Genomic DNA, 144,179 nt, shown 5'->3' with positions numbered 1-144,179 from the left:
TGACTTAGAGGCATTGCTCCAAAGACTCCAAAAGCAGGTGTCACATCCAGGGTCATCAAAACTAATAGACCTGAAGGCCTCTATTCAAGCAAACAAGGGTATATGAGGGTAAAGAGGGCGTGGCGAAAAGTTTGATGGAGGATATTGATACCCTGTAGAGGCGCACATCGGTGTGCTGCGACAGCAAATACCTATCCCTGATGAAGAGATCAGAGAGGTGGAGGCTGAGCTAGGAGCAAGTCTGCGCTTGTTACGACGGCACGGGGTTTCCGAAAATATCAAGAAGCTCCAAGCTGAGGTTGAACAGTAGGAGGTATTGTATTTCTGGCTTATTGCATTGTGTACGACTATTGAAAGTTTTTATTATGCACAAGGGTTGGTGATTTGGCATGTTTCCCTTCTTGATTGGTTTATTTGCTGACATTTTTATGGGTTTTAGTACTATCTTGGACTGGTTTGGTACTCTCTCTAACTGTTTTGGTACTTTTATTTAACACTAAGGGTAGTGCTGAAACTTTCCTTAGTACTTTATGCTGCTGCTTCATTTCATTTGGTACTCATTTGAACTACTTGGTACTATATTGGTACTTCCTTGTTTCTAATTTTTGAGTCTTACACCGTACTATTTGTTTTGTTTTGGATTCTATAATGGCACAATCCATGGTACTTTTGGTGCTTTTCTGATCATTTGGTCTTTTTCAATTCTAGTTTGGGACTGCTATGGTATATGCTGCTTAGTGCTTAGGTATCTTCTTTAAATGTCTAGGTACTTTTCAGTTTTTAAAAAAAAAAGTGGTTTGCTTATTTTTGGATTGTTTTGGTACTTTTTAAACTGATTTGGGTATTTAATCGAACACTAACTGCTATGTTCGTACTTCCCTTGTAACCTTTTGGTGCTTAGTTATTTTAATTGGTTCTCTCTTCGATCATTCTGGTATTGGCTTGAGAATTTTTGGTACTCATATAGTTTACATATATTGTCTTGGGTGCTATGTGGCACAATCTTTGGTACTCATATAGTTTACATATATTGTCTTGGGTGCTATGTGGCACAATCTTTGGTACTCATATAGTTTACATATATTGTCTTGGGTGCTATGTGGCACAATCTTTGGTACTCTGGGTGCTTTTCTGTTCATTGGGTACTCTTATTACTTGTTTTGGAACTTTCTAGTTACAGTCTTATATTGTAATGTTGAGTTTGACTTGGGTACTTTTGGTGCTTGATACTGCTTTGGTACTCTTGAAACATTTGGTACTTCAACCTATTTTGGTACTTTTGGTACTTCCCTTGTAACCTTTTGTGCTTCTATATTTTATTCGGTTCTCTCTTTGACCATTTTGGTACTGCCTTGAGATTTTTTGGTACTCATATAGTCTACAGATTTTCCTTGGGTGCTATGTGGCACAATCTTTGGTACTCTGGGTGCTTATCTGTTCATTGGGTAGTCTGATTACTTATTTTGGTACTTTCTAGTTACAGTCTTATACTGTAATGGTGAGTATGACTTGGGTACTTTTGGTGCTTGATACTGATTTGGTACTGTTGAAACATTTGGTACTTCAACCTATTTTGGTACTTTTGGTACTTTCCTTGTAACCTTTTGTGCTTATTTATTTTATTTGGTTCTCTCTTTGATCATTTTGGCACTGCCTTGAGAATTTTGGTACTCATATAGTTTACAGATTTGCCTTGGGTGCTATGTGGCACAATCCTTGTTGGCACTCTGGGTATTTATCTGCTCTTTGGGTAATCTCATTACTTCTTTGGTACTTTCTAGTTACTATCTTATACTGTAATGTTGGGTATGACTTGGGCACTTTTGGTGCTTGAAACTGCTCTCATACTGTTGAAACTTTTGGTACTTTAGGTAGTTTTGGTACTTCTGGTATTTCTAGTACCTTGATACTACATTGTTAATTTCTTCTAATAATTTTTTCTTTGCTAATTGTTTGATTTGGTACTGTCTTGGTTCTATTTTCTAACTGTTGCAATAATATTTTGGTGTTGCATGTGTTATTCCTTGCTAGCAGTCAATTTTGGTACTGTTTTGGTGCCTATTGGGTACTGTTTTGTTTTATTTTGGTACTCTTTCAATAATTTTTTGCTATTACAGTGTTCTTCCATGCATCTTGGTTGTTTTGGTAAGTAAATTACGAGAGCATTCAGTTTTGCAGAGAGAGTATGCCAGGCTCTACAACGAGTCCCTGGAAACGCAAGACCAGTACGAATTTGTAAGCAAGCTCTCTGTTGATGTGAAGAGAGGGATGACTCACACGTTGACTCCAAGGCCTCATGTTCTGGACCCTGAAAACACAATACATGTGTTTGGTTCTTTTGTTGCCTGTGGGGAGGCTTTGGAGGCTTCTTACGTGGTTGGTACCTTCATGCTTCCCTGCAGGCATCAGTACCATCCACTGTGTTTTGTAGGTGTATTGAGAATGGAAGATACATGCGTGAAGGCACTTTGCAACACTGCAATCCCTTCGGAGACAAAGGCCTGGATTTCAGGGAGGTCATTATTGTAGAGTAAGTGGGGTGTTTGTGTTGGACACTACTTGCTTATAATATCAGTTGAATTTATGATCTAATCTTCTCTTTCATCTTTGTGTATATGTAGGGAGAGGATCTTTCGGTGCGGACACCCATGACAACACCAACACCCCTGTAGATCGGAAGGATCTTCCTGGATACGGCAAATCAGATGCTAGTCACATGTTCCAGGAAGATCCTTATAAGTCAGTGCATGAAGTACTACATGACATTGGTGCCAACACGATGGAAGGCAAAAAGGGTGAGCCTGCTCTAGACTCCAGTTTGGAGGAAGATAACACTAAAGCCGAAGCACAAGAAAGCCAGCAAGGCCCTAATGCCAACACAGTGGAAGGGAAAGGGTCTAAGGCTGGTGTGGGCTCTAGTATGGCAGAAGCTAAACTGAAAACTGAAGTGCAGGAGAAGGATAAACAAGAAAGCAAACCGATTGAGGAAGTTGATGACATAGAGATAGAGCTAGGCAAGAAGAACAATGCTAAAATTCATGTTGATGAGGAGGTGACAGTGGAAGTTCCCTCGACGGCCCAGTGTTTGGATGCAACTCCAAAGTATGTAGAGGAGAAGGCAGGCAGAAAGACGAGGCAGTAGGCAAAGAGTGAGGCGGAACTCGCTGACAGTGCGAAGGAGGCGAAACCTGCCGAGGGTGCGAAGGAGGGTGCGAAGGAGTATGGCACGGAGGAGGCAGCTTATTTTGCGGAGGAGACGAAAGCCATGGAGGAGGCCGAAGGTGCGGGGCAGGCGACAACCTTAGAAACAGGTTATAGCATTGACTGTGCCACACTCTCCGAACTCTTCCTTATGAAATGTAAAAAGCGCCCCAAAGGTCGTGGTCTCAAGCCGCAAACCTGCAAGAATTAGCTATTTAACAACATTTTGTACTTGCTTCTGTCTTATCATGAAATATGATCCCATTTTGTGTTTGTCAATGTTTGGTGTCATGTCAGTCAGATGTTAATGTGTCCGTTCCTTGTTATGTCATGCTGTCAACAATTGGTAACCTTTAATGGTGCTAAATGTCCACACTTTCTATTGCCAAAAGGCTAGGTGTTCCTTTACTCATTTTGCTTCGTGGTACTTCAGTGAGGGACAGGTGGTGGGTGAATGAAAAGCGGTCGGATACATCAATGCCACTGGACGTAAAGGAGAGCACTAAGCGCCTTGTCATTCTGGATGTGAATGGAGTTCTGTTAAAGGATTGTCATGAAGAACCCGAAGATTTGTGGAAAATCCCATTTCCAGAGGGATGTAGGCCCCGATGCGTGCAGGTCTCCCGTCACAAATACTGCGTGGTCAAACCTGATGTGGAGGATTTTATCCTTAGCCTGAGGAGGTGATGCTACGTGATGCTTTGGTCCTGCAGCCAAAGATACAATCTGATGACCATACTGCATGCTTGCTTCCCTAAGTTGATGAAGATGCAAAGTCTCTTTTTAGGTATGAATTTCTGAACTTCCAAACTGGTTTGGTTGATTTTGGTACTGTATCTACCTTTGCTATACTGATTTGTACATATTCTGGTACTATTGGTTCTTTTTGTACTATTTGGTACTATCGTGTATAGGATTTGGTACTGTTTGTACAAATTGATACTGTCCACACAAGTTTGGTAATGTTAGCACAATTTGGTATTGTTTGCACAATTGGGTACTATTTGTTTCTTTTGGTTCTTTTTGGTTATTTTTATTCATTTTGGTCCGTTGGTACTTTTGGTACTGTTTGCACAACTTGATAATGTCCATATAACCTGGTACTATTTGCACAGCTTACTTTGGTACTTTGGTACTGTTATGTACAGAACTTGCTCTTTTTCTTTTCTTGGTGATTTAAGTCCTTTGGTACTTTGGTACTGTTATGTATAGAACTTGCTGTTTTTCAAACTGTGGTGATTTAAGTCCTTTGGTACTTTGGTACTGATATGTACAGAACTTGCTGTTTTTCTTTTTTTGGTGATTTAAGTCCTTTGGTACTTTGGTATTGTTATGTACAGAACTTGCTGTTTTTCAGAATTTGGTGATTAAGTCCTTTGGTACTTTTGGTACTTTGGTACTTTGGTGCTTTGGTACTGTTATGTACAGAACTTATTGCTGTTTTTCAGACTTTGGTACTCTGAACTGTATACCTGCTCTAACAACTTAGTTTACTTGACACATATATTTTTGACCAGTCCCATTGTGAAAAATGGGCTTCCTCTATGAAGGATGTGGCAGGTCTTTTGGGGCAGTTCGGCGACAAGCCCATTTTCATGAAGCTCCTGCGATAACAGTTTTGCGCAAGCATCCTCAATTTAATGAAGCCAACACGCTCCTTGTGGACGACACAAGATACATTGAAGAACGATTATGAGTCGTCCTGCTGCATTCGGACATATGAGCCAAACTATTACGATCCGAACAAGCCGAAGTATCTCATGGATGTCATTCTGCCATGGATCACAGGATGGCTAGATGAGAAGTTCCCCACCACTTATAGCCGGCGCACACCCCTGTTTGATGTAGAGGATGACATCTCCCTGTATGTTGCTGACTACTTTGTATATTTGGAAGGGTACTCGTACCGGTTTGACCCCCCTGATGTGTAAAAGATTCTGTAAAAGACTGGCATTTTCGTGTAATAAGAAATTATTGTTGGGCATGAACCTTCGTCTGCAAAAGTTTTACACATGCACTTAATTTTTCTGCACATGATCTTTTTCTTGCCACTTCTTTGGTAATTTTTCTGTTGCTATTTGCATGTGAAGTTGAATCAGCAGAAATGTCAAATAACCCATGAGCATTGATTACTCCTTCCCACTTTAATTTATGTCCCATCGATAACTAAACCCGGATTCTTGCACCTGCCTAAGATATTTTCAACCATATTAAAGTATCATGCTATCAAACAAGTATTAGGCAGTCTGGCTATCAAATTTGGTACTACAAGAGTCAGTTGAAAACAAATTAGCAAGTACACACTATTGATCACAAGTAAGATTCTATTCAAGAGAATTACAACTGTTGCTACCAGTGGCTAGACTTGTAGTTGGGGTTTACGCTGTATGGCTCCCCTCGTGGTCACTCCCTTCGTCATATGGCATACTGTTGTAGATATTTTCATATATCTCTGAGGATAGTTTAAAATGGTTATGCAGGCCCAGTTTGACCTCCATGGGGAACCGTATGGCTCTAACAAGATGGGAGTAGATCATGACCGGTGGTTTCTTATTCAATAGGGTATAAGTATCAACTTTGCCCTCAACCAGGGCATAGTACAAACCCTCAACCAGAATTCCACACTTTATGATCTTGTTATGCCAAAGGTCCATCAGTACTCTTGGTGCTTGGTACATGGTTTTGGTGCACTTTAGAAGGTAGAAGTCCTCTTTCTCCTCGACTACTTTCACTGCAAAGTTATCCCCAATGGACAGTAAGTGGCTCAGCACCTTAGGGTCTCCTTCATACATAGGCATGGTTAAATCCACACTCACTTGGGAGGAAAGCAAATCATTGTAGTTCTCCTCATCATCCTCGTCCTCATCACTACCTACTTGTACAGACTCTGTCAATGGCTCAATGGAGAGATATTTCCATTCTTCATTGCGCTATTTATTATTGCATCTCCTCCATTGCCCATGCATACAAGGATCACAAAATCAAGACAGCGTTCGAAAACGCACATCACATGGATTGTGTGTTGAGTAGCTGTCAACACAATGGAATGAGCGAGACCCTACAATTGGTTTGCAGTCCCATAGTGGAGAACACAACACATCATTCGATGAAACCAACCAAAAGACCCTTCTTGTTCTGGCACCCCCACCTTCCCTCGCTGTGTTAAACCTCGCGTTTAGAAAATTGACCACATCAGCCGCACACTTCATGGGCCAGCCATCGGGCTTTAGCTCCTCATGCGTCAAGGTTCTCTTGATAACAACACCTGCACCATCATGCTCTCCTTTTCCATGTCGTGAAGGAGAGAAGTTGTGCATCATATGCAATCCTGCCAACTGATAATACCTGGCTAAAAAATAGTATGGTCGTCGTGCCTTGAACTGTGAAGCAGCACCATCTGACCAAACCCAATGATAACAGAAACAATTGCCCTTGTTGTTTCATCCAACTGTCATGCAAGAGAAAACAATGCTGAACAAAGAGTGTGTCATGGAGCTTATGGTATGATATGTAAAAATGCAGAGTCTTCTCAATGGCTCCTACTGAATTTTTGATATAAGAGATGTGCACCAGTATTGTGACCTGTGTTGACCACCAATGCATGGACTGAATCTCATTCTGCACTTTAAAGCTGTAATTCTCAGCAAAATCAACAACAGAAACCACAACGTCGCTTGGAAACTTTAGCAAGCAGTCTTTAAATTGTTGGTCCTGCCACCTAAAAACAAAGTTGTGCTTGACAAAGCTTTTCAGATGATCTGAAAAAAGATGAAAGGAAGTTGCACTTTTCATCCTTTCCACGACTAACTCCTTTCTCTTCTTCTCGTTTCCTTCAGCATTAACCTGTCCAATACCCACATCCTTAAATATCTACAATCACCTCCCTGCTATCTGCCGCAATCTCGTCTGTGCAGAATGACAACTTCCTTACACCACATTTAGGCACTCTCCTAGCAAGCATCTCTGTGCATGATATTCATGATCCTTAGGGCGAGGGCACCATATGAAATCCAGCAAGATACTTATGTGCTGAAAAACTGCCTGGTTTGCAGAGCACTCACCTACTTCACATTGTGTACCACAAATGGAGCATGCACATGGATGTTCCTTTGCGTGATGCCCAAACTTGTTCTGGCGCATTTGATTGAAAGCATCCCTGAAGTATACCATCTGGATATGGTAAATACAGCAGCAAGTATAGCGCTCCTTTAATTTTTGGATGAAGAATGGCTTGAGTGTCTCAAAGGACCTAAGTGACAACTCCACCGCAGGATACATGCTTTTGAATCTTCTGTAGAGCTCCACCTATATACAAAATTTGATCCACATTAGAGCTCAGAATATTACTATAAAACAGCAAAGCACCAAAGTAGTTTACAGTACCAAAATTAACAATGTAAACCACCAACTCATTCTAAAATACCAAATTTGGCACTGTATTGCCAGATTTTAGGCTATAGTACCAAATTAAGTGCAGAAAAGTACCAAACTGGATTGATAGTACCAAACTGGATTGATAGTACCAAACTAGATTCATAGTACCAAAGTGGGTACATTTCTGAACATTGCATAGAACCAGCCTGTATTCATAGGACCAAGCAGGGTCCATAGTACCAAATTATGTACATTGCATAGTACCAACCGAATCCATAGTACAAAACAGGGTCCCTACTACCAAATTCTGTACATTGCATGGTACAGCCTGAATTCAGAGTACCAAACAGGATCCCTAGTACCAAGTTTCGTACATTGCATGGTACTAGCCTGAGTTCATAGTACCAAGCAGGATCTCTAGTACCAAATTCTGTATGTTGCATGGTACCAGCCTGAATTCATAGTACCAAACCTAGTACCAAACAGGATCCCTAATACCAAATTCTGTACATTGCATGGTACCAACCTGAATTCATAGTACCAAACATGATCCCTAGTACCAAATTCTCTACATTGCATGGTACCAGCCTAAATTCATAGTACCCAAAAGGATCATTAGTACCAAATAATGTACATTGCATAGTACTAGCTTGAATTCATAGTACCAAAAAGGATCCCTAGTACCAAATCCTGTACATTACATAGTAGTAGCTTGAATTCATAGTACCAAAAAGGATCCCTAGTACCAAATCCTGTACATTGCATAGTACTAGCTTGAATTCATAGTACCAAAAAGGATCCCTAGTACCAAATCCTGTACATTGCATAGTACCAGCGTGAATTCATAGTATTAAACAGTATCCCTAGTACCAAATTCTGTACATTGCATAGTACCAGCCTAAATTCACAGTATTAAACAGGATCCCTAGTGCCAAAGTGGGTACATGTCTGTACCTTGCATAGTACCAATTTGGAACCCTGGTACCAATTTGGGTACTTTTTTGTATACTACAAAGCTACAAAATGGATCCATAGTTCCAAAATAAAAACTTTCCAGATACAAAAAAGTACCTAATTGGGACTGTTCATCTTTACTTTGGAGCATTTCTACCAAACAATGGTACTATGCATCTGTTTGGTACTATTCAGAATCTAGAGAAGCTTCAAATTGGGTACTACTGAGGTAGGAATTGGTACCAGAATGATACCAGGTTTGGCATGTTGGGAATTGGTCAAATTTTGGCATGTTGGAAATGGTACTATGGAGCTGAGTATTCGTACAATGATTGTTGGCTAACAAGTTGTGGTATTCTGTGTTAATCCAAGAGTAAAAAGGCGAGCAAGGATTACAGTGTGGGCAACACATATTACCTGAGAATCATCTAGAAGATGTATGGGATGTTTGATGACACATTTTGCCTCGATCCTGTGCTTACAGATATCCTTTTTGTTAGGATAAACTCTTGTCTCAGATTTCCAAAAAGCAGCCACCAAATCTCTAGTTTCGATTATGATACTTGTATGCAGAGGCAACTATCTGTGACAAGCACTAAGTGGCCACACTTCATCCTCATCTTTCATTCCCAGTTGACTGCTTGCTGTCGCTATATTACGTCGATGAACACCCAAGGCAGCAACAATTTTGGACTAGTTCACAGGGGTTATGCTCTAATCACCATTGTTCAATATCATCGTCAAAGAGGTTCTCTTCACAAAAAGCTCAGTTGAAGAATGGGGTACTTTTAGCTGAGTCAATGTGTTGCGAACGCCGGAAAGAAGACGCGATTGCACATCCAAACTCCTCAACTTGGAAAATGGCTGATGATGCATGAGCTGCTCTAGAATTTCTTGTTGTTCTAGTGTTGTTAGTCCTTGGGTCTGCCGACGCCAACATCTAGCCATGGCTTTGCATATATTGTTCCTTCATCTGCTTGTAGCAAGCTCAGCTCTCTTAGCAGGGTTGTGCTCCTTGTGTTTGAAGAACATTCAGCTACATCTGCTGACTCGGGTTCAAAAAAAGAACATGTGAGAGCCCAACTACTCCTAAAAGGAGGAGAGGAAAAGTTTTTTGACTTTCCAAAGCAAAAAACAAGGAGACAAAAATGGTATAGAAGAAATAGAGACACAAGAAAGTTGAAATCTAGACCTATGCCATGAGTTTCTAGCATAACACAATTTTTGATGCAGATAGATGCACATGACTGTGTCAAGGACAAAATCACAGGTAGATATCCTTCAGGCAACAAACAAGGGACATCAAAAACATCAAGAAAAATGAGAAAGGAGACTCAATCAAAACCTAAGCACCAGGATGATGATTCATCCATGATACGAGTTGAATGAAAGAAGAAATATCAAGAGTTGAAGAAAGCTCTAAAGGAGATGTATACCACTAAAATAGAAACAATCTGTTGGAATTAGGGTTGCAGAGAAACGCACACAGCTTGGAGAAGACGAAGGAAGCTCAAGGCACACAATAGAGAGTGTATTACTTAGTGTGCAATGGAAAGATAGATAGCCCTAGAGTGATGGGCGTATATACAATGCACGGGGGAAAAAACCTCCTAAAGAGGGAAAAAATGCCCCGGCGGTCCTAGTGTGTTCACACACATCACTACCACATGTATACGGTAACAAATCCCCCCTGGAGTGATGCGGTGAACGAGAGCTGGCACATGAGTAAAGGGAAGTGCCATGCCCTAAGACAGGATCAGTCCACAAAGGGGAGTAAGGCCAAAGCTTTGCGGAAAGCTTCAAGCTTCTCACGAGACAATGCCTTTGTGAAAAGATCTGCAATGTTGTCCTGTGTTGGCACATAAGCCAAGCTGATCTCTCCTGCTGAGAGTCTCTCCCTGACATAGTGGTAATGCACCTCAATGTGCTTTGTGCAAGCATGAAAAATTGGGTTCCTCGCAACTGCCAATGCGCTCTGACTGTCAGTGTAGATAGTGTTGCCAGTGTCCTGTCCAACACCCAAATCAGCCATAAGGCGTCTGAGCCATACACACTCAACTGTAGCTGTGAAGACTGCCCTGTACTCAGCCTCACAACTCGAAGTGGCCACAGTAGGTTGCTTCTTGCTCAACCATGATATACATGAACTGCCAAGCATGAAACAAAAACCACTTGTGGACACTCGCGTGTCAAAACAACCAGCCCAATCTGAGTTCGAAAAGGCATGTAAGTCTGGCGGCAATGATCCCCCCTTGGGATAAAACAAGCAAAGATGTAAAGTGCCACCAAGGTAGCGGAAAATCCTCTTGACAGCCTGCCAATCCTAAGACCCTGGGCTATGCATAAATCTGCTGACCTGTGAGACTACAAACTGAATATCCGGCCTTGTGTTGCATACATAAATGAGGCAGCCAACAGCAGTTTGGTAAAGAGTGACATCAGCAGGATCGCCAGCATCGTGTAGACTCAACTTCAAACGTGTTTCCATGGGAGTGGCAATAGGTTTGCAATCCTCAAGTCCAAACTTACATAGCAATGTCTCTATGTAACTTTTCTGACATAAGGCAATACCACCATCACACTGCTTAAACTGTATACCCAACTAATGATGCAATATCCCCAAATCTTTCATCTTGAAAGTAGCATTCAAATCAGCCTTAAATTCAGCAATATGTCTCTCATTTGGTCCAGTGGTCAGCAAATCATCGACATAAAGAACCACGATGAGAAATACATCACCCTCACGCTTTACATACAATGTGCTTTCTGTTGGACTGTTACGAAAGCCTTGTTTGACCAAATGAGTGTCAGCTTTCTCATACCAAGCACGAGGAGATTGCTTCAACCCATACAAAGCCTTGTTACATTTTCACACTTTGTCCTCTTGTCCTTTTATGACAACACCGCGAGGCTGCGTTACATAAACTTCCTCAAATATGTCACCATTCAAGAAAGCAGTAACAATGTCTAATTGATGTACATCCCAACCAAAATGAGCTGCCAATGCACATAGAAAACGCACAGTAGTCATACGACAAGTGGGAGCAAAAGTCTCTTCATAATCTATGCCTTTTTGTTGTGCATAACCCTTTGCAACAAGTCGAGCCTTATGGCGATCGATCTCACCACCCGGTTTGCGTTTCAACTTGTAAACCCACTTCGTACCAATGGCCTTTTTTCCAGGAGGCACATCACATAAAGTCCATGTGTCATTTTCTATAAGTGCATCATATTCAGATTGCATGGCAGCCATCCAATTTTCTAAATTATGTGCTTCATCAAAAGACAGAGGCTCCTCAACATCATGTAAGCTAGACACAGCCAAAACATAACAATCTGATGCATAAGATGCATGGCTAGAGCCTGAACGAGTACGACTAGACAAAGGTGCATCCAATATACTGTCACGCAAAGTGTGCACCAGCCATTTTGGCATACCTCTAGCCTGCTCATTTTCATCCCTTTCCTCATCAAGTACATCATGTACATCTGCATCAGTAATAGGCTGATCTAAAACATTTTCAGAAACCCCAATAGGCTGTACATTTGCCTCATTGGAACTTACATTTGTATTTCCACCACTAAAAAGAGGCAACAAAGTGTCATAAATGTCCTGTGAGCTTACATTACTGTCTCTAGTACATGACAGCAAGGGCTGAACAGAATCTTCCACTAACACTACATCCCGAGAAACCAGAATACGTTTTGTTTGCGGATGATACAACCTCTAACCTTTGCTTTGCGCACTATAACCAACAAAAATACATTTGACAGCCTTATCATCCATTTTTCTGCGCTGCACTTGTGGCACCAAAGCATATGCCAAACAGCCAAAAACACGCATGTGCTCAATAGAAGGCTTTCTGTCGTGCCATGCTTCATATGGAGTAATAGACTGCAAAGCTTTCGTAGGACACCTGTTAAGTACATAAGTGGCACACATGATGGCCTCAAGCCAAAAAGAATGCGGTAAAGCTTGACTTTTGACCATACATCGTGCCATTTTCGTCAATGACCTGTTTTTCCTCTCAGTAACACCATTTTGCTGAGGCGTATAAGGCACTGTACATTGGTGTTTTATCCCACGACTAGCCAGAAATGCATTAAATTCATGAGACATATACTCCCCCCCTCGATCAGAACGGAGGGTGCCCATAGTACATTTCGAGATATTTTCAGCCATAGCCAGAAATTGTTTGAAGCACATAAAAACTTCGGACTTCGCTTTAAGCGGAAATACCCATGCATGCCTGGAGTAATCATCAATGAAAGTCACGAAGTACAGGTAATTGCCCAAGGACGGAGTTTGCATGGGCCCACAAACATCACTATGCACAAGCTGCAACCTGCATGTGGCCCGAACTGAACCATCCTTTGGAAATTTAGAACACTGCATCTTACCCATAATACAACCTTCACCAACATGTTTGACAGGTGCTTCAAGAGGTGGCAAAGAAGCAACCATATCAGATTTCTGCAAACGCAGCAAACTGGCAAAATTCAGATGACCAAAACGTGCATGCCAAAGTTTTGTATCTGAAGTAGCCCTTGAATCGGCAACAGCATTTGCAAAATTTTATCCACACTTGTCATACAAAGTGAGCTTATACAGCCCACGGCACAAAAGCCTAGATGCAACAATTTCATCACCAAAACTGAGATCATGAACTGTACATCTGTCATCCACAAATTTTACTACAAGTCCAAGTCTAGCAAGTGCGGATACAGACAAGAGATTCTTCTTGATCCCAGGTACATAAAGTGCATCAACAAGTGTGAAGGAACTGCCATTAGCAGCAGTGAGCACAATCTTTCCAACTCCCTGAACTGGATAAGAGGCGTTGTTGGCACAAGTGAGTGAACTTCCATGAGGGACAGACTCGAGAGAGGTAAACAATTCACGATGTGAGGTAATGTGCTTTGTAGCACCATTGTCGAAATACCACACATGTGAATCTGCAGCAACTGACAAGCATGCATCATGGACAGCAGGATTGTAAGTGCACTCTGCGCTAAAAGCCCATTCTGCATCAACATCAGCAGCACAGTCTCCTTTCACATAAGACTCAACAATGGCTGCATTTGTAGTGGAACCAGCATTTGCAGTGGAACCACCCTCTTTCTTCTTAGCCTCTTTGGCCTTCAACTTAGGACACGATTTGATCAAGTGATCATTGGCTTTACAATAATGGCAACGCATCTTCTTTTTGCCCTTATCGCCAGAATTGCCAGACGAAGTACTGCCAGCAGAAGCATAAGAAAATGAATTTTTGCCACTCACAGCAGAACCATAAGAAGTGGCTGCATTATTGTTACCACCCTTTCTTTGAGAAGCAATAAAAGCCTGTTCAACTGCACGCTGCCTAGTCCTGTTTTTTCTGGAAAGTGACTCTTGCAACAGCAATGTGCATAATGCATCAAACTTGACAACTTCAGGATTTCCTTGGGTCATCAGTCTCCAAGTACTAGCAAAAGTCTGGTAGGAATCTGGTAAGGCATCAAGAACAGTCTGCACAAGGGAACTGTCTGAAATGACTTCACCTGCAGAAATAAGCTGCTCATGGATATCCTTGACACTAGCAAGGAAAGTGTCCATATCATCTTCCTCATGCATAATCTTCGACTCCAGCTCTTTACGTAGCAAAGCAATTTTAGCCTCATTGAAGTGCACCATTATGCAAGCCTTCACAGACAACGCAATCAATGCATGAGCCTGAGTATCCTTAACATCCCAACGAGCTTGTTCTGCCGTAGGCAAAACAACTCTAACAGCTGCAATCCTTGCAGCAAGACCTGCAACATCCTCAACATCGCCTACATCCTCAGAACCAGGACGTACATCAATGCCCTGCACAATGTTCCAGACACCCTTTGACACAAGAACATGTTGCATCATATAAGCCCACATAGGGTAGTTGTCCCCATCCAACCCGTCCTCAGCAGCAGACATCTTGAACACATCTGTGTTGTTGTTGTCAGCCATGGTAAATGCTGCACCTGATGTGAAAACTGTCCGAAAATAGGAGAAACGGAGCGGGAACAACGTGTGCTATATATCACAAACCGTAGAAGACTATAAGGCATCTGTTATACTGAAAACGGCACTGACAGAAATTCTACACAAAATGACGAAATAGCATGTGCAGTACTGCCTGTAGCGGAAACGGAGGCCGAAATGAGCCCAAATCAAAATTCTGAGCAGACCAAGCTCTTTAGCTTACCCGAAATATTTGTCGATTTGCGAACGCTCGCCAAAGCTCACTGAAATCGAAGAAGGTGAGCAGGCGTGTGCTGGAGCAGCTGGCGACTAAGCCCAGGAGGACGGCCTGCTCTGATACCAATTGTTGGAATTAGGGTTGCAGAGAAACGCACACAGCTTGGAGAAGACGAAGGAAGCTCAAGGCACACAATAGAGAGTGTGTTACTTAGTGTGCAATGGAAAGATAGATAGCCATTAAGGTCATAATAAGCTAGGGGCTCTTTAAGTAATACAGTGTGTGTGAGTGTGTGTGTGTGTGTGTGTGTGTGTGTGTGTGTGTGTGTGTTTTCCCACTCACAAAATCTCTTTTTCACTTTGCCCGCTCCCCATTATATCCCCCCCCAACACCCATTTCCATCCCCCTCCTCCTTGCCCACTACCCTCTCTCTCTTTGGCCCCCTCCCTACCCCATATCGCGCCGCCCGTGGCTCTCTCTTCAATGGATTTATGGTTGAAGCGAGAACCTCCGGATTTCTCCCAAGCCGTGATACATTGGCGTTGTAAGAAGGCCTCATTAACTTGGGATTTGATCGACGCATCCTTGACCAAGTGACATGCATCCCATCTTCCAAACCATTTCTTGATGTCAAGCATCCACCCCGAACTTAGTATTTTGCTCTTGCATGTCTTTTGAACCTTTTGACTTGCTTCATATGCGATTCTAGGAAGTCGATGCAAAGGGCTACGTTGTGTCTTACGCATGTACTCCACAACCTTTTGCATGCCCAAGACCTCAATGGGAAGCGATCCGGACTCAAGAAGTAAGAGCATGTAGGGTGTTTTTGTCTTGACTTGGAGAAAGTTGGTGAGAAAACGCTTTTGGACATTCTCAAACTCTTTCCAAGTAGACTTCCCGATGCTTCCACCCCACACCTCCACTCCATAAAGAAGCACCGGTGTCACCAATGTGTCAAAGAGGTACTTTTTGAGAGCCCAACACTTGATCTCTCCAGCATTGCACATGTTCTCAAATGCATAATAAGCCCTCTTTCCGGCTTCCAAGCGACGTATTGCACAATCCTTCCATTTATGATTGGATGGAACCTCAAGGCCAAGGTACTTGAAGTGATCTATCACTTTTTGGTAGATGCAAAAGACTGCATGCATAAATTCTCTCGGCACTTGAAGGCTTTGAATAAGTCTCCAAAGATTTCCTCGCGGTACCATGTCAAAAGCTTTCTTGAAATCCACAAAGCAACAATATAACTTTTTTCCTTTCAATCGAGACGCTTCCATAAGAACTTGAAGAGTGACAAGGTGATCAATAGTGCTATGATGCTTTCAAAAACCTGCTTGGCCAAGAGCACGTTTGCCATTCTTTTCATCCCATTCACTTATCTTCATCTCCATGATACATCCAAATAACTTTTCCATCAAAGAACCAACCATTATAGTGCGATAGTTGTTCACATTGTTTACATCTCCTCCTTTGTGCAAAGGTTTGATCCAATTTGCACTCCAATCATGAGGCATGTCATACTGAAGTGCAAGGTTAAACATACGCATATCCAATATCGTGTTTTCTTGCTTGTCCATTTAATCATTTCAGGCTTGACACCTTGAAGGACACCTGCCTTGCGGGTAGCAAGTTTCTCAAGCGCGCGGCATACATCTTGAATGGTAAAGAAGGGAGACATAAACGGAAGGGAGCTACAACACTCCATCTTATCAACATTGGGTTTCTCATAGAGGTTCTTGCAATGTATATACATATCCTCAAGAGTCAAGTCACCAAAGCTCTCAACGCGCTTGCCTTTTAGATTTTGTCAAAACTTGCCACATGCATGTGCTTTCTCTTGCGCTAAAAGAAGTTGTTTTTTGACTTCCCACCTTCTCCTCTTCTTTTGAACAAGTGCTTTGTATGTGTGTGAACATTCCAAGTAAAATTCCTTGTCTTTGATTGCATCCAATCTTAGCAAGTGTTTTCGGGCTTGACTACATTCCATGTCAAACCATTTCTTCTTGGTGCTACCCTTCTTAGACCTTTTGCAAGACATGTGTTTCACCGAAAAGCATTCCTTCGCACAAGAGCAAATTACTTCTTTGAAAACTTTTCACTTACATTCTAATGTTGGACTCTCTTGATGCTCTATCATGCTTAACATTTGGTCCACCATATCAGCATATATAAGTGCTCGTTTGAAGTCTAGACGTAGGTACAAATGATTCACATCATGATTGGAGGCTACATGCTCGGGCCGTTTACCACACTTGAGTTCAATACATAACATCCTATGATCCGATTCCGGATTCCATTCACCAAGTGTAAAGCTTTGTATGCATTCTAGAGTGGCTTCCGAGAATAACATATAGTCAATCATGCTATCACCATTGTGCTTTCTACATGTAAAGTCATTGGTGCCTTGCCATAGAGATACACCATTTGCAATGAGCATTCCGGTACTATTGCACATATGTAGAAGTGACTTTCCATAGTGATCCACTTCTTTTGCATCATTAGAACTTCGATTATACATGTATGAGTCATCCATTCTTCTTGAGACATGCGGCATGTCGACTTGTTGTGTGTCGTGTTGTAACATATTTGTGCGGACATTCATGTCTCCAAAAACAATGACTTCACCTTGATCCTTGTAATGATCAATGTCTTCCTCTAGTTCAATAAAGGGCTGATCTCTATCCATATTCAAGCGAGCATAAAAGTTGGAGTCATAGTGAGGAATGTAGCAACCAACCACAAACATGACTTGACCATTTGGTGGGCTGATTTTCAGCCATAAGTAGCGTTTATACTTATCTTCTTTAACAATGGAAACATCTTTCAAACCCTTTTTGGTCATACATGCTACGCCTCCTTGGCCTCTTCGTTGCTTTGCATTTTTGGCCCACATCAAAGAATGCACATCGTATTTGTCAAATCCAAGAATCGTTGCGCATCATGCTCCCATGTTTCGACAAGAAGTATCACATCGGAGTCATTGGTAAGCTCATCAATGCCAATTCCCGCATTCCATGGATACCCGTTACGATTCCAAAAGCTTATTCGCAAGCGTGAGTTGGTCTCATAGATCATGTGTCCCTATTTGTTGGGTGGACTTGCATCCTCCTCAAGTGGCTTTTCTTCTTGAGATGATACCTTAACCTTCTTGCTTCTTTCCTCATATGCTTTGCGACGTACATTTTGTTGCATAAGAGTGCGATCCTCATATACATTACAACCCGTTCCTTTGAGGTAGATCCAACCATTGTCAAGAATGATCTTTCTCTTTACCTCATCAGCCATGGTACATACAATAAGTCTTTCTCCCGAGCGAGCAACTCCTTGTTTTCCAACTCGATGTGCACCATAAGCCATGATTCCTGACATGCCAAAGTGTGTAGCAAAAAACTCTTCAATAGCAACCGCAAGAGATTGGGGTGTTTCCATGCTTTCCTCCTTGATTCCATGAATGATGATGTTCTTTGAGCGTTTTTGTCGTTCTTGCAATTTTTGAGTGTCCACATTCTCTACATTCTTTGCTTGGACAACGGCTTGTGTGATAGGAGATGTAGAAACCACATTATCCTTACATATATCAGCCCATGATTTGGATGCATTTCTCATCTCACATACATCATGTCGTATTGTATCTATCGTTTTCTCTTTCAATACATGATCACTCTCAACTTTGCTCAAGCGCTCTTTCAATACATTCATGTCAACAAGAGAGTGTTTACATTCTTGAACTTCATTCTCAAGATGCATCAAGCGTGTTGTTTGCATTTCAAGAACCTTCTTGAGGTGCTCATTCTCCACAACGAGAACTCTTTAAGTGCCATTCTCCATTGTAAGTGCGCGCAACTCTTCACCTTGCTTGTTGACGGTTTCTTGTAACGAGGAAAAATCAAGTAAGCCATGATCATTGCTTCCGTTGTTGTAGATGATGTGGTTGGATTAGCATCCAAATTCCTTGGAGATTTTGCATCATTCTCCATGGCGAGTGTGGCTTTTCCACCCTTGCGAGTTTTGTCTGACATTGCCTTCAAATCGGCAACAAAAACGAAAAGTTTTGACAGTTTTTCATAGAGAGAGAGAGAGAGAGAGAGAGAGCAAGAGGGTATAGAGAGAGAATTGAATTGAAATGAAATGTTATGTTAACCTCTTTTAAATGCCATATTGATCTATGAGATGAGACCCATGGTGAATCTTATACAAAGTCTCGACAAAAAGAAAGAAAGAAACTAACTAAATAGAAATGCTACTAGAGTTTTTAAAGGTGTCAGGTATCAAGAGTTGGAGAGGTATGAGAAGAAGAAGAAGAAGAAGAGAATTTTAACATCGTAGGAAACTATCCCAAGGGACCTTAAAGATCCAGTCGGAGAGGTATATATGCACGAGAGAGAGAGAGAGAGAGAAAGAGAGAGAGAGAGAGAGAGAGAGAGCACTTGTAGGTGCAAGACGTGCAACAAAAGAAAGAAAGAAACTAACTAAACAGAAACACTACTAGCACAACAAGAGGTTTTGTGCACTTGTGACGCTTTTAGCGACGGAAATACATTGGGTTTTTATACTCCCCGGCGTCGCTACGGGAACGTCGCTATCTGCATCGCTATAAAGCGACATTGATGGCAACGCAGGTAGCGACGGTTGCAGACTTCCTATAGCAACGCTCATAGGGATGTTGCAGAGCCTTATATAGCGACGCTTACAGCGATGCTCGAGAGTAAAAAAATTTGGGTGGCAGTGCATCCACCCATCAACCATATTGAATGTTTCACTAATAGAGTAAACCTAAATGAATCCAAGATAAGCCCAGATTCACCTTTGAAAGAAAGTGCAAGGTATAGACCCAAAGTAGTCACCCACAAGACTATATAACCATTAACTCCATCATGCATAGTATTGTTTGCAGAATAAAGATACAAAACTGACAAAAGTAATTGGACGAAAGTAAATCAATAACAATTATACACATCATAGGCAAAATCACTTGATTGTTAAGCTTTGCAAATGTAATAGTTAAAACACAATTGTCATTATTGAGAAAATACACGGTTTTCCAATAGTTACAAAAACACGTATACACGTCATCTCAATATACAATCTATGACAAAAGGAAGCTAATGTTATCTGGCTACGGCTAGACTGACGTCGTCTAATCAGACGTCTCATCGCATCCAAGCTGCATATTTATCGGATTCTGCAGAAAAAAACAATAAGACGTACAAAACAATTTATTTTCTTAGCTTATCATTAAAATACAACAAATGTAAAAGAGTAAAGTGAAATACTAACCATGCCGCGAGAACTCAGAATGTTCATCAAGGCGTTTAAGCCCTTTCTGCCTGCGTACTCGCGCTCGTATGGTGTGGTGTCATGTCATGTCATCGACCACTGTTCAAAACATACAAAGAATCCATTATGTTAGAATTTAAAAGTATAAATAGACGTAACTATCAAACCTAAAGAGAAATGCAAAAACACTTATAAAATCGGCTTCAAATGATGCCCACCTGCCGCTCCCCAAGTGGTGTGAGCGCCCTGCCTCTACTCGCGCTTTGGCTGCCTCCTTTTGTTGCTTCCACTTGTCAAGATTCTCGCGCTACTCGCTTCGCATTCTTCCAATCTTCTTTGGCCAGCCAATCTTCTCTGTTCCACCCATGCTTTATTGCTTTTTGTACTTCATAACACTTGTGCTTGCAGTATTCGCTCATTCGAAGCTTCATCGGGTCTTCATTGAAGCGCTCATCCCGACTTGACACGGGAAACTCGTCATGCAGCATGCTGATGACTCTATCTTTTAATTCACTTGGCACTTCACTCAGATGTTTAGTATGTAGTGTCTAAACACCTGAGAGCAAAGACCGTGCATGCGCGAGATCACCTTCTTGCCTACGTCATCCAAGATGACACCACCGTTGATGTCAACCGATTACGACAAGCCCTCTCGCCTGTGACGCATGAACCTGGGTGTCTCGGCAAGGGTCTCTAGCAACATCTCGATGGGGATATGGATGTCAGGTGTCTCCACTGGAGTCTAGCCCCGAAGCAAGGAGTGTCGACTGGGGTGACTCCTAGAGGAGTAGCTAGTGGTGTGTAGCCAGGAACTGCCGATAGCCGTGCAAAGCTTGGCGTAGATGGCGATGTCGTGGCTGGTGTGGGGGCGGGCAAAGAAGGGGAAGGTAAGGAGTCTCGTCGAACACTATACGGTGTCGAGGCATCGGCGGCGGCATCCCCACAGCGACCACCGCCCGCCACCACTAGAGCGTTGGTGCCTAGACGAGTGTGAAGATCGTCTCGTCGACACCGTCGAAGCTTCAGAGCGCTCTGAATGCTCCGAAACAGAGGGAGATATTGAAGGATTGGAACGACGTGATGGTGCTCCAAAGCGATGACGGTCCTCATACCACCTCCTCTGTTGGGGTGACAAAGAAGAAAGAAACTCATCATCATCCATATCTGTATTAAACACGAACATTTAATCATACTATTGAATTGAGAAGAAAACATGGACAAATTATAATCTATACTATAGATAATAGGGAGAGGGATTCCTTTGTAGAGAGAGAGAGAGAGAGAGAGAGAGAGAGACGATTCATAAAGGGAGAGGGATACCTGTGTAGAGAGAATCCTGTGAAGTTCTTGTAAATTTGTCTCCCGTGTGCATTCTACGTATCTTGTAAAAGGATAAAACTCGTGCTGCGATGGAGACTGAGGCTGCAATCGCGAAAGAGGTGATTCGTCCTTGCTCATAGATGTTGCTCGTCCCTTCAATAGATCTAGTGGAGGGACGAGCAACATCTATGAGCAGAGACGAATCACCTCCTTCGCGATTGCAGCCTCACTCTCCATCGCACTCGGAGCATAGTGCTGCGTCGGCGTATCAGACTTTGGCAACACACCGAGGAGTGTCCCTGCTTGTGAGAACATACCTGGAGCATACTTGGAGTGGTAGCAATGACGATTAAACACAAGTTAAATTTCTCAAGTATAGTATATAGACAGGAATGGACAAAAAGCCACGTGAATACAATATATATTATAAAACAGAGCAAAATTATTTGAATACAATGTTTATGGCTTTAAGAGGTCTCTCTCTCATCCTTGCATAGCTCAACATAACTCCCTATGTCTATATAAAGCTCTCCGTTTAGGCAAATGTCCGCCGTTTCATTTTGTAGATCCTCTGCATGCACCCCATAGACAGTAGCAGCTTGATGCTCGTCTGGCACCACCTCAACGGCGTCTGACTGAGCATCTTCTTCGATCTCCTCCGTTGATGCCACTATGATTGGCACATGGTAGCCCTCATACGTCCGTGCACTACGAGGGGCTACCTCTATGACGTACCACCAATTTGATGCAGACTTTGTATGATGAAATATCACCTGCCAGAGCCACATAACTTACATGAGAGCTTCCAAGCACATAACGTCTAAAATTGGATGTTAACTATTTACAGACTTACTTGTTCACAATGCTCAAGTAGTACGAAATTGTCTCTTAGATTTGCCTGCATGTTGAGAAGAACCACGAATGACTTCAATCTAGACACACGTGCTCCATCATACAATGGCGTATCGGCTTCGCTTTTCATATCATCATAGATAAGCCTTTCTGAATCCATGATCGTCTCAATCATTTCATCGATCTCGGGCTCAAACATTGCCTCGTTGGGAATGTGGTCTACATGATCATCCTCCGAGCTGCCAGAGGCTACATCTTGTGGCCTCATGTATGCTACTTGACCAAAGCACCTGCGAACACGTCTATTGGGTTGCAAGATTGCTGCATGTTGACCAGCGTCAGAGTCCGATGAGTTATAATTGGCAACAACTCGATCTATAATAGATGGATCAAACTCGCCAAATTCGCGAACGTGCTGCAAAGAAACGCATCTTGTCAGTCGCACAACATGCTTGCATTGATTACAAGGACATAAGATCCTTGTTGAGAAATAGGTGTTTCGGTTGGACGGCCCCACATCCTCGTCACTGCTCATAATGAATGTAAAAACCTTATAACCTGGACATAAATATAATCTTCTATTGGCATCCTCTGTCTTTTATCTATGTGTGTGTGTGTGTGTGTGTGTGTGTGTGTGTTCACACTGTAAACTACCTCACATTCTCTAGTCATGTCTAATCCCCACACACCTCGGTCTAGAGGTGCATGAAGATCAGAATCACCGAATTATAATCTCGTTTTTATTGGTCAATGCCTATATTTGTGGGTACAAGAAATCTACACACCCACGTCTACATAATAGTGCATGTAGTGGACAAAACCCCTTTGCCTGTTCTCTAGCTGTAGCAATTCACACCATCTTAACATCTCTTCACAACAGATCCTTGTTCGAGGGATTACTTCGCACATTACATGTTGGCCTCCAATCTGAGTATCATGTCATTGAAAGCTTTCCAACTTAAAGTCACATCCGTAGAGAGGAAGATAGGGATCACCGTCCGTCTAACTCTAATTTTTTTTCGTAATCTCGAACGTAGAATTTAATATAAAAACTAAATCCAAAATCTAATCTTAAAATTTAACCTAATTGAGCATATGGTGATTCTGAGCTAATTGAAGATGGTTAGTAGGTGAGTTAAAATAGGTGTCAGATTCTGATGGGAATATACATATTGTTGAGTAACTACTGTTTGCTCTTTGGGCAAAGCTTTGCCCTAAAATCTAACATAAATCTAATCTAATCTTAAAAACATAAATTTAGATCTAATCTAATTGATTTTAAACTCAACATAAAGCTAAATCTAATATAATCTTAAATCTAACATAAACCTAAATTTAATTTAACCTAATCTAAATCTAATCTAATCTTAAACTCAACATAAACCTAAATCTAATCCAATCTTAAATCATAAACTTACATGTAATCTAACTTAAATCTAATCCTAACTTAGATGTAATCTAACTAATCTTAAATCTTGCCCTAATTTTAAATCTAACCTAATTTTAAACTCAACATAAACATAAATCTAACCTAAACTTAAATTTAATTTAACCTAATTTTAAATTTAGGTTAAATTTTAAATATAAATTAAATGTAATCTAACTTAATATTAGATCTTAATCTAACTTAAATTTAATTTTTTGTAATTTTAAATTTAACATAACCTTAAATCTTAATATAACATTTCATTTCATATTTTCTCTACTTTTTTTATCTCTCTCTCTCTCTCTCTCTCTCTCTCTCTCTCTCTCTCTCTCTTTGTTTTCTCCCCTTACCTCTCTCTTTCCGTCTTCTCTCCCTCTCTTTCTTTTTGGTTTTTGTTTTTCTTTCTCTCTCTCTCTCCTGAGGAGAGGGAAGGAGCATACCTGGCTCTCCTTCCTTTCCTCGTGTGTGTGTGTGTGTGTGTGTGTGCGCGCACGTGGGGGGGGGGGGGGGGGGGAGAAAGAGAGAGAGAGAGAGGGAGAGGGCAGGTTTTCCTCTTTCGCTTGAGCATCGAAACTTAGATCTCATATTTGAGTTTTTGGTGCTCTCGGTTTATATTTTACCCCTGTTGGCGTCGCTATGAGTGTTGCTATGTAACAAAGAAAATAGCGACGCCGTGGATTTTCACTTTTGAGCGTCGCCTTATGAGCATCGCTAATGTGAAGTACCTCTTGTAGTGTAAAGTTTTAAAAGGTGGGTATTAAGAGCCAAAGAGGTATATATGCGTGCACACACACACACACACACACACACACACACACAGAACACTATCATGCTTATTGCAGGTGCGAGAGGTGCAACAACAAATAAGCTGAGGATTCTAAAGCTTCTCAATCAAGTAGAGTCTCGATAAAAAGAAAGAAAGAAACTAACTAAATAGAAACACTACTACAACTTTAAAAGGTGGGTATCAAGAGCCAGAGAGGTATATATACACGCGCGCACACACACAACACTATAGTGCTTATTGCAGGTGCGAGACGTGCAACAACAGTAAGCTAAGGATTCTAAAGCTTCCCAGTCAAGTAGAGTCTCAATAAAAAGAAAGGAAGAAACTAACTAAAGAGAAACACTACTAGAGTTTGAAAAGGTGGGTATCAAGAGCCGCAGAGGTACATATGCACGCGTGCACGCGCACACACACACACACAGCACTTTCTTGCTTATTGTAGGTGCGAGACGTGCAACAAAAGAAGGAAAGAAACTAACTAAACATAAACACTACTAGAGTTTTAAAAGGTGGGTATGAAGAGCAGAAGAGATATATATGCGCGCGCACACACAAACACACACACACATAGGGAGAGAGAGACCGCTATTTTGCCTATTGCAGGCGTGAGACGTGCAACAATAGTAAGCCGAGGATTCTAGAGCTTCCCACTCAGGTAATAATTTTTTATAGATTTTTTTTTCATTTTGTCAATTAGATCATTTAATTTAATTCAAAAAAGATAAATATATAAAGAGAGTGAGAGAGAGAGAGAGAGAGAATAAAAAACAAAACAGAAAGGAGATAGAGACCGGGGGGGGGGATCGAAAACAAAACCAAAAGGAGTTAGAGAGAGAGTTTTAGAAAAACCAAAGAGAGATTGCAAAAAAAGGAAGAGAGAGAGAGAGAGAGAGAGAGAGAGAGAGAGAGAGAGTTTTGTTTTTCGAAAAGAAAAACATGAAAATAAATTAAAAAAGGCAAATCACACACACACACACACACACACACAGAAGAGAATGAAGGCCTGGGGTTTTTAATTTAAAAAGATTGGTCTTTTTTAATGTAATTCATCTATGTTTATTCTTATATTATAATGGCAAAGTGATTCCGCTTTACACGTGAGAACAAATGCAAGCTTCAAGCTAAAAACCAAGGAAATTTAAAAGCTAATATCCAAAAGTGTGGTGTGTGCCAATCGGTGGGTGATGGGGGAATATGGGGACACGCTCATCTCTTCCTAGCATAGCTATGTTTTCTCTCTCTAGCTCACTCAGCACATGAATTCTACATCCGACAATGAAAAACTAGAATTGAAGGTGGTTGGCATTGTGAGGAGCGGCCGTTAGGATTGAGGGGCTAGAGGCTTAGAGAGTTGAGGCCTCCACTAAGCTACCCTCGAGCGAGATCTACTGTCCTGTTAGCAGTGCAAGACACTTTATACATAAAAGAAGAATGGGAGATGCTGACCCGGGGTTGGACACCAAGGGAGACACCAGTTATAGGTGTCATAAAATATAATATCTAACTTTACCAAACGATTTTCTCATATTAAACTGATCATTTAATATGGGAAGATAAAAGGGGAACAAGAGTTAGGATATAGATATGTGCTTCTAGACCTATCTCAACAGGGGACCAAAAGGAGAAATGCTTGCATCTCAATAGGGGTCCAAAAGGAGACGGTCTACCAAAGAGCAATTTGCAATAAGTGCTTCTAGATTTACCTCAGCAAGGAACCAAAAGGAGAGATCGTTCATCTCAATAGGGGTCCAAAAGGAGGTAGTCTATCAAAGAGTAACGTGCATCTTATGGAGCTTAAAAGACCTTAGGGTTAGCTTCATTAAAGACCTCCAAAAGTTAGTATTAAAAAGCACTTTGACCTTAAGCATGCTAGGGCTGACCTTGAGGTGGAAATCCTACCCAAGCATGAGGTATTTGTCGACTTGCTAACTAAAGTGCTTAAAGTGTTTGTGGGAACCTTGCCCAAACTTGAGGTGATTCTCATGCTTAAATGACTAAGGTTCGTGAAGTGTTCAATTCAAAGATAAACTCTAAAGAGGCATAAACGGTTTCAGGCTTAATTGACTAAGTACTTGAAGTGTTCAATTAAACCAAATGACTTAAGAATCATAAAAGACATATGTCAAAATCCTCCACATGTGACTCTTATGATGTGCTTGAATCATATTGAATAGGCTTTAAAGGGACAAATGAAAATTTAGATGCATAAAAATAAATAATTAAGTTCTTTCTCTCAAATAGGAAAAAGAGGACACGTGTCCAAATAATATAATTAAATAATACGAGAGAGAGAGAGGGGTGGACCAAGCTTGAGAGGGGGTATACTCTCCCAAACACACACCCATTCTCTCATTGTGTGGAGTGCAAAGTGTAAGAGCTCCATCTCCTTGTCTCTCCTAATGGGAGAATCTGTAATACGAACGTCTTTTGGAGGCGGGATTGGCTCCAAGTAAATCTGGTCCTCAGCTATTATCATGTTCGCTAATACTCTCTCTCTCTCTTGCAAAAGTATTGTTCATGCCAAGTTAATTAAGTACTATGTTCATGTTGCTACCATCAATTAAGTTCACCCTCTATATTCTCAAAGTGATCTCACAAAAATGCTCACTTTAATTCTCTTAATTTCGCTATTCTCAAAGTTCATAGACCATTTCCATTACATAGGTGTGGTTATAGGTGTAAGCTAGGAGGCAATGCAGGATGTTGAGCTTGCGAAGGGTAGCCATGGCACTAAAAACCAGAGCAAGCTCAGTGAGGGATGCTAAAAGCTGGTTGGTGGCAATGCATATACCTCTCTCTCTCTCTCTCTCTCTCTCTCTCTCTCTCTCTCTCAATGCAACGTCTCTTTGTTTACCTGTGTGCCATCATCACCATGCTTGGAGGTCTACCCGCTCCGAGCGCTTTGACCGCTTATGAGGTTGGGCTTCCAGTATGATACAAATGAGAGAGAGAGAGAGAGAGAGAGAGAGAGAGAGAGAGAGAGAGAAAGAGAGAGAGAGTACACTCCCCGTGCCCCTACCCAATCCGTTTGCAAGCTCATCTACTTCAACAAGCCCTTTGTCATTTGTGCTAACTATGAAAACAACTAATTAAGGTCATACGAACACGCCTTAATTAAGAAAGTTTCATTCACACCTTATGAATACCACATGTCATGATAAGAGTGAGCAAGACCCGTTGAAGGCGGGTCGTGTGAGCTAGTTAATTAAATAGACGTCGAGATTCCCCCTACCACTTTCCTAAAAGTAAATCCTAAACCATTGCCCCAGTTCCCACATGCATAAACACCCGGTTTTCCTCCCCACCTTCGATGCCCTTGCCCCCCAGCGACTGCGCACATTTGCACCCCTGCTCTGGGCGAGCACATGCAGAGAATGTGCAGGTTGCCCCGATTCTTGTTCCCCATTTGAGGCCACCCCTCCCTCTGCAAATCTACCCCACCTCTCCGCACCTTGGTTAAATCTGCCCCATGTGCACAACCCCTCTTGCACTACAATCATCCTTTGCTTCACTCTTTCATGCCCTCCCCTACATAGATAGATGCAGGCCTGTATCAGGGTCCTGTCGTGCAAAGAAGAGAGAGAGAGAGAGAGAGAGAGAGAGAGAGAGAGAGAGAGAGAGAGAGAGAGAGAGAGAGAGAGAGAGAGAGATGCATGGCATCCACCCCGTCCGTTGCCCTACCGCAATGTAGGCTTGTGCCTTACTCATCATTTCAAAACTCTGTGACTTCGGAGTGCAGCAAGGGAGGTGCAGAGATAGAGACAGAGACAAAGAGAGAGGCGGAGCACAACAATGGGCAAGGATGAGGAGCGAGCCCCTTCGGCAGCTCCCTGCGTTCACAGTGCCAAGTTGGGCGGCAAGGCAAGGGGATGGGACAATACCGTGATGCTCTCTCTCTCTCTCTCTCTCTCTCTCTCTCTCTCTCTCTCTCTCTCTCTCACACACACACACACACACACACACACACACACACAATGCGTGCCAAAAAAAGTTCTAGGGCTTCCGCTCGCCGTTTGTGTACGACTAAAAAAATACATATTTCTTAACCAGAAAAGCCTTGTGTCTATCATCGTTGGATTCCTCAAGATTTTATAATCTTTATTCCTTTTTTATATCTGAGATTTATTCTTTAGTGATTAGCATGTAATTTGTCACAAATTACCTCACAAAAAAGGGCAATTACATTTAAAAATAACGAAGTAGATCGTCTCCAAAGCCTACATAACAAACTCAAATTCTTGTTTTAGCATCTTGTATTGATAGACAATCAATCTTCTTCTGAAAAGCTACAAATTTTTTTTCTTTGGAGAAAATTAATCTCAAAACAGGGGTGTTTTGGCAATTTTGGAAAATTTGAAGGCTCTTTTCGGGATATATGTCAAAATATCGGGGATAATTTGGAAATTTTTGAAATTTGAGGGGTATTTTGGGAATTTCCACAAATTAGAGGGGTATTTGGGTAATTTTCCCAAAACAATTAGGGCAAACTTCAAGTTCTCTCGCCTTTTAGGTGAAATTTTGAAGCTTTTGTCGGGAATCACACTAAAACTTAATATTCCGGTTTTCTTCACGGCAAGCTCAAAATCTAACAGAGATTTTAGGATTTCATATGGTCAAAATACACTGGACCTGGTTTTTTTCTAACACTACCTTTGTCTCCATTTCTCCGCGCACAAAAAAATCTTGCATTGACACATGTGTCAAGACGTCACGATGGTCTCTATCTCGAAAAAAATTGTCTCTTCTGCTATCCCTTTGCGTTTGAACACAGACATAATCTCTCTCTTTCCCTCGCCCTATCTTCTCCACGTGCCATGCTTAGTGCCCCCATGAAACACCCCCCCCCCCCTTTTTCCACTTAGTTTAGCTTTCATCCAAGGCATCACCCAAGATACCCTTAAAACAAATGAAAACTAGGTGAAGAAACACGAAGGCCTACTAAGTTAAGAGGACATGAGGGAGAGTAAGTTTAAATGCGTGCTCCATAATCACATGGAATTTTTGTTGTGTTTTATTATAAAATTGTATTATATATTACATATATATAATCACAAGTAGTTTATATATTAAAAAAAAACCCCACTTGAATAATGTGAAAGGTACACATTGCATATCAACATTTTGAAATAAAATAAAATGAGAAAGAAGTAAAATAAAAACAAAAAAATTTTAATCTAAAACACAAAAAAATATTTTTGTGCTTTTTTCATTAAAATATATAAATATAATATACATAAAAAGTAATAAAACAAGATAGTGAAGTGAGCTTTTATAAAGTTTTTAAATGAAAGAACCTTTTAACAATAACTTATATCATGGGATGAATACACTTTTTAATCCAAAAAGGTGAATGCAACTTTGAAAAATAGCATTCTAAAGATGGATAGGATAATGGTAGTGCGGCACGCTCTTATTCATGATGAGTTGGGTTCCATCCATGTTGGCGCCTGCGTTTCTAATTACCCATTGCTTACGGCTTGCTACACATCCCTTTTTTTGATACACGAGAAAGTGAAGGATGCTATCGCGTTTTGCCTGTAGAAGGCCAATTCCGCAATCGCCATTTACCGTCAACATCCTAAGTTGAGACGAGGCTCCTGCACCCTTATGCACTCAAAACGTTGAAGCACATAGTATGCTTCGCCCACGCTAAGTTAGTGTCAGTATACTGGCCCCTCTATCCTATGAGGTCTTTCTATTCACAAGACTTTAAGGCCCCTTGGGCACTTGTCAAACAAAGAAATTTGAACGACCTTCACCCATAGAGCATGAAGGCCTTTAGCAAGCCAAAAAGATTGTACCAACATATTAAAACAAATGAGAACAAGTGAAAGGATCACGATGGCTTTCTAAAACAAATGGCTTATATATTATGAAAGGGTCCCAATAATAAGGTAAATGGTGCACATTGCACTTTAGTATTTTGAAACAAAATAAAACAAAAAGGAAGTAAAATAAAAAGACACATTAAAAATCAAAACTTTAATGCTTTCAAATAAGCGTAGAAAATAATTAAACAATTTAGTGAAGTGATTTTTTAAAAAAATCCTAAAATGAGAGAATCGTTTATCAATACCTCAATGTTTGAGAAAGATGTGTCTGAGCTTATGCTTAACCCGATTGAAAATCGAGATTAGCCGGTTACAAAGGATGGCAATGGAGAAAAACCCGATAAAATAGTTCAAATATTTTACAAATTTCTACTAGTATTTCTATTTTGTATTTGTATAAAGAGGAGACTTGCCACTTAGACAAAAAGGACTTTCCCGAAGAGTGCATCATAAGATCAAACTCCTATGAATATTTTGTTTAATGTATTGATCTCTAAAGTCATTTTCAAGCATGCAGAGAAAGTAAATGCTGCCGAGCATTCTAAAACAATAGAATGCAAAGAAAAGTAAAGACAAGATGTGAAATGAAAGGTAAGTCTTTATTATGCAGTGAAAACTATGAAAGCCCCCCTAACGCAGCCCAACACTAAGGGTTTCTTTTAGAAAGCCAAAAAGATTGTACCAACATACTTGGAATCTTTACAAGGTACTTTAGAACCTCCACCCACTCTTCATTTCATTGGCAAATTTTCAGCACTTTCGATTTCAATTTTCATTACTAGCATTTGAACCCATCATGTTGAAGCAATTTGGGTAAGCCACTAGGCTATAGCATATGTTTATGTTGATATATATGCTGGCATGAAACATTCAAAACAACCAAAACTCATGTGGTCTCCACCACCCCTCCCCTCTTTCTTTTTACTTTCACCCTCCCCTTTAACATTTGTTTGCGGAATCTTTAGAAGATGCTTCGAAATCTCCACCCAATCTCCATTTGAGAGGCAACCTTTAATTACAAACTTTATTATTGGAATTTGAATTCATGACGTTGAAGGAATAAGGGTCAAGCTGAACAACTAGGCTACAAGCCTTTGATGATGTGCATGGTGGCCTTTTTTTTTTTTTTTAAAAAGCTCATGTGTCCCCCCCCCCCCGCTTTCCTTTCTTCCCTACTTCTCAAGATATTCACACTTTTATAAGAGGAATCTCACCAGATTCTCTCCCAGTAACATTTCCCAAGGACATGCGACGTAGAGAGAGAGGGATAGATAGTGTGATACAAGCTCACCATGGGGCACTAATAGAGACGACCCACACAACATAGAGAGAGGGACAGAGGGACGGGTAGCACGATGCAAGTTGGCCATCGGCACCCTTAGTAGAGGCACGTACCATAGACAACTAGATGGGGAAAGCGACATACAAAGTGAGAGAGAAGGCCTAGAGGGACGTCCTTGCATTGGATGCGACAAACAGGTTCATAACTCCCTTTCCATGCATCGCTCGCAAGGGGAAGGAAGGAAGGATGTAGAGATTTATTGTAAGCTCATACGGGGAAGGAGGAAGGAAGGAAAGATCGATACAAGAACCCCTTCATCTAAGAGACACAGACACACACACACACACACACACACACACACAGAGAGAGAGAGAGAGAGAGAGAGAGAGAGAGAGAGAGAGAGAGAGAGAGAGAGAGAGAGAGAGTCATATCGATTCCAATTAAAAAAACAAGAATTGCATCACTCGCTCCCCTGTCCAGCTCATGCCCATGTGTCCTCTTTACCTTCCGCCCCTTGGCTCTCAACGATCTCCGCCTTTTTCTTTCATTTTCCATAGCACAACTCCTAAGATACCCATTGATACACCACTTCCAAGATTAAAACTGTAGGGTCCCTGCTCCCTTTCAAGAGGAGCGGAGCACCTTTGATAGGTATCTAATCCTGAGAAATGAAAACCAACGGACATTACCTTAGCTACTACGTAGCCACGGGCATGAATCGTCAGTGAAGGATTGGTCCTATCTCGCTATGGTGGAGCGTAACTATCATAACTCTATCTAAAAACTATCTATAATCAATTATGCCTAAAGGTATAAATTTTAGAGTGACCAACCTGTGCGCCTTTTTCCCCATGTTTCAGAAGCACAGCCGCCAAGGTTTGTCTCTTTTAAGATTTATGACTATAAAAAAACAGTTTCTAGCGTTGAAAAGTTACCCAACTTATCGGGTCTACCCGTCCATAGAATGATACCATGAGGGTATCATTCTCCCACTTTCCACACCGCACTCACCCTTTTTTCGTTATCTAATTACTACCACACTGTTTAAACATACATGTTCCTTTACTTTATTTATGATACTCGTTCGTTAAAATAGCCCTTCAAACAGTATTACAAACAATAGTCAAACAAGAAGTCGTTCAATTTTAAACTAGCAACCCTTGTCATCATGAGCGTCCCATACCGCTCGACAAGTACTCGTTGTGCTAATCTGAACGTACTCCCGTCACAGCAACAACGGTGCCAATCTGGGTGTCATCCTCGCGCTACGACAAAACAAAATTACAGTATCCAGCTAGACTAATCTGGGTGTACTCCCACCACAGCATCAGCGGTGCCATTCTGGGTGTCATCTCACGCCTTGGCAACTGCCACATAATGCCAGTTTCTACTAGTATTTCCAGTTTGTATTTGTATAAGGAGGAGGAAACTCGTTGCTTAGACAAAAAGACTTTCTTGAAGACTGCATCATAAGATCAAATTCCTATGAATCTTTTGTTTAATGTTTTGATTTCTAAAGTCGTTTTCAACCATGCAGAAAAAGTAAATGCTCCTTTGGAGAATAGCTTTCTATTCAAAAGTTTTAGCTTTCTATTTTACAAGACTTTGAGTCCTTTAGGGACACTTGTCTCTCAAAGAAATTTGAACGATCTTCACCCTTTGGGTACTAAAGCCTTTAGCAAGCCAAAAACGTTTAGGCCACCCAACTTTTGATTTTGCTTCGCTTAGCCAAAAGGCATCTCATAAGATACTGGTTGATGAAACACGTGTGCTACCCTATTTGGATTAAGGGATGCCCAAAGTTGTCCATTTTATTTGCTTATTATGAACAAGTTATTAGGATGTAGGAATGTCTCTATCCCCAAGCTTGCATCCTACACTTTTACTTAAAACATATAATTTGCTGATTACCCTATTTGGATTAAGGGGATGCCCAAAGTTGTCCATTTTATTTGCTTATTATGAACAAGTTATTAGGATGTAGGAATGTCCCTATCCCCAAGCTTGCATCCTACACTTTTACTTGAAACATTTAATTGCTTATCGAGTACTTATTTAGAAAGGGTCTCCCTACACCAAAGGTCTCAATTTATTTACTTATTGTGAGCCTATCACACACAAATAATTGGGTCGTTTGTATAATACGTTCCATTATTTGTGTAGTAAATGAATTCCAAATATAACATATAATGCAACTTAACACATACTTCTTCCGTTGTATGCTATGTGAGTGAACAGTGTGTTTGCCTTTGTCTCAAGTGAACTGAGTTAGAGCTTGTGCTTGCTATGCCTCCAATATGATCTTATTGGAAGCAAAATGTAGAGAGGTGCAAATTTGTTGTATGCAAAACAAAGCACAATCGTGCATGTTATGGCCAGGCATGTAGTCCTAGATAGTGTTGGGATGGTTGCAACTTACAATCGTCAACTTTTTATTCCGCCCAATTTTCTCTTTCATTCCTAATTTCATAATTCAAAACTTGAGATGATAGAGAGATGTGTAAAAAATTGGCTTTGTTAGGTTTAGAGAAGGAGAGGGTGCCCCTTACTATATAGGCAATCACTCCCACAACACACAAGAACCTAATACACAACCTTCTTGCGTAATTTTGATAGGCTCTCTTGTAGCTGCATAACGGGAGGGGTGTTGTAATAATGTAGCCATTGCACATATAACTCTAATCTCTCTCTCTATCTCATAAGAGAGAGAGTCTCCCTCTCTTATGTGTGTGTGTGTGTGTGTGTGTGTGAGAGAGAGAGAGAGAGAGAGAGAGAGAGAGAGAGAGAGAGAGAGAGAGAGAGAGAGATTAGAGTTTCAACCATTAGTTTTACAAAACCAATAATGCCTTTTCCCCTTAAAATTATCAAAAGGGACAACAAAGGTAGCATAGTGTGTGTGTGTATGAGCTGTTATAACTTCAAATTTATGCCTTTCCAAGTAAAGAGTCCTCTGGATGCAACTTTTAATTGAAAAGCTTCATTTAGTAATGACATGAGTGGACTCTTTTTTTTAATTTAGTTATTTTAACCAAATAAGTGCTTTTGAATTAAGTAGGAAGCAAAAGATTACATCCATACCCTAGGGAGGGGTAAAAGTGATAAATACAGGATATCCAAGCCCCTAAGCACCTGCAAGTGCACACCATAGATAGAGATTATAAATTATCAAATTTTACCTAAAGCCGAGCTACAAAAGCCTTGGCTTCTTCAAACTTCCTCGCAAACTCAGGGATCTTGTTTGACATGTCCTGCACCCACTCATGTGTCATGTCCATGGTCCCATTGTTAAAGAGGGTCTTTTGACTGCTAGCATCTAGGAAGGTATAGTATTCAATTGTATCGTTGATCACTGCAATCCTGCTTATATATCTTGACCTGGTCAAGTTTTAGAGATGCATCTCACACATGACAGGAAGTAGTGGAATTTTAAATTCTAAGAAATTCGCACAAGTGTATTCAACTCGAACATGAGGTTTTGCTGTGGCTGATTCTACACAAAGCCATTTGGTCAGAGAACATTCCTCACCTGTTTTTGAATTGCCCTTCTAACCTCCCAATTCTTAAACCCTTGTTCAACACTTCAGGTTTTACCCCTAGTTGGAAACAATTACTTATTGGGGACTCGCTGAGGTTACTAACTGAGTTTTGGGCTAGAAGTAGGGCTGAGTTCCTTTGGATTATATGGTCATTTAGAAACTCCTCCTTATTTGTAAGTGCTTACTAGACACCTAGTCTGAGAGTGGATTTTCGTTTGGAAAGATTAGATCAAGAATTAAGTGGAGGTGTTGGAAAACTCTTCATGTTTACAAGGCTCTCTTTTTTGAGAATTATTGACAACTTTGAAATTGCAACACACATACCCAACCCCCGTACGTGGAGGCAGCCCGACTCTTAAGGTGACTCTTGCTGGCGGTCATTTTGGAGATATGATGTGTGAGTTTTGTCTACCCCGATAGGAGGAGGATGTTAATTCTGTTAGCCTATCATTTTTTGCGTGAGAGTTTGGTCGAAAAGCCCGAAAAAAAAAGCCAAGTGAACTCTCATTCTGTTATCGGACACAGGCTTACTCCTGATCTTCATCTTACGCAGACGACGAGAGAGACCTAATAGAGAAGCGAGGAGTTAACCGGTTGGATCTTACAGACAAGAGGAAAAAGCAGGCCAGGAGGAGGAAGCAAACGCGATCTAGCCATGGAGAACTTGATAGGCTTGGTAAATCGCATTCAAAGGGCCTGCACTGCATTGGGCGATCATGGAGGTGATAACGCCTTGCCTACCCTCTGGGAAGCTCTCCCGTCTGTTGCTGTCGTGGGTGGTCAGGTGTTTGCTCCGTCAGAACCTTTTACGCTTTCTTTCTGGCTTCCCTTCTACTCTCTTTGACCTTCGTTATTTTGCAGAGCTCTGGCAAGTCTTCTGTATTGGAGAGCATTGTCGGCAGGGACTTTTTGCCCAGAGGATCAGGTGAATCTGTAGTCCGAATGCTTGTCCTGACGAGTTCTCTGAATGCACTTGCTGATTGGCTTACTAAACTGGCACATCGTATGAGTGCATCTACACATGCGGATGCATACTGTGTGGTGCATTTTGCAAAGATTTTTTGCTTCTTCTCACAAACTTAGAAGTTCCTCATTCCAGGCATCGTGACGAGAAGGCCCCTTGTGTTGCAACTGCACAAACTCGATGAGGGATCAGAGTATGCAGAATTTATGCACCTTCCCAAGCGGCGATTTACAGATTTTGGTAGGTACTTATCCCTTCTTTTGCTTGTGTGTCATCTTTCAGTTCATATGGATATCCCACATCTTAGCCCAGAGGTTCATTGAGGATTTTTCGAGTAGGTAAGACAGAGCAGTTGTGGAGAAGGTCGGATTGATGAGAGATGGATCTTGTAGGGATCAAAGTTTAGAAAAATTAATTACCTAACTATGAGGAAAATCCTTGTGATTTAGGCGAGATGCAGTTGTCTGTTCAAAATAAGACAGAGTTTTAGCTTGTCCTCGTGGGGTTTCTGGTACTTTTGCTAGGAATATATGCATATTCTAGCTTGGATCAAGTGTCCTTTGGACTGCGTTTCAGGTTGCCCTCATGGGACCTTGGCACTTTTGTTAGGGATATGAGCATATTCCTAACAAGAAAAAGGCTTGAATCAAGTGTCTCATATATGTTTCATTCGATAAGAAATGTTGTTGTGGATTAGTTGCGCTATAAATAGCATTATATGTTGATCATATATTATAGGAAAGTTCCTTTGCTGCAAGGCAAGAGGGAGCACGATAGAAAGTTGGTTTTAGAGAAACTATGGATTTGGGTAAATGCTTTTTGGTAAATTGCCAACTTATTAGTATAAAAAATTTTCAGAATACAGATTGATTTGTTCTTTCTTCCCAATTGTTTGATCTTAAAATAACAGGATTCTTTTTTTACAATGAAAGCATTTAATTGCTCATAATATTAAATCAATCGTTCAAAGGACATCCATGAATGTGCTTTTTGGCTATGTCTCTGTAAGTTTCCAACACAACTCTTTACACAAGTCCAGTCATGTGATAGGGGTGTATTATAGAAAGAACAAGAACAAAAGTGCTCCCATGAAACTAAGGGAAGAATCAATTGGCAGGGAAGGTAGGAAGCTACCGTCAAAGTTAATGATGCTGAAGCATAGAGATAGAGAGAGAACGCAGCAGAGAGACAATTGCTTGAACCAACCAACCATGCAATGAATTAGATGATTATACAAGCATTGCTATGGACTTTATCTTTGATCTTCCAAGAACGCCAACAGGGAATGATGGTATATGGACCATTATCTGCAGGTTCAGCAAGCAGGCCCATTTTATCCATGTCAGGAAGAAGATAAAATTTGAACAGATGACACGCTTGTTCATGTACAATGTGTTTAAGTACCATGGTATGCCACAATCGATTGTCAGTGATCGTGATCCTCGCATGACCAGTTTATTCTGGAGAGGATTGTTTGAGAACATGGGCACTACGCTCAAGTTCTCGTCTTCGTACCGATGGACAGTTAGAAGAGGCTAATTCTATTGTCTTAGATCTGCTGAAATGCTACGTATGAGATAATAAGGGCAAGTGGAAATAGTATTTGCCTATGCTTGAATATGCGTATAATAATACTGTGCATTCGTCTACTGGTAAAGCACCTTTTGAGATTGTTGAAGGCGGCAAAAAGGTTCTCCCATTTTGCATACAAAGGACAAGATCTTGAGGTAGATCGATATGTTGTAAACATGGATGAAATGTATAAGAAAGTTGCGCTGCTGATCATCACCGTCGTGAATTGCTGTTATCACCTGGTGATTGGATTCTCTTAAGGTTCGAAAAGGCAAGGTTAAAGAAAATGAAGGGCAAGGAACGACTGTTTCCTAAGCTCAATATGCGTTACTATGGGCCTTTTCAAGTGCTTGTCAAGATCAGCAATGTGGCTTACAAGCTGAAATCGCCGGATGCGTGGAAGATTCGTGATGCGTTTTATGTGTCTTCTAAGACCCTTCGTGGGTGATGTGTGCCAGATGAGGATCAGCTCGAAGTTGACGAACTTGATGAGAATCGAGATCCTGGTATCTGACCAAGTTTTGGCACATAAGGACAGAAAAGTTAAAGGACAAGTTGCAAGACGCTATTTGGTGAAGTTCAAGAACTATCGGCCTATGGATGCAAAGTGGATGGAAGAGCATGAACTGTCAGAGTCACCAAATGTATTGCAGCTTTACCTTGAAGCCTTTGGGTTACAGTCTGCCTATGCCCCAACCCAACGTGTGCAAAGGAGGAGTAATGATAGAGCTAGCACATCAAATGTACATATGAATTCAGTGTAATAGATGGAAATGACAAAAGTATGAAGGTCTCATTAAGTCATTTGTATCTATGTGTTACAACCTTTCTCGCGGATACATGCGATGATAAAAGAGTGCTAACAACACAAGATCATCAGTGGCGTGTATTTATGGTATGCAATCGAGGATGTTTGCGATTTCAAGAGGGGGGTATGTCACGAGGACGTGGCAACTGTTAACTATGTCACGAGGACGTGGCAACTGCTAACCTAGTTGTTGGTTTCTTTCCAATGATTTTTGTTTTATTTTTTGAGACCCTCTTTTTGAAGTAGCAAACGGTCGGACATTGTATGGCCAATGTGAACGGTAGTTTCACCCGCAGACGGGAAGTGGTCGGCATTGGAATTCGTATAGTAAGAGGATGTCTAGGCTCAGTGCAAGATCATGTAGGTCCCCCCGTCGCACTTCGCAAGTTGGTGGATACTAGGAAGTGAACTCAATAAAGGCATAAAGTCAAGGTGGGATCACCAACAGAAAGTACCGACAGTTGGGCCACATTGCACTTTTGGATGTGGTCCCAATGAGGATAGATGGTCAGATGACCAGTGGGAGCCCAACGGAAGCATCTCCTAAAATTTACGGAACTGCTATTTTGGGCCGTGAAATGTGTTCGCGTCATTACCTCCAAAATGACAAGGGGAACATTTTACAACTTTGTCGCGAAGTCAATTGGGCAACCTGTCGGGAGATTTTTAGGTGGCAACCCTGAAACGGGAAAATGCGTGTAATTGTGCCAAGTGGCGCATTTTAGTGTACTTTCCTATCGCAAAGAAGAGGTAGCGCTGAAGTATAAGCTTGGAGGCCTCATTTTGAAGAACTGTCACAGGTTAAGAGGTATGGAGTGCTTCCTTTCCCTCTCCTGTACAGTGTGGTGCTAGGAGTGATGCCCTGCACATTACACCCGTACGTGCAGTTATGTGATGCCCCACAAGAGGGCTTTTCATTTGATTGATGTACAATTGTGTGGGTTCATGCGCAATTGGCGAGGCAAGAGCCTCTTGCACAGGTACTGGATTAGCTAGTGGCTAATCCCCTGCAGGTACAGGTGAGTTCGGAGAGGTTTCAGGTGAGAAATCTCGTCTGATTCAAAGTGCAAGTAGCCCTACAGGTGCGGGAGCTTGAGGACTTGCTACGGATGCGACCGGCACGCGAAACGGAGCCCAAAACAGTGAATTACAGCCTGCTGTGTATTTTTGCAGGTTTAGGGTTTCGGTCCTAAACGGTCCCTAATACCCCCAAGAGGTTCGGGGACGCGAGGGCACCGCTGTAGAGGTGATCTGGCGCACTTTTGGGGCAGAAAACAGAGAATTCAGCGTGCTGCAGATTCTCGCCAGGATTTGCAAAGTGTCTGTATGCGTCGGGAAAGTCATCTATTGCGTGGGGTACTGATTGTGAAGCGTCCTAGTACAGTTATGTTGCCGAAATCAGGCCAGAACAGGTGGATTTCAGCCCGGATTATGCGGGACAGCTCGTAGGAAATCACAGGTTTTATTCCCTCTGTTAAAGAATAAAGAAATACCGAAAGGGGCGCCAATTTTGGGGCCTACAGGTTGTCGGCGTCTGCTCGGGGCATTCTAGCTTCTGAGCCGTGTGTGTACTTAAGTGTTAATTCTCGTCACAGGTTTCCTTTGTACGTTCTCTTTGTGTGTATCTAAAGTAAAGAATTTCGGGTGAAAGTCAAAGCCTACCGCCCCACGGGCCGGTTTCACCATGTTTTTCCCAAAGCCGTTGAATATTGAGCGTTGCTTGCTCCACGTCCGTCTCGTCTTGATCGAACAAAGTTGTTCGGAGAGCTTCCGAATATTGTGGCACATTGTAACAATGTGAGACTTCGAAAATAATTAGTTTATTTACGAGAAAATAATTATCTAATTAGTTGTGTGCACATTAGAATAGAACCCTATTCTAGCAGTTTTATGGCTTCAGGTGAACCCAAATTTGGGCCAGAGCACCTTAGGGAGACCCTAACAAAAAACACCCTGAAGCCCTAGTGATTGGGAAATCGGGTCTTCAATAAAGGGGTAAGTAGTAGCCTCAGATTTCAGGCTCAAAAATTATGCGCGTTAGTGTGAGCACAAGAATGAGTGGGGTTCTTAGAATAGTAACCCTGAGGCCTGTCACAAAAATACGGAAGCGTAAACTAACTTTTAATTGTACTTCAAATACTCAAGAGAATTGGTTGGAGAGAGAGAGAGAGAGAGAGAGAGAGAGAGAGAGAGAGAGAGAGAGAGAGAGAGAGAGAGAGAGAGAGAGCTTAACACTTACATTGGGGACCAGAAGATGGGCTGGTTCCCCCCAATAAAGAGAATATCTTTATTACTAAGGGAGAATCTTTACAAGCACAGGAACAGGGCAAAAGCCCGTCCCCTATTGTTTCTTTTCTGCTTCTGACTGAGAGAGTGAGAGAACTACTCTTTGAATACTGGGAGGATTTTCCCTCTGCTGCGAGATTTTGGGAAGCTCTCGTAAACGAGAGTCTATCTTCTACAAAACTCCACGGAAGCTCTCATAAATGAGTCTGCCTTCCGCTAACTATGTCCCTTTATGCATAACCATTCCTGTAGTAAAAACAAGGGAGACACGCGCACACATGCTTGCTGTAATTTTTTGCACATAACCTGGAAATGTTACATGAGCACGTTCCAATGCCAAAATAGAGACCTTTTTTGCAATGAAATTGCACCAAACTTTGTGTACACGTGTAGGTAGAGAAGAACTAGATTCTATAAGTGCTTTGCTGAAATTCACCCTAATAGAGGTGATTAGGGGATGAAATAGAGAATTTGCAGTAGCTAGGCGTGAAAGAAAGAGAGTTTTCTCGCGATGAATCTTCCCTCACAACAGCCTATGATTAAGAAAAACCTTGTTCTAGGTGATGAGAGCTCCAAGACTCCACGTACACCACAAGGGCCGATTCTCTAGCGCTTATGGAGAGCTCCGACTCATTTTTGGAGAGGGGGGGGTAGGTACACTGCCAACCCATGAAGAGGGGGAGGAGGTGCTCCTAAATAGCCAGCAGGAAGAGGGGGACGCTATAGAATGAGGGAGGGTGAGAGTGAGTGAGAGTGAGAGTCACTTTGCATTGGTAAGTGTGCCAAGCGGCACACTTACTTCAAAACTAAAAAACCATTCAACTTTCACATTTTAAAAGTCCCTAAACTATTAATAAAATGTGCAAACTAACTCACAACTGCACACACAGATACTACTAGTGAAATGTTAGTTGCTCCCCAGCACAATGCCGTATCGACATTGCTCTGGCATTACCTGTTCGCACTTGTCTTGCCATTTGGTTCAGCACAAACCATTTAAAATATTTTAATTGACTTATCCTAAGGCCGTAAAAATAATTCAAGCCTTAGGGTTACTGTTCTAAGGACCCCATCTCATTTCTGTGCTCGCGTTGACGCGCGTAATTTTTTGAGCCTGATATCTGAGGCTACTATTTATCCCTTTATTGAAGACCCGATTTCCCAATTACTAGGGCTTCATGGTATTTTCTGTTAGGGTCTCCCTGAGGTGCTCTTGCCCAAATTTGGGCGCACCTGAGGGCCTAGAATTGCTAGGTCTATTTTGATGTGCACACAACTAATTAGATAATTATTTCTCGTAAATAAATAAATTATTTACAAAGTCTGACATTGTTACATCCCTTGTGGTTCTAAACAGTTGACCTCAAGTGTAGAGCGTCAACATAACTGTGCAAGATGTCTGGGCATTCCTTGAGATCGGACTCAGTCATCCACTTTGCATCTAAAGGGGTGTAATTCTTGAACTTGACTAAATACTTTCGATGTAGGCTCTCGAACTTTAGTTGTCTCTCAGAGTGGTGTATTATTTGTTCAGGTAGAAGGATTTCCTCAGTCTCTTCGTGGAGGATCTTCTTGTACAGGCGGCTCTGGAGCAGGTCCAACATATGGTTGGAGGAGACTTACATGAAAAGCATTATGGATGCGCCAATGAGAAGGCAAATCCAATCTAAAAGTCACTTCATTGACTTTATTTGTAATCTTGAAAGGGCCGTAAAATCTATGGGAAAGTTGAACAATTTTCCCTTTTTCGATCCGCTTTTTCAATCTAGCTTTCTCAATTTTTGTGCTAGTTTTTTCGATTTAATGCTTCTTTTGGTGCTAGGCTTCATTATAGCTGAGTCTGCCCTTGATCTCCGGAGTCATGACAGAAACTCAGTACGCTGAACTTTGTGTTGATGTATGCTCATGTGTGTGTGTGTGTGTGGTGTGTGTTGTGTTTGGGAGCATATATTAGTACCTAGTTCTACACCCACTATTGGGCACTGATGACGTTAGTGGGGATGTCGTGGTATTTAGTCAATACTATGCATGATGGAGCTGATGGTTATATTGTCTTGTGGGTGACTACCATGGGTCTATACCTTGCACTTTCCTTTAAGGGTGAGTCTGGGCTTATCCTGGATTCATCTAGGTATATATAGCTTTCTCAAATTTAAGGACATATTGTCCTTTTTCAAGAGTGAGATTCCTTCTGTGCCTGTCTGCTTTTCTTTTCTGTTGCGCTCTTGAGTACGAAGAATCGCTTGCTTTACTTGTTGGTAGGCAATATCAATATTACGCACAAATTCATCTGCGGCAAAGATGTTTTCTTTGGTGTCTATAATAGGAAGTAAGAGTGGCTTCCCATAAATAATGTCGAAGGGAGCTTTACCAGTTGAGGAATATATGGTATTATTATACGTAAACTCAACTAACGGTAAGTACTGTTCCCATTCGGATTGTCTTTCCGAAACATAGCACTTGAGGAGGTCTAAGACAATGGCATTAGCGATTTCGCTTGACCATCTGTTTGAGGATGATAAGCTAATGAAAAATCAAGCTTAGTTCCCAAGTTCTTGAACAATGTTTGCCAAAATAGACTAGTCATGCTAGGATCTCTATCACTGACAATAGTCCTTGGCAAGCCATGGTGTTTAAAAGTATCAGCTAGGAATATTCTAGCCATGTGATCAGCTTTGATCGTCTTCTTAACCGGAAGGAAACGTACTTGCTTACTGAATCTATCTACTATAGTCCAGATTGCATCATTTCCATTCTTGCATTGGGGAAGATCTGTAATAAAATCCATGGCATTACTTTCCCATGGCGGGTTAGGCACAAGGAGTGGTTGAAGCTTGCCATAAACTTTATGTCGGTCATATTTCACTTTTTGACAGACGAAACACTCGCGTACATATTTTTCAATGTCCACCCGGAGTGTTGGCCAAAAGAAATATCTTTCGAGGGCACTAGTGGTAGTAGCAATTCCCCGATGCTCGGCATAAGGAGAATTATGTGCTTCATCCATCACCTTCTGCCGTAAGGGCTGAGCTATGCATATTGCTTGTTGACGATATAGCGTATTATCCCTAATGGAATAAGGTGGCCTTGAGTGACCAGCTTGAAGATTTGCCCAAATTGTAGTGAAGTCTGGATCGTGAGGATACATCTCACTGAGGGATTCTAGTTCCTCATGATAAATTGTTGTCATTGCATTGATCTTTGGAGGCCTTGAGAGAGCATCTGCAACCGCATTCTTTGTTCCAGAAGTGTGTAAAATCTGAAAATGGAACATTGAAAGAAAGTTGGCCCATCTCATCTGCTTTTGTGATAACTTTCTCTGTGTGAGAAAGTAGCGAAGACTCTAATGATCTGTTCTGATTATAAAATTAGCTCCTAATAGATAATTTACCAAATGAAAAGAGCATGAATTACTGCCATTAGCTCTTTCTCATAAATGGAAGCATGCAACTCTGCGTCTTTCAGGCGTCGACTTTCGTAGGCTATGGCATGACCCTCTTGGTTCAAAATTGCTCCTACACAATCTCCAGATGCATCGCAGTACACCTCGAAAGGTTTGCGAAGATCAGGGACGGTGAGAACAAGTCCGTGACTGAGTAGATACTTAAGCTTTTCAAAAGCTTGTTGTTGTCCCGGTCCCCAATAGAAGGGAGTCCGCTTCTTTGTCAGATCATGGAGAGGACCTGCTATGGTGACAAAGGCTCGAATAAAACGCTGATAATAGGAACAAAGGCCAAGAAAACTTCGTACATCATGTACTGTAGTTTGCATAGGCCATTCGACAACTGCTTGAATCTTATCAGGGTCCATTCTCACCTGATTGTGAGATACTATATGGCCCAAGTAGTGAATTTCTTTTAGAAAGAACTCACTTTTCTTAGCATTCACTAATAATTTGTGCTTGTGTAATTCTTCAAACACTAATATGAGATGCTTATAGTGTTCTTCTTCCGTCTCTGAGAAGATTAAGACGTCATTGAAGAAAACTCCCGTAAATCTTCTATATGAGTGAAAGATTCTATCCGTCATTCTGTTGAATGTGGCTGGTGCATTAGTGAGTCCAAAAGGCGTCACTAAGAATTCATACAACCCGAAGGTTGTTCTAATGAAGTCTTATGCACATCCCGAGGAGCTATGTGGATTTGATGGTATCCGGTCTTCAAGTCTATACGACTAAAGACACTTGCTCCTTGTAACTTATCAAGAATGTCATCAATCCGAGGGATTGGGAATCGATCTTTGATTATGATCTTATTTAAAAATCTGTAGTCTATGCACATGCGGAATGTGCCATCGTTTTTCTGTACTAGCAAGACAGGTGAACAATATGGAGAAGTACTTGGCCTTATTAGACCCTTCTCCAAAAGTTTGTTAACCTGCTTGAGGATTTCCTCTTGCTGCACTAAACTAACGCGATAAGGGGGCTGATTTGAAGGAGAACTTCCTGGGATCAAATCAGCCCCCCCTTATCGCATTAGTTTAATGTAGCAAGAGGAAATCCTCAAGCAGGTTAATGAACTTTTTGAGAACGGTCTAATGAGGATTTCACGTGACACATCAAGCCCTATGTGTCCGTGGACAAGCTACAACATGATCAGGGTTCAGTCAGTCCAGTCAGCCTAGATTAGGCTGGCACTTTTGTGAGTCTATTCGTAGACCGTGCATGTCCAGTCACTTAGCATAGATGCATATCCTCTGGTTGCACACAGCATGATCATCAGTATTCCCTTCAGAATCCATCAGATTTAGTCAGGGGAATTTTCCAGTGCATTTAGCCTATTTTTTTTTATTTTTGGTATTTTTCACTTGTTATTTTTAAGTTACTTTCCAACAAAAGTAGGTAGGGCAATTTTGCTAAGTTAATATATAAGCAAACCCAAGTTAGCACTTTCTGGCAGAAGAGGTAGCAGGAGCACATGCTCAACAGGCACCTTCTCAACAGAACCCCAGCAATACCATTGGCGTTTTTGGTTCCCCCACCTTCGCCACACATCAGCCCAGTGTTTTCAGTTTGCATCATCACCAGCATACCTAGCATTGCAGATTTCTCTCATCGCCAACACCTCCAATTGCTAGCGTTTCCAATTTCAGCCCATCAGCGTTTTGGATTCCATCAACGATTCTAGACAGCCTAGCGTTTTTGCTAAGGATACAGAGTAGCCTCAACGATTTGGTTTCCAGCCATTCCGAAGCGGTTGCAACAACGTTTTTCAGCAGTCTCCATAGCAGACAATTCAGCCCTAGTTGAATGCAGAAGAACCCCCATTTTCAGCCATATAAACGCAGCCAAAACAGTCATTTTCAGCCACCGAAACAGTCCCGAAATTCAGCAAATAGAAGACCACAGATTTCAGCCCTAAAGTCGTCATCATCATCACCGTCGTCATCATCACCGTCGTCGTCACCGACATAGTCCCAGGATGCATCAGTCCATTGCATCGTCATTGTACCACTTTGTGCAATCAATAGTAGACCACTCTCGCCAACGAGAGTGGGGCCTTGGGAGGAGGGTTTTACAACGTCTCTGGTGCCCAATCAATACGGTACAACGTACAGTACGTACCGAACACGTACCTTACAACCTTGGTTGTCCCTCACTTTGAAAAGGAGGGGATGTTACGTGACACATCCAGCCCTATGTGTCCGTGGACAAGCTACAGCATGATCAGAGTTCACTCAATCCAATTAGTATAGATTAGAAGTGATCTGGCACTTTTGTGAGTCTATTCGTAGACCGTGCATGCCCAGTCACTTAGCATAGATGCATATCCTTTGGTTGCACACAGCATGATCATCCGTATTCCCTTCAGAATCCATCAGATTCAGTCATGGAAATTTTCTAGTGCATTTAGCCTATTTTTTCTAATTTTGGTATTTTTCACTTATTATTTTTAAGTAACTTTCCAACAAAAGTAGGTAGGGCAATTTTGCTAAGTTAATATATAAGCAAACCCAAGTTAGCACTTTCTAGCAGAAGAGGCAGTAGGAGCACATGCTCAACAGACACCTTCTCAGCAGAACCCCAGCAGTACCATTGGCGTTTTTGGTTCCCCCCACCTTCGCCACACATCAGCCCATCGTTTTCAGTTTTCATCATCGCAAGCATACCTAGCTTTGCAGATTTCTCTCATCGCCAACACCTCCAATTGCTAGCGTTTCCAATTTCAGCCCATCAGCGTTTTTGGATTCCATCAGCGATTCCAGACAGCCTTGCGTTTTTGCTAAGGATACAGAGCAGCCTCAGCGATTTGGTTTCCAGCCATTCCGAAGCGGTTGCAGCAGCGTTTTTCAGCAGTCTCCATAGCAGACAATTCAGCCCTAGTTGGATGCAGAAGAACCCCCATTTTCAGCCATAAAAACGCAGCCAAAACAGTCATTTTCAGCCACCAAAACAGTCCCGAAATTCAGCAGATAGAAGACCACCGATTTCAGCCCTAAAGTCGTCGTCGTCACCAGTGTTGTCATCATCACCGTCGTCATCACCGACATAGTCCCAAGTTGCATCAGTCCATTGCATTGTCATTGTACCACTTTGTGCAATCAATAGTAGACCACTCTCGCCGACGAGAGTGGGGCCTTCGGAGGAGGGTTTTACAACGTCTCCTGTGTCGTATCTCTCTTCTCTCTCTACCTCTCAGTCTCATACACTTGCACGCACAGTGTCCATTCACTTTGTTGTGATCATAGCACTATCCATTAAGAACGGAAGGCTCTCCCTTCCATAAGAACTAAAATGAACCTTGAGCACAGTTCGGAGCACTCATCTTGAGCAAAGCGCAAACAATCATTCCGCTGCACCTAACATTGGTATCAGAGCTTTGGCAATGTTCTGTATCACTCAAGGAAAGAACCACAAGAACCACAAGAATTTTTTTTGCTTATTGAGGTCGCACAAACCCAAGTTCGCTTGGGCGTGTCGATTCCTAATCGTGTTTTGTTGAAGAGTGACAGGAATCCCAAGAAAGAAGGGCTTGTCCAGCCTCCCGTTGTGTCTCTTTTCACTCACGACGCGAGGTGGGAAAAAGCAACCTTGGTGTGAGCGCAAGGCCGCCAAGGGGTGCGTCCGCGGAAAAGAGTAGAACTCGGGTGAAGAGAAGATCCTTCTCAAACGCGATTTGCAAGCGAAAGAAAACCTCAAGAACCTCAAGATTCTCAAGAACCCAAGAACCCAAGACCCTCAAGAACCCAAGTTCCTCGTGAACTTAAGAACCAAAGATCATAGTGTGGTCGTCACCCGAAGCGGAATGGATACTTCGCATACAGGTGATGAGCATGAGAGAGGCGGCGAAGATTTTTCCTTACCAGGAGACTTTTTCGACCCTCCCCCTTCGCCATCTACGCCACGAGTTGTACTAACTCCTATGGAGATATGGTCAAGTCGATGTTGGACATGATGGCACAACAACAAGAAACGAATCGAGTTGCGTTGGCACAACTCGCAAGCAAAGCAGAACAACAAGAAGCTAAGGACCGTGAGCGCGACGAAAGAATTGCAAGACTTGCCGCAGAACAAGCAGCTAAGGACCGCGAGCGAGACGAAAGAAACGCAAGATTTGCCGCACAACAAGAAGACAATTGCCTTGCTTTAGAACGCGAACGCAACGCACGAAAAGAAAGAAAAGAACTAAGAAAGGAGGAAGCGGCAGCACGAAGCGCGGCCTTGGAGGTCGAGCGAGAGGCTCAAAGAGAACTACGAACTCAAGAATTGGTTCGACAGGTACTTGCCTCGAAGACCGAACCACCCAAAGATCGTGGGAGTTCATCAAGTGGCGCAAGCCACGATGCGGATTCCAACCATCCAGTCACAGAGAAGTTGACCTTCAGTAAGTATGATGGTAAGATGGATGCTACGGTTATTCATTCTTGGTTGCATCAATTTAATGCTTATTTTGCGACAACTAAGAAGACAGGAAATAACAAAGTTTTGACGGCAGCCATGTACCTTGCCGGTGATGTCATCAATTGGTACCACGCATGGCAAGAGGCACAGCTAGCCGTACACCTAGAGGAAGCCGACGGATTCACGCCCCTTTCCTTCAATTGGGCTGATTTCCAAGACAAGCTCAAGGCGCGGTTTATGCCACCTTAGTACCTCGCACGATTGAAGGACGATTGGCGCTCTCTTAAGCAAAATGGTATGCCGGTTATGTCTTTTTTTAATCGTGTTTTTCAGGTAGGCACTCAATTACGAAAATTAGATGATGAGCGCAAAGAGGCTTTTCTCTTTGGATTGGACGAGTATATCAAGTACGATGTCGAGATTCTCGATCCAATCGATCTCAACAAGGCAGTAGTGATTGCTCTCGCATAGGAGATGAAGCACAACAAGGGAAAGCCCAAGGAGAACAAGACTTCCACAAGTACCTCGCAGACTTCTCAGAACCCTCAGAACGGTAAGAATGATAACTCTTCTAACCAATCTTCCAACAGTCTCTCAGCAAAGAATTCTTCCAATGAATCTAAGGGTAAGGCTAACACTATTGCTAAACCTAAGATTCCTTGTGCTATCAAAAGATAGCACAAGGAATTGTAGGAGGATACATCACATCGGAAGAGCAAAGCACTTATTCTAAGGAAGGTCGTTGTTTTCATTGTCACATTAAGGGTCACATAAAAAGAACATGTCCTAAGCCTGAATCGAATGAATCTAAAGAATCCACAACACCCACTTCTTCTGTCAATGCAATGAATGATAACACGAGTGTGTCCCAAGTTTCTCAGGACCCTCCCATTGATGATTCTCTCATTAAATGTTATGGTCGTACGTCGGGGCACCGTTTTGTCATATTGTTTGACCTAGGTAGTATGCATGATGTGATCAGTTCCTCTCTTGTTGAGAGAGGCCGCCTCGAAGTTAGTCCGAGATCTCCTATCGAGGTCTCTGGCTTTCGTCCCGGTATGGACGCTCTCATCACGAAGGAGTGCTTTGATGTGTTGTTTGCAATTCAACAAACTGCCTTCACTAGCAGATTTGTTGTTTCTCCTCTCTCAGGATGTGATATGATTTTGGGCATTCGATGGTTTCGTGATACTAACGCTCTCATTGATTTTGAGGCTAACACTTTAACTCTCAATGCCAAAAGTGATTCTCCTATTGTCATTCATGGAGAGGACATTGCTCATTCTCCATCCCTCATTGCTAATATGCAGGACAAGATTGAAAGGATTCAGAAGGAGGAGACTCTCTCAGTCTCTTTTTCTCCAAAGCATGACACACAGGATTTGAATGATAATGATTTGCATGATGATTTGGATGACAAAGACAAGCATGATGATTTGCATGATCAAGATGTGATTTCTCACAAGCATGATGAGTTGCATGAAGAAGATGTGATTGTTCACCAAGATGAGGTGTTAGTGGATGCTTTTTCTAGCGAAGCTAACCTCGTTGCAGATTCGATCAATCACGAAGGATCGATCTTGGCTCTCGAGCCTAGGTTCAAAGAACCTTCACAGGAAGTATTATGTGTTCCCATGATTGATACGCACGCATTGTTCGAGTGTTTCATTCGTGATCGTTTCTTGTATTTTAGTCAGCATCGTTATGTGATCCCTTTTCCTAGGCATGACATATTGTATGTTGAGCACGTTTCTCTCATGGATGAGCACGAATGTATGCGGCTTTCTCATGAAAAGCTGAAAAGTATGTATGTAAGGAAGTCACATTCCATGTCTCTTCCTTGGCATGACACATTTGTAGAACGAGCACATGAAAGTATGAGCACCAAGCATGGGCATTCCCATTGTGATTTGCCACAGTTGATTGCTCTAGATCATAAGCGAAAGATTCAATCTCATTGTTTGCATGTGTTTGATGGACGGGTTGTCACTCCGTCTATATGTTCATCTACATTGCATGCACAGTCTTTGAGGAAGACAAGATTTTTTGCCTTTACTTTACATGGAATGGGTATGTTCATGGTTTTGTGTTGGAAATGGTTTCAGGAATTTTCAGCCATGGAGATTCTTGAAGACGAAAGAAGCAGGTCTCTAGACAAAGTTGAAGCATTGAAGGAGCCACAGAAGACTTTGAGTCGCTTTCGGCGCGGCCCAAAGAAGCAAGCGTTGCTGACCTTCATGAAGTTCAAGTACCGCACGACCCACACAACAGAGTGGGGCGGCGAAGAGTCCCTTCCAGGATTTCGGATGCTATTGGTGATCTCCCCCAACGCCATACAGTTCGGTACCAGTGAAACCTGCCTGTTCAATCCAAAAAGGGCGGTAGATATAACCGGCCTATACAACGTAGAGGGCGGTACTATTTCAATTACCTGATATCTTTACACAGAGCACTGAGAAGGGAAGAGAACACAGTTGCGTCCAGCGACTAGAATGTCACTGCGCACACGAGACCGACACCTTGTAGGCCCCAAAGACTGGCGCCCCTTTCGGTATTTCTTTATTCAAATTAAGGTAGACGATCCGACCACTTAGCACAAGCTTTCACAAAGCTGTCCAAACCTGGCGAGGGCTGAAAACGCCGGATTTCGACCGGATTTCGACAGCATAACGGCGCAAAAACCCCTGTAGGTCAAAAACACCTGTCTAGGACGGATTCCCTCGATATCTAGAAGCTTTCTGGTGAGCTGTCACCGAAATTCAGCGGGCTGTAATTCTCTGTTTTTTACTGCCGGGAGCCCAAAAGCCTGTACACGCATCCCAAGGCTCTCACGAGGCTCCCCCGATGTTCCCTTGCAGTTTAGGTGTGAAACCCTAAACCTGCAGAAAAACACAGCAGGCTGTAATTCCCTGTTTCGGATCGTTTTTAGCGGAGCGAACACGCCTACGCGTGTCCCAAGGGCTCCCCCGATGTTCCCTTGCAGTTTAGGTGCGAAACCCTAAACCTGCAGAAAAACACAGCAGGCTGTAATTCCCTGTTTCGGATCGTTTTTAGCGGAGCGAACACGCCTACGCGTGTCCCAAGGGCTCCCGCACGCAATGGGACAGTTCCCTTGTGAATTGGACGAGTTTTCACGCGAGAAAACTCTCCAAACTCGCAATCTTTCGTGATGGAACGGTGCGTACCTGTGGGGGATTAGCAATTAGCTAATCCGGTTCCTGTTCAGAAGGCTCTTGCCTTGGCAAACACGCATAAACCCCCAGAACTGTACATAGGTCAAATGAGAAGCCCACTAGTGGGGCATAACATACTGTACGTAGGGGAGAAAGAGAGCAGTATGTAGCGTGCGGGGCATCACTCCCGTCACCATACTGTGCATAGAGGGCAAGGTAAGCATTCCATAGCTTCTGTACCTGCTACAATCCACTTGAGGCTGAAAATGGTGCCCCCTTTGTTGATATGCAGCTCGTTTTTGCCTCCCAGAGTGGCAGAATCGCTCACAGGCTGACACATCGCCCAATTTCCGAGTGTGGGCTTTCCCTGCTAAAAATATCTCAACTGGTGCGTCAGTTGACTTGGCAGCAGAGCAATAAAATGTTCCCCTTGCATTCTAGAGCTAATGACGCGAACACATTTTCCGGTCAAAAATAGCAGTTCCCTAAATTTTAGGAGATGCTTCCATGGCGTCCCTATCGGTCTCCTGACCATCATTGAAGACTACCATTTGACCAACATCTACAATGTGGGTTAATTTGCTGGCCCCTTTCAACTTATAAAGTTGGAGTGACTTGACGAGTGGCCCAAATTCCAGTTTGGCGCACACGAGCTTCCATACTCATCAGAATTCAGTGCTAACTGGCCCGGGCAGTCCCTGTTTGACCGACCTAGATCCCCGATGTGAGAAACCCATTTGGTTGCAGCCGTTTCACACTGGCCATGCAATGTCCACTTGCACCTTTTCAAGGGTTTCGGGAAAAACAAGTAAAAATAAAATAAATAAAAATATCTAGTACTTATTTACGAAAGGCAACAGGAAAAATACACCTCCTGGTGACACACCCCACCCTTGAAATACTGCAAGCGACCTCGCTTGCATGCCAATAAGACATGCAGATATCTCATGATATCACATATATTCTATGATGGGAATCCAAGATATACATGCTTCCGGAAATGTAGTGTTGGACGATTAAACAATCCCACCAACCTGGCTACGACACATATATCAAGCATAGAAGTCTTCTAGTGTACTCTTGAGCACAAACTTCTCTAGCTAAATTCTGTATGGAAAGAGTAGATACAATTGCTTAACTACTCTCTTGAGCATCATGAACCATGCTCTTGCCTTGCTCCAAAAAGGCTGCATCAAGTCACTGTGGGTTCCATTTGAAAGGCTTCAAGATACAATTGCAATAGCTGAGGTGAATCAAGCAATTCAGACTCTTCCATCCATTTGGCATCTAATGATGGATAGTTCTTGAACTTCACCAAATAGCGTCTTGCAACTTTTCCTCTAACCTTTCTTTCTTTATGTGCCAATATCTGTTCAGGAACAAGGATTTCATCCAATTCTTCCACTTCGGGTTGTTCCTCATCAAGCATATTCTCTGGCACATCACCAACAAAGGGCCTTAGAAGGCTGACATGAAAAGCATTATGTATTTTCAAGCCTTCTGGTAGCTTTAACTTGTAAGCTACATTGCTGATCTTTTCTGAAATGTGAAAAGGACCATAATATCGCATACTGAGCTTAGGAAACAAGCGTTCCTTGCCTTTCCTTTTCCTTAACCTGGCCTTTTCAAAGCGCAAAAGTACCCAATCACCAAGTGAAAATACAAGTTCACGACGGTGACGATCAGCAGCTTTCTTTTGCTGAGCCCGAGTCTTCTCAAGAGCAATCTTTATCTTCCTGTATGTTTCATCCATATCTTGCACATACTTGTCTGCCTCAAATATCTTGTCCTTAGTCTGCAAAATGGGTGGGACTTTCTTTCCTCCTTCCACTATCTCAAATGGTGCCTTACCTGTTGATGTATGCACAATGTTATTGTAAGCATATTCAACCAATGGGAGATGGTGTTCCCAAGTTGCCTTGTGCTCTGAGACATAACATTTGAGTAGGTCCAAGACAGTAGAATTTGCCTCTTCTGACTGTCCATCAGTTTGCGGATGAAACGAAGAAGAGAACTTGAGCGTAGTGCCCATGTTCTCAAACAATGCCTTCCAGAAAAGACTCGTCATACGTGGATCCTTGTCACTGACAATTGACTGAGGCATCCCATGATATTTAAAGATATTGCTCATGAATATCTTGACCATGTGTTTTCTTGACCATGTGTTCTGGCTTTATCTTCTTCCTAACAGGAATGAAATGGGCCTGCTTACTGAACCTACAAATGATAGTCCAAATCCCATCATTTCCTGTTTGCGTCCTTGGAAGATCAAAGATAAAGTCCATTGCTATACTTTCCCATGGCCTATCAGGGATCGGCAATGGCTGCAACAATCCCGGTTGCTTTTGTCTGTCAAATTTGACTTTTTGGCATACTAAGCATGATCTTACAAATGTGTCAACATCTTGACCCAAAGCTGGCCAATAGAAGAATGCCTCAACCCTTTTCACTGTCGCATCAATTCCACGATGCCCAGCATAAGGTGGAGCATGACTTTCCATCAAAATCTTTGGCCGTAACTGTTTAGTAACGCATAACTTTCCATGCATCATGAGAAAGTCATTCTTAAGCATATAGTGCTCATGATGTTGCCCATCAACAAGCTGGTCATAGATCCTTGCAAAATCTGAATCTTCAGCATATTGTGTCTTCATTTCGTCTAGTTCACAATGGTACGGAATTGACACTGCTGAAATTTGGGGCTTTCGTGACAACGCATCAGCCACCTCGTTCTTTTTCCCTTTCACATGCACAATCTGAAAATGGAACATTGACAAGATGTTTGCCCATCGCATGTGCTTCTCAGACAACTTCGTCTGTGTAAGAAAATATCGCAAGGTTTGATGATCTGTTTGGACAACAAAATCAGCCCCTAGCAAATAGTGTTTCCAACTAGTGAGAGCATGAATTACTACCAGCAATTCTTTCTCATAGACTTGCAAGTTCCTTTCAGTCTTCAAAAGAATTCTGCTCTCATATGCGACTACTCGGCCATTCTGCATTAAAACTGCACCAAGACTATGGCCACACGCATCACATTGAACCACAAAAGGTTTAGAAAGATCTGGCAAAATAATTACCGGATCTGAAGTCAGCTTCTCTTTCAAGTGTTTGAACGCTAAAATTTCCTTGGCTGTCCACTTGAAAGTAACTCCTTTTCCTTGCAGTGCATGGAGTGGAGAAGCAATCTCAGCAAAATTTCGGATGAACCTCTTGTAATAGGAACATAAGCCTAGAAAGCTTCGAATGTCATGTACGGACTTCAAGTCTGGCCATGACCTAATTGCTTCCACTTTAGTGGGATCCATGCGTACCCCATCCTTTGAAACAATGTGCCCAAGGAAGTGAATCTCTTACAAAAAGAATTCACTCTTCTTCGCATTAATGAGTAGCCTGTTCTTACGTAACTCATTGAAAACTGCAGTCAAGTGATCCCTATGCTCCTCTTCAGACTTTGAGTAGACAATCATGTCATCAAAGAAGGTACCCACGAAGTTTCTATGTGGTCTAAAAATTCTGTCCATCATTCTATTAAATGTGGCAGGAGCATTTGTGAGACCAAATGGCATGACAAGAAACTCATAGAGACCAAATGTTGTCCTGAACGCAGTCTTATGGACATCTTCTGGTCTAATGCGTATCTGATGATACCCGCTCTTTAGGTCTATTCTTGTAAACAATGACGCTCCCTCAAGCCGATCAAGAATGTCATCTATCCTCGGTATGGGGAACCTGTTCTTGATCGTATTCTTATTCAAGGCGCGATAGTCAATGCACATGCGCCATGAACCATCCTTCTTCTGCACTAAGAGTACAAGCGAACAAAAAGGGGATGAACTGGGCTGAATCAGCCCCTTCTCTAAAAGCTCGTTGACCTGACCCATAATCTCTTTCTGCTGGGCTGCACTAACCCTGTATGGTGGTCTATTCGGTGGACTAGAACCTGGCACAAGATCTATAGTATGATCCTCAGGTCTCTCAGGAGGTAACTCCCCTGGCTAAGAGTCCGAAAAACAATCACTGAAACCACTCAAAAAAGTTGACCTGTCTTTATCTAAGGTAGACAAATTAGATACAACTTGAGGTACTTCTTTTGCAAAGATCAAGTACGTAGAAAGATGATTCTTTATTACAGATGAAATAGCAGAAGCAGAAACAACTGGAACAGACTTGCCTTTAAGCTTTACATCAAGGACATGAGTCTTTCCTCTATGTACAAGGGTAATCTTTTTGTTGTAAGTATCCACCATAGCATGCAACCTGTAACACCATGGGATACCCAATAACACATCACAGCCCTCAAGCGGCATAATATGAAATTCTTCCGCATCCACATAGCTCTGAATCTGTAGACGAAGCTTTCCCAGAATGGGAGTAACAGGCTTTGAATGTCTTGGGCATGCCAAACCTGCTTCGCTTGTCATACCCATCTCCTCTGCACGAATGCCCAACTTTGATGCCAATTTTGGTGATATGAAATTTGCACGGGCTCCTGGATCAAAGAAAACCAGCACTGTCTGGTCTCTAACTTTGCCCCAAGCTCTGCACAGCTCCGTGGCATCTGTGTTTGGCTGATCTCCAACCAAATCTGGAACAAGTCCTGCACTCGGCTTTGGCTTCTTCCCTTTATGGTCTGACTTGTCATCCTTATCCTGTGACTTCTTCTGTGGGCACTCATTTGCAAAGTGTCCTTCCTGTTCACAAATGTAGCATTTCTTGGCCTCCCTAAGAGCTTTCCTTTCTTGAAAAGTTTTGCCAGAAAAATGCCTTTTTTGTCCTTGTCCTCGTTCCGAAGAAGATTTAGACTGCTTCTTGGACGTATCAGCTTCTTCAGTGGAGGGCTTCTTTGTGGGAGGCTCAGAAGGCTTTGCTGCAACATTGCCCTTGGCTGAAAACTGTTTGCCCTGGGACCCTTTCTTGTGGCTATTAAATCCATCGGAATCTCCCTTCGACAGATTGCTGGCCACTCTTGCATTCTCTATCAACTGAGACATATTCATGACAGTAGTCTTTGTGCAGTAGTCCCTGATTTTCTTGGGCAATCCGCAACAGTACTTCTCAATCTGATCTGACAATGGCACAAACCTATAAGAGGTGACTGGCAACAGTGCGGCCCAAAACTGTTTATTGTACTCTTCCAAATTCGCACACTGTTTAGCATTCAACTCGTGCCATTCTGTCATCACATCCACTTCAAAAGTGTTTGTCAACCATGCAGGCGCAAAAAGCTGTTTGAATTGGACCCACGTTGTTGGGGCTTGACCTTGGTTCAACAATGCGGTCCACCATTGAAGCGCATTCCCTTTCAAGAAAGTGGCAGCCTTGCGTATCTTTGAAGATTCCGTGAAGTTGCCTCCAACATAAGCTGCATCGAATTGCTGTATGAAGGTCAAAGCCTTTAATTGGTCCTCAGTTCCTCTGAAAGTTTCAAACTTCACTCCTTGCCCACCTTCCTTGTAATCCTTAGGCTGACTCAAAGGAGCCACATTATCATAAACAGGTGCCTGCAGCAGTGGTGCTCCATGAGTGTTCATTCCAGCACTCGCATCAACTGTTTTCCCTGTCATATCTGCATTTTGTACGTATGGCTGCGAAAAACCAGCCATACCAAATTGTGTTCCAGGCACTCGAAACTGGCCATAGGCACCCTGAAAACCTGGTTGGACACCCATGTTCGTGTACATAGGGTTACCCATGCCTGTTTGCATTGTCCCGAACACATTCCCTGGCATATAACCTGTGGAAGGTCCAGCCATAGCTTGAAACACTGAACCACCTTCAAAATAACCAGGATTAGGTAATGGAAGGGTCTGACGCATAGCCTGTTCATTGCTCCCTTGACCATTCACAAACGGTTCCTGTCCAACTAAAGCAAGCTGCTTTGGATCATTGGATACCGCTAGTTGCTCAACCACATGGGCTTTCCCTCGAGCATCATGAGTCCTCTTCGCATTGGAAATCTCCTTTTCCTGCAACGGCTCAGTCATGCCCTGTGTAGGAGGCTGAAAACCCTGTGTCGGAGCCTGTAAGAATTCCTGCATCCTTGGGTTGTTAGCCAACTGCTGAAACATGTCCATGCAACAACGCAGTTGAGTTCTAAACAACCTGTCCTCTTCTTGAAGAGTTGAAGGAATTTTCTCTGTGCCATGTGAGGAAGATCCCTCTTCAGGTACTTGGTCTCTCTTCTCTGCCATAACGACAAGCTTTGTGTTGCTTTCACCCACAACAATCCACGCTGCACTTTTTGAAGAAAAAGTGACTATCCCGTCGATGGAACCATATAACCGGCCTATACAACGTAGAGGGCGGTACTATTTCAATTACCTGTTAAATTTACACAGAGCACTGAGAAGGGAAGAGAACACAGTTGCGTCCAACGACTAGAATGTCACTGCGCACACGAGACCGACACCCTGTAGGCCCCAAAGACTAGCGCCCCTTTCGGTATTTCTTTATTCAAATTAAGGTAGACGATCCGACCACTTAACACAAGCTTTCACAAAGCTGTCCAAACCTGGCGAGGGCTGAAAACGCAGTTTTTCGACCGGATTTCGACAGCATAACGGCGCAAAAACCCCTGTAGGTCAAAAACACCTGTCTAGGACGGATTCCCTCGATATCTGGAAGTTTTCTGGTGAGTTGTCACCGAAATTCAGCGGGCTGTAATTCTCTGTTTTTCACTGCCGGGAGCCCAAAAGCTTGTACACGCATCCCAAGGCTCTCACGAGGCTCCCCCGATGTTCCCTTGCAGTTTAGGTGCGAAACCCTAAACCTGCAGAAAAACACAACAGGCTGTAATTCCCTGTTTCGGATCGTTTTTAGCGGAGCGAACACGCCTACGCGTGTCCCAAGGGCTCCCGCACGCAATGGGACAGTTCCCCTGTGAATTGGACGAGTTTTCACGCGAGAAAACTCTCCAAACTCGCAATCTTTCGTGATGGAACTGTGCGTACCTGTGGGGGATTAGCAATTAGCTAATCCGGTTCCTGTTCAGAAGGCTCTTGCCTTGGCAAACACGCATAAACCCCCAGAACTGTACATAGGTCAAATGAGAAGCCCACTAGTGGGGCATAACATACTGTACGTAGTGGAGAAAGAGAGCAGTATGTAGCGTGCGGGGCATCACTCCCGTCACCATACTGTGCATAGAGGGCAAGGTAAGCATTCCATAGCTTCTGTACCTGCTACAATCCACCTGAGGCTGAAAATGGCGCCCCCTTTGTTGATATGCAGCTCGTTTTTGCCTCCCAGAGTGGCAGAATCGCTCACAGGCTGACACATCGCCCAATTTCCGAGTGTGGGCTTTCCCTGCTAAAAATATCTCAACTGGTGCGTCAGTTGACTTGGCAGCAGAGCAATAAAATGTTCCCCTTGTCATTCTAGAGCTAATGACGCGAACACATTTTCCGGTCAAAAATAGCAGTTCCCTAAATTTTAGGAGATGCTTCCATGGCGTCCCTATCGGTCTCCTGACCATCATTGAAGACTACCATTTGACCAACATCTACAATGTGGGTTAATTTACTGGCCCCTTTCAACTTATAAAGTTGGAGTGACTTGACGAGTGGCCCAAATTCCAGTTTGGCGCACACGAGCTTCCATACTCATCAGAATTCAGTGCTAACTGGCCCGTGCAGTCCCTGTTTGACCGACCTAGATCCCCGATGTGAGAAACCCATTTGGTTGCAGCCGTTTCACACTGGCCATGCAATGTCCACTTGCACCTTTTCAAGGGTTTCGGGGAAAACAAGTAAAAATAAAATAAATAAAAATATCTAGTACTTATTTACGGAAGGCAACAGGAACTTAAACCTTATTTGCTTTCACCCATTTAATTCGTCACCCACTTTACCTGTACCTTCAAGACACAACAAAGGGGAGAGGGATACAGGCTACTAGATTGCGCCTGTATGAGTAGACCGACAACAGATTGGCCCCTAACTAAGGCGCCCCTTTCGGTATTTCTTTTTTGTTCAAAAGAGGGAATAAACACTGTGGTTCCCTACAAGCTGCCCCGCACAATCTTGGCTGAATTTCAACTGTTCCGGCCCGATTTCGGCAGCATAACTGTACTAGGACCCTTCACAGTCAGTATTCCTACGCATTGAATGACTTTCCCGACGCATACGGACACTTTGCAAAACTTGGCGAGAATCTGTAGCATGCTGAATTCTCTGTTTTCAGCCCCGAAAATGCGCCAGATCACCTGCACAGCGGTCCCCTCACGTCCCCGAACCTCCTAGGGGTATAAGGGACCGTTTAGGGCCAAAACCCTAAACCTGCAAAAATACACAGCAGGCTGTAATTTACTGTTTCGGGCTCCGTTTCGTGTGCCGGTCGCATCCGTAGCAAGTCCTCGAGCTCCCGCACTTGTAGGGCTACTTGCCCTTTGAATCGGACGAGATTTCTGGCGTGAAACCTCTCCGAATTCACCTGTACCTGTGGGGGGATTAGCCGCTAGCTAATCTAGTACCTGTGCAAGAGGCTCTTGCCTCGGCAATCGCGCATGAACCCACACAACTGTACATTGGTCAAATGAAAAACCCACTAGAGGGGCATAACATACTGCCATAGGGGAGAGAGAGGGCAGTGCGTAGCGTGCAGGGCATCACTCCTGGCACCGCACTGTACATAGGAGGGAAAGCACGCACTCTATAGCTCTTAACCTGTGACAAAACCTGAAAATGAGCCTCTCCCAGCTTAAAAATCAGCGCCACTTCTTGTTGCATGAGGAAAGTGCACCAGAAGGTGCCACTTGGCACATTTACAAGCATTTTCCCGTTTCGGGGTTGCCGCCTAAAAATCTCCCAACCGGTTGCCCAGTTGACTTCACGACAGAGTAAGAAAATGTTCCCCTAGTCATTCCGGAGGTAATGACGCAAACACATTTTCAGGTCCCAAAATAGCAGTTCGCTAAATTTTAGGAGATGCTGCCTTTGTATCTATCTAGGTCATGTGACCCCCTTTGTACACTGCAGCCACACCCAGAACTGAAATGTAGCCTCTGTAGCAAAGGATTCCACTTTGGCTAGTCAATGACCCCACTTTGGCTAACCATAGTCCTTGTCCAACCTTAGTGCTCTCTTGCCCTCAGGCCTGGACTCCCTTTGGACAGTTCCACACTAGCTATGCAATGCAGGGCAGTTAGATTTCCCGAGGGGTGTTTGCAAAAAGTGAAAGTAAATAAATAATAAGAAAGAAATCAACAAAAAGGATAGATAGTAGTCACACGCTGGTGACATACCCCCCTCTTGAAATCTCAAACGTCCTCGTTTGCATCTATGTCGTACATTCTTACAGTCAACATTGATGCATTCAACACTTGTCGACACATGTACGACACATACATGCTCATTGTCAACCCTCGTGTATTCAACACCTCGTCGACACATGTATTGCCTGCGTGTGAACCCTGTCCCAATGACATAGTGGTAGCTTCGCACTCTGCCATTGCTTTGAGTCACTAACTTTCCAATGACAATGGTAGCTACACATTTTGCCACTGTCCTATAGCTGAATCTGCAAATGATGGTCCAAATACCATCGTTTCCTGTCTGCGTTCTTGGAAGATCAAAGATAAAATCCATAGCAATACTTTCCCATGGTTTATTTGGAATAGGTAGTGGTTGCAATAACCCTGGTGCCTTTTGCCTGTCAAACTTGACCTTCTGGCAAATTAGGCATTCTCGCACAAAGGCATCCACATCTCTTCTCAATGTAGGCCAGTAGAAGAATGTTTCAACCGCTTTAACTGTAGCATCGATACCACGATGCCCTGCATACGGTGGGACATGACTCTCTTCCATAACTTTGCGTCGCAATGGCTTTGTGACACACAATCTGCCATGCATCATCATGAACCCGTCTTTAAGAAGATAGTGTTCATGACGTTGTCCATCCATTAGCTGCTCGAAGACCCTTGCAAAATCTTCATCATTTGCATATTGTTCCCTCATATCATCAAGTTCATGATGATAAGGAATTGACACAGCTGAAATTTGTGGCTTCCTTGACAAGGCATGAGCCACAGTGTTCTTCTTGCCTTCCACATGCACAATCTGAAAGTGGAACATGGACAAGATATTTGCCCATCGCATATGCTTCTCAAATAATTTTGCCTGTGTCAAGAAGTATCGCAAGGTCTGATGGTCCGTTTGGACAACAAAGTCTGCACCTAGTAGGTAGTGTTTCCAACTTAAGAGCGCATGAATCACAGCCAGTAACTCTTTCTCATAGACCTGCATGGTCATCTCTGGCCCTTGCAAGATTTTACTCTCATAGGCTACTACCCTGCCATCTTGCATTAGCACTGCACCAATGCTACTACCACAGGCGTCACACTGGACCACAAATGACTTCCTAAGATCTGGCAACACAATGACTGGATCTGAAGTCATCTTTTCCTTTAAGAGATTAAAAGCGGAAATCTCTTTCTGTGTCCATCTAAAGGTGACTGCCTTCTTTTGAAGAGCATGTAAAGGTGAAGCAATCTCAACGAAATTTCGGATAAACCTTCTGTAATAGGAGCATAGTCCCAAGAAACTTCGCACATCGTGCACCGTCTTCAAATTTGGCCATGACTTGATTGCTTCAACTTTTGCAGGATCCATTTTGACACCATCCTTTGAGACAATGTGTCCCAGAAAGTGAATCTCTTCCAGAAAAAATTCACTTTTCTTTGCATTGATGAGCAACCTATGATTGCGTAGCTCTTTGAACACAATGGCCAAGTGATGCCTATGCTCCTTTTCATTCTTTGAGTAGACTATCATGTCATCAAAGAATGTACCAACAAACTGCTGGTGTGGACGGAAAATTCTGTCCATCATCCTATTGAACGTAGCAGGAGCATTTGTGAGACCAAAGGGCATCACTAAAAATTCGTAAAGGCCAAACGTTGTTCTAAAAGCAGTCTTGTGCACATCCTCTGATCTAATGCGGATCTGATGGTACCCACTCTTTAGATCTATCCTGCTAAACATAGCTGCTCCTTCTAATTTGTCTAGAATATCATCAATTCTAGGTATAGGGAACTTATTCTTGATGGTATTCTTGTTCAGTGCACGGTAGTCGATGCACATACGCCATGAGCCATCCTTTTTCTGCACCACCAACACTGGAGAATAGAATGGAGATGAACTGGGCTGAATCAGCCCCTTTTCTAACAGCTCCTGTACTTGGCCCATTATCTCTTTCTGCTGAGCCGCACTAACCCTGTACGGAGGCTTATTTGGTGGGCTACTGCATGGCACCAAATCTATCGCATGGTCCTCGGGTCTCTCTGGCGGTAATTGAGACGGTAATGAATCGGAAAAACAGTCACTATACCGTTCTAAAAACATTGACCTTTCTTTATCTAGCATAAAGAAATTTGATTCATCACAATCTGACACTTCACGTGCAAAAACCAAGTACGCAAAAAGATGCTTTTTCATTACAGAAGTAATAGCAGAAGCTGATATTGTGGGAATAGATTCCCCTTTAAGCTTTACATCCAGAATGTGAGTCTTTCCCTTGCTCTGTACAGTGATCTTTTTGTTGTAGGCATCCATGATTCCATGTACACGAAACAACCAAGGAATACCTAACAACACATCACATCCGTCCAGTGGCATGATGTAAAATTCTTCAGCATCTACATAGGACTGGATATGTAGGCGCAACTTTCCAATGATGGGTTTCACAGCCTCTGTATGGCAAGGACATGCCAAACCTGCCTCTGCTGTATACCCCATCTCTTCAGGTCTGATTCCCAACTTTGAAGCCAATTCTGGGGAAATGAAGTTGGCTTTGGCACCTACCATCTCTGGCACTAGACCAGCCATGGGCTTCTTTCCTTTCCTGTCCTCTTTGTCTTCAGAATCAGCTGGCCTTTTCTTTGTAGGACAGTTGTAAGCAATGTGGCCAGGTTGCTCACAGATGAAGCATTTGTTCTCTGACCTCAGGACCTTCTTTTGCTCTTCCGACTTGTGAGGAAAACGTCTTTTTCATTTCTTCGCTGGTTCCTTTTCTGATTCAGCCGAAGCTTTGCCTTTCCTTGCGTTGGCTGGCTCCTGAGTCCCTTTTGGAGCCTCATTGGGAACGTTCTTCTTCACTGAATTTTTCTTGGCTGATCCTTCCTTGACGCCTGTTTTGAATTCACAATCTTCTCCCTTGAGCAAACCATTGCCAGTGTTTGCTACCTCGATGAGCTGCGTCAAAGTAGTGACTTTGGTCTTCGTGCAGTACTTTCTCAATCCTTTGGGTAGGCCACAACAGTATTTTTCAATCTGTTCTGTCAATGGCACAAACCTATAGGAAGTTACTGGAAGTAGAGCTTTCCAAAACTTCCGATTGTAGTCATCCAGATTCTTGCAAGTGGCAGCATTAAGCTGGTGCCATTCTGTCATGACATTTGCTTCAAAGTCATCAGATAACCATGCTGCTGCAAAAATCTGCTTGAAGTAAATCCATGTGGACGGAGCTTCAAAGTCATCAGATAACCAATGTGCTGCAAAAATCTGCTTGAAGTAAATCCATGTGGACGGAGCTTGCCTTTGAAGCAATAAAGTTGTCCACCATTGTCCCGCATTCCCTGTCAACAAAGTGGTTGCCTTGCGGACCTTTGAAGCCTCTGTAAAGTTTCCCCCTGCATAGGCCTTGTCAAACTACTGGAGGAATGAGAGAGCCTTATTCTTGTGACATCAAACTCTGTAAAGGTCGTGAAAGTCACACCTTTGCCACCTTCTTTTTGTACAGAGCTGGCCTCTCCAGCGGCGTTAAGTTGTCATATGGAAGTGACTGAAACATGGGAACACTGTTAGGGTTCATTTGTGTCCCCTGACCGCAATTAAGTTGACTTGGAAATGCCATATTTGGCTGCTGATTTGTAATTCCAGCCATACCAAAATTTGCCTGTGGCATCCCAAATTGGCCCTGAGTGCTTTGAAACCCTGGTAGCATGCTCGTGACACCATACATGGGGTTAGGCATCATCGTTTGAGCACCCCCAAACACTGTTCCTGGCGTGTAAAACTGATTTCCAGGTGCATGACCAGCCATGCTCTGGAATACCGATCCACCTCCAAAATAGCCAGGGTGTACTGAAGGTGGTGGGAAGACTTGTTGCATAGCCTGTAGGTTGCTTCCCTGCCCATTAGAACCAGCTATAGGCTGTTGAAAATTGGCTGGCTGAACTGGTACAGCTTGAAAGACCGGCATCTCAACCACCTGTTCTTGCACCTTAGGCACAGGTTGTGGAGACTGCATGTTCTCCGTCAAGTGTACAGGTGTTTCCATTGACTCTGCAATATGAATCACCTGTACTCGAGCCTTAACAGGCTTTTGAATATGATCCAGTGACCCAACTTGCTGAGACGGAAGAGAAGGTTGCAGAAAGGCTAAAAACCTCGGGTTCTGCATTACTTGTGTGAACATAGCCACAGCAATAGCCAACTGGGTCCTGAATATATCATCATCCGTCTGTGGTGGTCTTGAAGACTCACCCACTTCATGTGTCTGTTGACCCTATGAAGAGGAAACCTCTTCAGTCACATCATCTGGTCTGTCAGCCATAATTGCAATTTCTTGTGTCTGGTCTATGATCCCCTGTGTCTTCAAGCCCAAACTGACCAAGGCTCACTTCTATGGGAAAAAGTAATTTAATCCCGTCGATGGAACCATGAAACCGGCTTGTTCAATCCAAAAAGGGTGGTAGACTTTAGACTTAAACCTTATTTGCTTTCACCCATTTAATTCGTCACCCACTTTACTTGTACTTTCAAGACACAACAAAGGGGAGAGGGATACAGGCTGCTAGATTGCGCCTGTATGAGTAGACCGACAACAGATTGGTCCCTAACTTAGGCGCCCCTTTCGGTATTTCTTTATTGTTCAAAAGAGGGAATAAACGCTGTGGTTCCCTACAAGCTGCCCCGCACAATCTTGGCTGAATTTCAACTGTTCCGGCCTGATTTCGGCAGCATAACTGTACTAGGACCCTTCACAGTCAGTATTCCCACGCATTGAATGACTTTCCCGACGCATACGGGCACTTTGCAAAACATGGCGAGAATCTGGAGCACGCTGAATTCTCTGTTTTCAGCCCCGAAAATGCGCCAGATCACCTGCACAGCGGTCCCCTCGCGTCCCAGAACCTCCTGGGGGTATTAGGGACCATTTAGGGCTAAAACCCTAAACCTGCAAAAATACACAGCAGGCTGTAATTTACTGTTTCAGGCTCCGTTTCGCGTGCCGGTCGCATCCGTAGCAAGTCCTCGAGCTCCCGCATCTGTAGGGCTACTTGCCCTTTGAATCGGACGAGATTTCTGGCGTGAAACCTCTCCGAATTCACCTGTACTTGCGGGGGGATTAGCCGCTAGCTAATCCAGTACCTGTGCAAGGGACCGTTTAGGGCCAAAACCCTAAACCTGCAAAAATACACAGCAGGCTGTAATTTACTGTTTCGGGCTCCGTTTCGCGTGCCGGTCGCATCCGTAGCAAGTCCTCGAGCTCCCGCACTTGTAGGGCTACTTGCCCTTTGAATCGGACGAGATTTCTGGCGTGAAACCTCTCCGAATTCACCTGTACCTGCGGGGGGATTAGCCGCTAGCTAATCCAGTACCTGTGCAAGAGGCTCTTGCCTCGGCAATCGCGCATGAACCCACACAACTGTACATTGGTCAAATGAAAAGCCCACTAGAGGGGCATAACATACTGCTATAGGGGAGAGAGAGGGTAGTGCGTAGCGTGCAGGGCATCACTCCTGGCACCGCACTGTACATAGGAGGGAAAGCACGCACTCTATAGCTCTTAACCTGTGACAAAACCTGAAAACGAGCCTCTCCCAGCTTAAAAATCAGCGCCACTTCTTGTTGCATGAGGAAAGTGCACCAGAAGGTGCCACTTGGCACATTTACAAGCATTTTCCCGTTTCGGGGTTGCCGCCTAAAAATCTCCCAACCGGTTGCCTAGTTGACTTCACGACAGAGTAAGAAAATGTTCCCCTAGTCATTCCGGAGGTAATGACGCAAACACATTTTCAGGTCCCAAAATAGAAGTTCCCTAAATTTTAGGAGATGCTGCCATTGTATCTTTCTAGGTCATGTGACCCCCTTTGTACACTGCAGCCACACCCAGAACTGAAATGTAGCCTCTGTAGCAAAGGATTCCACTTTGGCTAGTCAATGACCCCACTTTGGCTAACCATAGTCCTTGTCCAACCTTAGTGCTCTCTTGCCCTCAGGCCTGGACTCCCTCTGGATAGTTCCACACTAGCTATGCAATGCAGGGCAGTTAGATTTCCCGAGGGGTGTTTCCAAAAAGTGAAAGTAAATAAATAATAAGAAAGAAATCAACAAAAAGGATAGATAGTAGTCACACGCTGGTGACAACCAAGGTTGTTTCCGTACGTACGTACGGTATGGTTCCGTACCGTACGGTACGTCCGTACGGTTTCCGTACGTACCAAAAAAAAAAAAACTCTGAAAAAATAAAATTGTGGAAAAAAAAAATCACCAACGGTGCCTTTTCCTCGTGGTCGGGTTAGGTGGGCGAGGGCTTTAATAAGTCCACCTATCTTATACTGGTTATTATCACAACAGAGAATCAGAGAGTAGAACAGAGTCTTTGCACAGTGTCTGCACAGAGACCAAGGAAGGATTTGCCGCCACCGATAAGGTTCTTTCTCCCTCCCTCCCTCCCTCCCTCTCTTTGTGTTTGGAGTCTGCAAGGAGGCACTCTAGAGTCCTGACCTCGTGAAAGATTGTAAGTTTTGTATTCAACTTGGAAGTGTGCGTTAATTGTGTTGCAGAGTTATCTAGCGGTTACTTAACTTGTGGGGTGATTTTAAGTGTTTTTTGAAAGTTGTGGTTATGTTTAAGTATTGTGCAGTGTTTTTAAACTAGATAGGTTGTATATAAATTTGAAATTCTTTGTATTTTTAGCTTCTAAAAAATATACTATGAATTTTACGTACCTTATGGCCCAATCAATACGGTACAACGTACAGTACGTACCGAACACGTACCGAATACTACGTACCTTACAACCTTGGTTGTCCCTCACTTTGAAAAGGAGGGGATGTTACATGACACATCCAGCCCTACGTGACACATCCAGCCCTATGTGTCCGTGGACAAGCTACAGCATGATCAGGGTTCACTCAATCCAATTAGTATAGATTAGAAGTGATCTGGCACTTTTGTGAGTCTATTCGTAGACCGTGCATGCCCAGTCACTTAGCATAGATGCATATCCTTTGGTTGCACACAGCATGATCATCAGTATTCCCTTCAGAATCCATCAGATTCAGTCATGGAAATTTTCTAGTGCATTTAGCCTATTTTTTCTAATTTTGGTATTTTTCACTTATTATTTTTAAGTGACTTTCCAACAAAAGTAGGTAGGGCAATTTTGCTAAGTTAATATATAAGCAAACCCAAGTTAGCACTTCCTGGCAGAAGAGGCAGCAGGAGCACATGCTCAACAGACACCTTCTCAGCAGAACCCCAGCAGTACCATTGGCGTTTTTGGTTCCCCCCACCTTCGCCACACATCAGCCCATCGTTTTCAGTTTTCATCATCGCATGCATACCTAGCGTTGCAGATTTCTCTCATCACCAACACCTCCAATTGCTAGCGTTTCCAATTTCAGCCCATCAGCGTTTTTGGATTCCATCAGCGATTCCAGACAGCCTAGCGTTTTTGCTAAGGATACAGAGCAGCCTCAGCGATTTGGTTTCCAGCCATTCCGAAGCGGTTGCAGCAGCGTTTTTCAGCAGTCTCCATAGCAGACAATTCAGCCCTAGTTGGATGCAGAAGAACCCCCATTTTCAGCCATAAAAACGCAGCCAAAACAGTCATTTTCAGCCACCGAAACAGTCCCGAAATTCAGCAGATAGAAGACCACAGATTTCAGCCCTAAAGTCATCGTTGTCACCAGTGTTGTCATCATCACCGTCGTCATCACCGACATAGTCCCAAGTTGCATCAGTCCATTGCATTGTCATTGTACCACTTTGTGCAATCAATAGTAGACCACTCTCGCCGACGAGAGTGGGGCCTTCGGAGGAGGGTTTTACAACGTCTCCGGTGTCGTATCTCTCTTCTCTCTCTACCTCTCAGTCTCATACACGCACACACAGTGTCCATTCACTTTGTTGTGATCATAGCACTATCCATTAAGAACGGAAGGCTCTCCCTTCCATAAGAACTAAAAGGAACCTTGAGCACAGTTCGGAGCACTCATCTTGAGCAAAGCGCAAACAATCATTCCGCTGCACCTAAGAGGAGAACTTCCTGGGATCAAATCAATTGTATGATCCTCAGGTCGAGAAGGTGGGAGTTCATCTGCAAAACAATCTTCAAAACTTTCTAGTAACTTAATTCTTTTTTGCTCTAAAGAGGAAGAAAGTTGTGAAGCAGACACATTTCTCTCCCTTGCAAAAATTAAGTACGTTGAAACACACTTTTTCATTACTTTCTTGATTGCAATGTGATTGGCGATGGGGATACGCCACTCACCTGCATCTGCAAGTACAAGATATTGCTTTCCTTTATGATCAAAGAATAAAGTTTTCTGAACATAGTTAGGAATGGGATGCATCTTGTAGTGCCAAGGCATTTCCAAGATAACATCACACCCTTAAAGTGGAGCTAGTAAGAAAGACTCTTGATTTTTGTAGTTGTCGACCTCTAAATTCAGCTTTCCTATGATTGGAGTTAAAGTGGAGTTCTGCCCTTTGAAAGAAAGTTGTGCTTGAATAGAAACTCCAAAACAGTTGGGCTGTAAATTCAGGTCATCAGCTAGCTTTGTAGAGATGAAATTGTCTGTACTATGAGGATCAAACAGAATAAGAGCCCGTTGGTTGTTGATGATACCCCATGCTTTAAGAAGAGCTCTTTCTTTTCCATCCTTGGTTGTATTGCCCTGTACATCTGGGACTGCATTGGAAGAAGGTGGGTTTTGGTAGGGCAATCACCCTTCATATGTCCAATTTGTCCACACTTGAAGCATCTTCCATTGCTGATGTAGGTTCTCAATTCAGCAGGAGAGAGAGATTTCCCTTTCTTGGGCTGATTTGGCTTTGCTTCTGCATTGGAGGCGGTTCTCTTCTTCTTTTGAGAAGAAGAAGTAGAGGTAGGCTGTTCATGGAGAGCCTTCTGCTTGGCATGATAGGTGCTTTGCTCCATCTTCCTGGGAGTACCCTTGTCATGTATTCCATCAACAATGCGAGCCGATTCCATAAGTTACCTCGAGGATAAAGCTTCATAGCCTTTTGCAAGGCTTCATGCAATACTGCTTCAAACTTGCGCATCTTCTCCGAATCTTCAATCTTTTTGAATGGGGTGACTCTCAAGAGAACATCCCAAAACCTATCCACGTAGCTGGGAACAGTGTCATTCTCTGACTGTGAGAGTCGTATCCATTCTTTCTTTACTTCTTCCTCATAGTCTGGAGGAAGGAACTGTGCGTAGAACTCCTTCTTGAAAGCAGTCCAATCTTGGGGTTTGCGTTTTTCTAGGATTAGGGTTAACCGCCAACTGCTGGCGGTGCCTTTTAGGTACATACTGACATGGTGAAGCTTGGAGCTTTCTTTAAAGTTCCCTTCTGCAAATGCAACTTCAAATTGGCGGATGAAAGCCAAAGCTGTCATTATCACGCCGTCCATTGTAGGTGTCGAATTTTACATCTTTGTCACCTGACTTAAATGTTTTCTGCTTGTGGTGCTTCCTCTTATGGTGCTCCTTCTTTCTATGCTTAGACTCCTTGTGGACATGAGCATGAAAGAAAACTGAGGAGAATCAGGAGGATCCTGCTCTTGAACCTTTGGATTAAACCGTACATGTCGTTTTGGAGGTTTCCTCTATCTCTCGTGCATGCAGGAGGTTCCAATTAAAGGATCTTTCTTTGGTTCTTGCGTCTATGGGTTCTTCGGGATTTCTCCCGACCCCATCGGCACTTTCTCCTTCCCTTTCTCAAGGGTATGGAGAATCTTCTGGACTTCTGGATGAGAGAGAGCTTTTTGCAACTCTGCCACCTGCTGTTGAAGGATAGAGAACTCTATCTCACATCCTTCCATTTCTGCAGTCTGCCAAGAGTCGTCAATCGCTTAAGAAAGAGAGAGATGACCTTGCTCTGATACCACTGTCACAAAAATACGGAAGTGTAAACTAACTTTTAATTTTGCTTCAAATACTCAAGAGAATTGGAGAGAGAGAGAGAGAGAGAGAGAGAGAGAGAGAGAGAGAGAGAGAGAGAGAGAGAGAGAGCTTGACACTTCATTGGGGACCAGAAGGTGGGTTGGTTCCCCCCCATAAAGAGAATATCTTTATTACTAAGGGAGAATCTTTACAAGCACAGGAACGGGGCAAAAGTCAGTCCCCTATTCTCTCTTTTTGCTTCTAATTGAGAGAGTGAGAGAACTACTCTCTGAATAATGGGAGGATTTTTTCTCTGTTGCGAGATTTTGGGAAGCTCTCGTAAACGAGAGTCTATCTTCCTTAAAATATTTTAATTGACTTATCCGAAGGCCGTAAATATTTAAAGGAAGATAGACTCTCGTTTACGAGAGCTTCCCACAATCTTGCACTGGAGGGAAAATCCTCCTAGTATTCAGAGAGTAGTTCTCTCACTCTCTCAGTCAAAAGCAGAAAAGAAAGAATAGGGGACATGCTTTTGCCCTATTCTCGTGCTTGTAAAGATTCTCCCTTAGTAATAAAGATATTCTCTTTATGGGGGGGGGGGCAACCCATCTTCTGGTCCCCAATAAAGTGCCAAGCTCTCTCTCTCCCCCCAATTTGCTCGAGTATTTGAAGTACAATTAAAAGCTAGTTTACGCTTTCGTATTTTTGTGACACACATAGCCCGTGCCATACTCTCCTATCCGTCTCACCATTGCTTTCCAATACTCCGACCTATTTTGATCACACTTGGAAGAGGTTAGTATCATTATTCATAGTTTAAACTTTCCAGATCAAAGTGGCAGAAACGAAGACAATGGAAGAAATGAGAGAGAAGATCGATAAAGCTTACCGAGCCGTGACAAATGGGATATGGTCGTGATAAAAGAATCGGGCGGTATCCACCTCTTCCTTCTTCTTTGGGTCCCAAGAGGTGGCAAGGGTCCTTTGGTGATGAATCGGATCGGATGAAGACCCACTGACACCGGGTAGAGTGGACGAAGGGAAAATGAGGGTCTTTGGGTCGATAGCTTTGAATTGCCGATCCTTTTCCTCAAGCTCCTTCATCTTCTTGGCGCTTACGTTGGTGCAAAATCTACCTCACGCCCCGACACTCGAAGAAAGTGTGCCCCTTGCATGCCCATGTGCGAGCACCTCTCGTCGCCGAGATTCCCTTCAAAGTCACTTCATCCACTACTGTTGAAAATCGCTGAAAATCGCTTCCCTTAAAATCTCAAAAAACTGCCCGTTTTTGAATGTTGGCTGGAAAACTGGCCATTGAACGACATCCAACCCTCTGGCCATCCTACGATCGTTTTGGCAGTTCCTGTGTTCCGACTGCTCCTCCGTTTTCCGACCTGTTCCGCCAGTGCCGTTCCGGTATCAGACACCCATCCGAAACGCCCAAACGTTCTGAGATGCACCCAAGCATCGCCAGAATGCCATTTCGGCGTTCTAGGCTCCTAGGAACGCGTTCCCCGGCAACTCTGAGCTCCAGTGTAATAACCTGGACACTCCAAGACAAAGACTTAGTGCAACACACGTAAGAAACTGCACACAACTGAACCGAAATTGCAAATGGGAGAGAGAGAGTGTCACAGAACTGGAAGTGCTTAAATACTTCAAACAAGGTATGGAAAAATACTTAGAAAATAATGTAGAGAGAGAACACGGCACTAGGGACCAAAAGATGGCGTGGTCCTCTCTCTTGAGATTTTCTATTAGTACTGAACTTTCCTATTAGCAATTTAGCTGAACTGCTTTTGGGATTTGTCAGAGTGCTGAAATTTGTGTGGACAGCCACTATTGCACTTGTCCGAGTGCGGCTATTCCCCACAGGGATGCACACAAGCTCTTATAGTTGCCGTCCACCTTCACCGCGGGCTTTGTAGTCTCTGCACGGCTCTGTTTACAACCGAGGCTCAGCCTCGTATATAAAGACCCTTGTAAAAAGCAACTTTTTTTAAAGCACCGCCGAAAACAAGGCTCAAAAAGTCTTTTGCTTTGTTTTTAAAAGCTTCAAAGTCAATTGCTTTTCTAATTGGTTCCCAAAATCTTTCCAAAGTTGACTACTAAAGAACTGGCATCCAAAAGCTGTCTTTGTATGTGAAACTAACACATCTCACTATCAGACACATGCATCAGGAATGCTTTTTTTGTTCAAGCCATGCACATCCACTTACCACTCTCAATAATTCGGCTTCAATGACTAAATTAAAAATGAAGGCACTTTTTTTTCCACTGGGGTTTCTCCCTTTATCTCAACATTTTCTTCAGGTTTTCAACAGAGAAGTCTCATTATCAACCAACATGGAAGGATTCTAGTTTATGGGGTAAAAAATGTCCTCTGGCTGAGCATCTCAAGATGATTGGGTTAAAAATAAATAAACTCTCATCAGTATGAATGGGTCAGATTCAGGAGGTGGGAAGGTGAACTTTCATCCCGAATGGAAATGGGTCAGTGATAAAGTCTTTAATATTTTCCTAATAGATGTTTTTTCGGAAGTCCTAATTGGGATGCATCTTGATGCACCAAATTTTTCATGATTTTTCTAATCTTCTAATTGATTAATTGTCTATTCAAGTCTGATTTCTTTAAACAGTTCATACCTGAAAGAGGTTTTAAAGTTAACAGGGTATGATAGTTTTTTAATCTTCTAATTGATGATTGAGTATCTATATTGGGAAGATTTTATGAACTTTTTTAATTTGAAAAATTTACAGCTGCGGTGAGGAAAGAAATACAAGATGAGACAGATAGAGTGACTGGGAGAAGTAAGCAGATTTCTCCGGTTCCCATTCACTTGAGCATTTATTCACCACATGGTGAGTTGGCTGCTAACTTTATGTGTTCATGTTCAGACCTTTCATGGTGGTAGCTGTTTCAAAGATTTTGTTTTGCAATTTTCGAAGGGCGTATCTGCCATACTGCTGTAGAAATCATGCAGCCCTGCATTTGAAAATCTTTGCTGTTTCCTTCTACTGTAGAATTTCTTACTCTAGACTTTGTTCATTATTTTTTTTGTTCTTGCAGTTGTCAACTTGACTCTGATTGACCTGCCAGGCTTAACTAAAGTTGCTGTCGGTAAAATATTTCTCTCTTACTTTGCACCAAATATTGATAAGTTTTTCTTCAAAGAAGATGATGCAAGGAGGCACTTTGTGCAGAAGGACAGCCTGAAAGCATTGTAGCAGATATTGAGAATATGGTGCGCTTGTATGTTGACAAGGTATGCAGGGTGTACTTTGTGGAATAACTTTTCTACATAGATTACTGGCGAGCAATGCAAGGGACTCACTTTAGATGCACCACTTAATCTTTATGTCTCTGCTTACTAGTGTTTGGCTGTTGGTTGTGGGTTGGCACTGTCAGGTTGGGCCCTTGACACGGTTAGGAGTTGCTCCCGATACTGCCCTACATTTGTTCATTTTTACAAGTATTATTATTATTGCCATGTCGTGGGCTGTCCATCCTTGTCATGGAGGCTGCCTGACCTCTCCACTTGGCAGTATTTATGGGCATCACTGTCCATGTTGTCCCTTCTTCAAGTCTTCCCAAGCAGCCTGGACGCCTATAGAGCTTGTTACTTTCAAGTTTCTGCTTACCTGCCACCGTTTTGCTCAGCATTGATGCATGGCCTCGACTCCTTCTCCCATGATCCAGTATTCCCTTTTGAGGTCCATGCTTGGGGCTAATAGTGCATTCGCTGAGCAGAAACTTGGCCGTGATGTATGCCTAATCTGCGAGCTTCTGTTACTTTTTGACTGTCAGTGGAATTTGGCTGTGTCGACATGATGTCATGAATTTTTCTGGTGCTGGGCCAATAATCCGGGAGTGAGGCATCCTTCTAAGAATGTAGAGGATATTGATTGCTCTTATTTATTAGTGTTGATTTTCGTTTTTGCAGCCAAACACAATAATTCTGGCCATTTCCCCGGCAAATCAGGATATTGCTACTTCTGATGCTATCAAGCTAGCTCGAGAAGTTGATCCGACAGGTAAAGCTTCTTTTACTACATGCGACACTCAGCCATGGGAGTTTTAATTTGTATTAATGTCATGCAGCTGTTTTGTAGCACAACTTTATCGCACGTAGTTATCTGTGAAAGGATTTTATACAATGACGCGGAATGTTTTAATTAATATTACGAAGAGCGAGAGTTTTGTTGTCCTCTTCTAGGGGTTTCTTGAGCTTGCTTTCTTGGATGCCGTTAATTTTTTGGGAGAGAGGGGGTTGCTTAGTGAAGTAAAAGGCATCTCCTTCAAGGCATCAGGGAAGAAGCATCTAAAGACCATCGAAAATCATGCAAATTAGTTGGGAGAAAATCAAGAGTGACACAAAAGAAGCCATATTCTATATTCTTCACATCGTATGTTCTCTCAATTACTATGTATTTTTTCCCATATTTTTCATCTTTTTAATTGAGATAGTGTTATTGCTACGAAGATTCATGCACATGACATAACACAAGCGTACAATGACGTAGAACAAGCAAAGGAACACATATGAATCTCTCCAAGCCATTAAGCCAATATGAGCCAAGCTTTGGAAGCTAGCAACATTTGGGCCAAGCCTCATCAGCAACAATTGGTGTTCCAAACCAAAGCCTAACCTTCCTGGTGTCTTGGGTGAAGCTGCCAAGGGACCAAAGTCGAGTTTAGTGATCAAAAATTGAATGCTCACAATGAGCCAATGATCTTCATTATAGGACTTCTTAACATGGCTTAAGAACCTCCCTTCACTTGAGGGTGTGTTCACATGTAGTGCCAAGCCTTCAATGCGGTGACCTCGTAGATTTTGGCGATGCGCTTATTTTTATAGCCCTTGAGCTTAGTAAAACAACTTCCTAAAAGCAAGTGAATTGCAATAATAGCATGTTTCTCTAAATGCATCAACGCAGAGATTAATTGCGAGGAACATGCGTGATGTACAAAGTATCTGCATGAAGAGAGTCCCTACGCTGTCATGTCAGCCTAGCATAGCATATTGCTCTAAATGCATCGACATAGAGATTAATTGCAAAAAGCATGCGTGATTTATAAAGCATTTGTGTGGAGAGAGTAGTCTGTTAGGTCAGATTGTCATGTTAGCAGTCGATGACCCATAAGCAATCGACAGCCCACAAGCTGGCCAAACAAGAGTCTCACTTGGAAAGGTGGATGCCATTTTTACCTACAAGTGGGAAGAGTTTAAAGCCTTGGGAGCATCTCGAAACCCTAAAAAGTGTTCAAACTTTACTGCTTGTCCTCCCTCTTTGAATTCTTTGGGCTTTTTGCCCTTGTCGTCGAGGAAATCATATTGATTGGCTATGTAAAAATGCTTTCTTTTGCATAAAACATGTGATCTTTCTGTCGTTTCTTGCCCTTCCTTTTCTCATCACTCGAGTCAGAAAAGGATGAGGTGTCCGAGCTCTTAGAAGATGATGACGAATTGGGCAATCCTTCGAAGCATACACGCTTCTTCTGCTTTCTGGTGTTTTCAAAAGTGGATATTTGACCCAAGTAACCGAGGAAAATAGTTCCCTTGTTACATTGCTTCAGTTGCTTTTCCGACAGCTTCTTCGTCTCCAGAGGCTGATTGATTTGGGCTTGGACCGCATCATGGAGTTCTTCAGTAAACATTCTCGGAGTAGGAGGCTTCTTGATTGCCGGTTTGATTGGTGGCTCGATGGCTTTCTGCCATTGAGTGTGCACTTCAACGATGGATTGCTAAGACAAAAAATTTGCAAACTGAGGGTCTTTCGCAGATTGAATCATCTGCTTTGTGCACTTGTCAACCTGCTGTCGATGTTACATCTCTTGAAGTTCATACTGAGTAGGCCGAGGTGGCTTGTACTCTTTCTTTGTTAAATCGTTAAAATCTTCTACATGGTCTCCTCCTGCATCAGCAGATGCAGAAGAAGTTGATCGATTCTTGTTGGAATCCATAAGTCTCGTGAGAAAAAGGATCGGATTTCTCGGTAGAAGAGAAATCGGCCGTGCTCTAATACCACTGTAACAAACTTGGACACCTCAAGTCTAAAATTTGTTGCGACACGAGAGAGAATCACTTAAAATACTTCACAACTTTAAAATCACAGTTCATTTTGGTCGACACGGCCCAGCGTGGTTCGTGCCGAGAGAGATTGGTCCCAAAGATTGGCGTCCCTTTCGGTATTCTTTTATATTAACCTTTAAGCAAAGTACAACTCCCAAAGGGTCCTCTTCTCTCAGACTCTACGTCCAGATGCTCTGAGAAGTGAGGCCATTAGGGCTCTTGTATTCTTACAAGGGATGCCAAAAGCAGAGCCCCAAAACCAGTTAAACTCAAAAGCAAAATTTCCAAAAGCAATCGTTTCCAAAAATCTCTAGTAAAAGCAATCCGTGTAATTTACGGAATTTTCGTATAGCTGTCAGTGGAAAAAGCGGGCCTGTCCGTACAGCCTGTCATTGGAAAATCCGGGTGTTCCGTACTGCTGCCACGCCAGTGTCTGTATGGCGTGCCACATCAGCATGTCAGCGCAGAATCTGGAAATCCGTACTGCTACCATGTGTGTCCGGGCAGAACTACCACGTCATCAATTTGTGACAGCTCTGATACCAATGTAATGTGCAGCGAAAGTGAATGATGGTGTATGGCTCAGGATGAGTGGTCAGTGGGTGCTCAAGATTCCTTTTATTGACGAGAAGGGAGAGCCTTCCTTGACTTAATGAGAGAATGTGCAATGACCAAAACAACGAGCGGAATGCCAATTGTGAGTGCAAAGTGCATGAGAGTGCTAGAGAGAGAGAGAGAGAGGAGACGACACCAGATGGGGTCCCAAACCCCCCTCCAAGGGCCCCCCTCTCTATTGCTAGAGAGGTATTTGCTTTAGATTGCACAAAGTCTGGTACAATGCTTCTAGATGCTGTGGTACTTGACGATGACGATGTCGACGACGACGATGACGTCAAGGCTAGAGAGGTATTTTTGCTTTAGATTGCACAAAGTATGGTACAATGCTTCTAGATGCTGTCGTACTTGATGACGACGTTGTCGACGACGACAACGATGACGTCAAGGTTGAAAACTGAGAATGCTAGGTGTTCTGTTGTGAATCTGTTGGAACTGCGATGCTACGGGGCTGATCTGCTGCCACCGATGCAAGGAAGTGCTGAAACTGAAAAACGCTAGCTATCTGAGGCTGAATCTGCTAAAACGCTGGCTGTTTTTGGGCTAAAAACTGAGTGTGAACCGTAACAGACTTGGACACTCCAAGTCGAGATTCTACCGCGACACCACAAAAATTCACTTCAAAACAGTTCACAGTTCATAATGGATTCGACATTGGCCCGGCGGAGTTCCGTGCCTAGAGATATTGGCAAATATTGGCCCCAAAGACTGGCGCCCCTTTTGGTATTTCTTTTTGTATTAATTTGCAACTCAAAGTACAAAGGAGTGGTTGGGACTCACTCTCAGACTCTGCGTCCAGATGCTCTGAGAAGTGAGAACCAACTGCACTTCTAAAGAGATTACAAGGGATGCCAAAAGCAGAGCCCCAAAAGCTGTCCCAAAAGCTTTCAAAAATAAAGCATGGCACTCTCTCAAACTCTCTCGAGTAAATAAAGCAGAGCTTTAAAAAAAAAGTAAAGCTCTCTCTCTCTCTCTCTCAAGCCTTGCGTAGACAAAAGCTGCCGTAAAAACTTCCCACGTAAAAGCTGCCACGTTAGCTGTACGGATTTCCGGGATCTGCGCTGCTTTTTCCGGGTTGCCACGTGTCAGATAGTCAGCGAAGATTGCGCCACTTTTCGGGCTGTTCTCAACAGAGTGTGTGTGTATGTCCTGGGCAGCCACGTTACCAGTTTGTGACAGTGAACAGATCTGCAACAATTGGGTAATTGCGGCAAGGATGTGTGACCTGACGAGAGCGCTATGGCGAGGGCAACGGCTGAAAAATGAAAATGATGGTTCACCTTGAGAAAAACGGTGAAGATCCTGAGGTCTGCAAAACGTTGAACCTCCTTGTGCCTTCTGCCTCTTCTGCTTCTACTGGCGCCCAAGGCCCTCCCTTTATAGTTGTCTCAAGCTGGGTCGAGCAGCCTCCTTATTGCTCCCACGATTTGAATTAAATAAATAAGTCACTTATTATAGAATGACTTATAAGGGGTGTTCACATGCAAGTGCAAACTGTGTCATACGGTTGAAAATGCTCATGATGCTAATGATCTTGGGTTGTGCAATGAGAGGTTATGCAGCTACTCTTAAGTGCTTGGACATGCATGGCTTGTGTACAGGCTCACAAGGTTGCCAGAACGCTTCCTAGGCTACCTAAACCCTAGAAGTAGGAATAGCTTGTCCACATGCACATAACGTTAGATGTGCACGACGTACGTGACAAAAGATTTCTGAACACCGCATATTCCTTTTGTCACAAACTGCTGACATGTCAAGTCACTAAAGAACGGAGCTAGAGGCCCAAACCCTAGCAGCAGTAGAAGCAACAGAAGAGTATCACCAGCTTGCGGAGCCATGACGTGTGGCCTAAGTTTAGAGAAGAGTTCTCACCAACTTATGGGACCGTGTCTGATGGGGCCCTCGTGGCACAAAATAGTAAACTAAAGCAGGACGAATTCTCACACACAAAAGCCTTGCGTAAAAATGTGATGGCGTAGCACTTGTATGAACGCCCGCGACTTGCGTTGATGACGTGGCAAGCTGTACGCACTTTCGCGAATCGCGTTGCAGCTTGATGACGTGGCAATACGGATTTCTGCAAAACGCGTTGGTTGCTTTCGAGTCATGGCTTTTGGAGTTCATATGCTTTTGACTTGAAGTACTTGTTTCAAAGTTTCAATCAAGTAAGCTTCTCTAACTTATTTTGTCTATGCCTTTTCTAAAAGCCTTTTCGAGTGACTAATGGCTTGTTTTTTTTGTTTAGAAACAAATAAGGTGATTTAATTTTTTCTTAATCTATTTTCTTTAGTTCCCGTGAGTGTTTTAGCCTCTGTTATAATTCATAAGTTTAGACTTTTCTCACTTATGAAGGTATATTGATCTTGGTGTGATACTTGATAGTTGTGTAATGTTTATCATCCGCTGTGCATGACATGAATCAAAGCAAACTCTGGGTATCTATTAGTTTTGGTTTTTCGTTGTAATAGATGTGAAGATGTTTTTTGTGCTCCTTACATGTGGATTTTAGGGGTTGTGCTTGAGGTAGGATCAGATCAGGTGTTTGGTCTTCTAAAAACATTATTTGTCTCCATTTGGAGTTTCGGATTGATTGAAGCCCTTCGAAAGTAAGATCGTTTATAAACCTTATGTTTATGCAGGTGAGCGAACCTGGGGTGTTCTAACAAAGCTTGATCTTATGGACAAAGGCACTAATGCCATCGATGTAATTTAATTTTTATGCAGTAAAATAATAAACGTTCCATGCCTATGAAAAGAATGCCTAAATTGAAGTTTTAATTGGTACTTTTGCTTAGGTGCTGGAAGGTCGTGCATACCATTTAAAGAATCCTTGGATTGGAGTTGTCAATCGATCTCAAGCAGACATAAACAAGAATGTTGACATGATGGCTGCCAGACGCAGAGAGCGTGAGTATTTTGCCACCAGCTCCGACTACTCACATCTAACCTCACGTATGGGCTCAGAGTACTTGGGGAAAATGCTGTCAAAGGTAAGGTTTTCTGGGTTGTCAAAGCTGGTTTTTGATTTGAATATCTCCAGCTTGATCATTTCCTATGGCAAGCAATTCCAATGCTCAGCTGTCACTCTGTCAACTGTAGATAATAAGATGATGTACTTTTTGAGATGCTTTTTTTGGGTTGCCCAAATTCATGTTTTTTTTGAAATAAAAGGTTGAATCTACAGTCTGGCATTTTTTGCAGCACTTGGAGGCAGTGATAAAGGCACGTATTCCAAGCATCTTGTCATTAGTTAACAAGAGCATTGATGAGCTTGAAAACGAAATGAATCAGCTAGGAAGGCCAATAGCGGTTGATGCAGGGGTAAGCATGGATAGCATGTCTTAAATGACTGATGGCTATTTTGGGTAAAACTTTTGACCCGTACATTTTTTTCAATGCTGCGCAGGCACAGCTTTACACCATATTGGAGCTTTGTAGAGCTTTTGACCGTGTGTTTAAGGAGCACCTTGATGGAGGGTATAAATTTAATTACAAGTTTGCATTCTGAGTGATGCCTTGTTTGAAATTTCTAGATATTTGCCCAAGGGACCTAAAGAGATTAAATTTTCATTAAAGATGGATGAGTTTTTATAGATATTAAATTAGTGAGCATCAAGTATGACTGTGTTTTTATAGATATTCAATTAAGTGATATTTAATGAGTTTTATTATGGAGCGTTATTGCTTGACAGGGATGTTGGTAGACATGTCGTACACACCAAGATAACAATGTTTTGGCAGGAGAGAGAGATATGTTTGTTCAGACAAGAATGGTTCATACCCTGTTTCCTAAATTCCTGTGTGAAAGAAGTGTTGCAACCCTTCTAAAGGATATAAACGAGAACTAGGTGGATTTGTCGGTTGTTTCTATAACCTTTCTCATATTGTCAGAGAGTCCAAACTCTGGTACATTCGTTTACTGCCTCATGCAATAATACATGGAAGTCTTATATTCCTGCCAAGTTAGATGCTTTATTCCACTTCTTCCCGTATGCACCAGCGTCTATGGAAATTATACTTTGTTTACCATTGACGTTCATAAAGTTGCAGTTGTGAAACAATGCTCTTTTAGCCTTGAACGTTGAAGCTAATTCAAAAGTAGAAGAGTGAGTGTGCATAGTAGGATAGGATGCATGCTCATGGACATGGTTTTCTAGAATGGGATCACATAGCGCGCACACAGAGACATGCCTCTCAAGTCTCAACTTTGTTCATCTCTTTTTTCATCATTTACATAGAGACACAGACCTGTTGCATATTGATTATTCTTGAAGGTCAGTTTGGCCAGCGACCGATGATGGGTCTCCTGTGACTTAGCTCTTTTGAGGATTGTACACCATGCTCATCTTGTACCACACACATACCCACAATGTGTTATGTTTTCCCTCATTCGCTAAGAGGGCATTTTTGGCTCGACTAGAGCAGGATCTATACCAGCTATTCTTGAGTCAGGACTCGCTTGAGGCATGGCGGCTCTTTCACGAGCAGTCCCCCCCCCCCCCCCCCCCCCCCCCCCCCCCCCCCCCCCCCCCCCGTCATTACCTCTATAGAGACTTGGGGTCAGTACGCATCATCTTTGTACACAGTTTCTGGACAGCCGCCCCTTCCCGACCCCCTCGATCCATGCCCACGTACATGTGCTTTTTTCACGGCTGAGATGGTGAAGAAGGCCATTGACAGGATGAGGATTGGGAGAGCATATGATCATGATGGCTTAGTGGCTGAGCATTTCATACATGCCAGAGATCTACTAGCAGAGCTTCTAGCTGTTATGTTTAACCGTGCCATGTGTGAGGGCTTGCCTAATACTTGGAGCCTATCTACGATTGTACCTATCTTCAAGTCAGGAGACCCTATGGAGCGTGGGAATTATCGCACTCTCATGATTGGACACACATTGGCACGGTTGTACGCATCCATTCTTGAGCAGCAGCTGAGTAGATGGGCAGAGAGGGAGGGAATGCGTGCAGCTGGGCAGGCAGGGTTCATGAGAGGTTTTTCTACTCTTGACCATATCTTGACACTCAGGGCCATCATCGAGGAGGGCAGATCCCATGGGAGACGGACCTATTGTAGCTTTGTTGACTTCCGCAAAGCATTTGACACAGTACCCAGAGCTAGATTTATGCGCAGATTACAGGAGATGGGAGTACCCACAGAGCTCATTTGGGGGACCATGGCATTGTACAGATCAGTAGTAGGGCATGTATGCACCTCAGAGGGTCTATCTACACCGGTTCACTCCACTATTGGGGTGAAGCAGGGCTGCCCGCTCTCTCCTACCCTATGTGGTATGTATGTGGATGAGGTTTTTGACTACATTGAGAGAGACGGTGATAGAGGTGCACCGCTTGCAGGGACATGGATTCCGCTATTGTTATATGCTGATGATATTGTGTTGAATCTCCGACTCTCCGGAGGGGATGCAACGTCACTTCGATGCTTTGCATAGGTTTGCCCATGAAAGTGGTAAAACCAAGGTCATGGTATTTAATACCACCCCACAGTGGATTAAGAGGTCAACACCCACATTCACATACGGCCAAGAGACAGTGGATTATACAGACGCTTACACATACCTTGGAGTGGTTTTTAGTGGACCAGCTTTTTCATTGAGGAGAGCAGCAGAGACTAGATTGACCAGAGCCCATTCGGCATTGGGTAGATTGGAGAGGGATGTGTTCACAGGTTCAATTTCAGGAGCCTCGGACGAAGCTCTGGCTCTTTGACACATTGGTGGCTTCTGTATTGCTCTATGGAGCTGAGATATGGGGGCCTTCATTGGATCATCACAGGAGGACAGGTCTCATTGATGGGTGGGGGGACATGGAGAAGCCTCTGGTCTCTATGATCTCGCGGCTCATTAGAGCCAAGGCTTCATACCACGTGCCATTATCCGAGCAGAGCTAGTTGCCCCCCATTAGTGGTTGAGGCGCTCACCAGATCTGTCTCCTTCATACACTGCATGTGGGAACTTCCCAGAGACGGATATGCCCGCCTTGCACTTGAATCCTCTCGACATTTAGCCATGCAGGGAGATACAGCGTGTTGGTATGGGGAGATGACATCATGGTTTCAGGCGCATGGGTTTAGCATAGACAGATTGCCCCCCTTGTAGTACTCATTGGATGCACCCTCTCTAACTCTTACACAGTTCGAGATCAGCAGGCTCATCCGCCAGGACCTTACAGATGGCTTTCTACAGAGAGCATCTTCTCCAGCTTACGGAGGACGGTTTTGTGACAAGGCCCAGATACATGGACACCCACTTGTCTCATGGGATACGATGTGCTATTGGCCAGATACGCACATCTTCACACCAACTGCGGATTGAGACTGGGAGATACAGTGGAGTGCTAGCAGAGGCCAGGACATGCCCCCTGTGTGACATGGAGCTTGAGACAGAGTTGCACTACACATGCCACTGCCCCGTCTATTACGAGATACGAGGCTGCTTCCGTTGCTTGTTCAAACAGGGCTTTGGACCACTCTCCAAAGTCATGAGGTACGAGGATCAGAGATGCTTCGGTTTGTTTCTACTTGAGCTGCGCAGACATAGAGAGAGCCTGATGAGAGGGGAGGCCAGCAAGGCCCATAGACAAATCATAGACTTCTTTAGAGCAGACACTAGACACCCGGAGGAGCTACTACTACAGCAGAGCTTCTTGCCTCACACCAGAGGCACACTGATTGACCGAGCAACTGAGCTGGGGAGATCCAGACGCCCACGATTGCGGAGGACTACACAACATCGATGGAGGTTACATCAGAGGATTCGGATCACCTTGGCCCGACATGCACGACGCTCGGTTAGACTGCTGACCATGGAGGAGATTGATGAGATCCGCCAGCGACCGATGCTGGATCTCTTGTGACGTGATTTAGCTATCCCCGCTAGCTGCTTAGTTCGCACCTACCAGTTTAGGATTCCATAGTATTTTATTTTATTTTGTCATTTTGTCATTTGTTACTCTGACTTTGTAACAGATCCATCCCATTGTAACGGTCTGGTCTCATAAGTCATTTTGGCCTTTTGAAGACGTTAATATAACATTTCATCTCTCTCTCTCTCTCTCTCTCTCTCTGCTATATTGTATCATGGTGACACTTATCCCCACTTTGTACCTTTATGGCATGATACCATTGCTCAGCCTACCAGCCACCCATAGGAGTCGGTAGCACTCCTATCAGTTTTTTGTTTGTAGTTTTCTTTGTTTTGTACCCAGACTTGGTACTAGACTCATCATTGTAATCAGTTGGTCTCATAGGTCATTTTGGCCTTTTGTAGACGTTAATATATCATTTCATTTCATTTCTCTCTCTCTCTCTCTCTCTCTCTCTCTCTCTCTCTCTCTCTCTTTCTCTCTCTCTCTCTCACAAGACATGTCCTCTATGTCACATGGAGCTCGAGACAGAGTCGCACTACACATGCCACTGCCCAGTTTACTATGAGATATGAGGCTGCTTTCACTGCTTGTTCAAAGAGGGCTTTGGACCACTCTCTAGAGTCATGGGGTATGAGGACCAGAGATGTCTAGGTCTGTTTTTGCTGGAGCTGCGCAGTCACAAAGAGAGCGTGATGAGAGGAGAGGCTAGCCAGTCTCGAGACGGCGGATCACAGGCTTCTTTAGAGCGGACACTGGCAGCCGGAGGAGCAGCTACCACAACTGAGCTCACATTCTCCTCACACCAGAGGCACGTTGATCGATGGAGCAACCGAGCTAGGGAGATCCAGACGCCCATGACTGCGGTGGACTAGACATCGTCGACGGAGGTTGCATCAAAGGATTCGGATCACTTTGGCTCGATATGCACGACGCACGGTCAGACTACTAGGGATCGATGATGGATCTTTTGTGATTTAGCTCTTTTGAGAATTGCACACCATGCTCATCTCTTACCAGCCTTTGTATCAGCTCTTACCCATTATATTTCCACACGCACACCCACATTGTGTTGTATTAGCCCCCAGTCACTACTTTCACACCCCTACTCATATCCTACACAGTTCCAACTAGTTGTTAAGTTCACATCTAGTAGTTAGGATTTTAGTATTTCATTTTACTTCATTTTTTTTTTGTACCCAGACGTTGTATTAGATCCACCAAGATTGTATCAATTTGGTCTCATAGGTCATTTTGGCCATTTGAAGACGTTCAATATAACATTTCATTTCATTTCTTCTTCTCTCTCTCTCTCTCTCTCTCTCTCTCTCTCTCTCTCTCTCTCTCTCTCTCTCTCGGATGAGGGGCGATACAGTTGGGGTGGTCCCGTTGCCCACGGATGAGGGGACCCTCTCGATATCGACGCAGATTGCAACAGAATATCCATACTATATTGGCACGACATAGGAGCCGTCCCGGATACTGATGTATAATGATGCCTCGACTGTCAGAGAGCTCCATTGTATCAGCTCACCCTTTGTATTCCCTTTGTATCAACTTTCACCCCACCCCTACCCACTATTTTCTTTTCAGTTCTTTGTACTTTTTGTACCCAGACTTGGTATTAGATTCACCACGTGTAACCTTTTGGTCTCATAGGTAATTTTGGCCTTTTGAAGACGTCAATATTAAATTTCATTTCATTTCATTTTCTCTCTCTCTCTCTCTCTCTCTCTCTCTCTCTCTCTCTCTCTCTCTCTCTCTCTCTCTCTCTCTCTCTCTCGGCCCTCCTCGCCCTCCCCTAAAAGGAAAATTCCAAAAACGGAGCACGGCCAAAGCCATATTACAAGATACCATCTGAATAATCTGGACACCCTCGAATAGTATGACCGGTGTTGAAGCATCCAAAGAATTTGCCTTCTTGTTGAAGAGTTTCATTTTGCTTTGAAGTAAGTTGGGGTTGTTGAGGTGTCTGATTTCACTGTGCGCGTGGATTGTTGTTTCTGTAGTCCGAAGTGTTTCTTCGTCATTTAATGCTCAAAAATAAGTTTACCTTTCAACTGCATAGTCCATAAGCACTTGCATAGTGGTCATTTGTTTTAAATTCAAATTTTGTGCAGTGGGGAAGGCAACTCAATGGTGTATCTCTCATGTAAATCCTCCGAGGCTAGATTTTTTAAGAAAGAAATTGGTATATACACATCCTAGAATCTTTAATTATAGTTGTCTAGTGTTTCCTTGGAGACCATCCTGAAATACTGTAACAGAGGTGGACACCACATGTCTAGATTCTGTCGCGACACGAGACAAAATCACTTAAAATACTTCACAACTTTAAAATCACAGTTCAATTTTGGTCGACACGGCCCGGGGTAGTTCCGTGCCAAGAGAGATTGGCCCCAAAGACTGCGCCCCTTCCGGTATTTCTTTTATATTAATCTTTGAGCAAAGTACAACTCCCGCATGGTTCTCTGCTCTCAAACTTTGCGTCCAGATGATCTCAAGAGTGAGGCCCTTAGGGCTCTTTTATTCTTACGAGGGATGCCAATCTTTTATTCTTACAAGGGATGCCAAAAGCAGAGCCCCAAAAAAGCAGTTAAACTCAAAAGCATTCAAGCTTTAAAAGCTTATAAAAATAAAGCAATTGTTCCAAAAGCAACTGATCCCAAAAATCTTTAAAAAAAAAGCATCAGCGTGATTTGCGGAAAATCTGTACAACAGCCAGCGTAAAATCCGGCCCTGCCACGTCAGCATGTCAGCGGAATTTCGGAGGGGGGGGAGGGGGGGGTTGTATTGCCATGTCAACAACTGTCCGTACCGTCACGTCGGCATCTGCATGTGTATGTGTGTTTGTTCGAGGGACTGCCACGTCACCAGTTTGTGACATACCACCCTCTTGAAAGAACTGTAATCGCCCTCGATTATGCCTGCAAAATAGACAGAGACTTCAAACTGTCTTAATAGACACTGACTGTTAGTATCGACACAATAGACACGACACATCTAGCACATATACAAAGCCGACAGTCACATTACTACACATGACATCACATGACAAATCACATTAAAAAATCATTCCAAATCTCAAACAATAATTGCCAGCAACGTATTTAGTAACCATATCTAGATCCATGCTTGACCTCATTGATGTCGGGTTAACTAATCCCATATTGTGATCATGTCTATAGAGATTTTTTGACTCAAGCATTGTCGTATGCAAGTAGTCATTCGCCTCAAGCATTGCCATGTGCAAGAAATCGTTCACTCGAGCACTGTCGTGTGCGAGAATCCGTCGCCTCAAAAAATGTCGTGTGCGAGAAATTTTTTCCGAGGATCTCAATCCATCACTAAGTTCATACCGAACAGAGTGGCCCAGTCATTCATTCCATTGAATCAGCTGTGATGCATGATTCGTTATCAGGTTCTTTCAGGAGCTGTCATTGCTTGATCTCATTCTTAATCCTCCTCTTTTTTCTAGATTCTTTTAGAAAACATAAGTTCTATTCAAAATTCAAAATTTGTTACCATATACATGTGGTAGTGATGTGTATGAACACACTAGGACCGCCGGGGCATTTTTTCCCTCTTTAGGAGGTTTTTTCCCCCGTGCATTGTATATACACCCATCACTCTAGGGCTATCTATCTTTCCATTTGCACACTAAGTAATACACTCTCTATTATGTGCCTTGAGCTTCCTTCGTCTTCTCCAAGCTGTGTGTGTTTCTCTGCAACCCTAATTCCAACAATTGGTATCAGAGCAGGTCACGTCCTCCCGGGCTTAGTCGCCAGCTGCTCCAGCACACGCCTGCTCACTTTCTCCGATTTCAGTGAGCTTTGGCGAGCGTCTGCTCAGAATTTTGATTTGGGCTCAATTCGGCCTCCGTTTCCACTACAGGCAGTACTGCACAGGCTCTTTCGTCATTTTGTGCAGAATTTCTGTCAGTGCCGTTTTCTGCATAACAGGTGCCTTATAGTCTTCTACGGTTTGTGCTATATAGCACAGGTTGTTCCCGCTCCATTTCTCCTATATTCGGGCAGTTTTCACATCAGGTGCAGTATTTACCATGGCTGACAACAACAACACAGATGTGTTCAAGATGTTTGCAGCTGAGGACAGGTTGGATGGGGACAACTACCCTATGTGGGCTTATCTGATGCAACATGTTCTTGTGTCAAAGGGTGTCTGGAACATTGTGCAGGGCATTGATGTACGTCCTGGTTTTGAGGATGTAGGCGATGTTGACGATGTTGCAGGTCTTGCTGCAAGGATTGCAGCTGTTAGAGTTGTTTTGCCTACGGCAGAACAAGCTCGTTGGGATGTTAAGGATGCGCAGACTCATGCATTGATTGCGTTGTCTGTAAAGCGCACCATTGTTCCTCACATCCATTCAGCAAAATCTGCAAAACAGGCTTGGGATATTTTAGCAGGTCTTTATGCAAGCCGCAATAAGGCTAAAATTGCTTTGCTGCGTAAAGAGCTGGAGTCGAAGATTATGCATGAGGAAGATGATATGGACACTTTCCTTGCTAGTGTCAAGGATATCAATGAGCAGCTTATTTCTGCAGGTGAAGTCATTTTAGACAGTTCCCTTGTGCAGACTGTTCTTGATGCCTTACCAGATTCCTACCAGACTTTTGCTAGTACTTGGAGACTGATGACCCAAGGAAATCCTGAAGTTGTCAAGTTTGATGCATTATGCACATTGCTGTTGCAAGAGTCACTTTCTAGAAAAAACAGGACTAGGCAGCGTGCAGTTGAACTTTTATTGCTTCTCAAAGAAAGGGTGGTAACAGTAATGTAGCCACTTCTTATGGTTCTGCTGTTGCGAGTGGCAAAAATTCTGTTTCTTATGCTTCTGCTGGTAGTACTTCGTTTGGCAATTCTGGTGATAAGGGCAAAAAGAAGATGCGTTGCCATTATTGTAAAGCCAATGATCACTTGATCAAGTCGTGTCCTAAGTTGAAGGCCAAAGAGGCTAAGAAGAAAGAGGGTGGTTCCACTGCAAATGCTGGTTCCACTACAAATGCAGACATTGTTGAGTCTTCTGTGAAAGGAGACTGTGCTGCTGATGTTGATGCAGAATGGGCATTTAGCGCAGAGTGCACTTACAATCCTGTTGTCCATGATGCATGCTTGTCAATTGTTGCTGCAGATTTACATGTGTGGTATTTTGACAGTGGTGCTACAAAGCACATTACCTCACATCGTGAATTGTTTACCTCTCTCGAGTCAGTCCCTCATGGGAATTCAGTCACTTGTGCCAACAACGCCTCTTATCCAGTTCAAGGGGTTGGAAAGATTGTGCTCACTGCTGCTAATGGTAGTTCCTTCACACTTGTTGATGCACTTTATGTACCTGGGATCAAGAAGAATCTCTTGTCTGTATCCGCACTTGCTAGACTTGGACTTGTAGTCAAATTTGTGGATGACAGATGTACAGTTCATGATCTCAGTTTTGGTGATGAAATTGTTGCATCTGGGCTTTTGTGCCGTGGGCTGTATAAGCTCACTTTGTATGACAAGTGTGGACAAAATTTTGCAAATGCTGTTGCAGATTCAAGGGCTATTTCAGATGCAAAACTTTGGCATGCACGTTTTGGTCATCTGAATTTTGCCAGTTTGCTGCGTTTGCAGAAATCTGATATGGTTGCTTCTTTGCCACCTCTTGAAGCACCTGTCAAACATGTTTGTGAAGGCTGCATTTTGGGTAAGATGCAGCGTTCTAAGTTTCCAAAGGATGGTTCAGTTCGGGCCACATGCAGGTTGCAGCTTGTGCATAGTGATGTTTGTGGGCCCATGCAAACTCCGTCCTTGGGCAATTACCTGTACTTCGTGACTTTCATTGATGATTACTCCAGGCATGCATGGGTATTTTCGCTTAAAGCGAAGTCCGAAGTTTTTATGTGCTTCAAACAATTTCTGGCTATGGCTGAAAATATCTCGAAATGTACTATGGGCACCCTCCGTTCCAATCGAGGGGGGGAGTATATGTCTCATGAATTGAATGCATTTGTGGCTAGTCGTGGGATAAAACACCAATGTACAGTGCGTTATACACCCTAGCAAAATGGTGCTGCTGAGAAGAAAAACAGGTCACTGACGGAAATGGCACGATGTATGGTCAAAAGTCAAGCTTTACCGCATTCTTTTTGGCTTGAGGCCATCATGTGTGCCACTTATATACTTAACAGGTGTCCTACGAAAGCTTTGCAGTCTATTACTCCATATGAAGCATGGCATGATAGAAAACCTTCTATTGAGCACCTGCGTGTTTTTGGCTGTTTGGCATATGCTTTGGTGCCACAAGTGCAGCGCAGAAAATTGGATGATAAGGCTGTCAAATGCATTTTTGTTGGTTATAGTGCTGAAAGCAAAGGTTACAGGTTGTATCATCCGCAAACAAACGTAGTCTGGTTTCTCGGGATGTAGTGTTTGTGGAAGATTCTGTTCAGCCCTTGCTGTCATGTACTAGAGACAGTAATGTAAGCTCACAGGACATTTATGACACTTTGTTGCCTCTTTTTAGTGGTGGAAATACGAATGTAAGTTCCAATGAGGCAAATGTACAGCCTATGGGGGTTTCTGAAAATGCTTTAGATCAGCCTATTACTGATGCAGATGTACATGATGTACTTGATGAGGAAAGGGCTGAAAATGAGCAAGCTAGAGGTCTGCCAAAATGGCTGGTGCACACTTTGCGTGATAGTAAATTGGATGCACCTTTGTCTAGTCGTACTCGTTCAAGCTCTCGCCATGCATCTTATGCATCAGATTGTTATGTTTTGGCTGTGTCTAGTTTACATGATGGTTAGGAGCCTCTGTCTTTTGATGAGGCACAGAATTCAGAAAATTGGATGGCTGCCATGCAATCAGAATATGATGCACTTATAGAAAATGACACATGGACTTTATGTGATTTGCCTCTTGGCAAAAAGGCCATTGGCACGAAGTGGGTTTACAAGTTGAAACGCAAGCTGGATGGTGAGATCGATCGCCATAAGGCTCGACTTGTTGCAAAGGGTTATGCACAACAAAAAGGCATAGATTATGAAGAGACTTTTGCTCCCACTTGTCGTATGACTACTGTGCGTTTTCTATGTGCATTGGCAGCTCATTTTGGTTGGGATATACATCAATGAGACATTGTTACTGCTTTCTTGAATGGTGACATATTTAAGGAAGTTTATGTAACGCAGCCTCGCGGTTTTGTCATAAAAGGACAAGAGGACAAAGTGTGCAAATGTAACAAGGCTTTGTATGGGTTGAAGCAATCTCCTCGTGCTTGGTATGAGAAAGGTGACACTCATTTGGTCAAACAAGGATTTCGTAACAGTCCAATAGAAAGCACATTGTATGTAAAGCGTGAGGGTGATGTATTTCTCATCGTGGTTGTTTATGTCGATGATTTGCTGATCACTGGACCAAATGAGAGACATATTGCTGAATTTAAGGCTGATTTGAATGCTACTTTCAAGATGAAAGATTTGGGGCTGTTGCATCATTACTTGGGTATACAGTTTAAGCAGTGTGATGGTGGTATTGCCTTGTGTCAGAAAATTACATAGAGACATTGCTATGTAAGTTTGGACTTGAGGATTGCAAACCTATTGCCACTCCCATGGAAACAGGTTTGAAGTTGAGTCTACATGATGCTGGTGATCTTGCTGATGTCACTCTTTACCAAACTGCTGTTGGCTGCCTCATTTATGTATGCAACACGAGGCCGGATATTCAGTTTGCAGGCTCACAGGTTAGCAGATTTATGCATAGCCCAGGGTCTAAGCATTGATAGGCTGTCAAGAGGATTTTTCGCTACCTTAGTGGCACTTTACATCTTGGCTTGTTTTATCCCAAGGGGGGATCATTGCCGCCAGACTTACATGCTTTTTTGGACTCAGATTGGGCTGGTTGTTTTGACACGCGAGTGTCCATAAGTGGTTTTTGTTTCATGCTTGGCAGTTCATGTATATCATGGTTGAGCAAGAAGCAACCTACTGTGGCCACTTCGAGTTGTGAGGCTGAGTACAGGGCAGTCTTCACAACTACGGTTGAGTGTGTATGGCTCATACGCCTTATGGTTGATTTGGGTGTTGGACAGGACACTGCCAACACTATCTACACTGACAGTCAGAACGCATTGGCAGTTGAGATAAACCCAGTTTTTTATCCTCGCACAAAGCACATTGAGGTGCATTACCACTATGTCAGGGAGAGGCTCTCAGCAGGAGAGATCATCTTGGCTTATGTGCCAACACAGGACAACCTTGCAGATCTTTTCACAAAGGCATTGTCTCGTGAGAAGCTTGAAGCTTTCCGCAAAGCTTTGGGCTTACTCCCCTTTGTAGACTGATCCTGTCCTTAGGGCATGGCACTTCCCTTTACTCATGTGCCAGCTCTCGTTCACCGCATCACTCCAGGGGGGATTTGTTACCATATACATGTGGTAGTGATATGTGTGAACACACTAGGACCGCCGGGGTATTTTTTCCCTCTCTAGGAGGTTTTTTTCCCCATGCATTGTATATACGCTTATCACTCTAGGGCTATCTATCTTTGCATTTGCACACTAAGTAACACACTCTCTATTGTGTGCCTTGAGCTTCCTTCGTCTTCTCCAAGCTGTGTGTGTTTCTCTGCAATCCTAATTCCAACAAAATAATCTTCCAAAAAGTCTTGTTTTATAAATCCATAAAGCCAAATAATGCTAATTCAAAAAGCTATTTTGGAACGAGTATTGTCTCGTTCTGCTGTTCTATCAATGTGCCAGTCATTATGATCCTTGTGTCCTTTTGGGACACTTTGTAGCGATATGTCCTTGTTCTCCACATTCAAAACACTTCCCTGCTTTGAAACATTCATCTCTTTGGTCTTATGTCAGTGAAGGTCGTCTATCTCTTCGTCAATTATTTCTGCTATGACTTGTTGAAGGTTCATCTGATGGGTAAGTCAATTTATCTGAATGTATAGCAAATCTGCGCTTCGCATGTCCCATCAACTGTTGTATAGACTCGGACTTCTGTTCGAGACAGTAGTCTCGAATGTCTTTGTGAAGCCCACAACTAAATCGTTCAATCTGCTCCCTGAACTGATCTTTTTAAAGGATGAAACGGGTAGAAAAATTTCCCAAAATCTTTCATAGTAAAAATCCAATGATTCTATCTTGACCATCCAAACATGGTTCCAGTCAATAATCACGTCTCGTTCGTATTCTTGTGTGAGCCATGAAGAAATAAAGAGTTTCTTAAATTTCAACCACTTTGTCAGCGCTTGTTTCCTTAACAACAGAGCGGACCACCATGTCCGTGCATTGCCTTTCAGAAAGGATGTCGGCCGTCTGATCTTGGAGTGCTTTGTATAGCAGCCTCCAAAGAATGCTATGTCAAACTGTTGGATAAAGGCTAAAGTCTTTGGAGCATCTCGAAACCCTGAAAAGTGCTCAAACTTTACTGCCTATCCTTCCTCCTTGAATTCTTTGGGCTTTTTGCCCTTGTTGTCAAGGAAATCATATTGATTGGCTCTGTAAAAATGCTTTCTTTTGGCATAAAACCTGTGATCGTCAGAGTCTGAACTGTCGGAGGACGAGTCCTCGGTAGAATTGTCAGAAACTGGGCAAGATTTAGTCTTCTTGCCTTCTTCTTGCCCTTTCCAAAGCTTTGCTTTTTTCCTTTTCTATCTTCTTCGCTCGAATTAGAAGAGCTAGAAGAACTGTAAGAAGAAGAAGAAGAAGAAGAAGAAGAAGTGGGTAGTCCTTCAAATCGTACACGCTTCTGCTTTTTCGCCGATGTAAAGCTAGATTGAAGACCCAAATAACCCGGAAGTTAATTCCTTTCTTCTGATTTTTGTCATGCTTTTTGGCTTTATTGTTCGCCTCCAAAAGCTGACTGATCCGTGTATCAACCACCTCTTTCAATTCTTGCTCTGTAAACATCCTCGGAGCAGGAGGTTTCTTGAGTACCGGTTTGATGGGTGGCTCTGTGGCTTTCTGCCACTAGGTGTGCACTTCGTCAAAGGATTGCTGAGTCAAAAATTTTGCAAATTTTGGATCCTTCGATGTTAACCATCATCTTTGTCGTGTCTCAACCAATTGTCGACGTTCCATCTCTTGAATCTTTCCCTGAGTAGGCCGAGGTGGGCCATACTCTTCTTGTGATTGCTCATGATAATCTTCTGTGCGATCTCCTCCCGCATTCCTAGATGCAGAAGAAGTCGACCGATCTCCATTAGAATCCATAAGTGTCGCGAGAAAAGGATGGGATTTCTTGGTAGAAGAGAAATCGGCCGCGCTCTGATACCATTGTAACAGAGTTGGACACCCCAAGTCTAGATTTTGTCGCGACACGAGAGAGAATCACTGAAAATACCTCAACTTTAAAATCACAGTTCAATTTTGGTCGACACAGCCTGGCATAGTTCCGTGCCAAGAGAGATTGTCCCCAAAGAGTGGCACCCCTTTCGGTATTTCTTTTATATTAATCTTTGGGCAAAGTACAACTCCCGCAAGGTCCTTTGCTCTCAGACTTTTCGTCCAGATGATCTCAAGAGTGAGGCCCTTAGGGCTCTTTTATTCTTACAAGGGATGCCAAAAGCAGAGCCCCAAAAGCAGTTAAACTCAAAAGCATTCAAGCTCTAAAAGCTTTTAAAAATAGAGCAATTGTTCCAAAAGCAACTGATCCCAAAAATCTTTCAAAAAAGAGCATCAGCGTGACTTGCAGAAAATCTGTACAGCAGCCAGCGTAAAATCTGGCCTTGCCACGTCAGCACCGTACAGAAACTACCACGTCAGCATGTCAACGGAATTTCCGGGGGTGACCGTATTGCCACGTCAGCAACTGTCCGTACCGTCACGTCGACATCTGCATGTGTGTGTATGTTTGTTCGGGGGCCTGCCACGTCACCAGTTTGTGACAAATACCCTACTATGCAATGAGTTGGACTCTGAAAAGAGATATGAGGTACTGCGAGCAAAGATATTCGTTAAAAGCTTGCAATGTTCTTGGAGCATGGGGCTTTTTGGACAAAGAATTCCGCCATTGCATAGCATTGTTCTCAAGGAATGCTGCTCCATGAGAAATGTGTAGTTATCGAGGGCATAGATGTTGTGAAAAGTGTTGTAGAAGCTGAAGAGTTTACTTTTTGTCTTTTACTCAGAAAAGTTGGAAAACTTGATTGTGGAGCCAGCATCTTTGAAAGTCTTTGGTCAAGGAAGCGGAGCCATGTAATAGGGATAATAACCATAGCCATTCCAAGTCGGAATTGTGGTGGTGGCAATGGTGGCATTGGTGGAGCACGTGGATGCCCCACAACCGTCTACCGAAGACACTTCCCAAAAGAGTAGTTTCATCCCCCGGATCATTAAATGATGTGTTGAAACTTGAAGCAGCAAATGTTAGGGCAATTAGGTGGTTGCACAACAAGCATATAGTTTAGAAACTATTGAAAGTTTTGCAAGTGCGGTAGATTGCCTCGAGGATGATTTCAAAGCAAATCCTCTAACTTGTTCATGAGAAATTTGGTATATTCTTCCGACTCTATAACTTCAATGGCAAGTAGGACCGGTTTGCTTGGCTGGAAAAGCAAACAATTGATGCTCTGATACCAATGTAACCACTTGTGGGTTGGATGATTCAATCTTTACATGAAACTGAACAGAACAGATGTCACAGGTTGTTGACATGGCATGGACCTATATGGCGTTAGGCTTCTTCAGTGGACCCCTGCAACGAACAAACCGGCCAGAAAGCAACAAACCCTAAAACTTATCCAGATTCTTGCTGATGTGGCATTTCAACAAAAGAAGGGTTGTTGAGCCTCGAAAGTGACCGGATCATCTTGGACAAGTTTGTAACCTCAAAATATGATGACGTGGTAATTATACGGACATCTCGGAATTTGCGGTGGAATGTGTTTTTGGGCGCAAGGTTTTCGTATCTGATGCTTTTTGGTCTCGGTCCTTTAAATACGAGCCTTGGGGCCCTCTCTGGCATTCTACGTCATGCAGACTACCAATGAGGTGCTTCCCGACTGTTCTTTAACTTCTCTCTCTAGAGTGATTTTCTCTTTTGACATAATTCTCTCTAGACTGCTTCCCCCCCCCCCTCTCTCTCTCTCTCTCTCTCTTTTGGTTTTCTCTCTTGGTTTCTTTTTGCCCTGCTTTTAGTTTTTGGCATGCTTTTGGAGGGAGAATCTATATATTGTTTTGTGGATGACTGCCCTCTTTTGGGCAGGGCCTCGATGACGTTATTAGTGGTGGTTCGTTGATACCATCCATGATGGTGTACTATATCCACTATTGGGCTTTGATGACGCTTTGGAGTTGTATTCAGTCATTACATGCATGATGGAGCTGATGGTTCAATTCCTTGTGGACTACTGCTTTGAGTCTATTGCTAGCACTTTTGTGGACTTGTCTAGATTTAAGTAGCATAGTTTAATTTGGATTCTTGTGCTGTCCTCTTATGGACATGATAGGTTTTGCAAAGACTACAGCTCTAATTAATGTATGTAATTCAAGCATTCACAGTGCTTGGTGATTGAAATGTGGCTTTTGTACTTTAGGATGAACTTATGTATGTTTATCATTTCAGGAGGCCTGGAGGAGATCGTATATATGGAGTATTTGATAATCAATATCCAGCTGCTTTGAAAAAGCTTCCTTTTGATAGACACTTATCTTTGCAAAATGTCCGAAAGATTGTCTCAGAAGCAGATGGTTACCAGCCACATCTTATTGCTCCTGAGCAAGGATATCGAAGGCTGATTGAGAGTGCTCTCACTTATTTCAGGGGACCTGCAGAGGCTGTTGTTGATGCAGTAAGTGATTCTAAGGGCCTTTTGTGTCATTTGGGCTATGTTGAAATCATTTAATCAAACCAACCTTAAGAGCCATAATGAAGTTGAAGGTAAGATTGTGTCTGGGTTTCTGTATATCTTGCAGGTCCATTTTGTATTGCGGGAGCTTGTCCGCAAGTCGATAAGTGAAACTAAGGTGATATAACTCTCCTTTTTTCATGTGTGAGTGCAAGAGTGCACGGCTTTGTGGTGGAATCTTGTGCTCTACTTATCTTTCCTCTGGATAAATTTATAATTGAGGATGATGATCTTTATGATACTTTTGAGTCAAACACTTAAATGGATAGTGAAAGAGAATGTTCTTGCTTGTGTATGGTTTGCCTCTTCCCCAAAATGTACCAGGAGCTGAAGCGCTTCCCAACTCTTCAAGCAGAGCTGACGGCTGCTGCGACAGAGGCATTAGAAAAATTTCGGGATGAGAGCCGCAAAACATCCTTGAGAATGGTGGATATGGAGGCGAGCTACTTGACTGTAGATTTTTTCAGGAAGCTTCCTCAAGAATTAGACAAAGGTGGAAATCCGTCGTCCACAGCCACTGATCGATACACAGAGGGTCATCTGAGGCGGATTGGTAAGATGAGTTCTGCCCAACATGAGCATAGTCATCTTGGTATTGATAAAAGGGTTTTTAAAAATTAAAAATTTTGTTACAAGGGGGTGCAGTTTCAGTATGCAGAATGTCAGCTTGATATTGATAAAAGACGTTTTAAAAAATGAAAAAAAAGTAAACTTTTGTTGAACGGGGCTGTAGGTTCGAATGTTTCTGCATACATTGGTATGGTTAGTGAATCACTGAGAGTATCAATTCCAAAGGCAGTAGTCCATTGTCAGGTGCGGGAAGCCAAGCGTTCATTGCTGGATCATTTCTATACCCAAATCGGGAAAAAGGAGGTGTGTGCTGCTTGCACTTTCCATTGACAGCTATTGATGGTTCTGGACTAATACTCAAAGATGCTTTCTGATTTTCCTCTACAGGGGCGACAGCTTGCTACACTTCTCGATGAGGATCCTGCTTTGATGGAGCGGAGAGCTGCATGTGCGAAGAGATTAGAGCTGTACAAGCAAGCAAGGGATGAGATCGATGCTGTTGCTTGGGCCAGATAGATGAAACAAAGTGCTCGTTTGTCCAGTTCTTTTACATACGAGGGAGCCAGTGTCTATTAGCTTGTTCTTTTACATACCAGAGAGCCAGTATCTATTAGCTCATTGTACACAGTCGTGATTGTTTCCTAATATTAACACCGCGTTAAATGCCAATCATTATTCTTTGTATAATTACCTAATATTTTTTGGAGTCCTGACACCCTTGTTGATGGGGCTATGAGTCGTTAAATTGTCCCACTAGCTTCTCCCACTCCATGCTCTCGTCTTTCTATCTCTCTGTTTTCTCTTTGGACGCTATCTTGAGTGAATCCGCAAATTGAAGTGGTAGAGACCTGTAGGCAAGTCCCTGTAGCACCATGTGCAAATGTATGGGAGGGAAGTGCACTTATTCGAGTCCCGACAGCTACCCCGTACACAAATCTCTGCACCTCTGCATGGAGTAAGAGTGTAAATGTAGTGATTCAAGTGTGCAATATGTTTCAAGGCAAGGAAGGAAGAAAGACTGTATTATATACGGTCAATGTGTTTCGATCCTAAGATAGCCTGAGAAAAGAAGGAAGATTGTATTATGTACGCCCAATGGGTTTCGACCCTATGATGGGACCATCTTTGTGTCGAAACGCATAGGCTGTAAATAATACAGTCTCTCTTCCTTGCCTTGGAAAGTATCGCATGCACTCTTTCAAGTGTGCGCGCATGTAATATGGCATTCGCCAGGTATGATCATTCCGGTAGGTAGACTACTCAAAAGTCCAATTGCTGCATCAGTTGCAAAGATCCATGTATCCATCATTGTGTGCAAAATATAAAATTTAAGTCAAAACAGTGTGGTGAAATATCTGTTTTTGGGTAGAATTTCAGCTTGCCTTCAGTGTTGACTATCTTTCCTGGTCAAAATTATCCTAATTTCTCTATTGAAGGGCTCTGAAAGGTATTTGCAGCTTTTTTATCAACTCTTGCCTACACTAAATCGAGTCCGCTATGGTACACTCTTCGGTGATTGGAAGGTAGGGCTATTCAACGTGTTCATAAATCTTCTGTCTTTAGGTTGAGGCAGAAATGAATGATGACAGCAACATTCTTCATAAAAGTGTAAATCCATGAGTGGGTTGTTTTGGTCTTGCTATCAACATCCTAATGTGCTTTTGTGTATCTAGGCTGCAGTTTTGGTAGTTATGTGAAAGTTAACAATGTGTGCCTCATTATATCCAATTGTGGATGCACAAAGTAACTCTCTGGTTTAACTTGATTCAATTGTGGTTCAAAATCAAGTAGGTCAAGTTGTCGGCAACCTACAATGGTAGGCTCATGATTGACATATCATAAGTGGGGTCTCTAGTGCATATTGTTTACAATTGTATGTTCACTTGTGCAAATCGACTCTTTATGGAGATGATAGCACAACATAGTTTCTGAATCATGTGACTCACTAACAAACCTTCTTGATAAATACAAATAATACTTTATTTGATTTTCAATGACGTTTACTTTAAAAAATATTTTATAAAGAAAAAGTTAATTATTAAGTAATTCTCTCTTAGTGCTTGCACTAGTTTGAACTTTGCTTTTTTAAGGCATACTTAGGATGGGTAGATATACTTGGAATGCCCAAATTAGCTCGGAGAATTTCCTCCCTTGTGGATATTTATTCTAAAGGAGCAAAAATGGTTTATAAAGGGGTGATTTCATTTTTGATGCCACCATGGTTGTTTGGAGTAGAAATGGAACAAGCAAAATCTACTAACCAAGAGCACACACTCTTCAAAATTGATTTTGATAAGGCCTATGATAGGTTGGCTCTCCTCTTGTTTGCTTTAGCCTTAGATGCTTTGAGCTAGTTGGTTAAGGATGCTATTAACCAGGGGGATTTGAAAGGCATAACCATTCCATGTGCATTATGCTTGCAGCAATTTGCAACGATACAAATTCTTATAATGGTGACATTTATGTGGTCTCGCTTTGGGAATGCGTGAAATGTTTGTATAATGTTAGTGCAAGTATCATCAATCACAAGACGAATGGATGTCCCTACATGCTTGTGATGGAAGCAAATCCCTAATAGCCAAGGCAAGATCTCCAAAAAGATAGGTCGGTGACAATGGTATGCAACCCTCTTATCAGCCAAGGGATTTGTGCACAGCTCACCTTCTTTGGTTTTCTACTCGGTTGGCTGGAAGCCTTCCCTTTTCTAGCTGCAACAGGCAATGGATATTTCTAGAAGAATTCTTTTGGATCAACAATGAATCTGAGAAAAGTTCATAGAGTGGCTTATTCCACTTGTGGACTCTATAAGGATATAGGTGGTTTCTTGATATAAGATGGTAGCAACTGGGTTAATAGCCAAATGGATCATGAGAGCTTTTGATTCTTCTTGTTATTGGGCACTCATAATAAGGAAGCTTGCCCCTTTTTCTCTCATCCTCTTTGTAGAGCTTGGAATAATAAGGATGTGCTTTTGTCTTCAACCAATTTTATTCCTAGAGCTTCTCGCATAGTTTGCAGGTTTTGGTCTTCATTGATCCAAACCAAAAGCACTTTTAAATTTGATGCTTTTCCTTACCCTATTATTGAGTTCTTTTTGCAAGATTCTTTGGTGAACATTATGGTTTGAAATGTTCATCCCCATATCCAACCTCCTCAGTATATACTAGCTCATAAAGCCTTCAAGGTGGGCCTATGCTGCGAACATTGTTACCATAGATGTGGTAGTGATGTGTGTAAACACACGTAGGGCTGTTGGGGCACTTTTTCCTTCACTAGGAACCCCTCCCCTGGTGCATTATATATACATCCATCACTCTGGGGCTACATTATCTTTCTATTTGTGCACTAAGAAATACTCTTTGCTATGTGCCTTGAGCTTCTTCATCTTCTCCAAAATATGTGCGCGTCCTTGCAACCCTAATTTTAACAATTGGTATTAGAGTAGGTCGTTCTTCTAAAATTGTCGCCAACACCCCTTCACTCACGTTGTCAGATTTTTGCAAGATTTGGTGAGCGTCAACAATAGGTCGGCTAATACTTAAGGTAAGCTCCATGAGCTTGGTGTGTTTAGGAATTTAATTTTGGGTCATTTCGGTCTCTGTTTTCACAATAGGTAGTATTGCGCATGGGATTTCGTCCTTTTGTGTAGAATTTCTATCAATGCAATTTTCTGCAGAGGTCCCTTATAGTCCTCTTTGGCTTGTGCTACATAGCATATATTAGTTCTACTTTTTTTCCCTCTTTTGTGATAGTTTTCACATCAGGTGCAGTCACTTGCCATGGCTGACAACAACATAGATATTTCCAAGGTGTGTGCCAATGAGGACAAATTGGATGGGGATAACTACCCAATGTGAGCTTTTACATGATGAATCTATGTATCAAAGGACGTAAGGAATGTTTTACATGATGAATCTATGTATCAAAGGATGTAGGGAATGTTTTACATGGCATTGATGTACGCCTGGCTTCTGTGGATATAGCCTCTATTGAGGATCTTGCATGTTCTAGTAGATCTATTGTTGCTAGAGTTGTTTTACCCACAACTCAGTAATCTCGTTGAGATGTAAGAGATGCACAGATTCATGCATTGATTGTGCAGCGCACTATTACTCCTCACACACTCACAAAATTATCAAAACAAGTTTGGGATACTATATGACTAGTCTTTATGCAAGTCGCAAATAAGGCTGAAATTTCATTGTTGCTAAAAGAGATAAGAGTCAAAGCTTATGAAAGAGGAAGATGACATGGACACTTTTCTTCTTGGTATCAAGGATATCAATGAGCAACTCATTTTTGTTAGTGAATTTGTTTCTGACAGTTTCCTTGTACAAATTTTTCGTGATGCATTGCCATATTCTTATCAAATTTTTTTGACCAAGGAAACCCTCAAGCTGTCAAGTTTGATGCATTATGCACATTGCTATGATAAGAGTTACTTTCAAGAAAGATAAGGGCTAAACAACATGTTGTTGGTTTTTGTTGTTGCTCAAAGAGGAAGTGGTAACAATGATGCAGCCATTTCTTTATGAGTAGCACGTGCCTAGTGCCTCTGCTGGCATAAACTCGTCTGGGAATTTTGATTTTAAAAAAAGGCAAGAAGAAGATGCGTTGCCATTTTTGCAAGGATTATGATTACTTGATTAAGCAATGTCCTAAGTTGAAGACCCCCCCAAAGAAGCCAAGAAAAAAGAGGCTGGATCTTCTATAACTGTAGCTATTGCAAAATCTTTTGTAAATGGAGATTGTGATGTTTATATAGATGCAAAATAGACATTTATTGTAGAGTGTACTTTACGATTCTTTTGTCCATGGTGCATGCATGCCGGTTGTTGTAGTCACATGTTTGGTACATTGATAGTGGTGCTACAAAGCATATTACTTCGCATAGTGACTTGTTTACCTCGCTCAAGGGTGTCCCTCACAAGAATATGGTCACTTGTGGCAACAATGCCTCTTATCCGGGCAAAGGATTTGGAAAGATTGTGCTAATTTCTACTCCAAATGGCAGTTCTTTTACACTTGTTGATGCACTTTATGTACGAGGGATAAAAAAGAACCTCTTGTCTGTATTTGCACTTGCAAGACTTTGTTATGTTGTCAAATTTGTGATGAAAGAAGCACAACTCATTATCTCAGTTTTGGTGATGAAAGTGCTACATTTGGCGTACTGTGTTGTGGGATGTGTAAGGTCACTTTGTATTATAAGTGTGGGTAGAATTTTGAAAATACACTTGTGGATTCAAAGGTTGTTTTATATGCAAAACTTTGGCATCCACGTTTGGCCATCTGCATTTTTCAGTTTGCTATGTTTGCAACAGTATGATGTGGTTGCTTCTTTGCCGCCTCTTGAAGCACCTTCTAAGCATGTTTGTAAAGGTTGTATTTTGGGTAAGATCCGGCATTGAAAGTTTCCAAAAGATGGTTCAATAAGGGCTACATACAGGTTACAACTTGTGCATAGTGATGTTTGTGGACCTATGTAAACTCCATCCTTGGGTAATTACCTGTATTTGTGATTTTCATTGATGATTACTCCAGGGATGCATGGGTGTATCCACTTAAAGCTAAGTTTGAAGTGTTCATGTGCTTCAAGAAAATTCTAGTCATGGCTAAAAATGTCTCAAAATGTACTATGGCACCCTCTGTTTAGATCCGGGCGAGGCTGGGGTAGTATATATCTCATGAGTTTACTCCATTTCTGGCTAGCCATGTGATAAAACATCATTGTACAATACCGTATACACCTCAACAAAATAGTGTTGCTGAGAGAAAAAAAATAGGTCACTTTTAGAGATGGCACGATGTATGGTCAAAGGTCAAGTTTTACCACATTCATTTTGGCTTGAGACTATCATGTGTAGTTCCTATGCACTTAATAGGTGTCCTGCTAAAGCTTTGTAGTCTAAGACTCCTTATGAAGCATGGCATGATAATAAGCCATCTATCGATCACATGTGTTTTTGGTTGTTTAGCTTATGCTTTGGAGCCACAAAAGCAACGCAAGAAATCCGATGATAAGGCTGTCAAATGCCTTTTTGTTGTTACAATCTTGAAAGCAAAGGTTGAAGATTATACAATCCGCAAACAAAACCTATCTTTGTTACACGAGATGTTGTATTTGTGGAAGATTCTATTTCGCCTTTGTTATCATGTACCAGAGAAAATAATATAAGCTCAGAAGACATTTATGATACTGTTGTCTCTTTTTAATGGTGGGAACTTGAATGTAAGCTCCAATGAAGGAAATGCATAACTTATGGGGGTGCCAAAAAAGTTACAGATCGTTCTATCACTGATGCAGTTGTACATGACGTGGAAAGGGTTTAGAATAAAGAGGCTAGGGTTACGCCAAAATGGCTGGTGCATACTTTACGTGATAGTAAATTAGATGCACCTATTTTTTGTTGTACTCATTCAGGTTCTCGGCATGCATCATATGCATTAGATTGTTATGCTTTGACTGTTTTTAGTTTATGTAATGAAGAGGAAACTCTTTCATTTGATGAAGCACATGATTCAAAAAATTGGATGGCTACAATGCGATAAGAATATGATGCACTTGTAGAAAAGGAAACACAAGCTATTTGCCTACTTGCAAAAAGGCCATTGGTTTGAAGTTGCCATTCAAATGCCAATCTGAGAGAAAGGTAGGGCACGTATCTTGATTGGTTGATGACCTATGTTAGAGTAGAACTGGGACCAATCGTGTAAGGATCTATCCTTCTTTTTTTGAAACAAAACATGGAGAAATACTTGGTCGGATGAAACCTTGCTCGATTAGTTGTCGAAGATGTTCCTTGAGTACTTGTGCTTCGGGTAGAGACATTTTGTAACGTCTTTTCGAAATAGCTTCACTACCTAGAAACGTTTCTATCTCATGGTCTATGTCCCTTGGGGGAGGTAAATTTGAGAGGTCCTCTAGAAAGACATCTGAAATTTTTTTAAGCCACTCCGGAAGTTGGTTGGCCCATGAATCTTTGGCTTTGTTTAGTTTGACCATGAAGATTTGTTGTCCCTTCTTACGTAGACCTTTAATAAGTCTACTAGCCTTAACTAGATGGGTTTTTTGCTACCTTAGGTCGTATTTCTTGAACTTAGTGACCATCAAAATGATCATTCCTCTTCATAGTGCGAGAGAATTTGGGAACATGACAAGGCTAGATCGACGTAGAGGAAGGAAACCCTTAAAATTTTCCCACCAAAACCAAAATCAACCCCCAAATGAGTGAAAAAAAAAACCCCGTCTCTTTTCATCATGAAAATTTAGCACCAAATCTCACACACACCACCAATCCGACTCAAGAGCACATTGTACCTCTAATACCATGTCAAATGTCATAAAATCTAATATCTAACCAACCCAAATGATTTTCTCATATTAAATTGATAACTTAATGTGGGAGAATAAACGGGAACAAGTGTTAAGATATAGATATGTGCTTATAGATCTATCTCAACATGGGGCCAATAGTAAAGGGGCCCAAATGGGAGATGGTCTATCAAGAGCAAGGCTAACCAATGGAGCATAAGACCTTAGGGTTAGCTTCATTGAAGACCTCCAATAATGTGTGTAAAAGTCCTTTGACCTTAGGTAAGCTAGGGCTGAGCTTGAGGTGGGAACCCGGCCCAAACTCGAGGTGCTTGTCGTGCTTGAGGTTCTTGTCATGCTTGAGGTGCTTGACTGGCTCCATGCTTGAGGTGCTTGACTTGGTGCATGATTAAGGTGCTTGAGGTGCCTTGAGAAGCTTGCCTGAGATACTTGTGGGAACACCCCCTACTTCAAGTGCTTAGTCATGCTTGATGACTAAGGGGCTTGCTCATCCAAACTCAAAAAGATCCCTACAAGGAGGGGGGCCAGCCTACAAGGGGGGGGGGATGAGAGAGCACACACACACACACACACACACACACACACACACACACACACAAGGGAAGCCCCAGCTTGAAGAGGCAGCAAGGACACTTGTCAAGTTCCTCCTCATGTTGCCCTCATGGTGTGCCTGAAACCTATTGGTTGGCCACCCAAGGGGTCCAATGATAATAAAGGATATTTGATTAATTGATTTTGCATTTATCAAGTCCTCTCTCTCAAAGGGGAAAGGGGGACACTTGTCCCAAGGCTATCCCTGTTGCTTGTAATGGCTCCTGCTTGTGATTGGCTAGGCCTGGAGGGGTCCAATGAGCTTCAAGCATGAGCTACAAGGGGGGGTCGACCCAAGCAAGCTAGGGGGGTGCTTAGGGGGTATACTCACCCACACACACTCACAAACACTCTCATGGTGTACTATGCAAAGTGCAAGAGCTCCCTCTCTTTCTCCAAGCAAGTAGAGGTTGAGAGCCTACACCAACACTCTTGGCTATGGAGTGCAAATCCATCCAAGAGCCATGCTTCAATGCTTGAGCTTGCCATCTATTTCTTCTTCATTACTATGCTATTATGTATGCTAGCACAAGAGTTATGATAAGTGAGGAACTAGCTCTTTCTCGTATGAAATGTTTCTTCTTCCTCTTCCCTACCCTCATTCCCTGCTAGCTCTCTCCACCTTCGAAGGTGTTTGAGGTCTTGGGACTGAGGCTTGGTATAGTTAAAGCTTTCTTCAAGTTTAGGTTATGCTATGATGATGATGCATGAAGCTTTCCATATTCATTGCTTCACCTAGGTCACAAGGAACACAAGAATGTATTGTAACAAGTCTCTCTTTATGGGAGAAATCATAATACAAATGTCTATTGGAGGGGGGACCGGCTCCACATAAATCCGGTCCTCAACTGTTGTCATGTTCTCTAAATTCTCTCTCTTACAAAAGTATTGTCTATGCCAAGTTAACTAATTGCTATGATTATGTTGCTATCTTCAATTATGTCTACCCGCTATGCTCACAAAATCATTTCTTGAAAGTACTCTCATTAAATTCCTTTACTCTCAAATTGAATTGGCAAATTCCATTACATCAAAGGTGCAATGGAAAAGGGTGCATTGGGTGGCAATCTTGTTTGTAGCTACGAGAAAACCTTCTCTCGAGATTGGGGAGCCAATGGATCTTGGATCTATTGCAATAAATGTCGTCGCAGTCGTCCTCCTACTGCATGCCACCCACTGAACGGGCACAAATGCACACACCGCTAGCAAAACCAGTCATGTAGGGTGTCCAAGTAGCGGGGAAGGAGAGTGCTGGGCCAAAGAAGAGATATCATGAACTGATCCAACAATAGAGAGAGAAAATGTTGGTGCATGTAAAATGCTAGAGAGTGGAGAAAGAAAACGCTAGAGAGAGTAGTCCAAAAATTGCAAGCTTTCCATAAAATTGATCACAAAACACCATAAATTACAAGGGGTGGTCTACATATATTGGGAAACTACTAGTTTTTCCTACTCATCTAGAAAAACCCATGACCCCATAAATAACTAATAAATGCTAATAAATGTGTAAACCCACTGAAATTGGCTTGCAATACACATTTAGTAGCACAAATACAAAACTCTAGAGACTTCGACCTCATGCTGGCCTATCTGGTGGGCAACACTGTGGAATGCACACCGTTGAGAAAAGGTACTTCTACCTCAGATACAATTGGGCACAACCACAAAACAACCCTCACTCCCTAATTTGCTCCTAGGAGATACTGGAGCCACAATTGGATCTGAACTCTAGCATTACCATGACCAATGGGTGAAACATTCTCAAGGTTACTCATTTGTCTCATATTTAGTGGTCTTTAAATTTTAAGCTCAAGAAGGGATTTTTCAAACAGAAAAGGTCTCTTATGAGATTGGAAGTTTTTCTTTTCAAAACCCTAATGGACACTTTTATGTAATGCTAGGTTACGAACGTAGTGTGATATACATTTTTGTAAGTAAACTTCGTCTCATGCCTCGTTGTCTTTAGTAGCAATCCGATCATGGTGGAGCCCATAGTCGATAAATCCAAAGTGCAATAAGAGTAGAATTTTTTTCTGCCACTCCATCAAGCTATAGTGTAACGGAAAAACGGAATCTATCTCTTGCACATTAACAATTTCACAACTTCTTTAGCATATTATTTTGGCAATCTCCTTATAGGTTTTGTAAAAAACATTTACTTCTACATTTTACTATAGTGTATACCTACGTCGACATTGTCCTAGAATCCCATCCTTTTCTAGAAATAACAAAATTCATCAGAAGAGGATATATCAAATTTTACTTCTCATGTGCAAAAAATATATATCATACCCAAACATGATCTTGATTGTATATAGAGAGTTTATGCCATCACAATGCAATTTTTGATGTATGAAGTCTACTTTTACCGGCACTAGGTACACATCAAAGACTCATGAATGCTATTCCAATTGACGTTCCTCCTTTGAATAATTTTTTAGGATTCGTTTTTAAATGTTTGTAGCCCTTTTTTGGAGATTAATAGGTATACAATTCCTATGTAGAGAGAATAAAGATCCAATTCTTCTACCCAAGCCTTTGTCTCCTCTTTTTCTCCAAACTATGTTTGTATCTTGCTTGTACTTTCTGCATATCTCCGTCAAGGTCGGGGGTCGGAGGGCAGTAGATCTACGTCGTACATCTATTGTCAATTATGAGCCGGAACAATAGCTTGCACACGACAGATGACCACCACGTCAGCACTGAGAATGCAAGGCGCACTCATCAAATCAGGTGATGGCAAGTCAGCAGGTGGAATGGCCTGCGCCGCTGACACCTCAGCCTTTGGAATGCATGCGTGAGTCTCCAATCAACACGCACCAACTCACCAGCTGGAAAGGCCTCTGCTGCTGCAAAGTCAGCGTTCCAAATACCCTCCTGCAGTAGCCAAAGCACACCCTCGCACAATACTGGTTTCGGAAGTCCGCAATGAGTCGTGCTCGACCAATGATTGCCTAGCTCCCTTCCCAATGATTGGCCCTCCTCCCCCCGACCTTGACGGCCGGGAATGGTCCTGTGGTGACCATTCCCTACAATGCTTGTTCCCCCATGGCTCCCGGCCTCTGTCGGTCGCCAAGGGGTCACACGCATTACAGGGAATGGTCACCACAGGACCATTCCCTACCCCATCAACACCATGGAGGGGAAGAAGTTCGGCCAAGAGAATCAAGAACAAGAAGAGAAAAAGGGACAATTGACAATAGCACGTGATCTCCTAAGAGGAGTAGAAATCCAAGGTATGAAGTCAAGAGAAATAGAGTAAAAGAGGTAAAGATTCTAGTGAGAATCAAGACAGTATAAGGAGAACTATTCAAAACATTGTCACTTTGCTGGAAGTGATGACACCAAGAAGATTACATTGAAAGCGGTCTATTGTTTGTGCAACAAAATCATAAATGCTTGCTCAAGTCAACTCTTTTCTCCTCCAAAACTAAAAGCACAAAGACATTTTGCATCCATATCAAAGAAGTAGAAAATTAGTAGCGAGGTTCAGAAAGTTCAAGGAAGGCAACAAGAGTATCACCTTTCTCTGCTGTGATAGAACTTAAGAGTCAGGTGGTGGATCAAATGTTAAACCATTTCAAATATTTAGTGTTGCAACTTTTGGAGGCTGGTGGATAGTTGATGAGTGGTCTAAGCTCATGTATGTTTCTATGTTTAAATAGTTGTGGGCTAACCTAAGAACCCACACGGACCAAAGACCGAGGAATAGTATAAAGTTTAAAATATCAAGATGGGTTGTTTTTGCTTGCCATTGCTAATGTTTTTTCCCCGTGCATTGTATATACGTCCATCACTCTAGGGCTATGTTATCTTTCCATTGCACACTAAGTAATACACTCTCTATTGTGTGCCTTGAGTTTCCTTCGTCTTATCCAAGCTGTGTGTGTTTTCCTGCAACCCTAATTCCAACAACTGGTATCAAAGCACGTTGCGTCCTCTCAGGCTTCGTCACTTGCAGCTCCAACACACGCCTACTCACTTTCTCCGATTTCTGTGAGCTTTGGTGAGCGTTCGCAGGTTGATAAATATTTTGGGAGTGCTCAATGAGCTAAGTCAGCTTAGATTTTTGATTCGGGCTCATTTCGGCCTCCGTTTCCACTACAGGCAGTACTGCGCAGGCTATTCTGTCATTTTGTGCAAAATTTCTTTAAGTGTTGTTTTTTGCATAACAGGTCCTTATAGTCTTCTAGGATTTGTGTTATATAGCACGTGTTGGTTTCGCTTCGTATCTCCCCTTTTCGGGTAGTTTTCACATCAAGTGCACCATTTAGCATGGCTGCTAATAACACAGATGTGTTTAAGATGTTTGTTGTTGATGATAGATTGGATGGGGACAATTACCCTATGTGGGCTTATATGATGCAACATGTTCTTGTGTCAAAGGGCGTTTGGAACATTGCGCACGGCATTGATGTACGTCCTGGTTCTGAGGATACAGAAGATGTTGAGGATGTTGCAGGGTTTGCTACTATTAGATTTGTTTGCAGCCTACAACAGAACAGCTCGTTTGGATGTAAAAGATGCACAAGCTCATGCATTGATTGCATTTATGTAAAACACACTATTACTCCTCACATTCGTTCAACAAAATCTGCAAAATATTTTAGCTGGTCGTTATGCAAGTTGCAATGAGGTTTAAATTGCATTGTTGCGTAAAGAACTAGAGTCGACGATTATGCATGAGGAAGATGACATGGACAATTTTCTTGCTGGTGTCAAGGATATCAATGACAACTTATTTATGTAGGTGAAGTCATTTCAGACAGTTCCCTTGTGCAGATTGTTCTTGATGCCTTGCCAAATTCTTACCAGATCTTTGATAGTACTTGGAGACTTATGACTGAAAATCCTGAAGTTGTCAAGTTTGATGCATTATGCACATTGCTGTTGCAAGGTTACTTTCCAGAAAAAACAAGACTAGACCTCGTGCAATTGAACAAGCCTTTATTGTTGCTGCTCAAAAAAGGTGGTAATAGTAATGTAGCCACTTCTCATCGTTCTTCTGTGAATGGTTGTACGGGAGCAAAATCTCAAACCCAACATCACAAAATTAACGCATAAACTGACCAAAGTAACCAGTGGGCATAATACTGATGTAACAAGCTGTCATGTGACCGCCAACTTGGCGTCAAAAGCAAAAGTGTCAGTCCAGATACATGGCTAGAAGAACTCCAGCAACTTGTATCATTGAAAGTGTCTCAACCTACGAGAACACCCCAGCTCAAGAAAACGTCACGCAAATGACCCTCCAAATGACCCTCCAAAGGCTAAGTAGACCGAAGACTAGCCACAGTCTTCGAAAGGGCTCTTCCGATACAAGTCTTAGAAATGGCTGGGAAAACTGCAAGAAATGCCCAAAAAAATGGCTACACACGATATATAATAGGTAGAACGTACATGAGAAACTGTGCACAAACAAGCACCAAGAACTGCTGTATGTATCTAAAAAAATCTCTATGGGGATATCTGCTCTCAAAAGAGCTCAATGGCACTGTGTGCTCAAAAAAAAATGCATCTGTCAATGCATAACCGTCCACAGAAAAACTGTTGTCAAAGTGACTGCCAAAATTGCTTGAAAGGCATTATACCTGTGCGTATCTGGAAACCTATAAACCTATAAAACTCCACCTGTAATGTCAATGCAGAAGGCTACACCTCCATCAAAACATGATCTATGGCCAGATCTCCAATGCTAACACCACATGTAATGTCGATGCTAAATCTACGTCCTCGAGCAATGTGCTCAAAAAATTGTGTCTCTCTCGAGACCACTAACATAAAAAGTAAAGTTTCTCTGTGTCCCACTAATCAAGAAAAAGATTGGCTTGAAGTGGGAATCGTGGACTCGGGCAAAACCCATAGTTTTATGCATCAACAAACCACAAAAGACATGCATCCAAAACTCTATCTGTGTCTGAGAATGCTGTTGTGATGTTGTAAAAGACGATGTCGGAGATGTCACAGAAGAGTCGATGCAGTAAAAGCTAAAGCCGATGCCAAAAGACATCCAGACTGAGGGAAAACCCAATATTGAGAACGCCGTAGTCGAGGCCGATGTTGAGGATGATGCCGGGTGTGCACACACGCTCTGTGTGTGTGTTGATATTGGAGAACACATGTCGTATATCCGGAGTGGGAAAGATGAGATGTCGATGTCAAAGAAACCGTTATGTCTTTGCTCTCTCTCTCTCTCTATACACACACACACAGTTGAGAATCTTACTCTCTCTCTATGCACGCACAACTGAGATCTCTCTCTTCTCTCTCTCTCTCTCTCTCTCTCTCTCTCTCTCTCTCTCTCTCTCTCTCTCTCTCTCTCTCTGTGTGTGTGTGTGTGTGTGTGTGTGTGTGTGTGTGTGTGTGTGTGTGTGTGTGTCTCACATTGTAGTGGGAAGATTGGCTTGAAGTGGGAATCGTGGACTCGGGCAAAACCCATAGTTTTATGTATCAACAAACCACAAAAGACATGCATCCAAAACTCTATCTGTGTCTGAGAATGCTGTTGTGATGTTGTAAAAGACGATGTCGGAGATGTCACAGAAGAGTCGATGCAGTAAAAGCTAAAGCCGATGCCAAAAGACATCCAGACTGAGGGAAAACCCAATATTGAGAACGCCGTAGTCGAGGCTGATGTTGAGGATGATGTCGGGTGTGCACACACGCTCTGTGTGTGTGTCGATATTGGAGAACACATGTCGTATATCCGGAGTGGGAAAGATGAGATGTCGATGTCAAAGAAACCATTATGTCTTTGCTCTCTCTCTCTCTCTATACACACACACAGTTGAGAATCTTACTCTCTCTCTATGCACGCACAACTGAGATCTCTCTCTTCTCTCTCTCTCTCTCTCTCTCTCTCTCTCTCTCTCTCTCTCTCTCTCTCTCTCTCTCTCTCTCTCTCTCTCTCTCTCTCTCTCTCTCTCTCTCTCTCTCTCTCTCTGTGTGTGTGTGTGTGTGTGTGTGTGTGTGTGTGTGTGTCTCACATTGTAGCTTACTGTAGATTTTTTTAAAGAAGCCAGCGAGTTTTTGCTTTCTCTCTCTTGTGCTATTTTCATAGAGCTCCAATGGCGTGTTGCTGAGTTGCCTTAGTGTTCAAAATTTAATGCAATTTTCCTTGCTACTGTAGCCTTATTTTTTTGCAAATCCTCCACGTTGATAAAAAATTAACACAATTTCTGTGCTCCAGTAGCGCTACTTACTATTGAAGATTTTGATTAATTCAGTGCTATGCTTTGCTTCTTGGTTCTGTAGCACAACCTACCAAGAGCTCCAATGCTACCTTAGCATTGATAAAGAATTAATGTTACATGCAAAGTCCTCCAGCTTAGTCGAGCTCCTCCCAAACGCTAGGAGAAATTGAACGATATGCTACTTATTTGCTTCAAAAAAAAATCTCCTTTATCTGTAGAGTGTTGAACCATCTCACATAACTGTGTAAATCTTCTCAACTGCTATAAGGCCTTGAATCTTAGCTCAAGACGAAGCTTGTGCATACATCATCACACATTCGGGAGAGCCGTCGTGCTCTAATACCACTTGTGAGGCAGAGCGAATGCATGCACATACGGGTGTGCAAGCGTGTGTGGTACATGAGAGTACGCTTGGTGTGGGTGGAGCTATAGTGGATAATTATCAAATGCTCCTTATTGCTTCAGTATTAAAAGAATAAGGAAGAAGTTAGAGATGGGCGATGCCCGGTCAATATGGTTTGCACCCTTACAAGATCCACAAAATATAACCATAACAATACTCGCAAACCATAACCATCGTGTAAATCGTAAAACATAACCATAACCTTAAGCGTAACCATAACCATAACCATAACCAAATTTTGAAACCTTAACCATAAACAAATTTTGAAACCATAACCGTAATCGAATTTTGAAACCATAACCATAACTGAATTCTGAAACCATAACCATGAATGAATTCTGAAACCATAATCATAACCATCGTGTAAATCGCAAAACATAACCATAATTGAATTTTGAAACCATAACCAAACCATAACTCAATTCTAAAACCATAACCATAATCTTAACCATAATCAAAGTCTAAAACCATAAACATAATAGCTACCATCTAAAAATATATATGAACCAAAACATAAGTAGCTATACATCAACATCGACAAATGAAAATATATACATTGATCAGACTGATCAAGGTAAGGCCTCCCAGTTGACGTCCTCTCCCTCATCCTAAAGCTTTAAAAGAAGAGCTGATAGCCCATGCTTAAATCCATATTTCTCCTCTCTACCCGTCGGAGGACGCTTCATGTCAAGCTCTTGTAATATAAACACTTAACCATCAGATAAAATTGAAAAACATATGTACATATGCTATTTAACTCATTTATAGCACCTACAAACTCATGCCAAAGAGTCTCATAGCCTCCACTCCCAAAATGAGAAGATCCTACAGAGTCTAGGTGTGCTTTGGTGTATCTCACTACTGCTAGAGCCTGTCTGGACACTCTTGCTGCTCTTGAGCAATCCCTACCTACTCCTCTGCATCCAACCATGTCGGTTTTGTATTTGTCTTGTGCTTCAGATTGATGATGTGACGGCATCTTAATAGGAACTCCCGTGATCCAGTCATTGGAGACTGGATCGTATCCCTCTGCTTGATGTAATCTCTATGAATGACATCAATGGTGTAATTCTTTCTCTCTGCATCTTGAGCATCCCAATGCTCCATCACAAAGTGCCCAAATTGCATTGTATAAATCTGGAAAATCCTCTAACGCATGGCCTTTTTGGCCCTATTCATAATCGGTGCCCCATCCCTGGTCTTGTACACCTTGCTAGGATCAAACTCATGTTATCCCCAAGGTGTACGTGGTGATTGGTGTACTATCTACTGAAGAGAGAAGTGGATGCTCTCTTGGAGGTGTGGATGCATTGGTAGTGCCACTATCACAACAGCCACTACCATTACTTGAACGACAAGATCTGCATCATCTCAAAGAGGAACAAGAAAGCGCAGTCTCCGATGTAGATTGACCAGTCGGTGTAACGGGGATGCTGGTCTAACATGTGATGCCACCAATTTGCATGACTAGAACAATGGTCTAAGGGGTTGAAGCAACTATAGCTAGTCTAGAAGGACCTGTTGTCCAAAATTGATATGCGTACGCACACTGTTCTGGGAAAAAATATGAGAAGAAAGTCAATTCTGATGTGGTGACATGCTGATTGGAGTATTTGGAAAACTGAAACTTGGTGAGTATGGCTCCTTATCATCTGCTATGGATACAAAAACTAATTTAAAAACATATATACAATACTGGCTCACATAACCACAAATAAATATCTCAATCGACACAAATAAACCACAAATCACTAGTAATTCACTGTTGGGTAGTAATTAAAATCCATGAATCTATAGTAGACATTACAAGAGAGTTCTTCACAAAAATCACTAGTCAATCCCTCATCTTCTATGAGAGTAGATGCACCAAAGACATCTATCTCTATGTGAACTTTTGCATCTTTGTGATCAAACTCCATGGCTCCATCCATCTCTAAATCTATCTCAGTATCTGATCGCTCTTCTTCAGGTTCAAGCATCGGATCGAGAAGAGCACCGACTTCAAGATCAAACTGCTCATCTCGATCATTGAAAATCTTTGCACAGAGCTCAGGTGTCACTTTGTTCTCAACATCCAATCCTTTGCAGATTTGTTTGATATTAGTGGCACATAAAACAATTTCAAACTCACATTGCATATATTTTCATGTGGCTAAAAAAAAGTAGGTACAATACATATATGCCAATCGCATCCCCTCGACATCTCCTCTTCCTCTTCAGTGATTAATGCTCCATTTCGCTTTGCCTCTGAGATTGTTGTATCAAGTCAATGTCCAGTAGGAAAGTTGGGTATTATGATATGGAAAGGGAAGATTTCTAGTGATACGATTGTGCTTAAATCGCATCCGATCAGCCAAACGTTGTTTCTTTTCCACTTCATATTTCTCGATCCACTTTTGCATGACCTCTGAGTTGAGAAGACAAAATCTCATAATCTTTTCACGTATTTTGGCATCCATCTTCCTCATGATACCCTATCCATGTGGCTCCTCCCCTTGGCGTAAATGGACAAGTCCTTTGATGAACGAATCATTTTTTAACATCTTCATAAATCTCTCCAAGAAGAACATCCACCTGTAATGGACCGTTCCAGCTAATTCAACTTCATCAACCACATGCACAAATCAATGCATTTTGATAGCAAGAATGTTGGTTGGAAAATACTTCTTCACCATACACACTGTCTCTATAGCATTTAAGCGAGCTGCATCTATGTTGTCTCTTATGATCTCTTTTGATGAGATCCAACACACTAACTCACTAATATTGTAAATTGTGTTTCTTGTGTCATTTGTCAGGCAGTCTTTGATGGCAATTGGTAAGATAAACTGTAAAAATTTGTGCCAATCATGAGACTTAATACCACTTAGTTTGTCATATTTAGTAAAAGCTGTTTTCAAGCATCGCATACTCCCAATAGGATTTTTGAATGTAGATATGATTTTCTTTACTTGTTGCTCCTCTATCTTTCTCTAAACCTATGGAGCTTATGGAATAGCATTATTTCCATTGGGTTAACATGAGGCCACATCTCTGGCATTTGATTAGCATCCAAACCAAAAATCACTAACCCTAAGCTGATAACCCTAAGTGGCTAGCCCTAAGCGGACTAAAATGGATAAATGCTACACTAATCCAATTTAGAGCGGCCAAACCTAAGCAAATTTATACGGCATACCTTAACGCTCCAAATACGACCATCTATTAGTGGCCAAATTAGCCAAAAGTTGCTAATTCTAAGCCGACCATCTGCATAGGCTCAAGCCAAAATGTGGCTAAAACAACTCTCTAGCACCTGTCACAAAACGTATAAAACCTAGCAAAAATCCGACAGTCTCCTCTATAACTAAAGCAAATTGTCACCAAAAATCCGAGAAGATAAATAATGCCAAAACACTATGGCACAATGCCAAACACAATGGCAAACAATGCAAGAATCCCTCTACCGGAATCAATGAACATAAAACTCCCGCAATGTCAATACATGAGTTGTACCTGCTGCACATGACACTGCAAATCTGCACCAGCTTAGCGCCAAGCTCACCCAGTGTTGTATTTAGGCATACACCCACTAATCTCCCACTTGCAGAGAATATCACCCAATTCTTGAGTGCAATTCGCAATCATGACCTGGATCTCATCAAATCATGAAAGGCGAGGCTCAAAGCCTAGTGAAATCATGACATCTTCAATGAAGGACCACAAAATCCTATTTTACGCCTTATCCAAGTCTAGCTGAATTAAAGCGCACTACTACTTCGGGAAGGTTGCATACTCAGTTCATACCATTGCCGGTACGATATTGTCGTAATAGACCTTCCTTTGATAAACTTGTGCTGATGAAGGGAGATGACTTTGTCCAGGAGGGGAGAAATTCTAAGAGTGACTGCCTTGGTAATGGTTTTATATGTCGCAATCATAGTTATGGGGCGCCAGTGCTTAAGATGCGAGCAACAAACCTGTTTAGGGATAGGTTTGATGAGCCCTCTTTTCACACCCGAATCCAACGACCCCTTGACAAAAGCTTGGTTAGCCATATACGTGACTTGGACCTTGAGGTCATCCCAAAACTCCCTAAATAATTATGTGGTCATACCATCCCAGCTGGGGACTTCTCCTTGCCAAGAGCTTGTAACACGAGTGAGTACTCATCTTTAGAAAAGGTCACCTCAAGATGATTGGAGTCACATTGGGGAATTTTCCTATGAACACTCTCGAGCAAGGTCGTCCCGAATTCATCCATTTTTTGAGAGCGGGTCTCTGGTTGGCTGATGCTTTGGCTCAGATGATCAAGCATAATATTAGCCATTTTGTCTTGGTCTTGCATAGCAATCCCATTCTCATCAGTGAGCGACTGCACGGAGCCCCGACTTTTCTTGATTTTCAAGGCCCTAAAAAAGTGTGCTTGATTAGCGACCTCTGGTTGAAGGAAGGTATCCCTGGATATCAACCTCACCCTCCTAATCTCCTCAAGATGCAGCTCAGCCAGGTTGTCTTTAGCTTCCAGCCACCTTTTGTGTTCTTCATTGGAGGCCATCCCAATAACTTTTTTGGAAGTGAGGCAAGCAACCTCCTCTTTGAGTTGCTTCCCGTGCTCTTCTCAAGCCTTTTTCACTCGAGGGCTCCATCTTTTGATCGCTTTCTGCATACTCCGAGCAAAGAGGTCCCAAGATTTAGGTTTTTCCAGATTAACATCTTTATTGAGTTTACTCAAAGCTTTCTTGGTAAGCCCTCTAAACAAAGGGTCCTTGAACAGGTGTGCACCAGCAACAAGCAACTTCTTACTCCCTCTGGGGACCTGCCCCTCCCCCTTGTCTTTCTTGAGTTTCATGTGTAGAGGCTGATGGTCTGAAAGGCTCTTCATTGTCAACACCTTCATCTCGAGAAGCGATGGGATCCAGTCCGCTTGGTGAGAGTAGTAGCATATATCAATCGGGAAGCCATGTCGACATATTGTAGGCTTGTGTATGTGAAGCTCGGCGCTATTCGAGGGCCCCACCTCCCACAGATCCATCATAGCCCATTTTTCACAAAGACATAGCCATTTGGTTTTTTCAAAACCAGCCAACATATTGGTTGCACATGTTCTGTCCTTGCTCTTCTCCAACATATTAAATTCCCTTATCAGTAATCACTCTCCTTCAATAGGGGAATCTCTAAGATGCATCCATAGTTTGGATCTATCCTTGGCATTACAAGAGTCATAAATGTTCAGAATGGTGATAGGATGATCTACACAAATGATTTTCACTCCTAGGACTCTCCCAGAGGGGTGGTTTAGTACCACTATGGGATCCAGTTCTTGGTCCACAATAGAGAGGACCCCACTGAACTCGTCTACTCCCTCTCCATAGAACACCAACTTCTCTAATGCATGTTTTCTTTTGCTGCAAGCATCCAGATGAAGTTCTTGGATGGCCCAACAATTAACTTCCTTATCCTTTCTAACTTCCTCTCAAAAGAGGGCATGCTTCTTTCGGGTCTTCAATTCTTTCACGTTCCATAATCGATTAGCTAGAGCTTCCATCATTGAAAGAGGGACAAATTCCTCAACATCCGAGCCCTGGCCCATCTGTGTGTCACCTAACCCGGGAGGATTTGCAAGGGTAAAGGCTTTTTTTTTGTTGTGCACGTCGAAGGGATTGTGAAGGGGGATAACAATAGTCCCCCCTTTTAGCTGGGTGAGGGGATTGGGGGGGGGAGGTCCCTTTATTTTTCAAGGCTCCAAAACCCTCTAGTGAAAGGGCTTCTCTAGCCACTGCTTTCACTCTTTTGACCCTTTTCAGTCCAAGGATGTTTATCGCCAACTTAGTTGTTACAATCAGAAGCTTAGGTGTAGGAGCCAAAAACCCGAAATCATTCCCATTGTATGGACCTTTAGTGAGTAGAGTGAAGCTCTGCTTCTCCACCATCTTCTCCTTTTGTAAGATGTCTTCTTTGTCATAGATCATAGCCTCTTTTGATTCACCTTCTCTTGACCCTTTGTCATCCTTTAATTGTTTCTCGCTCACTTCCGTAGTTGTTTCCTTAACAGAGACATGATTTTTGCCTCCCAAATTGGAGTCTTGCATTATCGGGTCGATATTTACTTTAGTCTTCAAGGGAAATCCTTGGCAAAGTGCCCAAATTTGTTGCACTCAAAGTAGGCCCCAAAGTAAGTCCCAAAATTGAGTGGAATCGTAATCAGCCCTACTCCTACATTGATAACCATGCTCTTTGGTGGTGTCTTAGAAACATTCCAGCCTATGCATACCCGGTTGGAGGTCCTGCCAAGTCCTCTCTTGTTGGGAACAAACAAGGGCGCCTAGTTGACTAGCAAACATTGAGATATTATCCCACAGCAAACTTAGCAGCCCCGCAAACTCGACCCACACTGTATGTATCCCCTGGAGTCTTGTTAAACAACAGGAGACCTTTATCTAGGATCTTTGTAATATCATATTCATCCTTGAATCTTACTGATCAGAAGCCCTTAGCGAGGTACGTAGTACTTTCAATTGCTCCTCCATGACCAAGCAATTTTGGTTCTTCAATGCATTGCATCAGCTTGTATCTATTCGGGACTCTCCCATTGAAGCCAAACACAAGTTTAAGCTTAGCTTGCATGGATAGCTTCTTTTTAATAAGTTCTAGTGGAATTGCAACCGTGATAGCCTTCGCTATAATGTTTAAAGCATTATAAGCACGATCCACCAACCCCTCATCCAGAAGCGCATTGCACTCGACCTGTGAGCTACTTCTTTTGTTACTTGTAGGGCTAATCTTTATATGTCTATGTCAAAAAATATAATATCTAACTTTACCAAATGATTTTCTCATATTAAACTGATCATTTAATGTGGGAGAATAAACGGGAACAAGAGTTAGAATAGAGACATATGCTTCTAGACCTATCTCAACACGGGACCAAAAGGAGAGATGGTTGCATCTCAATAGGGGTCCAAAAGGAGATGGTCTATCAAAGAGCAATGTGCAAGAAGTGCTTCTAGACTTACCTCAATAGGGGACCAAGAGGAGAGATGGTTACATCTCAATAGGGGTCCAAAAGGAGGTAGTCTATAAAAGAGCAATGTGCATCTAATGGAGCTTAAAAGACCTTAGGGTTAGCTTCATTAAAGACCTCCAATGGTTAGTGTTAAAAGTCCTTTGACCTTAGGCAAGCTAGGACTGAGCTTGAGATGGGAACCCGACCTAAGCTTGAGGTGCTTGTCATGCTTGATGACTAAGGCGCTTGTTGTGCTTGATGACTAAGGTGCTTGAGGTGCTTGTCATGCTTGATGACTAAGGTACTTGAGGTACTTTTCATACTTGATGAGGAAGTTGCTTGAGAAGCTTCCTATGCATGGGGAGGAAGATGCTTGAGTCAAAAAGAGACCCTACACACTTAATGAGGAAGTTGCTTGAGAAGCTTTCTATGCATGGGGGGTAAGATGCTTGAGTCAAAAAGAGACCCTACACACTTAATGAGGAAGTTTCTTGAGAATCTTCCTATGCATGGAGGGTAAGATGCTTGAGTCAAAAAGAGACACTACACACTTAATGAGGAAGTTGCTTGAGCTTCCTATGCATAAAAGTCCCAAAGTTAGGGGAATCTTTGACCTAACCTTCCACTCACCCAAGGGGCACCACTTTTCTAAAAGGGCACATGGGACACATGTCAGACTCTCACTAAGCTTAACCACATGGTGTGCTTGAATGCTCTTTGTTGGGCTAAAGAGGGGTCCAATGAGCTTTTAGTTCCATCCAACAAATATCTAGAGATTTTCAAGCTCGCTCTCTCTCTCTCTCTCTCTCTCTCTCTCTCTCTCTCTCTCTCTCTCTCTAAGGGGTAAGGAGGACTCTTGTCAAAAGACTACCTATGTACTTGACTGCATGCTACATGTGATTGGCTAGGGGGAGAGGGGTCCAATGAGCATGTAGCATGTGGAAAAGTTGCAACTCGCCCCAAGCAAGCAAGGGGGGTGCTAGGGGGATATACACCACACACACTCATTTTGTGGATCATTCTCACTTGGTGAAAATAGAGGAACTCCACCTCCTTCTCCAAGCTTGTGAGAAGTAAGAGCCTACATCAACACTCTTGGCTATGGAATGCAAATCCAACCAAGAGCCATGCTTCAATGCTTAAGCTTGCCATCTCCTCCATCTTCATTACTATGCTATTACGTATGCTAGCAAGGAAGAGTGATGATAAGTGAGGAACTATTTCTTTCTCCTATGGAATGTTTCTTCTTCCTCTTCCCTATCCTCATTCCAGGCTAGCTCTCTCCACCTTCGAAGGTGTTTGAGGCCTTAGGATTGAGGCTTGGGATAGTTAATGCTTTCTACAAAGTTTATGTTATGCTTGTGATGCATGAAGCTTTCCAGCTTCATTGTATCACCTAGGTCACAAGGAACACAAAGATTGTATTGTACCAAGTCTCTCTTGATGGGAGAAACTATAATACAAATGCCTATTGGAGGGGGGACCGGCTCCGTATGAATCTGGTCCTCAACTATTGTCATGTTCTCTAAACTCTCTCTCTTGCAAAAGTATTGTTCATGCCAAGTTAACTAAGTACCATGTTTATGTTGCTACCATCAATTAAGTTCATCTGCTATGATCACAAAGTAATCTCACAAAAGTGCTTCGTCTAATTTCCTAATTCCGCTACTCTCAAAGTTCATAGGCCATTACCATTACATTGATATCAAAGCATTTGGTTTCTCTTTTCTTGCTTAAGAAGAGACGTCCTTAAGTGCCTATTAATGGTTCTTTTTGTTAATTATATTAGGGTAAGTAGGTCTGGGATCTATTATCGGTTTTGTTGAGCCCACTATGTGGGATATGGTGCACACCTCGGGAGCTTTGGTCTTAATAATGGAGTCTTTCCTATGGCTTTACCATTATTGAGCCATAAGAAATCCAAAAGGAGCTATCCCTCGGCAACTTCGCTATGTTAGACTTACTCCACTACTCTCTATAATTAACCAATTCGAGCCGTGGGTGTAGATACGTAAGTTCCTATTTTCAAAGGCTAAGAGGAGTAGCAACTAAGGTTTTCAATTTCCAAAGCATACACTAAGTAAACACATAATTTTAATTAACCTGGCTGAAAATAACCAAGAGATTAGAATGAACATTGATAACTTTGATTTTGCACATGAAGGTGCTAATGATGATGCCCCCATGTTTGTTAATTATCTTGTCACTAGGTTGCAACAAGCTATGGGCAACCCCGCTTTGCAAGCCGAAGTTACTCAACAACTTCGTGCTTATGGGATTTCCTTTCCTCTCCAAGAGGAGCGAGAGCTTAGGAGGCCTCTTGATGAGACCCCCAAAAGAAGACTCTTTCCCATACGAGAGGAGGAATCCAAAGATCAAGAAAGTATTGAATCCCTAAATTCCTCCAACGATGTGGCTCCACAAAGAAGGTGGACTAAACGATCGCCAACTTCTCCCAAGAGGAAACGGTTAACCTATAGTCCTTCTCCTTGTCACTTCAAAAATGAAGAGAGGAAACAAAGGAAGAAAAGGGCAAGAAAGAGGTCACCCTCTTCTCCTTCTTCTTCACCTTCCTCCTCTTTTGACAAAAGCAATAGTTATTCTCCTAGAGCATATAAGAGGGGAGGACATCGCAAATCTTACCTTGCATGGCGAACGTCACAAAAGCTCAATAAGTTCAAAGAGGGAGGAAAGAGTATCTCTTTTCTCACCTATGATGGCACCTTTGGTGCTACTGACAAAGTATTGGCCTTCATCCAACAATTTCATGCGGCCTTTGGAGACGAGGGCTTCACGGAGTCCTCCAAACTACACCATGTAGCTATGCACTTCCAAAAATTGGCTCGTCAATGGTGGGCTAGCCTTCGTGGCAACGGCAAAGCCCCAAAGACGTGGAAAATTCTACGAGTTTCCATCATGAAGCAATTCCTTACAAGTGATGCAAAGGACAAAGTGTGTACCAAACGGTGAAGTTTGAAGCTTTTCTCTCATGAGTCTATCCACAAATATGTGGACAAGTTTTGGGATTTACATCTCAAGGCTACTATCTTTCAAAAGATAGACTTTGCCGAGCAAAAGCAACAATTCTGTGCGGGATTACCCAAAGAGATGGCCGAGTATGTCAACTCTCAACGGCGTAGTTCTATCACCAAAGTAATCCACCACACCATGGTTGCTTTGCGCATCAATTTTCAACAAGGGGCTAGACGGAATGTCAAGCCCATGGAAAATAAAGACAAAAGTGATGCAAGGGAAAAACCAATGCCCAAAATTCTTACCAAGGCTATTCCAACAACAACAACAATCGGTCCAAGGAGAAGGGAGTTTACAAAGGTAAATGTAAACTCTCTCCTAAAGAGCTAGAAGCTTTTTGTAAGGACCACAAATGTTTTAAGTGTGGGAAGCAAGGCCATGGTTATCGTCCTTGCCCCAAGAGAATTGCCCGTAATGAGACTCCTAGAGCCTCTATGTTTGAAGCTCCAAAAGAGGATGCTCATTGCCAATGATTTCTCCGTTCCTATGCTTGGGGAAAGATGCAAGAGCATGATGCCTTTATTTTTTTTTATCCTTGTTAAACTCACAACCTCATATCCACGGAGTTGACCACCAAGCTAGGCATACAAGCCCACAAGATGGGAGATACATTAAAAGCCGATGGATCTATCAAGGGACAAGACATCTCAGTTACTCCCTTAATTGAAAAATTGAGGCTTCATGTCCAAAGATATGTGGACAAAGAGGATTTCTTCATCTCCCCTCTCAAATATGAGAATGTTATCGTTGGGGAACCATGGTTTAACCGCATGGCTTCCAACATGAATCTCCCTAAAAGGAGAATCTACTTCACCTACAGGGAAGAGAGCATATATATAGATGCTAATGAGTTGGGGAGCACCATATCCCTGCAATAAAGGGAATCAAGAGGAATTAGAGTTGTCTAATTTCCGAAATGGATTCCAAGATGATTTCATTGATGACATCCCTAGTGAGCTACCTCTAAAATGAGGGATGATGACCATGCAATTGAGCTCCTACCAAGAAGCTCACCGCGTAACAAGCCTCCTTATCGAGTTTCACAAGCTCAACAAGAGGAGATCATGAGGCAAGTGCATGAAGTGGTGAAAAAAAAGAGATGGTGAGGTCTAGCTCCTCTCCATTTTGTTCACCATTGCTTTTAGTGCAAAAAAAGACGACACATATCACATGTGTGTCGACTATAGGGCACTAAATAAGATCACTATCAAAAATAGATTTCCTATGCCGCGGGTAGAAGATCTATTTGATAATTTACAAGTTTTGGCATGACAAATTCTCCATACGCATTCAAACTCATGATTGACAAAAATCTTCAGGCCATTAATTTCCTTGAGGAGTACAAGGGACACCTCCAAGTAATCTTTCAAGTTGTGAGAGAGAATAAGCTTTTCATTAATCAAAAGAAAAGTGAATTTTTCCTACAAGAGATTCAATATTTAGGTCACATTATTTCTAAAGATGGCACCCGTATGGATCCAACAAAGTTAGAGATAATAAAAGGATGGCCTAATCCAAGGAATATATAGGAGGTACGAAGCTTCATAGGTATGTGTGCATACTATAGATGCTTCATAGAAAAAATTCTCGCTAATAGCAGGTCCGTTACATGACTTAACAAAAAAAGAACGTTAAGTATTCATGCACTGCAAAAGTGCAAGAAGCTTATCTCTCAACGTGTGCTCACACTACTAGATCTCTCAAAGCCATTTGAGATCCAATGTGATGCTTGTGGTGATTGCCTTGGAGCTATTTTGCTTTAAGAAGGGCTTGCCATAGCATATGAGAGTCAAAGACTCAACTTCGATCAGTGAGTATTGGGCAAATATGAAAAAGAGCTACTAGCTATTCTATATGCCCTAAACATGTGGAAACACTATCTCTTGGGGACTCCATTCATCCTACGAATGGATCACAAAGCCTCAAGAACTTCATGACGCAAACCAAGCTCTCCGACAAACAAATGAGGTGGGCAAATTTTCTTTTGCAATTTAAATTTCATATTGCTCACATTGTTGGCAAATACAATCAAGTGGTCGATGCACTTTCACAACGACCAAGGGTAAATGTGGTGTCTATAGCAACTCACAATGATCTATCTTTTATGATAGATGAGTATGCTACTGACCGAGACTTTAAGTATGTAATTACAACCTTTGAATTAGGGAAGAAAAAAGAACCATTCACCTTGAAGGATGGTTATCTTCCAAACGGCAATAGGCTATGTGTTACTCACCCATGCAATAAGAAAGTCATGTATGAATCACATACTTCTCCTTATGCGGGGCAAAAAGGGAATCCATAATCTACTTTTCAAGGAGTAGAAAAGTATTTTTGTTGATATACCATGAAAATTAAACATACAAGAGTATGTTTCAAAATGCGTGGTATACCAAAAGTTGAAACTTGATCGAGGGAAGCAACTTGGATAGTTTCAGTCGACAGGCTTAACAAGAAAACACACTCTATGTCTGTCAAAAAGACTATTAAGACACATCAAATGGCAACCCTCTTCAGATCTCAAATTTTCAAGTATCATGGCTTGCCTACATCCATAGTGTCGGACAAAGATCCTAGAATGACCATTAATTTTTGGAAGGGTCTCTTTGAGAACCTTGGAAATAGATTAAATCTCTCTTTCGGCCTATCATCCACAAACGGATGACCAAAGTGAAATAACTAATCTAACGATTCTTGATCTACTAAAAGCCTATATCATGGAAGTGGATCAATGTTCTCAATGAGAAAAGTACCTACCTCTTATGGAGTATGCGTACAATGACATTGTACATACTTCTATGGAGAAAGCACCTTTCGAAGTTAAAAAAGAAAGATCCAAAAGTCCCTTACTACTTAAAGTACATGGGAAGATCTTCACTATTGATGAATATAGCCAAGACTCATAAGAATCTTATCCAAAGATTAAAGAGGTTACATCCATCTCAAAGCAAAGGCAAAAAGGGCTGCTGCTAATAAGCACAGAAGAGCCTTAGCCTTTGAATAAAATGATTGGGTCTTGCTAAAGTTTCTCAAGGCTCATCTGAGGCATACTACGGGCAAGAGTCCTACAAGAGTATGATGCTAAACTAGCAAAAAGATACTATGGTCCTTAAAAGTCTTAAGCCAGTCAATGATATGGCTTATCAATTGAAGTTGCCCAGCCATTGGCTCATGCACAATGTTTTCCATGAGAACCTACATAAGCCTTACAAAGGAGCACCATCAAAAGAAGCAATAGTTGCAGACCCTCCAAAACTCGAAGATCAAGAAGAAGCACTTCAATCTAAGTCCATCCTATGACATGAAGACAAGGTATTAAGAAACGGTAGATTATCTGACGATATCTTATTAAGTTAAAGAATTATCCTTTTAAAGATGCTAAATGGATGCAAGGAACATAGCTTAAGGATAATATGAACCTTGTTAATGCTTACAATGATGCACAAGAGTAAGCATATGAAAATGCATTTTAAATAAAAAAAAAATTTGTCTTATAAGACTAGTTCTCTTTTTATTGTGCACAAATTAAAATAGTATGCATGCTTAGAATCATGTTTGTGGTGACGACGTCTCCCAAACACCAAGTAGAAATTGTCACTCTACTTTGGAAGTATGATAGGACTAAAGAGCAGACATGCTTGCGGCAGCTACATCTCTCAAGCACCAAATGACTAGTCATCCATCTTGGAATGATGTTGTCGGGTAAAAAGGGATCCTCTACCCGCTAAGATGCATGGACTAATGACTAGGCTTTATATTCTCTATCTCATAGTCGAGGATGACTATGATTTCAAGAGAGAGGTAATGTCATAAAATAAATATCTAACTTTACCAAATGATTTTCTCATATTAAACTGATCATTTAATGTGGGAGAATAAACGAGAACAAGAGTTAGAATAGAGACATGTGCTTCTAGACCTATCTCAACACGGGACCAAAAGGAGAGATGGTTGTATCTCAATAGGGGTCCAAAAGAAGATGGTCTATCAAAGAGCAATGTGCAATCAGTGCTTCTAGACTTACCTCAACAGGGGACCAAGAGGAGAGATGGTTACATCTCAATAGGGGTCTGAAAGGAGGTAGTCTATCAAAGAGAAATGTGCATCTAATGGAGCTTAAAAGACCTTAGGGTTAGCTTCATTAAAGACCTCCAATGGTTAGTGTTAAAAGTCCTTTGACCTTAGGCAAGCTAGGGCTAAGCTTGAGGTGGTAACCCAACCTACGATTGAGGTGCTTGTCGTGTTTGATGACTAAGGTGCTTGAGGTGCTTGATGACTAAGGTGCTTGTCATGCTTGATGACTAAGGTACTTGAGGTACTTGTCATACTTGATGAGGAAGTTGCTTGAGAAGCTTCCTATGCATGGGGGGTAATATGCTTGAGTCAAAAAGAGACCCTACACACTTAATGAGGAAATTTCTTGAGAAGCTTCCTATGCATGGGGGTTATGATAATTGAGTCAAAAAGAGACCCTACACACTTAATGAGGAAGTTGCTTGAGAAGCTTCCTATGCATGGGGGGTAAGATGCTTGAGTCAAAAAGACACCCTACACACTTAATGAGGAAGTTGCTTGATAATCTTCCTATGCATAAAAGTCCCAAAGTTAGGGAAATCTTTGACCTAACCTTCCACTCACCCAAGGAGCACCCCTTTTCTAAAAGGGCACATGGGACACATGTCAGACTCTCACTAAGCTTAACCACATGGTGTGTTTGAATCCTATTGGTTGGGCTAAACTGGAGTCCAATGAGCTTCTAGTTCCATCCAACAAATATCTAGAGATTTTCAAGCTCTCTCTCTCTCTCTCTCTCTCTCTCTCTCTCTCTCTCTCTAAGGGGTAAGGAGGACACTTGTCAAAAGACTACCTATGTACTTGAATGCATGCTACATGTGATTGGCTAGGGGGAGAGGGGTCCAATGAGCTTGCAGCATGTGGAAAAGTTGCAACTCGCCCCAAGCAAGCATGGGGGGTGCTAGGGGGATATACACCACACACACACACACACACACACTCATTTTGTGGATCATTCTCACTTGGTGAAAATAGAGGAACTCCATCTCCTTCTCCAAGCTTGTGAGAAGTAAGAGCCTACACCAACACTCTTGGCTATGGAATTCAAATCCAACCAAGAGCCATGCTTCAATGCTTAAGCTTGCCATCTCCTCCATCTTCATTACTATGCTATTACGTATGCTAGCAAGAAGAGTGATGATAAATGAGGAAATGTTTCTTCTTCCTCTTCCCTACCCTCATTCCCCGCTAACTGTCTCCACCTTCGAAGGTGTTTGAGGCCTTGGGACTGAGGCTTGGGATAGTTAATGCTTTCTACAAAGTTTATGTTATGGTTGTGATGCATGAAGCTTTCTATCTTCATTGCATCACCTTGGTCACAAGGAACACAAAGATTGTATTGTCCCAAGTCTCTCTTGATGGAAGAAACTATAATACAAATTCCTATTGGAGGGGGGACCGGCTCCGTATGAATCCGGTCCTCAACTATTGTCATGGTCTCTAAACTCTCTCTCTTGCAAAAGTATTGTTCATGCCAAGGTAACTAAGTACCATGTTTATGTTGCTACCATCAATTAAGCTCATCCGCTATGCTCACAAAGTAATCTCACAAAAGTGCTTCATCTAATTTCCTAATTCAGCTACTCTCAAAGTTCATAGGCCATTTCCATTACATCTATTAGCTTCGTTAATTTTGTGTTCAAGTTGGGTCCTTACACTCTTCGGTTTTTCTTGGCCTTCATCACTAGATACCTCCACAATTTTTCCTTTGTTGCCGTCCGTAGGATTAAGCCCCTTCAGAATGCTCGCAAAAGAGACGCCTGGTCTGAAGAACTAGAATTGGCAGCCACCTTGTTAGCATGCGTACAAATGGTGCCTTGAGGCACCCCGCCTTGAGTGTCTTTACCTCAAACACAAATCCTTGGGGTTGCTCTTTTTCTTGGATAGGGAGAATATCCTCCATTGAAAATTCATTACTTCCTACCTAGGTTGGACCCTTTGTTGCTGCTTCACCCATCATAATGTCGGCGTTTGATGAACTCGGTGCCGAACCATCCCTTCGTCCATTGGCACGCTATCTTCCTGCAACGGTAGTTTCTTTGTCGCGAGCACCTTATGATGTCCCCATCCAAAGGAAACATCTCTGCATCCATGCTAGACTTCGTCAAGGAACGGTATAAAGCAACATGGCAGAGAAGGAAGGAAAAGTCTCACCCTAGTGGGAGGTTCCTAGCAAAGGGCCAAAAAAGAATGAGCACCTAAGATGGGAGCACTTCCTAGCAAAGGGGGAAAAAAAGAAAACGTGCATAAGATAGCATGGCGAAGGAGCAACACCATATTAATGAATTTGGGAATTTCTCAATTCCCACTTTCAACAAGAGCTTAAGATTTGACCACATGGCCAAATCTTAGCCAAATTTTTTAGAGCATGGCTTGGTAGATCTTTTCAAGTGTACTACCTTATGGAAGGTTTTGGTCTTAAAAACCAGTTTGCAATTTATCCACATGACCAAATATTCAAGAGATTGATGATTCCCAAATTGGCCCTAAAGTCTCAAACTCTCTAATATGGTGTTGAGCGACGAAGGTGTTAGGAAATAAGACGTAGCTAAATAGATAATTGAGTAGATTACTTAATGGAGAGAGACAGATTTATATACACGAGATTATAGAGTAGAGAGAGAGAGAGAGAGTACACACGATATACGTGGTTCACCCAATGTGGGCTACGTCCACGGGAAAGCAGCCACTCAATGGCTTTAGTACTTCAAAACAAGAAGTACTTTACAAAGGGATTATACCCTTAATGGAGCTCCCGCCTTGCTTCACTCTCACCACCTCACACTCACCTTGTTGCATCAACTTCACACTATGAAATGTGTGTAGAAATGGCCTCCTTTTATAGGCCAAAAGGGCTGCCCTCTCTTATGAGAGACAGCCATGTGTAGCCGCCCTTGTGCGAATAAGTCCAAATCGGACCCTCCAATCCGTCCATGTGTGGCCGCCCTTGAGAGGACAAGTCCGCTTTTGAATTCAACCATCAGCCATTGAATTCGGCCATCGGCCACCGGCCATTGACTTCCGACCACCGGCCATTGACTACCGGCCACCGGCCAACCGACCGGTTGTTTTCCGACCACTTTCCGGCCGTCGTCCGGCCATAATATTCCGGCGAAAAAGAATATTCCGGCGAAAAAAAGCCTCGGGGGCGGGCCTTTAAAGTTGCCCCTGATTCTTGTCCGTGAAAATTTTGGTTTTCGGTGAGTGGTTTTCCTTCACGCACGATGGCTTCTCCTCATAATGGGGGCCTTACAAATGTGCGCTTTTACCACACAAAATTACAAGGGTAAATCAGGCTCCATACTTAACAACCTCCCACTTGGAGACTGATCTCCAAACCAAACCTGTGACTGCTTTCCATTCTGGCTTCTTATCCTTGAATGCCGATTGAAGATGAGCAAAAGCTCAACTTCTCCTTGTTGACCACCTTTGTAAACATGTCTGCAGGATTTTCACTTGTATGCACCTTTCCTAGCTTTAGTTGTCCCTCTTCCAAACGAGTGCGTATGAAGTGATATCTCACCTCAATGTGCTTTGTCCTTGAATGAAAGGCTGAGTTCTTCGCAAGATGGATAGCGCTTTGGCTATCACTATACAAGACACAAGTGTCTTGTTTGAATCCAAGCTCTTCTAAGAATCTGTGAAGCCACAGAATTTCTTTGCTTGCCTCCGTCATTGCTACATACTCTGCTTCCGTGGTAGAAAGTGAAACCACTTTCTGCAGCTTTGAAGCCCAGCTTACTGCTGTGCCTCCAACCGTGAACACATAGCCAGTAGTGCTCCTTCGAGTATCTTTGTCACCTGCCATATCTGCATCAGCATACCCTTCTAGAAAAATATCAGTTCCTCCAAAATACAAAGCATTTGTTGTTGTCCCTTTTAGATACCTAAGTATCCACTTCACAGCTTGCCAATGCTCTTTACCTGGGTTGTCCATGAACCTACTCACAACTCCCACTGCATGTGCAATGTCTGGCCTTGTCCAAACCATAGCATACATTAGAGAACCTACCGCTGCAGCATATGGAACTTTAGACATATAGGCTATCTCCTCTTGTGTCTTTGGACACATATCCTTCGTTAGTTTAAAATGACCAGCCAAAGGTGTAGAAACTGGTTTTGCATTTTGCATTGCAAACCTTTCTAGTACCTTCTTGATGTAATCTTCTTGAGATAGCTTTATTGTCTTCTTCGTCCTGTTCCTTGATATTTTCATACCAAGTATCCTCTTTGCAACACCTAAATCTTTCATTGAAAAAGATTTGGACAGCTCCTCTTTTAGGTCTTTGATGTCCTGCATGTTAGCACTTGCAATCAACATGTCATCAACATACAACATTAGGATGATGAATTTCCCATCTCCCAAATTCTCCGAATAGACGCAGTGATCCGAGTTGCATCTTGTGAATCCATGATCCAACATCCATCGATCAAACTTCAAGTACCATTGTCTTGATGCTTGCTTTAAACCATACAAGCTCTTCTTTAATCTGCAAACCATTTTCTCCTTACCTTTTACTTCATACCCCTTTGGTTGAAGCATGTAGATTTCCTCCTCTAAGTCACCGTGAGGGAATGCCGTATTTACATCCATTTGCTCGAGATTTAGATCATGAGCAGCCACAAGGCTTAAGACAAGCCTAATTGAGTTCATTTTTACAATAGGAGAAAATATTTCATTGAAGTCAATACCTTTCTTTTGAGAAAAACCTTTTACCACAAGCCTAGACTTGTACCTTTTCTTCCCACCTTCTTCTTCCTTTAGCTTGTACACCCATTTGTTTTGAAGTGCCCGCTTACCTTTAGGCAACTCAACCAACTCCCATGTTTGGTTGCGATGTAGTGAGTCCATCTCCACTTGCATGCTCTTCGTCCATTCTTCTTTGGATTCATGTTGCATAGCTTCTTCATATGATTCCGGCTCTCCAGAATCTGAGATCAAGAGATGGTTGAACGAAGGAACAAACCTTTCTAGAGGTCTACTTGCTCTTGTAGATCTTCGGGGAATAGGTTGAGGCTCCTCATTTGGTTGACGTTGTTGCACATTGTCACCGTTTGCAGTCCTTGAGTCTTCACCGTCCTCAAGCTCCATGTACTCATCACCTGTTTCTTTTGTTTGTTTTCTTTCCAAGTAATCTTTGTACATATTTTGTTCGTTAAAAATTACATCCCTACTCCTTAAGATTTTACCATCTTCAGGATTCCATAGGCGATACCCAAAGTCTCCTTCTCCATAGCCAATGAAGAAACACTTTTTGGACTTTGCATCTAGCTTTGATCTTACGCTTCTATCTATGTGCATGAAAGCCTCACACCCAAACACTTTGAGAAATGCATAATTCACCGGTTTACCTGTCCATGCCTCTTCTGGAACTCCCCCATCCAATGCCGTTGAGGGTGACCGATTGATTAAGTACACAGACGTACTTACAGCTTCCGCCCAAAGCTCAAGCGGTAGGCCTGCATGTAGCCGCATGCTTCGTGCTCGTTCCATGATTGTCCTGTTCATCCTTTCCGAAATCCCATTTTGTTGAGGTGTCCTTGGGGTTGTCCTTTGCCTCCGAATGCCATTGCTAGCACAAAAGCTTTCAAAAGCTTGGCTGCAATATTCGCCTCCATTGTCGGATCTGAGGCATTTAACCTTGGTACCTGTTTCATTCTCCACAAAGGCTTTCCACCTTTGAAATATGGAAAATACATCGGATTTATTCTTCATGACATAAACCCATGTTTTTCTAGTCGCATCGTCTATGAATGTTACATAGTACAATGAGCCACCAAGTGATGGTGTACTTGCAGGACCCCAAACATCAGAATGAACCAACTCAAGTTTTTTATTTTTTCTTTCGTTTCGTGATTTTTGAAATTTTATCCTCTTTTGTTTACCATAAACACAATCTTCACAGAACTCTAAGTCCAGTTCTTTCAAACCTGGTAGAAGCTTCTTTGTTTGAAGGATTTGCATTCCTTTGGCACTCATATGCCCAAGTCGGTAGTGCCACACCGCACTATCAACTTCTGTAGTTGCTGCACAAGCTGAAGGTTGCGTGCTAACAGTACACAAGTAAAGTGTACCGACTTTTTCACCCTTGGTAACCACCAAAGATCCCTTTGAGATCTTCCACCGTTTGTTTCCGAATGCAATGTTGTGACCTTCATCGTCCAATTGTCCTGTAGAGATCAAATTTTTGCCAAGAGAAGGAACATGCCTAACATCTTTAAGCTTCCATTCATTTCTGTTAGCAGTTTTGACAGAAACTGTACCTTTGCCGACAATCTCACAAGCTTCATCATCTCCCAAGTATACATACCCAAAATTACCTTTGGTGTAGTCTTGGAAATGTTGCTTGTGTGGTGTCGCATGGAATGAAGCCCCGGAATCTACTATCCAGGAATTAGACACATTGTCTAATGAGAGAATTAGAGCATCTTGCTCTACTTTACCTGCCACATTGGCCTCCGATGTTGGCTTGTTGTCTTGAGACTCTGTCTCCTTCTTCTTCTTGGACCAGCAATCCTTCTTGACGTGGCCCTTCTTGGCGCAGTTCCAACATTCAAGAACTAACTTTGTGCGTGACTTGCTCCGCCTTGAGCGATCACGACCCTTTTGGTTTTTGAACCTCTCCTTAAGCCTTCCTCTTGTTTCCACTGATAGTGCAACACTTGATGATTCTCTTGTGCTTCTCCTTCGCATTTCCTCGCTTAGGAGAACACCCACAGCATCATCAAACTTAAGAGTATTTGTGCCAGAGATAGAATTACTTACAGCCATCACAATGTTGTCCCAACTATCCGGTAGAGATGATAGTATAAGGAGAGCTCGCACTTCGTCATCGAAATTGATTTTCACTGATCGAAGTTGACTTATGTTTGTGTTAAAGTCATTTAGGTGTTCTGCAACTGAACCATTCTCTGTCATCTTTAGATTGAACAAGCGCCTCATAAGAAATACCTTATTGGATGCCGATGGTTTCTCGTAGAAGTCGTCAAGTGACTTCATCAAGTCCTCCGTGGTCTTCATCTCCGAAACATTGAAGGCCACCGTTGACGCCAAGCTTAACCGAATTGTTCCCAGTGCCTTTCGATCAAGGACAATCCATGCTTCATCTGCCATTGTTGCGGGCTTCTTCGCAAGACCGCCTAGTGGCAAATAGAGGTCCTTCTGGTAGAGATAGTCTTCAATCTGCATCTTCCAATGTTGGTAGTTTTTGCCGTTGAACTTCTCAATCTTAAGCTTCCCTTCCTCCGCCATAACTCCCACTCAATTCAAGGAATCCTTTCCTTGAGATAATTTAGCTACGAGCAAACCTTGCTCTGATACCAGTTGTTAGGAAATAAGACGTAGCTAAATAGATAATTGAGTAGATTACTTAATGGAGAGAGACAGATTTATATACACGAGATTATAGAGTAGAGAGAGAGAGAGAGTACACACGATATACGTGGTTCACCCAATGTGGGCTACGTCCATGGGAAAGCAGCCACTCAATGGCTTTAGTACTTCAAAACAAGAAGTACTTTACAAAGGGATTATACCCTTAATGGAGCTCCCGCCTTGCTTCACTCTCACCACCTCACACTCACCTTGTTGCATCAACTTCACACTATGAAATGTGTGTAGAAATGGCCTCCTTTTATAGGCCAAAAGGGCTGCCCTCTTTTATGAGAGACAGCCATGTGTAGCCGCCCTTGTGCGAATAAGTTCAAATCGGACCCTCCAATCCGCCCATGTGTGGCCGCCCTTGAGAGGACAAGTCCGCTTTTGAATTCGGCCACCGGCCATTGAATTCGGCCATCGGCCACCGGCCATTGACTTCCGACCACCGGCCACCGGCCATTGACTTCCGACCACCGGCCATCGGCCATTGACTACCGGCCACCGGCCAACCGACCGGTTGTTTTCCAACCACTTTCCGGCCGCTGTCCGGCCATAATATTCCGGCAAAAAAGAATATTCCGTCGAAAAAAAAGTCTCGGGGGCGGAGGCCCCCGAGGCCTTTAAAGTTGCCCTTGATTCTTGTCCGTGAAAATTTTGGTTTTCGGTGAGTGATTTTCCTTCACGCACGATGGCTTCTCCTCATAATGGGGGCCTTACAAATGTGCGCTTTTACCATAGAAAATTACAAGGGTAAATCAGGCTCCATACTTAACAGATGGCTCGGCTTTGCTGCGGCGCTCCAACAAGAACCCGGGAGGGCGCTACGCGCAGAGATGAACAACGCATAGAGAACCCGTTGTTCCCAACACATGAGGAAGACGAACGCCCACACTCTCACCCCCCGAACAAGGACTCAAGCCCGAAATACAAGCTGCACAAGCAGATTGCCAACTCTATCTTTGCATGCCTGGGGGGAGAGAACTAAGCGTGAGCTGGCTCAGGACACCATCGCTACAGCTTTTTCTCCCTAGAAAAAAAACCATGGTTTGAATAAACACATCACATCCTGGAAAAAGTTTGATCATGTGGGGACTTCTTTTTTATTCGATTGGGATCTATGTTTGATCATATTGTGGTGTGTGGTGCTTGGCCTAGACAATCCCAAATGTGAAAGGTCCTCTGTGTGTGTGCCAAGAAGCTAGCAGTTGTAACCTTACCTTCAATCTATATAAGGGGTCGCCAGACCTGTGAATGGCAAGCCTATTTGGTCCAATTCCGTACACACCACAATATAGTAAAGAAAAATTAATTTTTGTTTCTTAAAAAAAAATATGCTCAAGGTTGCATGTATTTGTAACTAGGAAAAATTGGTGTTTTAATGTAAAAATTAAACTTTCAAGTGTGGAATGGAGAATTCATTGGTCACCAAGTACTACAAAGTTTGTAGAGGGGTTTTCCATGGTCTTAGACGTATAGTCTTGAACTTTAGGTCGTCCCAAGTTTTGGTGATGCACCAATTATGGCAATCCTGTGGCACTATGAGGTTCTCATTGGTCATTGATTACAACATAGTCTCTCTCTAACTCTCTCTCTATCTCTCAAATAAAGGATGCCTCTTTAATCTTTTGCAATGTTTTGTTTCATGCAAATTATACATACTCTTCACTTTCAAAACCGTTGGTAAGAGCGAGCGAGGCTTGCCGTAGGCGGGTCACGCGAGCTCGTTATGTATGAAAGACTCAGAGTTTTTTTGGGTTGTATATAGAAGACGCAAGCTTGCAGAAAGGCTTCCAGTGGGAAGAGTTCCTTTGCCCGGAGTCCGGGCCACATGCTCACCCCTATTTGCTCATGTGATTTCGGTGTGAACTTTGAAGTTTCTTTGCTCATGACTCGTGACCAGGGCTACAAAAATACATTTTACCCAATCGAAGAAAAGAAGGGAAAACTTGAAATTCTATCGGGTTTTAGGTCAAAATTTGAACCTTTTGCTGGTATTTACACTAAAACTTGTGTAAATTTTCCCGTTTTCTTCAAGGCAAGCTCAAAATCTCTCTCTCTCTCTCTCTATTAGAGGAGAGATGGTGATTGAATTCCAAATTCCCCTTCTAGATCTCTATGTCGGTGAGTAGTTGAAAAGTGAAATTACCATACACAATTCAGGGAATCAGGGGCTCAAGGATTGGCTTCTTGAGGGGGAAGGGGTTGCCCTATTCTATAATGTACGTATACCTACTAGGGAGGAGCATATAGGTAACGGGTGCTGAATCGTGCGAGTTGGTTTTGCAAAGGGTGTGGCAGCGTGGGAAAAAAAGAGGAAGAGGCTGTGGGCCCTCTATAGAGAGAGAGAGAGAGAGAGAGAGAGAGAGAGAGGAGGCCTGTGATTCGTCCAAGAGCACAGGAAATTCTTCTTTCTTAGAATTTTGCATGCAAAAACTTTCTTTCCCGCCCTCGTGCGGCCCATTTTTTTAAAGGGGATGCGGTTTCTTGTCCCGCCTTTCGTTCCCCTCTCTCGGGCAACACTGCCACCTTTTTAATACAGCTGGATTCCGAATCTCAGAGACAGGGGAATCAACTCGATCTCTCTCTCTCTCTCTCTCTGCAGCTCCTTAGTGATGAAGAAGAGCACGCAGATGAAGAAACGCGTCTGGTGCGAGCTTCCTGATGCGCTGCTTGAGCGCCTCCTTCCCTTGCTGCCCGTTTCCTCCTTGCTCCGATTCCGCTGCGTCTGCAAGTCATGGAACTCTTACATCTTCTCCTCCGACTTCCTCCAGCTCTGTTCTTCCTCTTCTTCACCTTCGCCCGCCCCCGCTTCCTGCAGCCATGGCGCCCTCCATCGCCCCGACAGCAACTCCTACCTCCTTCTATCGACATGGAGCTCAGATTATCCCCTCCTCGCCTTCAACCCCTCCCGCCAAACCTGGCACCTCCCATCGCTCGACTTTCTGCGAAAGCCGCCCAAGCTGGCCATGACGGCGGCGTCAAGCGCCCTTTCGGTAGTAGCAGCTGCGGGGGGGCTGCTGTGCCTCAGCGATGGAGGTAGCAAGCTGGTAGTGTGCAATCCGGTGACGAAGACGATGAGGGAGATAGAATGCAGAGTGGAAGAGCAAGAAGAGAGAGGAGGGAGGATGCTGACAGACGTGGTGATGGCGAGCATGAGGTATGAGGACGAAGAGAGGAGCTACGAACTGGTTTTGGTGGGCAGGTGCGAAGGGGACGAGGGGAGGCAGGTGACGTGCGTGTATGAATCGAGGCGGCACGTGTGGAGGAGAGAGAAGCAGAGGGAGGCGCTTTTCTTTGAGAGCAGCGGCGTCTTTTTGGGCAGCGACTTCTACGTCTTGACCAGCGTTCCGCTGAAGCTAATGGTCTTCAGCACACAGACGGGCAGGTGGCGGGAGCATGGGGCGGAGGTACCGGCAGGAGTGAAGTATCCGTGTCTGGTGGAGATCGGGGGCCGGCTATTGCTACTGGCAGCTGTAGGTGAAGTGGAGGGTGACCTGAAGAGGTACAGTGTGTGGAGGCTGGAAGGGTTGGGATGGGAGGAGGAGGCGAGCATGCCGGACTCCATTTTCCAACAAATTGGAGTTAAAGATGGGTTCGAAGGGCTGAGCTGTGTATCTCTAAAGCAGAGCGTTTATATGACGAGCTCTGAGGGCTGCCTGCTATGGGACCCTGCTCTTCTCTCATGGGATTGGCTGCCTCAAAGCCCCATTCTCGGTGGTCTCTTTGCCTGCATCAAAGACATTTACTCGATGCACCCATCTTTGGATAATGTTACCTGATTCTATGTCGTTAATCGGATGTTGCTGGGTTTTGAACTCGGGTCAATATAAGAATTCGTTTGTCATGTTGCTTTAGCAGCCACCTTCGTTATCTGCTTACTAGAAGTTGATGCCATTTTCAATGGAAAGAAGAATATTAGCAATTCTTCTAATTCATGTTGATTATGTCTAATCACCTTCCCTAATTCACAAGAAGTTTTGGACAGGCCAAGCCGGCATGATCGTACATAGCTAGGTATGTCGTGGCTCTCGAGCAGAAACCCATGATGTTATGCATTGTATGAAAAACACTAAAAATAACTCTTTCCCTACATAAGAAAATTTCTAAATCTTCTTGTGTACCGACCGGGAAAGAATTATGGGAACGGCATTCGTGAGAAATATATATTGTAAGCTACTATAATTCCTCAAAAATTTCATTGATGTCATCAATAGGGATTAGCAAATTTGTATTATTCATATTAAAAAAAATTATACTAAGCTACAATATTAGGGATCATAGTAAGCCATCAAAAATATTTAGCAATTTAGCAAGCTTTTTGTCCAAGACTTTTCCATGAGGTTGGTACTTATCCCTTTTGTTCGAACTATCGAACCTTTCGAGAAAAAGGCTTAGGAATGGTATGAGTGCCTTTATCTTATTTCCCGGGATAAAAAAGTTTTTAAAAAGTGAGTGTCTTCTAATATTTTCTCTAGGAATGATGGATACCAAGGGCAAGTAACGAATTTTTTATTTTCTAAACTCACCCTTCACTTAAGCACTTAATATGTTTTTAACGAATTTTTATTTTTCTGAGATTGGAGAGACCTAATTGATAAATACTTACAAAAAACTTGAATTCAAATTAAGTAGCCAATTTTCCTAATTCAGAGTTCAAAGGTTGTCCTCTAATTATTTTATTTTTAATGCTAAATGTCTAACTCCATAAAACTTACAAATAAAGAGGCCCTCTTTAACCCCATTCTCTTCCTAATGATTTCTTAAGCTAAAACGCTATGAGAGGTTAAATTGTTTCAGTAAGCCCAACTTAGGTAATATCTTTGGGTTTTTACACAAATTTTCTCTATTTTGGGGCGAAATTTCTCCCTTTCCCCTTGCCCTCAACCAACATTTTTGAAATTGAAAACGGCACAATATTAAGTTGAGACACATGTTTCTCGAACATGGCCTTGAAGGCTCCATCTGTACCGATTTTGTACCTCATTTGAATTCCCTACCATGTGCATCAAATTCATTGTGTAACCATGAGGTCCTATGGTCCAGCCACCATGCAGACTTTGGTTGAGGAGTGTGGGTGAATGTAAAGCCGTTGGTGAACTATAGTAAAAAGTGGTTTTGGGTTTAGACCAGTTCACACAGGTGCAAGCCTTTTTTTCCCAAGCCATGTATGCCTTTCTTTTGTGTGTAAGGCTCTATCTAACAAAGAATAAACATGCTATCTTTAGCCTTCCTCAACAAAGAAAACTCGCTTAGAGGCATTACCTTAAAATAACCATGAGGTCCTATGCAGATAACTTGTAATCCTTTGACCATCAAGGCTCGATCTGAGCTCGAGGATTGGTGTATATTTCTGTTCTTAATACTATCCACTCACAATTGTGAGTTTTGCAACAAAAATAAAAAATTAAAAAAAATCACTATGTCCTAGGGTCAAGCCACCATGAGGAATTTGGTTGAGGAGTGTGGATGGATGTAAAGCCACTGGTGAACTATAGTACAAGGTGGTTTTGGGTTTATCTAGATCAATTCTCACGGGTGCAAGCCTTTTTCTCAAGCCATAAACGCCACCTAATTTCTCACATCGATTTCATATTCTAGCTAGGTCCGACACATTTCTTTCGATCCCACAAGCAGACAATCCATAGTCAACTTCTACAAAAGGAGTGTTTTTTATTGTTCACATGGTGTTATCCCTTACACAAGGGATGATCTATCCCATAGAGCAAGGGGTGATCATCCCTCACACAAGGGATGATCTATCCCATACACAAGAAGTTTTGGACAAATTCTCACAATAATTCCCACATTGTGACTTACCTGAACATCATGAGCTTCTGTGAGGGAGGCACCGCATACCTAGCTAGGTACGATTGGGGACAGGGGACCGCCGGCCCGGTGGGGGGGCCGGTGGTTCCCTGCCCCCAACCATACCTAGCTAGGTATGCGGTGCCTCTCGAGCAAAAGAAAGGGATCTTCAGCACAAGGCTAAATTCCCATGGGATTAAAGATATTTCCAAAATCTTTACCCACATCAAAGAGTCATTGACCAAAGCATCTTCAAGGGAAATGATCTTCTTCATACAACCTCAGTATGTCTGCTCAATTTTGCTAAGCAGCTGAATTGAGGGGAATCTGAGGGGATGCTCTCATGTTTAGGAAGGGAAAAAAAGGGCAATGTGCCATGTGGAGGAGAGAGGATAAGAGAGGAGTGCAGTCACGTTCCTATGGCGCACGCGAGGAGCACGAGGTGGCGGTCGGAGCGAGAGCGGCGGAGCATGATTTTTTGTTGTTGTCTGTACCAGCGGCCGATCGCGTGGAGTGAAGGGCTCTCTCTCTCTCTCTCTCTCTCTCTCTCTCTCTCTCTCTCTCTCTCTCTCTCTCTCTCTCTCTCTCTCTCTCTCTCTCTCTCTCTCTCACCCACAGATGCGCACAGAGACACACAGTCTGCCATGGCGATGAGTGCAGTGTCAGGGGGTGATTGTGCGAGTGTTGCTCTCCAGGGCAGAGAGAGAGGCCGGTGGAACAGTAGGTAGACACGAACGGCAGGCTCGGTGGAGAATGGGACTGAGGCGGGCAGGGAGAGTGCGTAGCATGAGCACCGGGGTGAGGACGAGCAGCAGTGAGATCAGTGGGCAGGCGCAGTCCGGAGATCAGTGGCGGGCAGGGGCAGTCCGGAGCATGAGCACAGGGGTGAGGATGAGCAACAGAGGTGGATGGGACGCAGGAAGGCGGGCATGGAGGAGAGCACCGTGTGCATCCGCTCATACTCACCTGCCTGTTTCAAAAGTTAAGTGGTTGGAGAATCTTCATAGGAAATTAATTAATGTGTGTCGCGTATACCCCGTATGTATGGCCCATTGTGGCAAGCCATACCTCATAACAAACTATGGACGTTTGTGTAATATTTTTTCTTTGGAATAGTGTTGTTGCCATTGAGAAAAGGACATTGAAATTTTATAAGGGCCAAGACAATATCTTATGAAAAAGAATCTATGGAACATTATCAAGACTTCTTCAAAGACAAGTAGACAAATTTAGATTCCACACAAACTAGGGAATCATCATCACAAATGTTAGCTCAACCTCAAGCTAAGGATGAGAAAGCCTTAGGCATCATCATCACAACCTTGCATCCAAAGTATATTCACTTAATCAATGAGTGCACAGGTGCTTTTGAAGCTTGGAAGCAGTGTTCGAGAAAATCAATTTTTCAAACATACAAAATTCCTTTCCTTGAATTTTCCAAGAGGAAATTTTAGAAAATTACATTGTTTTTGGGGGTTTTGCACTATTTTTCTCTATTTTGGGGCGGAATTTCTCCTTTTCCCCCTGCCCTCAACCAGCATTTTGGAAATTGAAAACGGCACGATATTAAGCTGAGACACATTTTTCCCAAACACTGCTTGGAAGACATTGGAGAAAAATTTGCGGCTAAAACAAAGAAACACAAGGTGAGTTTGAAGAAACAATTGTATCGGCTTACCGTGGAGACTGGGGAGGACATTGTAAGTCTAATCAATAGACTTAAAAGCGTAAAACCTACTTACACAAATTACCTACATCAAAAGGGAAATACAAGAAGAAGATAAAGTTGAAATGTTACTAGGAGCACGTTCAAGCCAATATGATCACATTTTTACTACTTTTAAAAGAAAAGGACCTTGCACCCATTTTGACGAGATCTACAACTTTGCAAAAGAAAGTATCTTCAGATTTCGCACCATCTTTTAGATATTTACACACAGTGGTTATGTGCGAAAAACATCATATTTTTTATTTCTTGCATCGTGAGCGTGTAATATACGTTTGAGAGCATCATATGTGCTTGAAGTTGATAGCAGAGGATTTAATATGTGGATATGGGCATGAGTGATTCTCTTGTGGTTGTGTATTTCAAGTGTGGTGTTGATTGAAATCACTAAAGAGCTTGATGAGTTTCCTTTTTGCGAGGTTGTCTCTTTTGATGCATTGATGCTAAGTTAACTTAGAGCATAGAAAAGCACTTGTTGGTCTTAGGCCATGTGCACTTGATGTGTTTATTGGCACTCATGTCCTTTTCCACTAAATTCATGTAAGATATGTACATTGGATATGCGACCCGTCTATCTTCAAGCCGCTATGCACACGAGGAGATTTATGAGTCTCTATTGCTCTACCTTTTGCCTTTGAGAGAAATTATATGGAAATTTGTGCAAGTTGCAATTGTATTGCTTTGAGTCGTATCAATGTCTGATGTTATTTTGATGCCCTTTTGGGTAGACCGTATGTCTCCCAAAAATGCTTGGGATTGATTTGATGCAATTTATGAGTGTGTAGGCTACAATGCGGTTCTCTAGTTTATGCCTCTCATGTATCATTGAGACGAGTTCAGTCTAGATGGGAGCTTTCTCAAGTCAAAATCTTCTGTTTGCATTTATTTGATACTTGTTAATGTACATCTATTTTAGTTAGCAACCAGTCTTTATAATATATCTCACATTTATGTACTCCTCTGAGAATACTACTTTAAACACTTGTGTGGTGTCAATTTTGTCATTTTATGACAGTTGATCTTCAATAGAGTCTAGATAGCATTTTCTGAGGGTCATGGTTGACGTTTTTAAAGCCCAACACTAGGGATGGGGTTACCTAGAGTAAAGTGGATTAGGTTGCTCAAGTTTCCTTTATCATACCCTTGCCATAAGACATGCATAGATGGATTTAGGTGCTTGTTAGCCATGTTGGCGTGGTATTGACTTAATGCATATGTTGGCTTCGTATTGACTTAATGCATATTCAATTTATGGCCATTTGATATACATTGGCAATTCTCCAATGTTTATGGCTGTTATGTTTTGATACTTATGCCCAAACTCTATTGAACCATATCAAAAATTGTATGCCCAAACTCTATTGGACCATATAAAAAAAATTATAATTTTGGCCATAGTCTATCTGATTGATTTATGCTTTTGTTTACATAAATTTTTTACATATTACAAGAAAACTCTACCAATTTTGTTATGTTTGATATTTACGCCAAAACTCTATTGAACCATATCAAAATACTTTCTAATTTTGGCCACAGTCTATCTGACTATTTTAGGCTTTTATTTGATTCCCTTCATTTTTACATATTAACAAGAATACTATCGAAATTCTACCAGTTCTTGTGAGCTTGCCATAATCTCATGCTAAAATATTAGGTAATGAGGTTTTCAATGTTAGAAAGCTTGATGGTATCAATTTCTTTTTGTGGAAAGGAAAAATTAAGGATGTTTATATACAAAGAAGCGGGTAAATCCATTGTATGGCTTAGTACCTAAGCTTATGGTGCTCTAGTGATGCTCAAAGCACCAAATACAAGG

At 42.6% G+C, this 144,179-nt stretch overlaps 2 protein-coding genes across 2 annotated transcripts; both read left to right on the top strand.

Annotated features, from left to right (window-relative positions):
- The first annotated feature begins 35,504 nt into the window (after positions 1-35,504).
- On the top strand, positions 35,505-98,605 carry LOC147423656 (phragmoplastin DRP1E-like). Its single transcript, XM_086501759.1, has 16 exons — positions 35,505-35,842; positions 35,920-35,983; positions 36,158-36,262; positions 73,587-73,688; positions 73,897-73,947; positions 74,031-74,092; positions 74,771-74,861; positions 80,155-80,219; positions 80,311-80,505; positions 80,717-80,836; positions 80,922-80,992; positions 96,987-97,212; positions 97,337-97,387; positions 97,594-97,822; positions 98,003-98,142; positions 98,227-98,605. The coding sequence occupies exons 1-16, from the start codon at positions 35,714-35,716 to the stop codon at positions 98,353-98,355; spliced, it is 1,830 nt and encodes a 609-aa protein (XP_086357885.1). The 5' UTR covers positions 35,505-35,713; the 3' UTR covers positions 98,356-98,605.
- Positions 98,606-137,351: 38,746 nt separating this feature from the next.
- LOC147423655 (F-box/kelch-repeat protein At5g15710-like) lies at positions 137,352-138,906 on the top strand. Its single transcript, XM_086501749.1, has one exon. It carries the CDS (start codon positions 137,445-137,447, stop codon positions 138,609-138,611), a length of 1,167 nt encoding a protein of 388 aa, XP_086357875.1. The 5' UTR covers positions 137,352-137,444; the 3' UTR covers positions 138,612-138,906.
- The last annotated feature ends 5,273 nt before the right edge of the window (positions 138,907-144,179 follow it).

Source organism: Adiantum capillus-veneris, chromosome 26 (genome assembly GCF_014529385.1).
Source record: "Adiantum capillus-veneris isolate H3 chromosome 26, ASM1452938v2, whole genome shotgun sequence".
Lineage (NCBI taxonomy): Eukaryota > Viridiplantae > Streptophyta > Polypodiopsida > Polypodiales > Pteridaceae > Adiantum > Adiantum capillus-veneris.
This window is presented reverse-complemented; position numbering and strand designations above follow the sequence as displayed.

What these genes read in the sequence shown, in the direction of transcription:
- LOC147423656 (XM_086501759.1), top strand. Translation starts at nt 35,714, where the DNA reads ATGGAGAACTTGATAGGCTTGGTAAATCGCATTCAAAGGGCCTGCACT. An exon ending in TGCGCTTGTATGTTGACAAG is followed by an intron (nt 74,093 to 74,770) that starts GTATGCAGGGTG and finishes TCGTTTTTGCAG; the next exon opens with CCAAACACAATAATTCTGGC. An exon ending in AAGGCACTAATGCCATCGAT is followed by an intron (nt 80,220 to 80,310) that starts GTAATTTAATTT and finishes ACTTTTGCTTAG; the next exon opens with GTGCTGGAAGGTCGTGCATA.
- LOC147423655 (XM_086501749.1), top strand. Translation starts at nt 137,445, where the DNA reads ATGAAGAAGAGCACGCAGATGAAGAAACGCGTCTGGTGCGAGCTTCCT.